Here is a 106,831-nt window from a genome sequence, read left to right as displayed (position 1 = left end):
ATGTAATGCAGCCTGGGGGAAGCTGAAACAGACCACACCACAAAATATGGATCTGAAGAAATGTTTTATGCAAACTTCCTGTCTTAAAAGAGAGTAAAAAAAAAATAGGCTACCTGAACACAAACATATTAAAGGAGCAATTATTAAATTGTGGCAAGAATTAACTAACATTATCAACAGAGTGTGAAGAAACAACAGCGTAGACGTTCGGTCTAAGACGTCTACTGTACGTACTGTGTTGCAGAGATGTCCGCTGATGCTACCAAACTGTGTGATTACATCGTCACACGATGCACTGCAGCCCATTAAGAGTCTTTCCCATAAGCTTACATTGTGAAAGAAGCGTCTGCAAAATGGTCGATGCATTTTTTTTTAGCATCACAACCCCTGCAAAATGACTCGTTTCACTGTCATAATTTGAGCCATTCGGTCCAATAACATTTTGAAAGTCTAGAAGAGCCGCATGATTTAATTATTTTATCCCCATTGAAGTTAGCCGGGCGCTAAACACGAAGTTAGCCTGCTCGGTTGGCGGAAGTCTAGTGCGAACTCACTATGGAGTCTAAGATCCTGGTATTTTCATAGCTGGGAAGTCGAGCTTTTTTGGCTTCAAAACGCCACTGAGAAGCTTTCATAGGAATGAACGGGGCTCCGCCTCCAAGGCTGTGTCCAGTAATAAAATGTCCTTGGCACAAAATGTCAAGAGATGAAATATCCTACTTCTGTTTTCCTTACTAAACAGAAAAGTACAACCGCACACTGTCTGAATTCATTCAAACTCACCATGAACTAAATATAACTCTCTCGGTTTGTCTTTCCACAATCATCTCTGATTTGGTCGAAATAAATCCTCAATTCACTGAGTAGGATGTCTCAATCCCCTCTGCATGTATCCCCTGTTGTCAAACTGACCTCTGTCGGTCTTGGAGGCTGTGTTCAGTCCTGGTCCTATGTCCAGCCGTGTTCACTCTCATGCTGCCAAATACAGTTGAGCTGAGCCACATCGCCCGTGGTGACTCCGCCTGTGATCCGAGGTCCTGATCCAGACAAACTATAGTGTCACTGGCTCCACAGCTAACTGAGCCTGGCCTTATTCTACTCGTAACCAATTCCCTCTTAGGTCTAACTTGCTAGCCTGTTCCTGATCATAACTGAGTCCCTAATACAATTCTGCTGCCTCAGTCAACTGTGCATTGAAGACTTTCTGACTGCTCTGATAGCCAACATGGCTAGCTGTCCTAATCCTTGTTCTCTGAGGTTTTGTGATTTGGTAGTGAAAGTTTATTTTGGTGGTAATTTGAATGCTTTTTAATGTGTTACAGCCATCCCCACCCCTGTCAGCCATTGTTAAAGTAGCTGTAGCAGCATGATGGTTTGAAATTGGCACAGATGAAATGCCTCACGTTACCAAAAAATTACTTCTGGATCCTTATTCACACTTTTATTACATTTCACAAGCAAGGGGAGGAAGTGGTCCCTTGAAATCACCCCTTCTTGTTGAAAGTGTTGCTATAACTACAACCATCCCATTGTTACAACCATCCCCAGTCTCCCCATACCGTAGACCTGCAATCCTCCCCATCATTTTGTCCATACATGTGTGGATAAATGATTCCCCTCCATCTAGGTAATAAATAAAGCTTTCAATGATGGCTCAAATAAGAATAAAATACTGCAAAGCAAAACCATATCAATTGCTCACACACACAATAAGGACACATGTAAACTGAAAAAGTATGATACCATCAGTTTGTCTTCACTGCCAGCTTTGTTACAGTTAAATGGACTGCATCTGGGCCTTTAAACTATTCACTCACTATGAAATTTAATTGATAAGTTTAATTAACTGTCTCGCATCATGAACCATGAGCAAATAAATTATTCCAAACACTGCAGATACTGTTTTGACTGAACCTATATAATAATATACTTGAGTCAGCTTCCTTAACATTAGTCATTAAGTCACCCAAAATAGTAGTCGTCAAAGTCGAAGATTGAATCATGATTCAAAAGTTTAGTTCACTATTCACTGAACTTGTCTTGACCCATGAAAGTAAAGAAGTCAGATAAATGAAATGATGCATTACAGATGGTGAATCTAACTTTAGATGGTTGCTGCTGTTAAAATTGATTTTTTTTATTTATTTAAATGTTCCTCTACTCAGCCTGAAGTGGCATTTTCACAAAAGAAAGACAGAAACACATTTAAAAAACAAGAGGGTATCAATGTGCCTTAAACGTGTCTCCCCCCCCTAATAAAAATGCATCATTAGATAAGGTCATACTTCCCCTGTGGAGCCTACTGACACACCAGGTGGTCAGACCTCATTTCTCAGGTTTCTGGTTGCTATGGGGATAACTGGTCCATACACAGCACACCCTCTTGTTATGAACATGTCCACACCTCTCTCAATGGCTACACGGGTCAGTTAACATAATCTATTCAGCACCTGAAGTGAGATGCAGGATTGGTGCTACAGTAAGGCGCTAAGATGGTCTATAGTGATTAATTGTATCGTGATTCAAATGCTTAGAGCTGCAGCCAGGTACAGACGGCACTTCTGTGCATTGTGCTTGATAATTAGTTAACAAAAAACATGATACAGGCATTTTTTAAACATATTTTTGAATATATTTCAATGAGAATCTACTGTAATAGCAGGTCAAATTTGAGCAAAGTCACAGAAGCAGGCCTACTGGATGTAATCTTCATAACAATTACACTTGGCAGATTTAAATTCTTATGTTGTGATTAGAAGTGGCTGTTTAAGTGCAAAAACTGTCTGGATGAAGCACAGCACCTCGAACTTTGAGGACAGCTTGTCACAATAAGAGATTTAAATATGAAGCAGATTCTAAATAAAAATCAAATGATGATAAATAAGCACAGGAGAGACACAGGGATACCACAGAAATTATATTCTTGTAATTCAATGTATTCACATTACAACATCCACATGGTTCAGTTTGTGACAACTTCTAATGATCTTCAAATATATTCACTGTATGATACATAATACCAATATAGGCACTTCCAGTAAGTCTGGCAATATTGAAGCTACAGTATAGTGTCTAAATTACAAAATGGTAAAAATAAATAATGTTTATCTAAAAGAGTTTTTGTAGTTTTAAAATTTCTTTACTGTACAGCATATATGTATATTGTACAAAATGGAGCATCAACCTGCAAGAAAATTAATTATTTTACGTTCACAAATACTGTGTATTTGGACATATTCTTCCTTGTGTAAGTAATAGTACATGTGGTAAGTGCAAGGTACTAGTGAGAAGAAAGCAATTATTAAATCATGTGTCAACTATATAAAAATACTCATCTCATTTTTTTCACCTTTACATAATTGTAAAGCTAAGTTTGGTTCGCATGATTACAATTATGTTACATGTGTGAATAAGTACGACAAATAAAACCAATTAAGATGTGAAAAATACACTTTCAAAATCAGCTCAAATGCAGGTGTTGAGTTAAGACTGATGTGACTGGGGGCAAAATGCATACGTAGTCCACTCTGACAGAAAATAAGATGACAGAGGAAAACTAACAGAGTGGACAGAAAAAAGCATATTCGCATGGCGGCCATTTTCTTCTAACATCACAGTCAGAGTGGGAAGCTCAAATCTGACCTTTTTTTATCATTTCACTGCTTTTTGATTCATCAGCAACTGAAAAGACAATGGATAGGGAAAATCTGGAGTGTCATCAGACCATATTTTCAAGGTAAAACAACTTATTTGATAACCCACTAGCTTCTGTCGGACGACAGCTAACGTTAGCATTCAACCACTTGCTAGCTAATGTTACTGTTTGATAGTGTTACAAAATATGATAGGAAAGATGTAAATTCATTATCAAATACCATCCCACATCTTGGACACATTTATTGAAGCCTAGAAGATAAACGCACTGGATGTAATCAAACGTGAATGTTAGCGGGGAAGTGGTTGAATGCTAAGGTTAGCTAATAGGCTATAAAATATATTGTTTTACTTTGAAACATGGCCCGACGTCCCTCCAGATTTTCGTTATCCATCATCTTTTTAGTTGCTAAACAATCGGGAAGTAGTGAAATAACAATTTGTACCTACAATTCGAGTCCCTACATTTACACACTGCTGAAACACAGCAGCATAACATTATCCCAGCATTCAAGCTTGACGTTAGAGGAAAATGGCCGCTGTGTGAATATGGTTTATTGGATCACCTTTAAAGATGAGAGCGGGTTGTGTGATGAATGCGTTACTACTGTTGCCGGTGAGGCTCTGCAGGCTAAGTTGATGGCAGATCAAAGAGGAAGCGCAAGGAGAAATATGCTATAGGAATAACAATTTCAGAGAAGAATTGAAGAACTACTTACTGCATCACTTTACCCTTTGCTATTTCACCGTCTCTACTTGTAAAGAAAAGCAGCATCTCTCTCTACTAGCTGTAAAAGCCAGCCAAATACAGGGCAGAGTCACATTAGAGAGGCCATTGGAAGAATTCAGAAAGACAAATAGACACAAACACACACTCTCTTGCTCTCTCTCTCACACTCTGTTTACTATTTATACATTCACAAAGCAGGAGCTTTGGAGAGTTTAAAGAGTAACTCGCATTGAAGTGTGCTTGCAGGTCTTGGGGTGTACTACAACATACAGTATGGGATAAAGTAGTATAAATCCTTTTGTGGCTGCATGTAATCTAATGAAAAGCCTTCAGGGATGTCAGTCAGTGGCTAAGTTGCATTGTGGGCAATGTAGGCACCTTTTTACACTCCCATAACACTGACACTTATTATGAATATTTTAAGAGGGAATGATCAAAATCAACAGCAGAACCAGAGATTTTGCCTTTTTTATTCGGTCAAACTTACTGATTACCCACAATGCAACTTAGCCACTAATTGACATTACTGGAGGCAATTCATCAGATTATAGGCAGCTTCGTTTGGACACACAAAAGAATTTTTTTTCAACTATGCAGTAGTACTCCCCAAGACCTGTGAAACACTTTAATGTGTAACATTGGTGGAGTTACCCTTTAAGTTGGAAGCTTGAAATAGAAACAAGACTACTAGAAAAAGTGTTTTTTTCCCCTAATTCTGCACCACTTTAGTTGCGATGTCTGTGTTGCAAATGTATCCATTGTGACTGTATAATGATGACTGCTCATTAGGGATGAATTGCAGGCGATGTACAGAAACACTGGGCATGTTGTAATCAACATACAATGAGTGAGGCAAATACGGTCATTAGTGGCCAAAAAAACAAAAGTTGTTCTGATTCAGCGGCTTCTAACAAGTTTCATCTGATATAAGGGTTCGGGGTAAACTATTCTTGGTCTAATGCCTTTCTGATCAGTCGGTCAACCAATTATCTTGAACTCTTGCGGCCTGAGCTGCGGTAGATCCAACTCCCCCCTCCACACGGGCAGCAGTAAACAGGCCATTATGGATGTAGTACGCAGTTCACCACAGCCAGGAACATTGTGTGTTAATGGAGTATGTTTCTGCTGTATCTGCAAGGATACAAGGACATGATGTTCTCTCTGCCGCTGTCTTATGATGCGGTTGCTTCATCATATCCTAACTACAGGGAGACGTGTGTGCTGTTCAGTTTAAAGAAATGGGATTATGGCAGAGAGAAGAAGTGGTAAATCATGAGATGAGATACCAGTGCAAAGGAGATTCAGATGTGCATGTAGGTCATGAGAACTGGGCAAGATTAGCAGTGGATAATTCATTACATATTGCCTCACTGCACTCGCTTGTGACCCGCCAACTCAGTGTAGAGCACTTAACTTATTCAAATCAAGATCTACTTATGGTCTCTCCAACACTTTTCTGTGTAAATGTTAATTATTCAAGCAAAGTGGGATATTCAGCAGGGACATTTTGCATCCTACTCAAACTACTGTGCATTTGGATATGTGTTTAATTTACCTCAAGGCTTTTTCTCAGTTGAAAGTTGGGCCTATCATGTGATGTCTTACGGTACACTGACCTTTACACTATTATCATGTTCTGTGCAGCAATGTTATTATGTTAAATTCCATTTACAAGTCACGCCATTAAAAAAAAAAAGCTACATTTTGGAAACAGTGCTTTTTATGTCCGTTGAAAACTCTTGGAAAGCAGTTTTTCTATGTTATGTGCGTCATTGATTCCAACAATTAGATGTCTGGGGCTCGAACTAGCATACTCAGGACCACTTTGTTCTATTTTATATGTTTCAAAGAGTAAGATTGATTTTGCTTGATGTGGATAGCCTGTGCTTTTTGCTTCAGAATAAATTTAATAAATTTTTTCTTCTTTAAGTACAGCTGCAGGATGCATGGCGATGAGTCAATGTATTTATTTGTGGCTATGTAAGATAAATAACAGAGATGGTGTTTACTGCCGTACCACCTGACTACAGAGCAGCTTCCTTCCTCAGGCCGTGAGGCCGCTCAGTTCATCCTGAGCCGTCAGCCATAAAAAAATCCTATTAATTTTATGACTTATACAACCTGAAACCTGAATCCGACCTAATGGCAGGTATTAAGTATAATAATAACAATAAAAACAGCCAATCTTTTCGCTGCTGGTGTTTGCATATGTAGGTCATATAGAGGCTCAGTATTAAACACAAACGTGTGTCTAAATAACACATAACTTCTGCCATCACTGTCATCATGGCCATTATTTATAAGGTAACTTCTACAAGAAAGAACGATATTTTCTACCGTCAACAAACAGCTACAGTAGTAAAGTAGTCTTGCACCTCGTTGTGAGAATATTTTTAGCAGAGGACAGGTGACCTGAAATACTGATGTTGAAAACTTGCCAGCACAGCTGTCACTTTAATCAACCTTAACTAGATTTCAATTTACATGTTTTTTTTTTATATAAAACAAAAAAGAAATTCCCAACTCACTTTGCCTGAATAATTTCTCTGTGTTATCACAGTAATTATTGGCTTCAACAGGTTGGAGTTGTAGACAAACTGATGCACTTTGAGTTCTGCTCTTAACTCTGAATCTCCCTGAGGTGCCAGGAGAAGAATTCAGACTGATTTATGTTATGATAGTCGATGCAGAGAAGTTGGATGTGTGTGATATAAACTTCAGTCTATTATGAACCTATTCTAAACTAGCTGGTTTTCCCTGTATATTTAAACGTACAGTCCTCACAGGTGATACAAGTGTTTACTTTGAACTTCAACAGTTAAAGTTTTCCTGAGGGTTTAAGGTCAGCATACAGTAATTGGCAGGATTTACACTATAAGGACCTGTTAGTATTGAGTGTAATACATCACACTGATTCCAAAAATGTCGTCAGATAGTCAAAAATTTAAAGAGAGGGCAAAAGAACAAAATGTAAGTCTACATTTTAAAAGAACTTTGAAGAATTATACATTTTATTTATCTGGCAGGGCTCCAGGGTGCAACTATTTTGGGTGCACATGCACATATTTACCTGTTACCTTGTCCCCCCCCTCATACCTCCCTGACACTTTGGTAGTGTTAGTGCATGTTCTCCTCCCTTTTTGGTCTTATATTCAGCACACAGGTATTTCCAACATCCCACTGTTGCATTGTAAGTGCAGGCCTCTGGACACTACAACATTTAGCACAGTGAACCCTTTACTGACCGCTATAATTATACTGGGACTGGAGACCAGAGATGGCACAAATATTCAGGTAATCTGCTGAATATATCTTTGTCCTCTGCAGAAGAATTTGTCTATTTAAGTGCACTAAATTAAAACACAGACACACACACTCACCCACACACATACAGAGAATGACAGGCCTCAAATCTCTTCCCTTAAACTAATATGGCTACACCTGATGGTATAAAGTACCGAATTTGGCAACAAATGTAAAACATAAAATTCATAGTGATTTGATTTTGTATGCTAAAGCCTATGGGTACTTTGGGCAGAAGTTGAAAGGAAGAAAGATACGCCAATGTTCCTCATTTGATTGACTCCCTTTATAATCCATATATTTATATATATAAAAAAACAATATTATGGCCCGTGTGAGACCTCAAAAACTCGTGCTAAAATTGAAACACAAGTACAAGTAACTGTGATGTCTATATATAATTGCATTCAGAAAATAATTATGTATAAATTGGCAGCAAATTTCTGCAGTCCCGTGTTACCACATTGGGTTGAGGTCTGTGCAACCAGTCTTCCTCTTCTCTTGACAGTAGCAAAAGAGTCTGTATCCCAAAGTACACAAATAATCCTGTATTGCAATATGGAAAGCTCCGTTAAATGTTTGGTGAAACCAGATATTCAAATAAAATGTGTAAAGCACAAATTTTCCCACCCTGTTTCTTTTTTTCTGTATAGGCACACATTTCCCAAACATCTACAGTGTTGTGTCTAAGTGATGTGCTGGCAAAAACAGGAGTCAGCTGATAGGAGAAAAAAAATCGTCTTCATGTCCTTGCCCTGACTGACTCCATATATCCCATGGGCTGTTTCACTGTGGGTCCCCCTCCGCTAGTTCCTCCGGAGGTTTAGAGTCTTCCTGCGGAGACACGGGCCACTCGGGTTCCTCCACTCCCTCCTCTGGATCCTCTCCTTCTACTAGCTCCTCTCTGCTGCCTGGTTCCTCTTCCTCCTCATGAGTAGCCAGGATTGGCTCAGCTACATTGTTTAAATGGACAGACTCTGCTCCTTGGCCCTGTTTCGGAGCCTCTTCTGTGATCACCTTCTTCCACATCTCGTGGTTCTCCATTAAGTGTTGGGTGATCTGGCAAAAGGCTTTCCTCCTCCTCTTGGGAGCTGCTTTCTCTGCGGGGGAAAGAGAAATAACTTAATTGAAAATAAAGGATGAAGAATGGGAGGAAAGTCACTTAAGTACACTGTGGACTAATAGTTTGAAGTTGTTAAAGCTTTTTTAGCTCATACAAGAGGTAATCGGTTGCCCAACATTTTTAAAGTAAAGTCAACTTTTAAACTGTACTGTGTAGGAATAAGATCAGAAACAGTCCAATGTGGAAGGATTCTGACAGGAAATTTAAGGTTAGGTATTTTAGGAGCCCTCAAGCGGTGTCCAGGTTTGTTGGAGGGTCTTCACTGTTAGGCTGGAGAGGCTGTGGAATGATTGGGGATCATACGCAGTGATTTTGGGATTGTCCAAAACTGCAGAAACATGGGGAGACTATTAAAGGCGAGATAACAGCAAATATAAATATATAATTTACCTTGGAATCCACATTATTGTTGACTGCAAAGAAAATGATAACTATTTCTTGTTTTGTTTTTTTGTGGAGATGGACACCTGCAATTCTGTATTGCGTGGAATAGAGGAATACTTTAGGAAAATTATCAATTATCTATTGCCCCTCCTTTTCTTGAAATCATTTTCTTTTGTTTTTGTTTACCTCTTAGGAACTTTGACCGGTAATTGAAAATGTTGGATGAGCTTTGTCGTTAAGGAACGGCCAAGACTGTGTGTGATTAATGTATTATCTTGATACTAAATACAATTAGTTCATAAAAAAAGTTGATTAAATTAATTTCATGCAATCCAAGCTTGAACTGGAAATTAATTTACGATTGCAGTCATTCATCATCAGCACTGCTTCTCGCCTCTGAATAGTAAATGATCTTTCTGTTAGAAAATGTAGTCAGACCTCGGTGCCACATTTTCACTGCTTATACAGCCTTTTAATAGATCTTTCTTTTAGTTACAATACTTAAATAATTGGATGCAAACTTTGCCTAATCACTAGTGTTGGTTACTAGTATTACTTGATTTTTATAGTACCAAATTTTGTCATGTATTATTGCCTAAACCTTTTTTTTGCATACAGATTACCATTACTTGTGCTAGATTAAGACATCTCAAGAGAACTGCTCATTTATTGAATTGTTATTGGAGATAAATATTCAACATACAGTATGTTTCTGCTGCTAGGGGTCTCTCAATCAAAACAAAAAACCCCCAAAAGAGATAGTTTAATGATGTTGGATAGTAGTGTGAGATCATGGGAGCAACCATCAAAGCAGATGGAAATCTATCTGACATGACTCAGACAGACATCAGTCATGTTTGCCTCACTCTCTGATTTATAGCTGCAGGCTACCAAATGAAACAATCTTTTGAATAAAATAACAGAAAATTTCTCTTGAACATTTTAGGATAATTGAAATACACAAATCAACAGAATATATAAAAAAAGATCTTCTTTTTTACATTTAATGTGGAAATGGTATACATTATATCTTCGGCAGGATGGATATGTTGTATAGATTATGTATGCACTCACAAAATGTACAAGCTGGTCAAGAGGCTTTTCAATGAATTGTCATTAGCATTTATAGTATGCTCTGATAAGCGGCTTTGAACTGCTTGATAATAAGCTACACAACTCCTGCAAAACTAAATTATTTGTCATCATTCTGAGGAGAAACTGAAGTTTAATGTTGTTATTTGAAAATTAGTTTGCAGTATATTCTATAATCATACCCATATAACGAGAATAAATGGCAATAACAATTTCATACTTTCTTGGCTACATGTTTCACTTCCAGACTTCAGGTTTACAGCATTGTTTTAGACCACAGTGCTTACGTGATGCTTCTGAGCTGGTGGACGTGTCTTCCTCTGCAGTATCCTCCTCATCCTCCTCTTCCTCATTCTCCGTGATCTCTGGCTCGTCTGCCTCCGGGTTGGGCTCCACCCATCGTCCAGGTATGAGACAGGCTGAGTCGTAGGAGTTGCACAGCGGTCCCACGATGTGTGTGATGAACGATTCCTGGAGTTTGGCCAACTGTGGTGCCGCTCGGTCCATGAAGGGGCTGATGGGAAGGCCCAGGCTGGACTCCTCGTCGCCCTGCATAAAGTATGAGCCACATTAGTGCAAAATCATCAATGGCTGTATGAATATCAAGACATGGCATGACTCACAGTCACAGTTAGCCACACACACTGTTGCAAAAGAACATTCAGGCCCGAGTGAATAAGAGGGATTGATGTTAAGCCTCTGTCAAGCCTTACATTGTTTGTTTCACAACAATGAATGGTTTTGAGTCATAATAGTTTAACAATGTGACGTTTGGTGCCTTCTGCATCAGAAAGGAGAAGCCGAAGAAAATTATTTGTGGCACCGTGAGCACTCAAAACATATAATGTGAAAGGTGGAACAAAAGAGGGAGGCTTAAACCTGGACACAGACCAGTAGTCCCAAAGTCATATCTATTTTGACTCCAGCCTGCTAATCAATGACTTCTTTACACCTGGGATGAGAAAACCACTAGGGTAAGCCCCCTTACTATAAATAAATGAAACTAAGAAGTACTGCCCACTGAAATTTAACAGCACCAACACAACATGGTAATATCTCGACTGGTGTAATATATATACACATAATCCTGCTCAGCAACATGTGAGTTTGCCACTCATGTATTTATTTATTATTGGAAACTTAATTCTCTATATACACCTATCAGCCACAACAAGAAAGGCCTAACAATATCCAGGGGATGTGCCGGAACAAGTCAGATCCATGGAAGTCCCACCTCGCAACCCACAGGACCCAAAGGATCAGCCATCAATGCCCTGGTGCCAGACAGCACCGGACACCTCCTGAAGTCCTGAATCAGGTCAGAGCCCCTGATCCACAATGGGGCCTCTATTGATGCTCCATGGGGGGTTTGGAATTGCCATCGGGGAGTGCAGTGCCCAAAGTTTGCCAGCAGAACATTGCAGTGTAATTAGTGGATCCTCGTTATTTATTTCCCCTGTTTGCCATTTTCATGTTGTGGCTGATCTGTGTATGTAAAATTGAATACTTGCCCGTCGACAAACATTGCTGCATGTTCAGCTGACCTACTGTGCACTGATTAAGATAGATAGGCTAGATATTAACTGGAATTAATTACATAATGAACATAATCTCTTTCCAGGAACCTTCCTAGAAGTGAAAATTACATTTCAGTTCTTTTCCAGGAAATTATGATAAAAAACACACAAAGGCCTAAAGAATATGAGGTGATAGTGGGAAGGCTGAGGGGCAGCAGCATGTCTATGACGTCCATATGGACGTGAATGAACAACAGCTAGAGTATAGCAAGGTTTCCTAGTTGCCTTGGTGACTGACCCTGAGTGACATCCCATACACTGTACAGCAGAATGCCTTTGTTCCTGCTCGCTGCTATCGTAAAGCACAGAGACTCATCATAAGATGGGATCTCAGAGGGATCTGCAACTTGATGGACTCTCTTGACAGGTGAGTTCAGAGGCATGAAAATGTTAGTATTCCCGTGAATGAATGCCGTTTGATGATATCGGTGACGATAAATGATAAATACAAGCTTATATTTGGGAGTAACACCTACAGTACTTTTTAAGTGTGAACACCTGTAAGCACAGAGATTAAACATGCTACAGATTCGAGTCACCCAGATCCTGGTTCACACATCATAATCAATTTGATAAAGCCTCTCGGCACGTTGAACAAATCTTATCCTCAAGGCTCTGTCAACATGATTTCTTGTGATCCATGACAACGTATGAACATGTTCTGTATAGAGGATGAGTTGTATTGTGTGTTGTGTTGCTTTTTACAAGGTCACTGGTCTCTCAAGGCTGCCTGTGTAATCAGAGGCTACTGCTCCACCTGAATGACAGTTGCCTGGGCACCCTGCTTGCGTCACCACATCTTGCAGCACTAAAACTATTGTCACTGAAGAGCATTTCTCCTTCCTCTGTACGTCCACTCGTAGACGTCAGAGTCGCTTGTAACAAGATGGTTGTGTCACCGAGCTGAAGCAGAAGGGTACATGAGGGTCTGAGCTCGTAACAGAGGCAATTAGCAGAGATTAGCAGCCATCCAGTGCCAAGGGGACATACTGTAACAAAGGTCACTGAGGGTGGCTTTAGGCTGAAGGCTTGACTACAGTATGTTTGTTACAGCAGCACTGTATACTCAGTGGTCCCTTTAACAGGCATACTTGTATCTGTTGCAATCCAGTACAAATTTTCTGCCATAAATTCTACTTTTATGATGCCTGTGATGTCTTTTTTTTAGGTCTAACTACAGCATCAAGGCCATATTTAATGATGATGGTGGTGTTGTACTGGACGGCACTATTTTCAGATTTTTCTAATATTTTGCCCCCCTTATGTATGTAAATACGTTGGACAAAAGACCAGAAACACCTCTCAACATAATGTAGTCGAGTACCACTTTTAACTATGACCGAAGCAATAAACACATAATCAAATTTATAAATACACCGACACTGTCGACATAAATTGGACAGTATAAAGCTCGTAAAGGTAGAATTTATGGAAGAGTTGCTGCAGCTGCTGTGTGGCAGGCATGTGAATCAAGAGCCCATTTTTGCAGCAAAACCTACACTGCATCTGCTGCTCGCTTGGCTTACATGTGAATACAATGTATGTTTAGAATTTAAAAGTAGAATGCATAATTGAACAGATAAATATGACAGCGCCTCACACAATAACAGCAAAGAGGAGCACTGCCATTACAATCTAAACGCATCAGAGAAGTTGAATGAAAAATGCATTAAAGGGACCAAAATCAGTCAAGCTAGAAGTCTGGAGCCTATGTGGAGGAAAAAAAATATAGAGGGGCAGACTGTATTTCAGTTTCTGTAGTGGTTTCTATGAGTTCTGAAACACACAGCATGCTACCAGGAGTCATTCAGTTCTGCTCCTCAATTTCATTTTTAGAGAAAACATTGTGCGAAATTCAAGCAGTTGAAATATGTTTTCGATGGGGGTTATGGTCAGAATAGGAATGTTAACTCCCAAATGTATGATTTAGTTTTGCAGAAATACTGTATTAGATTGTTGTGTGTAATACCGGGCAGGTGGTTGTGTTGTTGTGTCCCCCCCTGCGTGCAAACATGACACTACACTGACAATTAGTTTAGCAAAAACAAACGATGTCTAAGCTCCCATCAGCGGCGGTTCACACACCTGTTCATAGAACTCGTTGACGATGCCTTCTGTCCACTGCAGATGCAGGTCCTTGCACTTCAGAGGCCCGTTGATGTCGGCCAGTTTAATGCACATCTGGCACACCAGCAACCTGTCGTTCTCGTTAGACCAATCGATACCTGTAGACGGATCATCACCCACCTAAAGGAAAACAACAAAACAGGCATGTTGTCATTTAACATATTCAAACGTGTTGGCAGACACAGCTTGTAATATGGAGATGTTATGTAAATGTGGTGCCATTGTTCTGCTGTTCAAAGATTGTGTATTCATATCAATGTCAAGAGGGTTTATTAATCAGGGAGGAGACATACAGCAACCCTGGAATACACTGTGAATGACAAAATACCTTTTAAATGCAGCTTCAACCTGTATTATGAGGTACATAAGCCGACTTTTTCCTTTGATGATTTGCTTTAAAAATGTCGAGGTTACCTCTCAATCAAACCTTTTAGATTTTTGATTATCATCTTACGTCTACAGCAGCACTCATAAACACAAAGCCTGCGTCAATCTCAACACTGTTTGAATTTTGGATTCAGTATTTCTAGTTATGCTTAATGAGATTCAAATCTGAAGGAGGACCATGGACTTATCATTCTAACCTAATAACTCAGGAAGCGGAGGAGATCAAGTGCTGAACTTGATGGGTACTTCACAGAAAGCTAATTTGCTTCCAGGAAGAGCAGAGTCCAGGGTGCACGGCAGTGGAAGACACCGCCAACGAGCCCATTGCTAGCTGACAGGCTGTGGCCCTCGAGTACCACCACTGTACTAATACTCACAATGAAATCCTAAGCCAACATTCTGTCTGCGCTTAAATGAGTTCTTGAAAAGCTGCAGGGTGCTTTGTGTTACATACATACTGCAAGTGCTGCAGTGTTCTGCACAAACAGACCTGTTCCTCAAAAACCACTAGACATTTCCCTTTTTCAACATTATACAAGCTCAGGTGTGAACATAGGACTCATAAAACTGAATAATAATGCTACTATTTTAAGTTTACCAGATGATTCATTATTCAGCCTTCCAAAGATACCGAAGACAACTAAGTTAAAGAAGTATTCAAATATAAACTTTTCACTTTTTATCTGTGGATAGGTTTCACAATGCAGTGTTGGTACTGTCAAACTAACATTTTCAAGGGTTTAAAAAAACACCATATCTTAAGATCTAACAGTCATATCTTTTCAATACTTAAAGGTCCAGTGTGTAGGATTTGATATGGTTGCCAACTGAGAGTGTTTGGTTTGTCCTTTCTGGGCTACTGTAGAAACATGGCAGAGCAACACGGTGCTCCTTCTGTAGTTATAGGATTCTTGGTTTCAGGTGATCATACACTTATCTTCCATTTCTGCCCATATATCTCTCTAAATCCTACCCACTGTACCTGTGATGTCAAAAAGTTTTAGATATACCTTGGCATTGAACTCGGCCAGGAAGTCAAAGTGCTTCTTCAGATCAGTGGCCAGTATGGCCTCAATAACCAGGAAACGGAAGCGTTTGAACTCCACATGGTCCAGGTTGGCGAGGAAGTTGTAATCTGGATGCGACATGAAGAGGTTCCAGGCTGAGGCAGCGTGGTGGTTTTCCAGAACGGATCGATCGTTGTAGAGCACTGCCTGTAAACACACAGACACTTTACATTTACATAATCAGGTACAAAAATGCCCGTAGTATATGAATACAGCAATCTTGCGCATACAGTGCTAGATAGAGATTAAAAAAAAAAAGTGAGGCTGGATAATGTAGACCAATAGTAGCTGTTCAATTAGAAAATTCAACTGGGCCAGATTTTAAAATTAGACATTTTCAGCAGCCTATTTAAAACCTTTCTCTAGCTTTTGGTAAAGACAAACACAAATGAACTTAGTAAAAAATAGCAAGGTTTTTTATTCCATTTTTAAGAAAATGATGCTTTTATAAAGTGATGGGGACATGTTCCCAGTGTGTGAGACAAACCAGAAAATGTATTACTCAGCCAATGTAGTTTTTAAAAAGACAACAAAATAATGTAAGTCTTCAAATAGTAATTTTTCTCTTTAAGTCTGATGTATATGCCAATTAAGGTCGTTTCTGGGTTGGATGTGTGCCGCCAGCAGACAATTAAATAGGCCGGATGTCGAGGAGGACGTTACGACAAAACTAAAGAAATGGGAAAACCACTTCAAGCTTCCAAAGTATTGTCAAGGAATCTGAAGCCACTGTACTACATTGCTACTCTCTGATAGATAAGTGAGTTGTATCAGTATCATGAAAGCCTGTTTACCTAAATTTAGGAGATATATCTAGACAGGAAATACCGTATACATTGAGACAGATCTTTAATACTTTACACACAATGAGGTGTTATTGTAACTGGTGATCTAATTCCAATAAAATCTCCAATCAAAGGATCGTATGTTGACTACCAAGAAAAACAGGAACACTGATGTGTGACAGTAAATCAACCAAATGAACTCCTACTTACTTTGATCCTAATCAGATACTGTTCTCTACTTTAGGCTGAGTAGCACGAGTACCTGTGGGGCGCTGGTGGCCACGAGGAAAGCGTTGGTCCGCCCGGGATGGTCATAGTCGTGCATTGCGGCAGCCACATAAAGGGCCATGAGCTCCAGAGCAGGTATGAGGCCTGACAGGCAGCCGTAACCATCTTCTGACACAGTGTAGGTCTTTGAAACCAGGAAGCCCATGTGACTGTGTGTTATTCCACTGTCGGAGTCTAGCCGCAGGGGAACAGACAAAGTGAGGAGGGTGAAGAGCAGGGTGGCAGACTTTAGACAAACACATACTGTACTTTCATGTGCACACACGCAGAAATACACACTCAAATCCACTTATATGTGGATCAAAGGGATGGCCCTAGTAAGGCATACAAATGAGGTTATGGAAATGGGGTGAGAGGGAACTCTAATCTGCCTGCGATTTCATGCTGTTCCAGACTTCAAATAGTGTTTGGTACGTAAACGCAAGCGCCAAAAGCCTGAGAGAGATAAGACAAACTGTGAGTAGGATAAGAACACACACTCCTGCAGGTTTGATGCTCTGACATTAATGAGATGGCTCACAGTTACACTGGAGGCAGGTGGAAAAATCAAAATAAAAAAAGTGTGGATGTGCATATAGACAGTCTTTATGGTGGTAAACGGCTTAACACAAGTTGAAAAACTGAACAAAAAGCTATCGAAAGGTCATGTGTTCTTCTGTGGCAACTTCACAAACACACCAGCGACCCCCAACAGGTGGTGCAAATGTCTGCATGTAAGCACTAAAGGACACACCTGAGTCACTGGCAGAGCCGTGGTCAGTGATGAGGCTGGGCAGACCAGGCACAGCCTGCGTGGTGAGGTACCAGACAGCATGAAGCACATCTGTGGCGTGGACCCTGTTGTGATCTGGGTCAAGACAGAAAAGTGTGTGTAATCTTCTCCACCAGGGAGCGCTGTTGGGCTGCTTATGTTTCTCATAACAACATAAAGGCTGCATATAGTCATATATGAGGAACACTGGACAAACGGTATAACATTTCCCTCTAGTGGCTGGTTTAACTGTTACAGCTGCTAACACGGTTAAAAAGGCTAAATCAGAAACATGAGATGGAGAGAAATGCTCGAGCTTACATGGTATGTCTCTGTAACCATTCTCAAGGGCGTGGAAGTAGTTCATGAATTCTTTGACGGGGATCTTGAAGGTTGCGAACAGGCCGGTGTCTTCAAAGAGCCTGTAGGAGACCTGAAACACAAAAATCAAATTGTCAGTCTTATTTTGGTAGTGTTCAGTTTTTGGTATTGTAGATATTGCTTTTTTTTATAAAGTTTTTGTCACTTGTTTTGCCAATGTAAACAGCTGTTTCCCATGCCAATACACACTGACTGACCACTGATCTCCCTCAGATGTGCTCACCTGACTGAGGATCCGTCCGCATTTCCCATTGGTCTTCTCCATCATACGGAAGATGGGGAAGTTCCAATTGTTTAGCTGACTCATCAAAGGCTCTAAGTCCTCCATTAATAACGGCTCTGGAGCCAAAATTGGTTTGTCCTGTAACACATGATGAAAAGTGGTCAACAGATATGAAATATGTGTTGATGTTGTGTTCATTGATAGAGTCACACTGGAGTCATTCTGCCATGCCTTACCTCAGGAGGTATTAGTGGGTGGAGGATGACATTCTGGGCGGGGTTTTTTCCTTCCTCCGTGTCCTCCTCTGTATGTGCTACATCACTGCTGTCACTGTGGTTGGCTTCGTGGGTGCTGTCATAGTCTGATGACACAACCACTTGGTCCTCTGCTATTAAAAGAAAAAAAAACAAAGAGATGTCAAACTGTGGCCTAAAAATCCACCGTTAAATCTCCTTAAGCTGATGCAAATCATCAAGTTTATTTGAGGGGGAATTTACTTCTCTGGCACATCCGCTCCCCTTAATCCTGTTTCGTTATAGTCGGTTATTTTCTGCAATTCTCAGAATGAAAGTGCTCCAAGATGGTGAGTGCTCTCGCTCGTTAACACTGCTGCATCTTTGTGATTGCTGCCACGCCCCTCACTCAAAACATGTCTTAAAGTGTGTGTGGTGGCAACAGCAACGCTTTGTACAGTACTCTGAGTTTGTATCATCAGAAAAGCTGGTATCTCTGCATTTTAAATGCTGGATTTCTGACTTGTTGTTGTTGAATACAGGTCATACATACAAAATTAAAGATATTGTGTTAAAATATTTCTTTGGTAAAAGCGAGTGTGAGGATGGGTATAAGCTAGAGGTTTGTGTTTTCCTTGGATGAGTGTGTAATCTTTTTTGCAGGAGACGTCATACAGATAACATTATATTGTTATTGGTGGTTTCCCTGTTGATTATTCATTGTTTATTTTCCTTCCACTCCCTTTTACTATCTGCCTGTTGTTTGTCTGTGTTTTTCATGGCCTTTGATGATTTTTTTGTTTGTTTGAAAAGAAGCACAGCAATAACAGATTCTGTGATTTTGTTATGCTGGAAAAGATGCAAGTAAAAGTAAAATTATACATTTACATATATGTGTATATTGTATACTATGGGTCGACTGATTATTTACCCGGTCAATGATCGGATCTGACATTCAGCATTCTTCTGATTATCAGAATCAGTGTTTTTGCAACACCACTGTCCAAAATATAAATCCCAGATCTGTAACCATTAGTCAGACGTAATGTAGGTGCTAACTACAAACAAAACTCATTACGTCATAAAAATGTTCTGTGTTGAAAACTTGTATATTGAAGTAAACATGTATGTAACGCTGTGATCCTACCCTCTCACTGAAGTTACAAGTGATAGAGACACCATTCACCTTGTCACAAGACACTGTAGCATCAAAATGAGTTTGACGGTGATATTTTAAGGTAAAAACCATGGGCCATAAATGATTATTATCTTAAAACAATTTCAATTTCACATATAACAACGTCTAGGTTAATCCAAGACAGTGGTGGTAATGATGTAAGAAAGAAAGACTGAGGGCATACCTGACCGTGGTATCCTGTCTCCCTTGTCTATTGAGCCCTCCCCGTGGCTCAGTTTGATGTATGGCCTCCCACAGCTGTAGACAAGAGGGTTTTAACAGGTTAGAGATAAAGTGCATAAAAGGGATGTGTTTTATTTGACTCCACAGCGTACGACACTCCCTGTTGTAATGCTGTGATATTTGCAGCTTCGACTGCTGCATCTATATGTCGGAATCAATCGATTTCATTAATGTTAATGAATCAATTCTAGAGACTAGTGAAAATACAACAATGTCGATTTGATCCACAGCTCAGACATTTACATCCAAATGTGTACTGAAACATCTGCTAATCAACTGCAACAATCTGTTTTGTAGCTTTTGTAGGCTGAGATGAAATCTTAATTACTATTGTGAGAAAATTTGGTGTTAATCATTATGTTGAGGAATCTGTGTAATTGGTTTTGTTTGACAGAGCAGATTGTTAAACACTGGGAGTCAGAATGGTATACGTGTGTTTGTTTGAAGCTATGCCAAAGGATTGGGAGTAATGCCATTCACTACATCTGTCTTTGATGTCGAACCAGTCGGCAGAAGTTGTCAAGAAAAAAAAACGTAATGGGATTCCTACTGTGCTGTCCCCACATGAAACAGACGTTGTACAGACGCTTGAAGAAAAATACTCATTAATGAACTTAATGGATGCACACATTAACACAATGCAAAGAGAACAAACAATACAAATGCGAAACAGGCGCTGTTAGGGTATATAGACTCTTTAGAAACTGAGCCCACCCTCTCTGAGCTGTAGGACAAATTGGTGATGGGAGCAGCTTAATGCGCACCACAGTCTGAGTGACAGATTCAAATATTCACATTTATTGACTGGTTTATAAATCAAATAAATGTTATCTCATTCGTAAAGAGCCTTGAGCCGGCCTGCTGGTCGGTTAGCTGTGTGACACCACGGGGGAGCCTCCTGAGCTGCTCTCAACAGCTTTTCCATGTTTCTCCACTGAGGCCTCTGTCAGGCTGTAGGTGGTTCCAATTAAAATACCTCTCCCTAAATGTTGTAAAACCTGCCTTCTCAGGGCAGGAAATGCCTGCCGCTAGAGCATGGTGTCACAGGGAGCACAAAGGCTTGTAGTGTGTCTATCTCCTTCTGATAAATTGTTTCTTGAACACGTTCGAGCTGTACCCGCCCTGCCTAATGGTCCTGAGGCCCCAACAAAGGCAGTTCTGTTGTGTTTGCGTGGCCGGGTTGGACCACTGTGTGTAATGCCTAGCAGGTGTGGAATATAAAATAGTTTGATAGTTTGGCGGGCGAACAGTTAGTACATTATTGTCAGGGGGGTCTGGGCAGGCAGCAGCGCTTGGCTTAAAAGGTTTACTTTTAATGAAAGTTGAAGAACTGGCAGACACTCTTCCTATTCTGCTAATGCAGCAGAATAGCCTCGGCTACTGACATTGAGCCTTCAGCGCAGAATGTAAATAAGGAGGTCGTCCATTTTCACCCGAGGAATCTGTCAGTCACGGATCAAGTGACGCTGCTTTTATCACAAAAAACCTCTTAAGTGTACTTACAGCAGTTAGCACTGTAGTTACAGTAATTTAACTGTCCCAGTGAGATATATCTACTGTAAGAATACAAAGTACACATTCCAGCCTGTTTTTGTTTCAGCCCTGTCTCCTCAAAATAACATTTATACACTAATAATTTTTCTCTAATACCTTTGGGAAGAATGTAACTGCTGGCTGCAAACTATGTTAGTTCAGCCAAGAAAACATCCGGCATCTCGTGGTAAGGTTAGATTTAGGCAAACACTTCGGTTAAGGTCAGGAAGGGATCATGGTTTTGGTTAAATACTGAAAAAATAAACGTTCTGTCTCATGCTGCAAGTCAGTTTTTTATATTATTATTCAACCAAAACCAAAATTTGTGGTTCAACCAAAAATGAAAATTCAGTTAATACATACGCACCCCCAATGCCGACAGAAAGTCGGGTGAAGTTTTGTAGTCCACAAAACATTTCTGGAGCTTCTCTGAAACAACTAAAGTAGATGGGGACTTGTTTTGAAGGCAAAACCAAAATAAATAAATACAAAATGGCTCCACTCTGTATTCCAAGGCTCTGGAAGCTTCAAGGTCACAAATTGACATGAAAAGATATTATTCACAGCCTTTTTTAAGCCAGAATCTTCACTCTAGCTGCTAAGCTAAAAGTGTTACTTCAAAGGAGGGTGTAAATAATATTTTAAAATGCAAGTGCCCATCTACTTCAGTGGTGAAGCTCCAGAAATGTTTTTTGTACTACGAAACTTCACCCGACTTTCCATCAGCATGCGGTTGAGAAGAAAATGTTTTTGTGGTGAACTTATCCTTTAAACACAACCTTCAAAACAAGTGGCAAACACAACGTTCAAACAGCATTTTGCAGATACGTTTAGGGCTGCAACTAACGATTAATTCATTATCAATTCATCTACTAAATATTTTGTAGATTGTTTCAGAAATTGTTTGGTCTATAAAGTGTCAATAAATTCTGCTAAAATGCAATTTCACAGGTCTAAAATAACTTTGTAAAACTGTTTGTATTGTGCAACCAACAGAACCAAGAATCGATATTCACTTTCTGTCAAAAACAGAATTGTTAGTTGATTAATTGGTTATCAAAATATTTGTGTGACGAATTTTCTCTTGAACAACTAATTGATTCTGTATAATGGGTCTGACTTTGCAGATACTACAACAGACAAGTGGTCTGCTTCAGCGTATCATTATTATCGACTGCACAATGTAATGGATATAGAAAGAGAGCATCTTCATTTACATTGGTTTCCTATTAACCTCGCTACCATTACACAATTTTGTCTGCCACCAAAATGCACTGTTGTAAAATTAGTTGTAAGAACTTACTTTATCAATATAATTTGTTAGAAACTGTTTGTTTCCGTGTGCTTTCTTACAGGACAGGATCACACAAAGGTCAAAGGTCGAAATAGGTTTGTAAAAGGTCAACTGGGAGTTTTTCTCTGTAGTAGAAAATCACTTCTGTTCTCACACACTCACACAAACGCACCTTGGCATTCTCCAGACTAAACCTCAGTCCAGTTAATTATCCTGCAATAGGAAATACTGTATAAATTGCAACATTGTCTGCTTTCTCTGAGAACAGCCCCGCTGCCTCTCCCCCTCCCATGCTGCTTATCTAAATGTTTCGAGCCGTGCAATAAGCTCTGACTGGCCTCTGCCCGCTCCCCTCTCTGCTGCAGTTTACTCCCAGATTTTATACTCAACCACTTACAGCAGGTTGACAGATTACCTTTGGTTCAGAGCCCAAACGGACAGTGTCCAAGCCACGATAAACACTGCAGCCATTATTTCTGCTTCCAGTAATCTACCTACTCTGGAGCCAGATGACGTGAAGAAGATAACAGCACAGTGGCCGGGGCGAAGGGAAATGGAAGGTATTCAATTGGCCTCTTTTTATACCCGGCCTGTCCGATAAAAAGCGTTATTGTAGCTTTGAAGTTGGTGTTATTCCTTCTTAACGCTGTACGTCACTGAAAGCTGACATGATGGAAAAAGGCGGGAGGAAAAAAAGAAGCCTAATGTCCTAATTAAGATTGTACAGATTTGATGATGGAGCAGAGAGAAGGCAATTGAAGCCATGTGTTCATTTTCTCCCAGCTTCCCCTCCATGTGCTCTCTCTCTCTCTCCTTCCCCCTTCCCCAACTATTTCACTTCTCTGAGAGGACTCATTACCTATCAGGAGTGATTACTGATGTTTTATGTGATTCGTAAATTAATTAATATGTTACTGAAGTCTTGGCCAATTCTCAAAAGTGATAACACTGATAGATACAGGTTACGGAACATAAATTACAAAAACACTCTACTCCCCAAAAACTTGACAGATAATGTGTTGGCAAGTTGCCAATTGCTAAGAGACCATCACAGGTTCAATCCCAACAGCATTAACCCATTCAGATCCTTTGTCCATTTGAATAGACTATATTCACACGGCGGCCATTTTCATCACGTTGGGAAGCTCAAATGTCGTACTGCTTTGTTACAGGTTGCAAGTCAATTGAACGTAGGGAATCTGACAGATTGTTATCGTTTCACCACTTCCTGCTTAACAAGCAACTGAAAATGCAACATGCAAATGTACGTATTTAATTGGATGTCTAAAAGCCAATCGCAGTGTTCCACGTCATCTCAAGGGGACTGCAGTGGAGCCACACCCCGTGTTTAAGCAATCTTTGTCGACCATTAGGCATTGAGGAAGCCTAGGCCTAAGGCACATTTTAATCTATTTTTCGTATTGTTAAAGTACATCATTTGTGTTAAAACTGTGTTTAAAAGTGAAAAAATTCACAATATTTTATGTGTGTTTAGATCATAATTGGTTTCTGAACCGGTATCTGAAGTTGTTGTCAGTAGATTAGTAGCGTGACGCTGATGCCTTACCAGCTCTCTTTTTCATTTGAGGCATCTGGTTAAGAACCAGATGTCGAAAACCAAATTTAAATAAAGTGTTACTCAGAGGAGAGCCCTCTCAGCTGCAATAAACTAAACCCAGGGACTCTCTGTTCTCTCCAATTGTGTCTGTACAACCCCTGCCAGAAAAAACAGCTGTGACAGTGTGGCGAAGCATGTGTGTGTGTGTGTATGTGTGTTAATTGTGGGGCTCTGGTGACTGGGGAGAGGCCCAGGTGTTTGTTTATACTCACACCACCATAAGTGGCCGTAGCTGGGGCCTGCTGCTGGGCCGGGGCTGAGCTGTAAGACCAGGCGACAGGGCTTTGTGTACAGAAACTGCTCAGTGTGCTTACATTCACAGAACTCGTTCAAGTATCACACTGTCATCGTGCAAACAGACCCAAACAAGCCACTGACGGACGCGGCCCACACACTTCTTCAGAGGGCTCAAGACACAAAACAAAACAACAGACTTTTTTTTTTACACTGCTGCTAACTGTGCAGTAAACACTATCAATTAGAGCTCAAGGTTGGATATACAGGAGTCATGAGTTGCAGACTTTTGCATGCAGTTTTCTGGTATATTACGTTGATTTTACAACATGAATTAACTGTAATACAGACTCTATCATATTTTTAAAAAGGGGTGTAAAAACTATTTTTCGTTTAAGGCAATGGAAAGAAGGGAGATGGGTGAAAGTATGTAGTATCTGAGCACTATTTGTCTAACAGGTAATACCTACAGTTCCTTATTTAAATCTGCATGTCACAAGGTTTATTATCATGATTTGGGGAAGGCCAGGACACCTATGGAGATAACTGATTTATCCTGTCATGCTTCAGTCTTAACACCTTCTGTGTGTAATATGTTATTTACACTTTTGTTTTGTTTTTTTAAACATACAGTATGTAATTTCTGCCACTAGGGTTCTCTCAGTCAAAACAAAACAAAAGACATAAGGATCATGAAAGCTGTTATCTTTATTGTTAAGCAACTACTATTGCTGATGACGAAAATCTATCTATGTGATGTGGTAATGTTTTACATTTTTATTCATGTTAAGTTTAGTCAAAACACTGACTTCCTTCCTCACTCTCTTTTTCTCTTTCTTCTCAGATTTCTCTGGGTTTGAACATTGTTGGAAACATTTGGATGATAATGTAAGTACACAACTCAGCAAAATGTATAACAATATGCTCATCGTTTGTAGACATTTTAATGCAGAAATGTTCAATATTACATCTTTAATTCTGGATTTCATTTTTGTCTCGGCATGTTTAGGTCTCACATTAGATTGAATTTGTGCTATTTGTATTTGCTTGTGTAAATACATGGACAATGTTGTTATATATTGATTGTTTATGACTGAATAAAGACAAACCAAACCAAACCATTAACTTTTCATCAATTATCAGATACAAAATGTTAATGTTATCCACACATAACATGTACTCCTCCCTGACCATGGCTACAATAAAAGTTTACAAGCCTACTGTCTGATGAAATCTCATTTTCTTTTCATATTTTATCCTTATATTATTTTTTTTAAGTTGCAGATTTTAAACATCATTTAAAACAAAAGTTTATATATCAGACTAGTGAGTAGGTGGGTGAGTCTTTCTTCAAGTATGAACTCACCCTAAACAATATCATTTGTATGAGTTCATATTAGTGAGGAGGAGGATGTTACATGCCAAAAGGAGCTTTTTCAAAGAATACAGTCTGGGATCTTGGATACTATGAGATGAATCTTGAGTGAACTCACTTGAACTCTCAGAATCTGCAAGTCATGTTGCTTTCTTAATGGTTCCCAAATAAATGTACTCTGTCCACACACTGATATGAAACCTACGATATGACACATTGCAGGGAATATCATGCACACACATTTTCTTTGTTGCATTTGGTTATGGCTGTGAGGTTCACCCAATACAGCAGAATGAGAGAATAAGAGGACACAAACAGGCTCTTAGATGATATGCACACACAGACACACGGACACACACGCACGCACACAGAGGCCAAAAGGACATGGAAACTCGAACAAAGTAATTTATCAAACACAAGCATTAATCTGCTGCTATATCTGCTCCTGGGATTTTCTTCCATTCAGTCACAAGAGCATTGGTGAGGTCAGGTTCTGTGTTGGGAGATAAGTTGGCATTCAGATTTCTCAGAAAAGTGTTTGATGGGGTTAAAGCCTCTGTGCAAAGGAACTCCGAACTCCTCTATGAAAAACATTTTCTTTCCAGGTCTTTTTTGTGCATGGGGACACTATCATGCTGAAACAGGAAATGGCCTTCCTCGAATTGTTGCAACAAAGTTGAAGCAAACGGTTTTCTGAATTGTTACTGTATGTTGCAAGGGTAGGGGCAAAACCATTTCAACTGAAAAAAGTACAAAAAAGTGAGGGGACAGAGGTGTCCACATACTTTTGGTATAATAATGTATTTATGGTCGCAGTATTGGTCCGTCCCGTTGGAAGCAGCAGCACACTGACCTGTGAATAGTTAATATAAAACCACATTGATGTCAGATGATGTCCATAAACTGAGCAAATAGTGTACTGTGTCTTTTTACTATGTGCAGCAGGAATTGTCTGGCTGGCTAGTTAGCATGTTTCTCCAGGCAGCTTGGCTCAAACTTCGGAAGACAGGAGCCACATGTTTTTACGGGAACTGTTTTACAGTACATGCAGAATGAATTAATAGCATCATGAAACAATTCCCCTCACAACAGAAAACAATATAAAGCTAAATACTGGCTGGCTTTTTTTCTCTGGTAAAAACATGGATGACTGAACTTTAGACAGACATCAGGTCACGTTAACTGTACATGAGTAAACAGCATATACCAGCTAAACCAACTATATAGATGTGGATAAACATACCACTTTTTGCCTTGTGATTGGTCTTTGTATCTACTCTACTCTACAAAAAAATAACATGGCAATTCTTCTGGAAACATCAATCCTAATTTAATTCAAACTACCAAAATTAGTTTCTAAATTAATCAGAGGTAAGAAATAGGCCATGAAGTTGCAGAGTCACGCCTCATTTTACATTTAAAATACCAAGTTTTAACAATTGTTTAGTTTCAGGTGGCTTGCATAAGCAGTGAGTTTGTTTTTATCCGAAAGTTCACTGACAGGTCGAGCTGATTCACATCTCAAGTTGAAACATAAAGCTAGTGGTGAAAACTAAGCTCAAGGGATTTATCTGTCTTTAGGTTGTGGCCAAATCTTTAAGTATTAGAATGGAAGACTACTTAATACTAGCACTTAAAGAAGAGCCATATAATGCTCATTTTCTGGCTCATAATTTTATTTTGGGTTAGGTTTTCATGCTTTAATGCTCAAAAAACGCATCAGTTTTCTCATATCGCCCAGTGCAGCAGCACTGTGTTCCCCCTTTGTTTGAAATGCTCTGTTTTCGCTCCTGTCTCTTTAAACTCTAAACTCTAAGATTGGTCAGCTCAAACATGCCTGAGCCAGCACCACTAACAACAACATAGCAGCTATGCCAAATAAATTATTACGTGGCAAACTAGCAGCTAGGCATTAATATGTTGTCATACAGTATTAAAGGTGGGACAACTGAAGAGGCGTTCCTGGAGCAGTGTTTTCTGTGGGAGAGATGAGCTTCTGTTGATGTGGACTTTGCCCTTTTTAACTTTCAGGAACTTTAACATGCACAAAAACCTATACAACACACTGAAGAAAAGAAAAAAATTGAAAAAGCACAATATGTCTCGAAATGCAGAAATGCAGAAAAGACACGTCTGTTGTTGTTCTGTATGACAGCACAGCAACCGAACAACACAAAGGTTGTCATCAGCTGAAACTGTTTGAATCCATGCCGTCTGTTTTCAATGTGCCTTTGAGTCAGACATCAGACGTGTCTATCTGAAGTTCTACTACACATCAATAATTAAGCTCCAGCGTCAGTTTAGAGATGGGAAAATGCTCTTATGCAACACTTGACAATTAAACAAACTTTGAACAAGAACACACACCCGTATATGTAAACCTACACCGTGGTCTAACTGTCCCCCTAGTTTAGCACACCAAAAGCATCAGAGACACAACACACAAGTGTCTGAATCCGCAGACAAACGCTGCCTCATGTGCATGACACAAACTCGACGGGGGAAGAAACTGAATGAAGCAGATGAAAAACGAAGAGACTCTTTCTTGTCGAGGCATAGTTAATATTTTAGGGACAGGGCAGCATGTGCTGTCTAGTACTGCTTGCACACCCACATTGTAAGAACACTGTATGCACGAAAGCTCATGTTTCAAGCACACGCAAACAAGCACAGCTGAAAAATTGTGATCTGAATCTCCTTTTTCTACCCCTTTGAAATTCATAAAAAAAAACTTTATTTCCCCTGAGCTGCGCTAAAATAATCCAAACACAACGTCACAGTAATCACCAAGTAATTGTAAGGAATGCAATCTCCGCGCTGATCACAGTAAATTATGCAGAAATATTTCTCTTAGTAATCACGTCTACTCTAATAAATTAAGACCCTGTGTTTATTCAGGGTTAATGCATCAATGAGATTTACTAGCAAAACAAAACACAGGCGAAATGAACACAACTACATGGGACTGTGGTGTCTTGACATGTCCTATCTGAACACAGTAAGGCCTGACTTTCTCAACAGCTTTCCAAAATGAATGCGGCAGATAAATACATGCTTTCACACAAACCCATGAATGCAACGGCGCTCTAAAAGAACCTGCTTCCTTCTCTAACCCACTCTCACAAATCCCCACATACATGCAGATCTACTTCTGTGTAGCCTGAGTTTCATGCTATCTTCAGCTCTAATGCGCTGAGAGTCGATGTGTGTCTTAGTTATTCAGGTTAATGCGTTCGCCTGTGGGGCATATTTCCATTCTGGCTCCCATTGCACACACATCCTTTTCCGAACTGCTGTGCCATTACTGTTCACTCACGCTGATGTCTTTGGTATAACTACAGCCACACTGCTGAGAATAAACCTCTTCAGAGTGATGTGTCATACTGTGGTAGTCCTCATTAAAGCGTTTGAACCACAGTTGTGTATACCTTTAGTACAATGTCACACAGCAGGATCCAATTAGTATATTTAAACACAAAACTCCACGACTTTGCTTCGAACACAGCAAACCTTTTTTCCATATAACTCCTTGGGGAAGGGAAAAAATAATAGGGCAAGCAAAAGATAAAGGACAAGTGAAAGTATGAGTGAAAGAATGAGAAGTAAGAATGCTCAGTCATTCAGCTGTGGTACCTGCAAGTGAGTGTTTCATGGTAAGGTTTGATGCTGGCGCTGCGGTCCCGTCGGACGGGCCCGGGCTCGATGGTGGGCAGGCCTGTGGCGGAGGTGGTGGTGGTCCACGTGGAAGAGATCCTCCTTAGAAGACCAGGGTGGAGACTCCGCCTCAGACGCTGCATACAAAAAGGGAAAAAAATATATACCAACACTGTATCACAGCAGGTCGTGAAACTAACACTATAACTATAGCACGACTATATTTCATGCCTGCCCTGAATGAAACACTACATTTATGAACCACATTAGCATCACAGGGAGGAGGTCGGGGTGGATGGCGGACGTACAAAGGCCAAGATTGTGACACCTGCAAGGTTAGGAAAAGATATTTTCAGTCGTGAGTGAGTCATGAAAGATCGTGAGTTTTGGTTATACCTTAAAGGAGCAATATGTAAGAATTTCAATTGATAACATTAAAAAATGTTATATACTATCTACTGCCTATCTAACGAAGTTAGCAGGCTAACCAGCTAGCCCCAGCCAGTCCCGGTCCAAAGCTTCCTTGCTAAAGGTGTAAACACCAACACCCCCTCGGTGATCTGAGCTCACATTCTAGACCGCTAGCTGCACTGCTAACTGAGCTAAATAGCTAAGGACAGCTTTAATTAGCAGCAGTATGCGGTTACTCTGGTGATATGCTGCGCCCTATTTTTTCGAGAATGAATTTGACAGTTGGCCAGTTTTTACTTAGTGCACCTTTAAAACCAGTATGTTAAATACTGACAAAATTTAACCTTTAGGGTTCATGTACATAGACACAAATTTTCCATTTTTGCAGTCGGGCTTACTGTCACAACAAAAATTGCCACTTGTGCCAATGTATGCGAATGCCATTCATAACATTTGGTCACTATTTCACAAACTGCCTTGATAGTGGGGCTGCATATACAGTACATACACACAGGTAACACTCCTGGAAAACCCTTCTTTTCTTTTATATCAATCAATAAAATCATCATCCATAACTAACTGCAGATATTAAAAAACAAGGCTTTAGTTGTTTTTGCATTTAATCATCTTAAAGAACTCCACATGTAGTTCATGCGTATTTGCTTTGTCTGCAGTCAGATGGATCTTCTAGTCGAGACAGCTGTTTTTCCAGAAAATAACCTGGAACAATTTTCATGACTGGTTGCACTTTAATCTTTGTCTTCACTGAATCCAGAGAGAATCAACATTGCAGTCGTCACTGACTGGAGGATATTGGCAGGCAGCTGTGCCAGCGATGCCCCTCGTGGTTATTCTTAGACACAATGTCAGTATTGCATTGCACTGATACATTTCATCATCGAGATTCAGCCTCTCTGCTTCTAATTCTCTCCCTGAGTCTCTTTTGTCTCGGTCTCTCAGTCTCTTTCTTTATCTGCCTTTTCTTTGCTCTTTCTCTGGGATTCCCAGTGGTCTGTGCCCTTGTGATGCCTCCATCTGTTCAGTGCCATGCAGCAGCTTGGAACAGCAGCGTGAAAACATGGCAGCCTCTCTCGCTCTCTCTCAGTCTTCTGCAGGGTGACCTAGTAAAGATCGCCTCAGAATCCTGAATGAGTCCATTCACAGCAAGGCGTCATACACTGAGCGAGAGAGCACACACACACTCATACACGCTGCGGGTTTAGGTCACCTTAGTGAACATTTGACTGACTAATATTCGCTGTGGAGCTCTTCTGATTTAAGTATGTGCTGACTTTAGTTGCAGATTAACCAATTTTTGAATGCAAGTGTAAGAAAACACACATGCCTACAAATGAGCCATGCACAATCAACGCATACTTCAAGTGTTGACACATTCATGCACATAAAATTGCACGAGATCCAAAGATTACTAATGTGTTTTGTGCGGTGAATAATAAAACGGCATAAAAATACGTGTTCAACTCATGATTGTGAAATTGGAGCAGTGGTGTTATGCTATGATTTTCCAGCACCGTAGTTCCATTCCTTAATGAAAGCCCTGCAGACACACTAAAAGCAGAAACACACATGCCAGAAAAACACTCACATTACCAAAAACAGGCCATCCTCACACAAAGGAACAGAAAAAGCTGATCCCTGCTGCTGTCAGCGTCGATACAAATCTATAAATGGACTTATCTCTTTAGATAAGATTGTGTTTTGTGTTTGTACCATACGTGCTTCTAATGCAGTGGCTCTCTCGCAGTACAGAGAGCATGCCCTGTGTTGGACAGAAAATGAGTTTTTGGAAAAGTGCTTGAAAGGCATCAGCATGCACCGCGGCGGACATCAAACTCTTAGCCAGGAGGCAGAAAAGCAAGCGCAGGGCTTTCCACTCCTGCATTAACCACCTCCACTCTTCCCGCTATTCTCCTCCTGGGCAGTTAGAGGTGGGCACAGCGTCTCTGGGGAGCAGAGTCCTAATGAGTGCAGCCTCACTTGCCACTCAACAGGCGCAGTTTGTCTTAGCTACTTTTACAAAGTTCAGACGATGTGAAAATACACCTGTCAGCCAAGCGATGGCTCGATGGCATGGCAGCCATCCACCACACACTAGATAGATATCTTCCTCAGACGAATAACCGTAGTAATCGTGGTGGGGGTCCAGTTTTGTTGACACATACTCGTCCGTATTTGTTACTGTCTGAGCGGTGCTTTCACCTTCATGTTCCCTCTCCTCTTCTACTTGACTCACATGTGCGCATACACACTGTCTGGCTCTGCACATCTGTCATGTTGACACAGCTGTGGCTATGAAAGGGAGAACAGTGCTCCGAGCAGTAGACGCGCTCAATTTTTCTTCACTCAACTCTGTGAAAATACACTCCTTCATTTGATGCTAAAAGCTCTGAAAGCAGGAAGCACTCATTAGCTGAAACATGGGCTGAAAGATTAACATGTGTGTGGAGCGCAGTGTGGTGTGTAAATCATTTGGCTGTAATAAACTGGACTGCATTTCCATCTAAGGATTATTTTCAGCCATTTCCAAAACAAAATTTCGTCTGGCTCATGACTACTTCTGATTAACAATTCTGATTTCTGATACTTGGGTGAAATATCCTCACTTTCAAATGTAAATCATAACAATTGGTCTTCATTCATTTGCTAACCTTGTGGATGGACGTCTTCTCTCCTTTCTCGGGTCCCTCCTCTGAGTCGGAGAGGGTGTAGGCATCGCTGGGGTTAAGCAGGGGAGCAGGGCGTGGCCGGTGTAGCGGCTGGAAGGTGAGCTGGGTGGTAAGCAGGTTGCTGACAGCCCGCAGAGAGGTGCAGGTGTTGGGGGGCAGAGACGGGTCTGCCAGCAGGTCTGTGATCAGTCCGTGGGCTTCCCCCATCACTGCTATGTCCACCATGACGGTGGTGCCTGACGACTGTGGGGTGAGAGGGAGACAGAGAAACGAGAAATAAACATCATTGCTGCTGTGGCTAATGGGAGTTGATGCTCATTAATGGCTGGGTCTGACAGCGGCCGTGTGCTGCTTCCTGGTGGCAGGCGTGAAGAGCAGGTGTGTAAACTACGTCAGCAGCTCCGGTGTGAGGACATAATGAGCTGAACGGTGATATTGGAATCACTTCCAATCACTCCTGCAGAACTGCATGTTAAACCTTGTTTCTGTTATACACTAGTTTATCTTTATATTTTATTAATTAAGTCTCAACTTTCTCAGTGGTGGATATTGACAAATGGTGATAACTCAGCTCTGAGGAGGTATTTGCAGTGAACTTAAGGTTGCTCAATGATGGGTCATATTACTATGTGTGATGTGAAAGTTTTGCTCATCCACATTGTTGTATTATAAAACCTTTTGTGAGCGTAGCATTTAGAACTTGTTGTTTTGCGGAGGAGCCAAAAAGAGACCAATGCAGGTTTCAGTGTTTTAATTTAATGATACTTTCTAAATCTGATCTCTCTACTGGACAACAGCAGTGTATAAAAAAGGTTAACCGGCTAGCTTCAACATTAAAGAGCAACTCCAGAAACAACATTTCAACTTACGAAAACGTGACAAAGTCTGTGTTTAGAGGAAGTTGTTGTGGCTGAATGGGATAAGTATAGGACTCTATCTTTGTATCCCCCTTGGACCATATCATGATTCAGTTCACTTATTATTTTCTGTTTCTTTTCAGTTTTCTGTCACTGTTTGGTTAGTTTTAGGTAGCAAAAATACTTGGTTATGTTCAAGAAAACATGGTCTGGATGTTTGAAAAGATAACTCCTCTCACGTGCGTGTTTCTGTGTTGTCAATGACAAGCACATACAGCCATAACCAAATCATGTTTCAAAAGTGATTCTAGTTCGGGAAAACAACAACGTGGCACAAAATAAAACAAATGACAACCACAAAACAATGCAGAAACAAGAAAATAATAAAACAATCGAAAATTGATTTTGCACCTCTGTTATACGGTCAGACTGAGATTCTGAGGAGCTTTGTAAACTGCGTTATGTTTGTGGTATCACATCAAGCTGCATGCACACTTCCATCCACTCACTCATCAAAGGCTTTATTCTATACCTTATATGGCTCCTTTTAGCTCAGAGGAAGCAAAAACACGATGACGAGGAAGGAGCGGTGCGCCGCAGTAGTAGGAGTTGACATACTTGTAGCGTCTTAGACCTCTGAACAACTCTGTGCAGCTGTACTTGATGCTTAATGAATGGATTCATTAGCAACGTCTCAGCTGGACTCTGACCTTTGACCTCCTCACTCCTGACCCCTCAGACGGTCAACAGCCGCAGTCTGTTTCTGCCCGCCCCACAGCTTTGAAGGCACCAGCGTAGTGTGAGCCGGCCTTGTTTTTGCAGAGCTAAGTGAAAAGTTCACAGCCCACTCTTAATTGCTGTGCCTAGAGCAGTTGAACAACCACAACTAAACACAGGTCAGTCTTGGCTGCCAGCAAATTTATCTAATAAGCTCACCAGTTCCCTTTTTCCCCAAAGAATGTTATCAGATTTTTCTCCCCCAATGTCCCATTCACTTTGACACCAGCTGCCAGGCACCCAGAATTACTCTGTTTACACTGGCTAAGTGGCAAAAGGTTGAGCTGAACAACACATATGTGAGCGCCTTTCATGCATTTCCACTTGTGGGAACAGTGAAGGTTTCGTTTTTTATTTTCCTAGTCGTATCAGATAAGTCGCTGTATTTATACAATCTTCCTGTTGATCTGCAAAAATACAAAAGGCGTGTGTTCACCGGGTGTGAGGGCATTCCTTCATGGTGACACACATTTATTGATAAATCTGTCAAATGACCGGCACTGGGAGCAAGCTAATCTATTTTACAGAGAAGGAGACGTCCTGCGGGACGGCCGACGGAGCATGTCTGGACAGACGACTATTGTACTCCTCTCACCCCTCCTCTCCCTTAAATCTCTTCTTCTTCTCCTCCCTCCCTTCTTTCCTATACTCTACTCTAATGCATGCTGTGAGGATAAGATGTAAACACCTGTCTCTCAGCTCATTTACAGGCTGATTTAGGAGTTTTCTAAAGAGGGGGTCGAAGAAGAATGAAGCTGCCGGAGAACATCTGGCTCATCTCAGCATCAACAAACATGCATGCATACACACACAAACTGACTTTTACAAACTTTGCTCCTTGTTCGCAAACCACAGCCAACTCAAAACTGAAAACAGAAGTAGCATTTACAAAGACTTAAATATAAATATACCGTGGGACATAAACTAATAAAATTGGCATCATCCCGAGCTTGCAGCACAGACTCATGTGTGCACTAGTGGTGTCACAATTCTTCAAATCCACAATTCGCCACTGTCAAATGAACACATCTGGATTTGTAAATATGAACAGATCATTGGATTTATGCCCTGACAGTTGTCATTTACATTCACAAATTCTTCTCCAGAAAGATGGGGCTATTTTACAACAAACACCAGACTTTATGCTGGTGACTTACTGCAGGTTGAGTTAAGCAGGTTAAAAAAATATTCAACAAAAATTCCACACTTGGGGATTCAACAATAAACAACAAAAGATAGCAATTCAGTTTGTTTAAAAGTTCTGTTTCTCAAATCTGTCCGGAGTAAACCCTCTTCTCAAACAAAGCAATAAATTATCTCTGTTATCAATTCTTTTCAGCTCAGTTCTCCCCCTAAACGTAAACCCCCTTTCCAAACAAATTAATAAAGTATCTCTGAAAGAAAAATAAGTGCAGCTGCTGGCTACCGCTAAGTTAGCTGTATCGTCTTTGAAGTTGTGTTTTTTTTTCTTCAGATGCACGCACGTAGGCCGGGTCGGGGAGAATCACAACATACTGGGAGAATCGCTGATCCTGCTTTTGATTTCGATGATCAAAACTGAAAGCTCACTTCGATTGATTTTTAATTGTGACATCCCTTGTTTGCACCCAGATAAAGGACAGTGAGCACTGTATCACTCAGCTTGACCAACCCTGAGCCTGGACCTGAGTGGCCATAAAAGTAGAGGGAATGATGAATGTGTTAGACTTGATTTTGCACTGGGTGGAAGCCACTTAATGCCCAAAACTTGACATGAAAAATAAAGTCTGGTGAACGGCTCCAGGTGCACGGGTAGCATTTGAGACATGAGCTTCGGGACGCAGTGGGGATCTCGCTTCCACTAAATTTGGTTCTTATTGACCTGAAAAAATGACTACACCTGTCTGCTACCATATGTAAGGCATTATCCTTAGAAATATTGTGCTGTTAAAATATATCTACCTTTAAAAATCCTGTCTCTGAACCTCTCTACATGTTTGTGAACCGAGGAGAGTTTGAGCTATTAAACAAAGCTGACTGCAGGGAAGATAAAGAATGGTAAGTCCCGACCATCCCTGGCTCAAGCTTTTAACTTCCCATCAAAGCTGCATCTTGGCTTGAAGACAGTTTCTGATTTTTCTAATCTTCCAACAATCTGCAACCTAAAACTTAAGAATCATCAACAGACATCCTGTAACAGATCAAATTGCGAGTAAGTTACATAATATCACAAGGTTATATAAGCATTTCCTGTCAGGTTAGATGATCACTTTCATTCATCAGCCATGGCCACCTCTGTAGCAGCAGGCTTCACTTTCTAAGAGGATATATCTCAGACGAGCCCCACATTGTGACCTCTGCTTGGGAAAAAGCACCGAGTATTACAGAAAAAAGCTATTGGACAGATGTTATGATTGAGCGTTTCAAAATTCTTAATATTTTTGTGAAAGTACCGTAGCTGGCGTAGATGTTCTTACCTTGGACACATCTGCAGTGTTTGTAAATTCCATTAAAAGCAGTGATTAAAATCATATTTTAACCTTCCAGTCAGGCTGTATATGTCTTGTATGACTTATTTCCAAACGATTCCCTAAGCATACATGCTCTTTTTACTGCTGCCCGACATCACATTAATAGTCACACACATTCACATCTGGGAACTGTCAACAACCGTCTGTCACTAGCTCACACTTAGCTCTGTAGAGACTTTTCCGAGAAATACACCCTTCAGAATTAGTGAGGGATCCAGCACCTCAGAGAGTTGTGTGAATACAGGAGTTACTACTCTAAATTACAGAGCAACAAGAGAAATGTCACCTCTCTGATCACCCAAACAACAGCTTCCTTAGTTTGAAAATGACTCATCATTCCTGTGTTTCCAAGGGAGATGGATCAGTCTTTCTTTTTAAAGGCAACGTACACACACACACACACACGCACACACACGGTGGCCATGAAAACAGCAGCAGGCCTGCTTGTTGGAAAAGTGACAAACTGACAAACCCTCATCTGGTTAATTCATTGGCACACTGAATGAGATGACTGACAGATTTGAGAAAACAGAAAGAAAGCTACAGACAAACAAGAGTTAGATAAAAAGATTGATACTATTCTCATGTTTCTACACGTATGAAGCAATGACCAGCAGCTTGTTATTTTAGCGTGAAGTGTGGAGACAGTGGGAAGCAGCTAGCCTGGCTGTGGCAAGGTGCCATGCCATTATTCCGTAACCGTGATAGTCCGATAAATATCCTATCGGACCGAAAAGCCCCTTTGTCTGATAGCCTGTTACACTGAGAACAAACGGCCACTCTCTCCCTGCAGCTGTCAGTTCAGTTGCTGCCGGTTATGTCTATGGTGCTGAATCGTATGGGTTTTGCCCCTGATAGGGGCAAATCTTTCAGTACTTAAACCCAAGGACATACCCGTACCCTGACTCGACACTAATATATTACAGGCGAAGAACTCCAGAGGCAACAAAAACCACCCACAAGCACCTCTAAAGCTCACAGATTATATCTTGTTTCTTTTACATAGTGCTAGGTTAGGCTAAGATAGCTAGCCTACAGCTAGCTGTAGCATAACTCAAGGTTATTTTTTACTTTGCAGATCTAACAGTGGCTTTGAAAAAAGGAAACTGGGGTACTCTTTACAGCCCTGTGGTTGTGTGCCTTTGCACACCAGTCAGGTTACTATTCCTGAGCTGTGGTGTTGAATAAAGGCCAGAACATTTTTTGCAGAATAATATTGTCACAGTGAAGTTGACCTTTGACCTTTTGGATATAAAACGTCATAATTTCATCATTTTATCCCATTATCCATTTGTGTACATTTTTGAATATATATATGTGTTTTGTGAGGTCACAGTGACCTTAACCTTTGACCTTTTGCCACCAAAATCTAATCAGTTCACCCTTGAGTCCAAGTGGACATTTGTGCCAAATTTGAAGATATTCCCTCAAAGCGATACACTGCCATAAAACTATTGCTTTAAATAAATGAAGCAGTCATACAACATGTTGCTCGTCGGCCTGAGGACTGGTGCTCTCAGGGAACGAAGAGTAAAGATTGCAAATGCACAGCAGTAAGATACTCAAGGGCACCTTAACAGGCGGGTCATTTGGAGCGATGTTTATTCAATTCTTAATACTGACAGCCCTCTGTGCCATTGTGGATTAACTGTAGTGACCTTGTGCTATCCAAGAAGTCATTTTTTTGGAGCTTGTGGATTCCTTTACTGTTTTCAGCTTTTTGGTATTTTTGTGTCTGGCCAATCTTTCTGCATTTAACTGGCAAGAGACACGCTGCCTTTAAAGGGAGGAAATTTCGTGATTTGACTGATGCCAGCCCTTGACACACCCACTGATCCTTCTAATCCGGGCCCCTGTGCCAGCAGCCCAGTCACAAAATTACCACAAATCTGTGTGATATTTGGTCACAAGCCCCCAGCTTTTGTCAACATCCTACATTTGATAAAACTGACTACCAGCATCAATAAACAGTCTTTATGACTCCTCGCCGAGCCAAGCTGCATACTAAAGCCTGCATGGACGTTCTGTTATGACATTTTACAATGAGTAACAACGATGTACATGATCAATTGTCTTAATTGCCTGTTTGGATCAGTACATCAATAGACATGCCATAGATTAACACCCGCGCAGCAGTTCATGTAAACCAAATGAAGGGCCAGTCAAAACAAACCAGCAATCACTAGAGAAGAGCGAAGAGCTGTTTGTCCACACAGCGTCTCTGCACTCAAGACCATACTTAGCTGCGTGTAGCTTTAGTTTCAGAAATGTGCACCAAAATGTATTTGCAAAAATTAGTGCTGATTTAATCTTGATATTGTTCAAGATGATGAAGAAACATTTCATTAAAATGCCTCTCTTACTTTCTGTTTTTTGATGAATAACTATCTCAAACCAAACCGTCATGCATCCAAGATATTTTAACTTGTACCAACAAACTTCAGATCTGTGTTCGCACTAAACGTACATTTCTCATGTGAGACATTTCACAAACAACACCATCGACCGTTGCAACAACACTGAGCAGTGGAAACATGACTGTTGGTGTTCCTGCTGTGTCCACATGTTTTCTGCCAATAACTCTACAGAGGACAGATGGAGTGCATTTGATGCAACAAACAAAACGCTGATCCTTCTGTCTAATGATGATTATTAATGTGATACACAGACAGAGGTCACATTTTTGTAATTTCTGAGACGGTCCACTTCGTGCACTTTTAACCCCTCGGCTCCCTCGTCTAAACATACAGTCCTCCCAGCCTCCAGTAAAACGGCGGTGATATGTGGGCTTCTTAAATTGTGCAATGGTGAGAATATAATGTATCCCACAGGGGAGCTACAGACTGGACAAATGCCTCAAGGGCCAACGGAGGAAAGAACAGTATTTCATCCTCTTAGTAAACACACTTCTGGAGCTGAAACTAACCATTGCCTATCAACCGTTTAGTCTATAAAATTTTAAAACATTTGAGAAGTGTGAAAAATGCTCAACACAATTTCCCAGAGCCCACAGTGACGTCTTCAAACTGCTTCATTTGTCCAACCAACAGTCCAAAACTCTTCATTCGCTGTCGTAAATGACAAAGAAAAGCAGCAAATCCTCACATTTAAAGGGTAAGTTAAAAAATGACTGAAAAGATGAATGGATGTTCAAATTAGTTGGCAATTCATTTCCTTTTGATTGACTAACTGATTACTCAACTAATCATTGCAGGCTTACTATCAGAATAATCTAAGCAACTCTGGCTCTTCATAAGACACACAGATAAACACACTGTAGTGCTTATTTTGAAATTAACCCCTGGCCCTAATCCTCACACTCCTAGAAATGCAGGAATGTGCTGAGCAAGAAGTTGAGGGATATATTAAAAAAATGATACTTAAGAGCGGCCATTATTTTTTCTCACGTTGATTTAATTTACACAGAACTCTCGAAAAATCATTACCACGCAGCTTTATATTTCAGTGGCAGTGCAGTCAGTGTAATGGGCCTGATTACATCTGTCGAGATGGATTAGTCGAAGAGGAGCCTGGGAGATGCCGATGTTCTCTATTTAAAATAACAGAGCGGTGATACGGTGCGAATCACAGCAGAACAGTAACACAAAACTCCACAGAGACACTCCTCACTCCCTGCCTCAGCGCCGACAGCCAAAACTACACCCAGCAGCACTTCCCATTTCCCCACCGCGACCCAACTCCCCTCACAACCTCCGTCAGCTCAGACCAAAGCCGTGCTGAGCCAGGTCCTCGGCTGCAGCCAGGATACAATTACACACTATTACATATTTTATTAAAAGGGGGTGTGTTGGGGGGGATCAAAACAAAACAAAAAAGAATAACTGCCTCATTAAAGATTTACTGGGAAAGGTCAAGACAATTGACCCTGAACATGCAGCCATCTCATCTCCAAGGAGAGACTTGTTTTTCCTTCCACATATTTCAGGGTGTTTGATTCCAGTAAAGGAGCCAGCTAAGATAAAAAAAAAAAAAACAGAGATAGACACACAGACAGACTGGTAGAGAAGCAAGAAATGCTGGTGTAGAGGACAGAGCAAACAAAAGGGATGCATGAGGTAAAACAGATGGCTTATGCCGGGCGATGAGCGAGCGAGGATTTACCACATCAGCGCTGCAGCGGGCGCAGTCATGAGTCTTACTAACTGAATGGGCATACTATAAATAAAACCGAGTTAAAATGTCATTCTACTCCTCAGTTTCTCTCAGAGAAATGACACCAGCTCAGAGGTGTTTTACTGTTGCTTGCACATCATAAAAAGTAGGAGCTTGAAAATTGCTAATGCCTCCGTATCATTTGTGGCAGATCCAATTATTTCCCAGGCGGAGGACGGTCGAAAGAGTGTGTTTTCAGTCTCTGTCAGCCATAAATTTAGTCTTGCCACAGGACCCAATTTAATGAGAAAATACTCGACTAGCCTGCCATGATGGGACCAACCCGAGAAAGGCCAGCGACCTTTTTCGACTCTCAAACCCGCAGTTTAAGAAAGTCTGATCTCAAGTGTTTGAAGCGCTCACTGTGATTTTGAGAAATCTTCAAAATGACTGCAATGTCATGGCTTGTCTGCCTCACAGACCACTCTTCCAGCCTTTCTGTAATTTAGAATAACAGTCACAAGATCCGAGCCTACAAGCACCCTTTTCTCCGATAATCTCCGCGGGTAATGTTCCAAAACCAATGTGTTTTCAAGTCGAAAACAAATATTTAAATAGCTCTTTCCATACATAACTTCACTGTCAATTCCTAAGCTAAAACATCCACCGCAAGCGTTGGACAGGAAAAAAAAAAAAAGAAAAAAAAAAAAGACGTGGTTTGGAAAATGAGCCTGCTAATGTGTGCATGTTGGCGAATACGACACCGTGGAGATCAATCAAGCAGCGCTCTGGTCACTGGCTGAAGAGCAGGGTGTGTGATTTACACCCTCTACAAGGTGCCATGCACACCGTTGTGAAGCGCTACCAGCCTCTCTGAACCAACAAGAGAGCAGAGCCAAAGGAAAATAGCCACGAGATGGGAGAGGGATGCCAACATAAGCTTCAGCATCTTACACGTCTTGTCAGTCTCTGGACTATTACAGGATTCCACTGACGAACACGCAGCACCAATCCAAATAAAAAAAGACTGAACTGACCACTGAGTCTAAATGGCAGCTTAGGGAATGCATCAATCAAAAAATATGTGCTTGCCTACTAACCCCACATAACAAATTGATATGAGCCTTGGAGAAAATTTCAGAATGGTAACATGCCATTAGAAAATTTCTGAGGGCATAATTCTGTACGGCTGATTTCAGGAACTGATACACCACCATGAGTCTTCACATCTCTAGGAAATCATATAGTGTGTAATTTGATTTCAGGCCCACTCATGCGCTGCAAAGTTATGATCACTATTCGTGAAAAATCCCCTAATGTTCCCCCAACCACAACTTTGAGTTCTTTCTACCCAAGCATCCACTGTCAGCGCAAACACATTGTCTATTCATTTCTAAAGGATATCCTCCTGATAGCAGCACATGCAGTGCACACATACTGTATATGGCCATGCCAACGCCAAGGGCATTGTTTGTTCTTTATGTACTCAGGAGTCCTGCCCTGTGGCTCCACTGCAGCCCAATACATCAATTCGCAAACATGCACACACTCTTTCAAAGATGGGAAAGGTAATCTGAAGGATGTGGCTGTGTGTGTCTGCCCTCTGCAAGCTGTGCCCTCTGTGTCGTGTCCTTCTAGTTTCAATTCCCTGGCTTTTAATGGCTTGTGCAGAGCCTTACAGCCAAATCACAGACCTGCGTCCTTTAGACTAACAGAGTACAACAAGGACTCTGGTGGGAAGTGACACCTCTGGACATGCTGTTTAACCACGGCTAAAATGAGCAGCTGAACAGGCCTGTTAGTGGTAGGATTTCTGCTATTTGCGTCATTTATAAGGTGTTTGTGTGTAGGCGAGTGACAGAAATCAGGAAGCTAGCGTGTGTGTTTTCCTGTCAGCTGTTTATAAGTATTCAGTGTGCCTGATGTGCAAAGCACACAGCACACGGCAATCAATTCCATTTATTCGAAATATAAGAATTTTTTCACCATGCTTCTCCAAAAAATACATCAAAACGTGCAGAATGATCAGGAAGTTTGCTTTGACTTCTGGTAGGGATTCGCCAAATCATTTTCACGAAAATACAACAAAACTACAACTATTACTAAAAGTACAGGTACTACAACTACTACTACTACTGAAACTAAAGCTACTACTGCTACTACAACTATTATTACAAGTAAGTATTTAGTAGAAATGTGTTCGTTGTGATAAGTGGTGTGTCTGTGATTCTCCGTGCACAGTGCTAACCTGTGATCCTCGGGAGCCTCTCTTGTGGTCCCAGTCTGAGCGGGAGAGCATCTGTGGGAAACAGAGACAGAGACACGTTCAAACCACAGTCCTGCACATCCTGTTTCTGTTAGCATCCCACAACTTGCCTCCTCAGAAAGGCGACACCATAATGGAGATATACTGCGGGAAAAGAGGAGGAGCAGGAGTGGCGATGCAAAGAGTCGAGGACGTGTGGGGGGGAATGGAAATGCTCATAAATGCAAAAATGGGTTTTGTCTATTTTTTTCACTTTCCATTAAGCGCAGACGTCTAATGCAATTTCACAGTCAGGTTTGGTTTACTTTAGCTCCAATTCACCGCCTAAGGGGCTGGTGGAGGCTGAGGATTTTTATGCTGTCTAATTACCAGCCACTGTGTCCTCCCACAGGCCTCGTAAACCCATTTTCCACTTTCTCGGGGAGTCACCGAATGCATCACTGCAGCTCTGTCACTGATTTTTGGTGAACACGCGTTGCAGGAGAGCCAAGTCAACATTTAACACCCCATCCTCCCTCCCTGCCTCTGTTAGAGCTTTCTGGCCCAGAACTGAGAAGCCCTGAGAAACCCAGCATGTCGCTGTGACAAATTGCTGCTGCACACACTGAGGCAAGGGGCTCAGGGTAAGAGCCAAACTGATAATTCAGGTGTAATTTACTGTGTCAGTGGAGGTCATTGAGTTGTGTCATGCTGTGAGTGAAAACATTGGGGAAACAGTGGGTTTCTGGACAGCAGTGTTGTTGTGTGGAGTGTTTTCCCACAGAGCTGCTTCGTTCTAAACAAATACAACAGTAAAGTTCCTGTAAATATAAGGTTGTTCAGTGTGTACATTTATTACTTTAAAAAACACAGGCACATTGTACTGTATACTGAATTGAAGACTGAAGAATGTTAGTTATTTTTTTCATTTACAGTACCTCTGGTGGTGTCTAACCATGCAGAGAGTTTTATGAGCTGAGGTTTTACGATATCTGGCTCTGATATTTCTTCCCCCCTTCCAATTCAATGGAGGTGAATGGAAAATGTGTTGCTTAAAGCACCAAAAAGTACATATGCAGATGTGTCTCAGCAGAAACAATGTCCTGAGTAATGTATAATCCTTCATAGAGACTAGTTCTTCAGTTGTTCTGATAAGAAAACATTTAAAAATGAAAAAAATGGCATTTTCATACTCGAAAATACAGGTCTATTTTCCCTCTTTGTTTATAAAATCATTGATGTTAAACCTTTAAGTGTGTCAAACAGAGCTGTAATGAGTAGTTGATTAATTGATAGGTCAATCAACACAAAAGGATGACCGTGATATTAAAAAATCAAATATTGATATTGCGTTAACAGTACACATAAGATAATATCATCTGAATAATCTCGCGAAGATGTTCGGTCTTCTGCGTCTTTCATTTATGAGTTCATCTGGTTGCCTTTTCATTAGTAATTGATTGTAATTGTTATTTTTGTACACTTTTGACTCTCTTCACCTCGCTATGCTCATATTTTGAGGGTAATTCATTTGCCAAAAAAGAAACAAAGTACACAGTACACAAAGTTAAAGATACAATTGATTGCATTTATTTTTTCAAGTTTTTTTTTATAGATATCGGGATAATATCGTTATCATGAATTCGTAATTGAGCAGTGAAAATCTGATATCGTGACAGCCTTATTTGATAATCAGTTAATCGTTTAGTTAATTTTTTCAAGAAAAAAGCAAAATATATTCTAGTTAAAGCTTCTAAAATGTGATGATTTTATGCTTTTGCTTGTCTTAGATGATAGTAAACTGAAAATTTTGGGGTTTTGGACTCAATGAAACAATTTGAATACATCTCCTTGGAGATTATAAATGGAATTAAAACAACAACTTTTTATAGACAAAACAATGAAACAGTTAATCTAGAAAAGAATCAGCAGATTAACCGATAATGACAATAATAGTGAGTTGCAGCCCGAGTGTCAAATAGAGAGATGTTGATGTTGTCTGGTGATGCTCCTTATATTTGTGATCCCTAAAAGCTTTTTTAGTATAGTTTTCTTTTATTCGGTGATCAGTTCTATAGAAACATAAGAAATGAACAAACCAAAACAAATCTTGGGCACTTTTCAATATTAAATATTAACCAAAAAGCAACAAACTAAGCTAATATTTGAGGGAAAAAGTCCTTGGATATCTTCATTTTTGACTGGCAGTTGCTGACATAAACAAAGAATCCCTCAGCTGTCATCCCATTTTGATTCAAATATTGCTAAAGTTTGAAAAATCCCTTTCTCCTGGTGAAAAACCAGAGCAGACTGACAGAAATCTCTCATGTGAAATGACCAAACTGTTCCAACTTTTGCAGAAAAGAAAGCTCTTTCAAATACATTCTGATACATTTAAAGGCCTTAAGCTGTACTGCAGATTAAGTTGGGAATCAAAGCAGATTGAAATCCTGTGTTTTGAATTTAGGTGAAGACTGTGTTTTCGTTTTGCTCATTAAATGTGCCATTTTAGCTGCAGGAGACACGGTCTGGTTTGTCAGCAACTTTGTGGGAAGATTACTGTACAACTCATCCTTTGGTCAAGGTTCTGGCAACAATGGGTGACGCTCCACGGAACGTGGTGACCCTGACAATAAGCAAACAAGGTCGGCATCATAACAATCGCAAACAACACGATGCACGCCCATTCATTAAGTGCAACCGCTTTTCTACAGTTTGACATTTAGGAGTTTTTTTTTTTTTTAAAAGGAATACGAGGGGTTTGCCCTTTCTCAACGAGCATTTTCACTCTCTCATCCTCCATTTTCTTGGACTTGGACTGCAGCTACGAAGAGCCTAGATTCTCTGATCCTTCACACGATAATATCTGTGAGTCACTTTAAAGCTCCATCAAGCGTGCACGAAGCTTCTCATGCATTAAAATAGCCATACTAAATGGAGAAGGACGTCAACAAGCAATCAGCTGTGTAAAAGGCTTTAGATTGATTAGATGTATTAGATATAAACGATTGTAAATGATAGTATCAGCCGGGCAGAGAGCTGTTTGTCTTATTCTTCACTGCTCTGACGGCAGGGCTTTTGCTTTTACAGTATAGGAGCTGGCAGCAGCTCCTCCGTGGTCACAGTCCTGCTCCATTAGAAGGTCCTAGTATCAGTGAGGCTCTCCAGGCGCACACACATAAACAGCCTTTCGACTTACGGACTTATGTAACCCAACCTTTCATCTCCATGCTCTGACAGACAGACCCAGACTACACAGAAGTCTACATGCGCCCTTTGATGTGCCAAAACAAAAAAAAAGCCACACAAAATCAAAGCCGGGCTTGAAACATTTCAGCGCGGCAGATCGCCTCGCGCACAGACTGACTTTACAGGCCGCAGCACAGTTCATTTCCTCTGAGACTGGCTCAAACATTTTGATCAGCAAATACTAAACCACGCACTGGATGGAGTCTGGTGTTTGTTTTTGTTTTTTTTACCAGAGGTGGAAAATCGGAAAACAAAACGTTGGTGTTGGTGCTTTCAAACTTCAAACCACCGACACTAGAATAAACAAGAAATTGCTGAAGCACAAACATCATCAATGTTTCAAAGACAAACGAGAGTTAAAAAAAAACAAAAACAAAAAAAGGGACTAAAAGTATTTATGTTTTCTTCCAGGTGAGTTTCATTTCTCCATGCACTCCACCAAGGCCCAAAAGCCCCCTTTAATACAATCAATTCTAATCCAGTATCAAATCAAACACATTTAAATCCGCTAGATCTGGATTTTTATTAGGATCTGCATCAAATTGTTCTAACTCAAAGATATCAGCCACCATCTGTCCCTTTATCCGGATAGCCACCAAAAGTTAATGGGGTCTATTCTGGACCAACCGGCCAACCAAGCAACAAACCAACCAACCAGCCACCAATCAAAAAAGACAACAACCAACAAATGAAACATGAAAGATGCTCACTAGAATTATTTTTCTCAGTTGCCTCTCAGGGCTTCTGTACAAAACTACTCCAACTTTGGTAGAAAACAGAACTAGACAATAACCTCACACAGGCTAAATATGTATATATCACTGCAATCAAAATGCATATGACATAACAAAGTGGTTATATATCTATAACAAACAATAATAAAAAATAAAAAAAACAAGAAAAAAACAAAAAGTCTTGTTCAAGCTTTATTACCTTGTTTTGTTTCAGCAGGATGGAGCAGAACAGTGTAAGATTATACTCAAAACATGTGACAGTTCACTGCCAATATTATGTCTGAAGAGGTAAAACCACACATGAATGATTTCTTAGATATCTCCTGGTTTTTCATGGATGCCCTCCAGGCAGCACAACGCAGCCGAAGCAGTAAAATTTCCGAATGGATTTGTTTTTGTCCTGAAGCTCCAGTGCACCCACTGGGAAAAATAACAACTTTGCAGAAGTTATGCCCTTTGTTTCACCCTCTGCAAGATTCATTATGCCGCCCCGTAACTCACAATAAGCCAGGACTAGCAGTGGCTTTCCATCATTTACAGCAATACTTGTGATTTATAAGCGACTGAAAGCAGTCCTCAGAAGGAAAAAATGCTTTGTGTCTTTGAAAGTGGAAGTCTTTCAATCACAGTACTGCAGCTACCAGAGTAACATGACACACTCAATAAGGTCTGAGGCATTTTTATGGGACTCTGGCTCCATTGTGAACGCATTCTGGACATTTACTCTACTTTCATGATCCAGAGTGAGTCTCTCAAGAAACAAATAAGATGATTGAATCAATAAATTGACTTTACACTGATCTCAGCACATGGTGTTGAGGTGGTAATCTGCTTGTTGAGCTGGTAACTGGTTTCTATCCATGCAGATAGTTTTGGTTTGGTTTTAAGACATCTGTTTGATTTCTGCTTCCACCCCAATACCGTAGACACGAATGGAATTACATTTAAAAACTTGTCTTTCCAGGAACAATGTGGATAACCCACAAACCTCACTGTCAACAGTTTACTTTGGACCTATTTTCCACCTATGAAGCCTGAACACAGTGAGGTTGGTGGAACATTCAGAGTCACATTGTTCCTGGAAAGAGATGTTGCTGTTGAATTTAGAATGATTTGAACCAAAAACAAAATTCCATTCACTTTTGTTGTATCGGGATGGAGACATAAATTTCAACGTCAACAGATATCTTCCTGGCTGGATACGACTAGAAGTAAGTGAGGAAATACTTTTTTTGTGTGATTTGGATTAACTTGAAGGAGTCTAACTCTAAGTTAGCCAAACAGAGTGAGTGTTTTCCACATGTTACATGTTTTTACCTCTGTTGCTATGCTTGTTTATTACTGTGACGATATTCTGTGTTATGTTTCTTTGGTTTTTCATGTGATAGTATCATACATCATTGATTCAGTGCTTGGAAAGGTTAAAACCCAATCGCCAGAACAAATGTTGGCAATGTACGTTTCTGCAAAACCACTGGTATGTTGAAACTTAACTTTTCTTTATATTGCAACATTTCTTTACGTTCAGTTTGTAATTTTATCTCGTAACAGCGTTGTGTTTATGCTGTGGTTAGGTTTAGGCAAAAATAAAACTTCTTGTTTTGGTGTAAAACACCTGTCGCCACAAACACGGCTAGAATTTGTCCCAAGGTCTTGACAAAAACATCCTTCTTTGACTCTGCGAAACAGCTGTAGATGTCCCAAGGTCTGATTAAAAGCACCCGTTTTTATCACCCTAAACATGGCTGGAGATTGTCCTGAGGTCTCGTTGAAAACAGCCAGTCTTGTCACCAAAAACACGGCTGGAGATGTCACAATGTCCTGTCGAAAATATCCAGTTTTGGCGCCACAAACACAGCTGGAAATGGTCCTTGTTGTCTGTAACAATTCGTTCCACCTCCAGACACTGAAGTTCGGTCATAAACATGTAATGTGAACATGATATGAGACGTTTTATTGAAATGTCAAAATGGTATGTAGCCTTTGACACGTACAAATGTGAATGTATCACAGTTTTAGATTTTAACCTCTTGGCATAAGACATCCTGTCTTCTACTGTCCAGCTCGATGACAGTTTGTTTAGAAACATTTATATGCTTCAAGGTAAATAATGGGACGGATACTCATAAGTAGATGATATGAAAATGTCAGCAATACAAAGAAAGCAGCCAGCCATAACATATCCACTGCCCTCTGCAAATGAGCTGTGCTCTCATGACTCAAAACAGTGCCAGCCAAGTAAACTCCCACCCTTCCTCTCACCCAGAGTGTTAAGAGGGCAGCAGTGTGGATGCCAGTATGCAGCCATGCCCTGTCCACCACCATGGCTCCGAGCCACAGCCCACAGCAAGCTGCTGTGCCTCTGAGGTGCTGGGTAAACACCACGGTGTCAAAGCACAAACAAACTAACTGGAATATGCTTTGACCTGCTCCCACCAATAACCAGTTGAGAACCACTTCCCTGTGGGTGTGAAGTGGTGGGAGCAGCAGCAGCAGCGGCGGCAGCAGCAGCAGCAGCAGCAGCAGCAGCGGCGGCGGCAGCAGCAGCGGCGGCAGCAGCGGCGGCAGCGGCACCCATAGTGCAGCTCGACTTTCACACCGATCGACCTGAAGCCTCGTAATTAGCCCAACCCACTGTCATCCGCTCACTACAGAGTACTTTTCTAAATCTGTCTGGAGAGAGAAGCGGAAACTGCCTTGTCCTAATATAGCTCAGTGCGATTTAACCGCTAGCAGTGTTTCTTAATCATTCATTCATGATCAGGCCTTCATTCTTCTTTCTCTGCCTCTCGCGTCCTATTTTGTCCCTCATTACTAGCTTCATGTGAGTGGAGTTGATGTGTGTCGACTCAGATATTCAGTAGCTGTGTTATCTTGTTAGCGCCCTGGATTTACTCTGACTCAAACTCAGTGTCCATTGAGGACACAGCAACCAAGAAATGCAGACTAGAGATCTTCTGTTTGGGGAAAAACAGAGATTGCTGATTTTACAGTATGGTTGGGTTAATTAAGGCAGTGTTGAAGGGCCAGGAGATCAGGCTGCAGGATTTCCAATCAGCTTGACCCAAGGGTTTTACGCACCACCTCTCGGTCTAATTAAACCCACTATTCTCGCGCTGAGAGTCAGGCCTGCACAGTCATGAGTTCACACATATGCCTACTTGCTAAGCGCACGCACACACATGCACTCAGGCTCACACCGGCTGCCTCCAGGTCTCCGAATTTCTCTCACTTATTCCTCCTTTGTTCTTTTATCACAGCTCTCTGTCAGAGATATTCTGACGTCTGCTGCGCTTGACTCAGACATCCCTGCACTCAATTTCATTTCAGCCGACAAAAAAGAAGAAAGTAGGTCAGATTCTACTAAGTCTCTCTGTATGAAGGCTTCAGAAATGACAGCGGCTTATTCGTCAGGACACCATCAAGGCAACAATCAAAGATCCCTGTACTCACTTTCACGGGTGATACAGCCACAGTAAACTCTGTGTTACTCATCACGGCCTTGAGAATGAGGTGTAATCTTGTTTTGCACCCCCAGGTGGAGGTATTCTCATGATTAGTGTCATATTGCTGTTTTCTCTTGGGCCCCTCTTTTGGAAGCTGTGTTTTTTTGTTTTATGATATTTCTTCAGGAATAATGACAATTTACTGTATATTTACACGATTTTCTTCTTGGATAATGGAAGTATTATGCTGCACCAGAAGCAAATGGAGTTTTACTTGGTATAAATGTTAAAATCTGCTTTAATTTCTAAGCTTCGAACACAAAAAGCTTTGATAATTGAACCCTGTGACCTACCTGGTGCTCTTTATTTCTACTCTGATGTGTAGAAAGATACAGACTTTCTTTAGGACTGTCAGATTTAGCATTACCTTTTGTATCTAACAGCCAATGACAGATAAAATCGATGGAAATGAGAAGTGGATGCGTGCCATCTTAATCTTCTATCTAATCAATGTATTTACTTTCTCACTAGTATTTTTCTCTCACATTTTCATTAAATAAACTATCATCCTCCTCGGGAAATATCTTCACAAACTGTCCTTTGTTTTAATTGGACACGGGGCAAATAGAAGTGCTAAGAATTAATAGGGGTGTGTACTGTATACAGTAAAACTGCAGGAACAGAGTGTGGAAAGGCTCGGGTCCAGGCAGACACAAATTTCTGACCCAAACTGTCTGGCTCTTTGTCCCTGTGACTCCGAAAAACCTCGCCGCACCTTCTCCTCCGCCACATCCACCTTGAGCACGGCAGCCGTCCGCTGGGAGGACACTCATAAATCCTTCCCTGCCCGCCTGCTGAGGCGAGAGTATGGAGAGTCGTTCCTATTCACGCTGGCTAATGTTTTACAGGTTTTACCGTGGGGGTCAGTCATCGTGGGTCATTTGCGTCATCGCCGGAGGGAAGGGAACTATTGAGGTGGGCTGCCAAAGCGGTGGGGGCCGTGCACAGCGAATGAGGAACACACTTGTGTGTATGCGAAGATTAGCACACGCACACCTAAAAGCTGTTTGGCATCCACACCCTCTCACATACTTTGTCTGGAAAGCAAACACACACAAACACACATTTAATGAACAAATCACACTTGCATGTGCATAAAAAAAAGGCTCACGTGCACAAATATGATCATATGATATATTTCACACACCAGCACTGCATCTGCACTCTGTTTACCCCTCCCCAACTCTTCACACTTTCTTACTAAGACTCTTCTAATTTCTGAAGTGTGACTAATGGGATTTATCGTCTTTACGTTTCCTGGGAGAGACTTAGCCTGATCCTAGAAGAAACCCAGTGTATCTCTTTGCTAGAGATAGATCTGTCAGCCTCCCAGGGCGAAAGCACAGGCCACAAGGATAGCGTGGCCCAGAGAAAACCTCAATGGGAGTACCCCATATTCTGACCTCAAAAACTATCAAATGCGGCGGCATGAAAAGTGTCACAGACAAAGCGAAAATCTCTTCATAAAAGCCTATATGGATAGTATTAAAATATTCCTCAAGCCTCATCCATGTGGTTTCATGATTAAAAAGCATCACCTTTTATTTTTTTGTGATATTTTTTGCGTACACGCTTGTGAGCTCTGGCCGACTCCTTCACGAGCTGTCCGGTTCCCAGCTCCGCACATTCAGATGGGTGAAAAAGAGGGGATCTGGCCGAGTAGACCTGGCAGCCCGCCTCAAAACAGCATGCCAACGCCATTAGTGTATAATGGTCCAGTCAGGATTACAGCCGGGGCCTGGAGAGCTTAGAAGGGAACACAGTACTCACTTGTTTGTTTGTTTTACAAGCCTTTCGCTCTGTTCAGTCTGCAAGGTGCCAGTGGGCTTTGTGTGGTTTAATTCACAGTCGATTCGAACGATGCACAGTGTGTCAACAATAGCCGCTACTCTATGGCCACTTGGTTGGAAGAGTTATGTCAGAATAAATAGGCTCTGACACTGCAATTAATTTCATAAATCTGAGCTAACTTCCTCTGAAATACAGACATTAGGCTTGTGCTGTCACTCATTCTGTGGTCGATACATTTCCCCAAAGGTGACTAAACCTGCCTGTTAATTGGCTAATTAGACACACATCTAGTGTACAACTAATTCTCTACTTATGTGCTTTCTGTGTGTTACTGGCCTTGCTTCATGTTCATCAAATAAGATAGACAGCACTGAGATAAAGAGTGCATTTCCCCATCATCCATCAACGCGGTGATTCAGCCCTTCAGTCTGCTTCAGCCGCTTGGGTATTTTCCAGCTGAGCTTTCATCACAAAATGGAAATGGTAATATTGATTTATATGTCTTCTTAAAGACTTTCTGTAGCGTTTATGAATTAAATTATGAAAGGCGAGGCGATCAGGAGTGCAGGCTGATAAAAAGGGTTAAGCCACATTTTTCCCTATTTTGTTTCCCACAGGACTTATTTAAGCAATGAAAAATGGAGAGATTTGTGCTAGTTTGGTGCACAGTGCAGGTCTCAGACAACAGGGCTGGGTGTTACAGTTCCACTGTAAAATGTTTTTATGAAACCATAAGTCTGACTGGGACAGGAGGCAATATTTCTTTTGGAGGAGTCGATCTACGTCAAGAGGGGTTTTCAAAGTTAATGAACAGTTGAATAACAAAACCATTTGGACCTGACCGTGACATGTGAACTGAAGCAAACACACTTTCACTCCTGGGGCCTCATTAATAAAAAATGTTCTAGGATTTATGCTTGAACTTAGTCTTAAGATCATTTCCAACGGTGTGCTTAAGTTTGATTCATAAAAGATGCTGAGCATAAAAAAAGGTTCTGAGAATCCCATTTGTAACTTAAACTTAAAGGAGACCTAATATGCTTTCTCATCCACGCCAATGGTAGCTCCTCTCTCCCACAGAAAACACTGCTCCTGAAGCACCTCGTCAGTAATTCGCCTTCAATTCGATGACTTTGTGACATCACACTACATCACCATGTCACACATTTGCATAATATATGCCTATATTCACGGTAAAAATGAAGCTAACTGGTAGCTGAAAACAGGACAGAGCCGACCGTAGACACAGTAAGCCGTGCTGGCGCTGGCATATGTGAGCTGACCAATCAGAAGAAACTGGGTATTCAGGAGGGGGCCCTTAAAGAGACAGGAGCTAAAACATTAAGTATCAGACAGAGGGGGAAACTGAGGCATTTTTTTAACATTAGAGCATGTAAAACTATTCTAGTAGTTACACAAAATAAAATTATGAAGCTGAAAATGAGCAAAAAAATGTGTCTCCTTTAAATCAACTTAAAATGACCACACCTGCCTTGCTATTCCCCACATATAATGCAGCACAACTAAGGGTTTATCAGGAATAGAGATGAATCAAGAGAAAATGAAACTGAGGTGGTGGACAAGATTGAAGCCAGGGACACATATTATTCACTGGACTAAATAGTGGGTTGAGAAACAAAGGCAAACACACAGCGTCAGAGTGTGTCGCCGCTGCACATTGTTCATAAAGTTCATGCAAAGTTAACCACAGGGTTGAGTGCATACTGTATGTGTCCTAAACTGCAATATCCCTATATAAGGGGCAGGAAAATCACTTAAGCCAAGTCTAGACTTTGCTTAGAGATAAGATCATTTCCACGCCAAAGTTAGGTTTTAAAAATCACTACTTATACATGTTTTTCTGCTTAAGTCATACAAAATTAATTGTGAGTCCGTTTTTATAAATGAGGCCCCTAAATTATGTTAATTTTGGCTGAAAAGTGACACGTGGAAATCTGCTTTTTGATTACACCGGTCTAGCTTTAGCATCCAACCTGAGTTTGCGATAAGATAATTCATAGAATAGGAAATGAGAATCTAATAACACAGAGTTCAGTCAAAGGCCCTGTTATGAAAGTAGCATGGGAATTTGTGCATGCATGCTGCCTCCAGTGCATACATTATTTAATCGTTTATTCACAGGGCTGACTCAGCAACGTCTGTGTTCTGTGTTTTGTCTGTGCTCATCAGAGAGAGGACCACACACACACACGCGCACACACGCACACACATATCCCCCACTATTTCAGCTGCGCATAGAACATTTACAATCCCATCAAGATTCCCACAGGACTCCAGTCAACAAACAGACAGCGACTGCCCGCTCAAGCATATGCCTTTAAATCACATCCCTACATCCTTTATAAATCACTGAGGTAGAAGCATAAGTGTACAGTCAGGACAGCACCTATGTGCCGACTGATGTACTTAAAGCATGTGTGTGCATGCATGAAAGTGTGTGACTGCCAGCCTCTAATAAACAGCATGTGTACCTGCGTGGGGGCATAAATCTCTGCTTCCTCTTTTTTGCAGGTGGAAGGATTTGCATTACAGAATCTGTTCCCCCAGGGGAGGTTCAGGTCAGCCCCATGGGCAGGTTTTCCACCATTAACTTGTAAAGCGCTTGCTTTATCAGTGAAACTCACAGAGGGCTCTAGTTCCCCAAGTAGAAGGAATGCAGGGGTCTGCGGGGACCACAAAGGTACAGAGGGAACAAGAGATGGCCTTCCCTCACACACTCTGGTGGGCTTTGCTCCATGAGGCGAAGCACAAAGCCATTAAGAGTGGGCCATCATGCTGATAGCCATCCTGGAAACCTGGCTTAGAGCAAAGTAAACAGAGGGATAAGATAGAGATGCTGGTTGTCCTCTGGGGAAATAGCCTGCAGGCTCCATGAGTGACAGAAAACCATCTTATTCGATCACACCCTCGCTGGGGCTCACTGAGGCTTCAGCGAGCACTATACAGTATATACTATCTTAAAGCTCTCTGCCCGGCTCGCCTAAATGATATACGATGTGATAATAACCAAAGATGCTGTAGTAATAATATGTTGTCACTGTGTCGTGCAGCAGTTACGCCTTTGGCAAAGGAATATCATGAAGTATGGTTTCAGTTGAGCTCTATTGAAAAGTGACAACAGCTCTGTGACTGGACCACCCAGACTGATTGTTCACAGGCCCGCTGCGGAGGCACATTTATTCCAAACTGTGAATTTGCAAGTGGATGATGTTTTATATTTGTTTAAAAAACAGCTGCAGATTTAAACACCCAGCAGATACAGCAGGGAGCAACATTAGCAACAGGGAACCATGTTTTGATACATGTCAAGCGACATGGATACAATATTCACTCTTCTTTGAGCTCTGGTTTGGTCTTCATCAACTAAAAAAAAATATTGGTCTCTACACCTGTCAAGTGCTACACTATGTTCACCAGCTTGGTTCTAACTTCCTATGTGTGCCATCTGGTTTTAGGCGGGTAGCATACAGTGTTTTTATCAGAACTTGTTTGCGGATGAGGAAGTCATTCTCTGTGGGTTCTTCACTGCAAACAACACCTTCTGCATTACCTAAAACCATGTGATCTATCTTTACAGCCCTGTCACCAGAATGAAATGGGGCCGTTAACGTTTCTGCAAACCACTGATACAATCAAATCTGTCATATCATGTTTAAAATACAGGTTTTCGACCTGATTTTCATATCAGGAAGTAGAGAGGATGGCACTGAAGTTAGGAGACCATAAAACAATAGTGTCACAACATAAAATTGAAAATGGAGGCTAAAGAAATGTAAAATTACATAAAGAAATTCAAGGTTTCAGCATATCCATGGTTAGCAGAAACGTACACTGTCAACATTTATTCCTACAATTGCATTGATCATTTACATAAAAATATTAAGTCCCTCCGCTCCCCTATCAATTGTACTTGCAATATGTAACTTTAGTGAGAGGTTAGGATATACATAGGAGTATCCCTATGTATATTCCTGTGCATGGTTCTCTCTCTTTTCATGTCCATGTGTGTCTGTGTAATAGTGTCCATGTAACCATGTGTGCTCAGGATCTGAAACAGCATGAAGGCCAACCACAAGCTAAAAAAAACACTGTTAAAAAACCCTGTTAGTCTGCTGTTTAAACATGGAAGGAATCCTAGTTAAAATATTCAAAGCATTTGTTTCTTTTTTCACACTCAACAACACAGAACTCTCTTGAAACACACTTTGCTCCTGGATCCTCTTGATCAGAGCCACCGGTGCCACCCACCCACCCACACACACACACACACACACACACACACACACACACACACACCATGGCAAACGGCTACTTGTGTTTACCTAGCCATGTGACTGAAGCTACGGCACATCCAGTGACGTCAGACTACATTCCACACATTCATCAGTCTCAGTTCTCACTGATACTGTCTCAGATGCTGCGGAACAGAGGGAGCAGAGATCATACATTATAAAGGCAGCAATCATTCACCGGGCCTGTGTTTGCTATATTTATCTCTTCCTGATAAAAGAAATAAGCACTACTTTGTGTTTGCCATCCGTTTTCATAAGCAGTTGTGTGCTCGAACAGCTATTGCCTGAAATAGCCTTCCTGTTCCACTTAAAACGTGGAACCCATAAATAATTGCAAAACTGCCGTCAAGAGATGGATACAAACAACTCACTGCATAAATATGCATGAATACTTCAGCTTTAAACTACAGTATGTTTTCTTTGGTGCTTTCGCTTGTGGAGCTTGGAGCTTATTGTTAAATTAGTGTTTTCTGTTGTATTATAGAGGATACCAGTGGCAATGAAGCTCCTACAGTATACTATATGTTTGATGATGTACAGTATATGAATCTTTGAGGTATTAAACTGTCCAGATGTCCAAAGCAAGCAGGACGGTTAACATTTTTGTCCAACAGTTACAGCTACTCACCACCTACCAGACCAGAATGGAGCCATCTTTAACGTTATTGGCCAAATCTGTGCTTTTCATGCTTTGAAAAGTCCAAATGTCAGCTGTGAAAAGGGTATATTATGTCAGATTATCTGGAATTTTGAGGGGTTTACAGGTCCAGTCTCAAGCCTCCTGAACTGCACACAGATTCATCGTGGCCGCCACAATGATATCAGACACTTTTCATATTTAACAATTTAAAATCTAGATGATTAACACCAGTACTGGGCTACTAGCTGGACCACAAAAAAACAATGAGAGGCATCCCGTAGCAGCTGACAGAGCTGCCAAGCAACAACAAACATTATTGCTCTTGAGGCTAATGTTAGCGAGCATACTGTTGTTGACAGTAACTTAAAATCTCACATCCAGTTCTTGCTAAAGAATAGAAAACCTGTGTTGACCGTGTCTCCCATTTTATCCAAACTCAATTAACCTTCCGCTTTTTTTTATCCTCACTGCAACGTGTCTCTACAGCAAGTTGTTGCAGCACGCTAATCTCCATTTTGTTTATGTGTGCTTATGAGTGCTGGACGCCAGGCCCCCACTGCTGCACAAAGTGACAGATGCTGTTCATTGAAAATGTATTAATAATGTTTCCAAATTTCATCAAATTCAAGACTGCTCTTCTTTGGGTCCTCAGCAACAAACCTGCTGAGTGTAATCATGTGAATCACAGACAGACAGACAGACAGAGATGTCTTGCTTTATAGTTAGATGCATGTGAATGCTAAATTTGATCATGACCTTGACCACAGGAAACACCGGTGTCACTTTGTTGTTGTTAGGAAAAGAACTTTCTTTACAAAATGGTGGCTTCATACTTTGCATTCTGTTGCTGAAAGCCACAAAAACTCTCACAACAGAGAAAGTTTAAAACAACATAACTCTAAAAATGGGCTTCTGAATTCTTAGCCCACCCCAAACAGTGAACTCTGCAGCACAGCTGAGGAAACAATTAGCTGAAACCTTTGCCTCTCACATTCTGCTCCACACGACACGGTCCAAAGACACCACAGAACAGCAGGCTCATCTTGCTACCATCTGAAGAAGCCGAGAAAACATGACGGAGAGTGTGATGGAGGCTGTGTTTAACCTCACTCACTCATTACACTGTCCAAATCCTCATCTGTTATTCGCTTAATTGGCCAATCAGTAATGATGGCAGGATAATTAATCAAACAATGAAAAGAATGATTAATTCTGGTTTTAAGATCGTGTTCAGCATAGATTCACATCCCGTGTATGTCCGCCAAAATGGGTCTGTAGCCCGAAGCGAGTGTGACTTCTCATCTGTAATTGCTGTAATTGCACTTTCTGTAGACCATGGAAAAGCAGAAACAAATAACGTCTGCTGCAGCTCAGGATAAATGACGTCCATCAGCCAGGATTGTTTTCACAATGCTGGCGAAAAAATGCCCAATTGGAAAGGATAATCCTGTATAATGGGAAGTAGTTCAATTAATTAGGGAGGTAGACTAGAAGAGAGGTATCATAAAACTGAGCCATAAACAGCTTCAACTGCACGGTTGATAAGGCTTTACTGTGTGGGACTTGTAAATACAAAATGGCCACCCTCGAGTAAAAAAAACTGTGGAAACTTGGGCAAATGTTAATTTTTTTTTTTTGCCATCTGAAAAATCTGCATGTTTATTATCTGCATGTGCGCATTAATCTAATGGAAAACAGACCCCGAAACAAATTAGTTCTTCCCGTATAACCTGATTAATACAGCTGCACCGGCCTGAACCAAATGGATCTGGTGCTGACAACCAGCGGAGTTAAAAAGGAGGGGGCGGGTGTGAACGGAGAGCTCACAGATCTGGCCGCCGCTGCCACTGTCACACTGTAAAACCTTGAACATACAATGGAGGGAAGAAACTGCAGACGGACCTCAATCCAACCTGAATCTGCATCCAAAACATTCACTGTACGCGATCACAAGGTTAAGAACTAATCACAGCAACAATTATGAGCTGTCAGAAGCTGGAAACCATCGGCTAAATGACGCCTGTCAGGTATGAGGGAGATTGTTTTAGTAGAATGGTGCATTTTCCATGTGTCACATTTCATTCCAGTCTCTTATACACTGTGACATCTCCTGGTAGATTAACACTGATGGGCTGTAACAAGGCAGCATTGCTGATGAGGAGGGTTCACTTAAAGGAATAGTTCAGTATTCTGGGAGATAAACTTCTTTCTGCAAATAATGCAAAATCTGAAGGCAAGTGACAAGATGTTCGTGTTGGAACCATTCTGATTTCCATTCGTAGTTTGTTTCCATTCTTGCATCTTAACAAGGGAAGAGATGCTGGTAAACAAACAGAGCCAGGCTAGCTGTTTACCGTGTTTTCAGTCTTTATGCTAAGCTAAGCTAGCCATAGCCATAGCTTCATGTTCAACAGTCAAATATTTGATCTAACTCTTGACAACAAGGGCCAATAACGAATAGGGGAATGGGTTGGTGTTTTTTAATATACTGTATTTACACCTACTGTTTTTGCACATGCTACTGTACAGTTCTGCCCTGCACCATTCACCATTCTTTATTTTTATTTTTTACATTTAACTAATTTTTCCAGTTCTTAAGTAAGCCACAATTTCTTTGAAAATGTTTCCAAACATTTTTGCATCCACCCTGCCTGGCTCTGACTCTCACCTTGTCTTCGTCCTTGACTGAATTCGATCCCTCTGCTGAGCTGGCAATGCCATGTGAAACTGTGGGCAACAAGGGGACCTTTGCTGGCAAAATGGACCTTGCCTCAGGCGATTACGCCCTCAACTGAGGCTCATTGGGTTATGGTTCGATAGTGCTCCCAGGGGCTTCGGTCAAACCCCCAGTCACATGCAGCAACTGACTAATGGGTACGGCTCTGTCAGGGCCAAGTCAGCCAGAAACCCAGCCATGACTCGAGGCTGAGCTACAAGGCGGCACTTTTTTATGGCCGTCATCTGGTATGGCTGCCTTTCTGGCAAACCGCACAGAATCGCACACACTCATGAACTTGTGTGTCCTCTGACTGCCTCTTGTTCCTCTCTCACACACATCCACAAAGAAACCTTCACACACACATGCACCTGTGTCAGACGGGCCTGTTTTCCACTGGGGTCTAATTGATTGGAAAATGAAGATGGACGCCTGTACGAGCCGAGCCCTGTTGATTAGTGAGACACACAGAGTCTATTACAGCGGTCCTGCTCCAGTCCCAAACACATCACGCGGACGAGCAGTCAGTCTACGCTGTTGGCCACCAATCACAGTCTTGACTGGATGAGTGACGGCGCATCCACACGACATAGAGGCAGCGGTAGATCACTGCTGGTTTGGGAGACAGCGATACCCCTTTCGTCAGCAGCGATACACTACTCAGAATGAGGGAAGGAAATGGGTTGGAAATGGGCAGAGTAATGCTTTCAGCCCCGGCCTCTCTGAGCAATGACAACAGACATAACACAGAGCCATTAACGGATTCACTGTGAGAGTGTTTGGCCAGACAGACAGACCAGCCGCTGCTAGCGAGAGATGGAGGCTGGCCTGATTATTGACAGTTTGATGGTTTTTAGGCTTGGAACACAGACTCTGATAGTGCTCAAAAAGCTTTTGCAGTACTTTAAACTACACTAGTTATTGGGGAGGTACATCCAAATGTATCTGATTTAATGTGAGATTTATTACAAATTAATTAACATAGTGCTTGTAAACTCCTGCAACAATAATTTTTCATGATACTCCTGAGTAAAAAAAAAGCTAAACCTGAACTTGCTTCATTGTCCCGGCAGCATACGGATGGATGGAGCTTCATTAATCTTATAGAGGCACGGACACACAAACGAGTATGTTTCCTTTTCATCCGAGCCTGTCGTCTCACCAGAGCGAGGAGAGAGAAAGGAAAAGGCAAAACTGTGAAGAGGAAGAGCCTGTAGAAAAGAGAGGGGTCGGCCGTTCAGTGGAATTCAACAGTGCATGAAAGGCAGGGAGAAAAATGAATACATCTGGCGTGGAAATAGGAGAGGTGGTTCATCGGGCATTAGAGAGTTTGGAGAAGAGAAGAAAGGAGAGGGGAAGGGAGAGGACAGAGAGTGAAATGGGGGCTAATCATGAAAGAGACAGAGCTGGGAGGCAAGAGGAGACGAAGGATGAGTAAAATAGGGACGGTGAAGTACGAGGCTCAGAGTGAGATGCAGAGAGATGGGGATGAAATGAAAAAAAAGAAGAAGAAGAAGGTAAAATAGAGCAAAGTGAGGTTCTCTAATCATGTGAAACTATAGATTAGGGGGAGGTGATTTTAGCTCGAGGAGTAATGTCTCCATCCGGAGCCGGAGCTTTGAGCGCACATAGGACGAGATGTGGGGGAAAGAAGGGAAAAAAATGAACGCACCTCCCCAGAGTGGGGAGCACTGTGTTACCATGGCAACAGCTCTGACGTCAGAGCAGGCATTATGTGATTACTCATAGAGTCTGTTGAGGAGCGGGCCAATAAAACAGGGACCATTACTCACACAAAGGGAGATGGCCAGAGCTCATGTTACACACATGCTCACTCTCTCTCACACACACACACACACACATACACACATACACACACACACACACACACACACACACTCAACACACAAACAAAAACATATGTATACACACACAAACTCATTCTAGAAGCGCCACCTTAAATAAAAAGGAGACTGATTACACACTGCGTGAACATTTTTACAATCCAGACTCAGGAAATTCGTCACAAATTTACAAGTGCTCCTGAGTTGGAATGCAAAACGGGCAGTTTCAATGTTTGCTCGATAACCTCGGCGCTGAATGAGGCAATAACGTGAACACTCAGCGCTGAAACCTCAACACGAGTGTCCTCTCGGTGACTGCGGACCACAAGTGTGACTCTCCGTCCCGACAACGAGGAGCGCAAACACTACCTCATCAGCAACAACCACAGCCACGATATCACAGGCTGAATCTGCGTGTTCTGCATTCCACACACTCTGACCCATGTCTGACAAAGTACATCAAACATGCACGCTGACATGCACACTATTGTGCGTCACAACACACACACACAAACACACTTCCTCTCGCCATCTCCCACACATTCTCCACTGGGAGTTAAAACACTGTTAGGGCTGATAAGGATCCAGGCAAACACTGTGGATAAACAGTCACTCTGGTAATTAAGAACCACGGGCCTATCAGAGACGAGTATGTCGAGACAAACATGTGATCCAGACTCCATTACTGCGGCCGTACGCATTCCCAACACAAAGACCATTAGGTGAGTCCAGACAGAAGGCGAGTCACCAGAACTCAAAGAGTCAAGACTGGCTCCAGTAGTTTCAGCTGTGCTCATATTTGTTTTTCATCCAAAACGTCTACTGTGTATCTCTGGTGTCAAAGAAATGTAGGTTTTCTGATGCACAGAGCACAAAATAAAATAAATCAATCAATAAAACAGCGGCACATGACAAACATAAAGCTATGCAAAGATGCTTTCAGACATCAAATATGTAACTTTATCTCTCTGCTATTGTACTTTTTTGTAAAGTATCTGTAAATCTAAAGTATCAGATAGGACAGGAATGTTAAAGAAAGAGTCACAAATGCTTGTGTTTGCTCGTATTTGGTGCGTATAGAGTGATACCACTGCAGGAGAACATCAGTGAGCTGAAAAGTAACAGTAAGAAGGAGGAAGAGGATTTTATGGATGGTTTTTAAAACATATTTTGCTTTATAGGTTCAGACAAACATTCCCATTTTCAACTATAAGATAAAAATAACGAGCTATAAATATGAGAAAATGTGTCGCCAAGACATTAATGCTATTCCAGCTATGCGCTTTCTTTTTATAAACTCACACATCAGATCTTTAAACTGATTACTCTCTTTGTTGTGACAGTCCTCGTTGTTTGTTCTTGCTGTGAGTGAGACAGATTAGCACTGATCATGAGACACGCTGGAACTGCAGCTGAGTGACCTCAGCAGCTTCAGTCAGAAGTATCCGTCACTCTGGGTTCGTTAATAAAGTTGCATGTGTGAGCCACATCCAGCGTCAGTCTTCCACTTCAGTATCTTTATTTTCGCCTGTCCTTAATGTGCATGACGCAAGTCCAGTTATTGCATTTGGGACAAGTGCTCCATGTCACTTTTCTGCTACAAATGTGACTGAGCTCTGGCCAAAACATGATATACTATACTCTGTACCATCACTAATTTGGTTACAATGATACCATATCTGAGCTGATCTGATTAGAGGCCCAATAGCTCTCCCTCCCTCCTTCCGTCCGTCCCTGCAAAGTGTGTGAACGTGTCTCATTTGCGCCCCTATTAGCGAGCACACATGTGTATATTCATGCAAGCGTGTGTGGACCATGTGCGTGTGTATGTGCTGAAACAAGCTGCAGTCCACCTGGCAGCCCAGTGAACTTAATGAGTCTCGTATTCATGCAGCATGTGCAGCCACATCCGCTGCCTGAGGCTTTGACCAGGTGCTCCGACACAACACATATTCAAACAACGTGAGCAGGATCTTCCCGGAGGGCCGCAGCTCTCGTAATATCACCGTGACCGACAACATACCACCCAGAAGGAACATTTTTCCTTAAAAACTCAGTTCAAATAACATTACCTGACGAGAAGTCACTTTAAAAACGAGGGAGTCTCTCCGAACATAATCAGAAACAGGGTAATTGAGTTACTTTGCAAATGTAATTTATTACTGACTAACTTCTGAAAAGTATAATCACATTGCACATAATCAAATTGCTTTCAACTGCATTTCTAAATGTGGCATATTAAGTTAAATGGGCAATCGACTCCAATTTCATGGCAGTAAAATGATTCAAGGTACTCCAATGACTACTACTAACTCATGTGACTTCATTACATGTGAAGTTATGTCTACGACCTTTAGTCAGGGCCCTTTGTTTGGATATACAGTATCTCTTTTTCAGATGATTTAAAGCGAGAGTAATTTCATTTTCTCCTTGAATATGCATAAAAAATATAATATTATCGCACATGGCTTTTTATGGGTCAATTGTTCAAGAGAAATGTCTTTCTGAAGAATGTTACTATCATGATAAACCAGTGGATGAAAGAGCCAAACATCTGCTCAGCTAAACACTGTAACATCACCGTGACTAACCTCACAATTGACGGACATTTTCTTATCACAATAGCAACGTCACAACATCAGATAGCCAAAACAAAACCGAGCCATAGTTACAAAGTCCGTCCTCAAGTTCACCAGTTCCATGTACAGCATATAAAGCTAAATATATGATTAAATATACCTAAGAGCTTGGAGAGCTCCTTGGGGAAGGATGAATTTTAGGGCTCTGCATTTTAGGAGAGTAGAATACAGTTACATGTTTTTACAAAACCTTAATAATAATAACAACAATAATAATAATAATAATAACAGGGAGCAGCTTGGCCATTAAAGGTTCAGTGTGTAAGATTGAGGGGGATCTTTTGGTAGAAATGGAATATTTTAGTGTATAATCACCATGAACTAAAAACTGTGTTTTCATTACCTCAGAATGAGCCTTTTATATCTACAGAGGGAGCAGATCCTCTTCCACACCGCCATATTGCACCTTTATGTTTCTACAGCAGCCCAGAACCGACAAACCAAACACAGACTCTTTCGCGTTTTTCATATTTTCAGCAGCCACCATAGGGGAGGTTGAGGCAAGGGGTGTTAAAAAGTTGGCTGCAATCTGTAGCTCAAAACTAAATGCTTTAAATCCTACAGACTGGACCTTTAAGCGTCTTACTCAAGGACACCTTGGCATGCAGACAAGAGGACCCATGATCAAACCAAACATCCGGTCATTAATGGAAAACCTACTCTACCTCTTGAGCAACAAGCTGCCCTAAATTGTTTATAAGGAATTGTTTATATATTTTCTATTTGCACTTTTACTACTAGATTTGCTTTATTTTAATTATAACCTCTTGTGTGTCCTGCTGTTAGAGACTTTGTTCACATGATCGCACTGAAAATAAGTCAGAGCCCTTCAAAATATCATAAATAATTTATGAAAGCAAAAAGCAGCAAAACTAAAGAATCCCTCTGCTATGAATGCTAATAAATTGATTTCACCATGATTCTTTGCTTTCAAAAAGTTTTTTTTAAGGATGTGGGGAAAATGAAAAGTAAAATGTATGAGCCATAAATACAGTGCAATACAATCATGTTTTAGCCATTACACACTGAACAGGAATGCCTCTATGCACACTGATAAAAGTTCAAAGATATGGGAGCAGAACAGTCGGCCTGGTAGGAAGTATCCGGGCCTGGTCTGGACTGGGTCAACTCAGACCTAGCAATACAAATAAACTAATGAATCACAGCTGCCTCCTCCTTGCTTTACTTTCCTGAAAAAACCTTTGCAAAACACTCTCCTCTCCTTTGTTCCACACGTTCTCTTCTCTCACTAAAGTCAAGAACGCAGACCTCTAGAGAGACATTTCAGCAATCATTACAGTATGCTGGACTTTCCCTGCAATAATAACTGTTTTGCTACTGATGAGAGGTTTCTGTGAGTTCACCCCCTTGTTCTCATGATCCTCAGACTTCCTTAGAACAAATGTCAAACTTCTCATGGCTTATGACACAAGGAGATGAGTGTTAGGATTTGTCGAGGCTCCAAATGTGTGAGTGTGAGGGTTAATTTGCAGCCCGCAGGGTGGCTGTCTGCTGCGACCTGCAGCCAGGCCCCGCGGATATGAACGACTTGGCCAGAGTAATGCTACCGGGGCAGCGGTGAAGGGCACTACAGTGCTTTGAAGTGTGTGTGTGTGTGTGTGTGTGTGTGTGTGTGTGTGTGTGTGTGTGTGTGTGTGTGTGTGTGTCCAACATGCATCATCTCCCCTAATGTTTTCTCTCAAATGTGACCCTGGTTCCAGTTCCTTTCCAGCAGCTGACCACCATATGTAAAAGGCCCGCACAGGTCCACTGAATCTCTGTCTAATGGGCTGCACAGATGCCACTTTCCTGGAACAGTTCCTCCTGTGTGTGTGTGTGTGTGTGTGTGTGTGTGTGTGTGTGTGTGTGTGTGTGTGTCCCTGTCTTTCTCCGTGCAAACAGACTCTAACGTTCCACACATTTCCCTCAATATGTTTCACCACTGTCTGGAAACAATGAAAGGTGCTGGGTGAGAGAATTCAGGAGGGGAGACAAAGTGGATAAATTGTGGAAAATGGCATGGTGGGAGAAAGGGAAACGCATAAGGGGGAAAGTTATGCCGCTGTTTGGACAAGCGTTGTTGAGGGTAAGTAAAAAGGGAAGTACGTAAACTAACAGCAGGTCAGTCGCGAGGGAGGGGAGGAGGAGGAGGAGGAGGAGGAGAGAGTGAGGGCAGATTATTGACTTAATGGCAGAATCGAGGCTGTCAAGGGCTTCAGAGACACTGTTTGTGTAGTTTGGACTGGGCCTGGTAGAGCGTGCGGCGTGATGATGGAAATCTTACACTCACTCAAAACAAGCCCACTGACCTTTTCATCTACCGGCCCCTGAATCAATCTTAACATTCTGCCAACATGGAAATGAATGAGTGCTTATTACATCTGTGGCAACATCACATGCAGGCTCCAGGCAGGCCTTTTTATGCAGGTGTGTGTATGTGCATGTTGTCTGTTTGCACTTCCTTCAACATCCAAGTGCATTCCTGGCGTCAAGCGACAATATCGCTGCATGTGAAATGAAGCAGGAATAATCTTTATAAGCACGTAATCTTGTCGGGTCTGCTCTCAGCTCGCCGTCCCTCAGCACGAGAGTTTACAAGCGCGAGGAGCTGGGCGTGATGAGAAACGTAAAGACCTCCGTCACAGTAAATTGAGTTGCTTCTTGAAGGTGACCAATCTTCATTACCACTGACATTTCAGAAATAATGAGCTTGTCATAGACAGTGCGAGCAGCCTCTCACTGGAGGAGCCACCATTTTGTTTTATGGACTTTTTATGAATTCCGAACACAGAAAAAAAAAAAAAGGACCAAACATCTGCCTGAAATGATTTAGCCTCTAACTCGTCCCTGGGGGAAAAATAACAAATGAAGAGGAAACGACTGCCAAAATGGAGCAAGATTAAAAAGGAAACTATATCTACATATAAATAGCACAGAGCCAAGCTTATGATTTAGATCAATAGGTACTGATGTGTGCCTTTTCCAAAGATCTGGGAAATTTGGCAGATTTTTCTCAGAAATTGGGAAGTGACTGCCAGCTGTGGCTTGGCAGGTAGTGCAGCGATGTAATTTTTTGAAATGGAGAAATGTTAGCTCGCTTTTTCATTACACCCAAAATAAAAATCAGGCAACATGCTGCACAAACACACTGTCAGAGGCTGTGTGGAATGATAGAGGCTGACAACTCACATATTTTCATGATTTATAAAAACAAAAAAACATGGTCATATTGGGGGAATGTTAATGCAGTTGTTGCAGTTGTTTTGGGATATTAATTTCGCAAATACCTGCCCTGTAGGCTATTGGATCTTGGGAACATTAAAGGTAGTGTGATGAGGGAAGATCTGTACTTGAAGTTTTACTTGCAGCAAGTAAGAGAGCCATTGCCAGAAACTGGCTTGATGTCAAAACTCCAAAACAGGAACAGTGTCCAAGACATTTTGGCTTTGGAAAAGCTGACATACCTTTTAAGAGTCACATTTAAAAAGAAAAAAATTGAACATTTTCATGAGACATAACACAGATCAAATGAATACCTAACTAACATGTATTTGTATGAACAACATTTCCAGACAACTATTCATTGTTATTTTTTTTATCTACTTTATCGTATTATTTGTTGTGTTGATGCTGATGTGCTGTTTATATCTTTAAAAAACTCTGACCCTATTGAGACAGAAAAACTTAAATACCATATAGATGAAATCCAAAACTACCTACTCAAACCGTCCCAAATGATCGAAAGATTCAATGGAACGTGAACATGAATCGGAGAGCAAGTCATGTAGAAATCACATGAACTCTCAGATTGCAGGCTGGATTGTTTGTCCGCCACTTTCTCCGACAAAGGATTGCTGCAAGCATTGTGAATAAACTCCATGATTTGATTCCATCAACTGAAATTTTTGAAATGCCAGAGTTTTTTTTCCATCATTACCACAAATGATGTAGAGGATCAGTTACACCACAAACCGTGATTTATGAATCAGATTTAGAGAGTGAAATCAGATTAGATGAAACATTATCATCTCCCAAAGGAGACTGAGTTCAGTTTCACATGGTGGCACACGAAAAAAACAATACATTGACAAAAAGAAAAAATTACACAAGAATATGCAGAAAATCAACTTTTTAAAAATATGTAAACACAACACTGACCTGCTGTATTATCACCATTTAAATTGTGGAAAACATAGAAAACGCAACTCAGAAAGCTTCAGTTTGCATTGTGTGTTGCTCCAGTGGGGAATCAGCCTGGAGCTGTGCGATCAACCCAATCTCACCCAAGCACTACAACGGGCACCTTTACAGTTTCAGTGAAAAGTGCAGAGAGATAAAGAGCCTATTGCACTGTAACACATCTAACTAACTGACAGACCAGAAAGAAAGGCTTTATGTAACGTCTGAAAGCTGCAGAGTGATGGCAGAGAGGAGAGGGAGGAGACTGCCCCTGGCTGATGAGCCGAATGGAGCCAGCAGAGAAGCGAACTAGTGGTTCTCTTGGGCCCAACATCATTTTGTCTTCCCTACATCCACCTTACATAACGGGAGCGACGTAGCTGAAGGTATACTGTAGGAGCAGATATGACCCGAATGACCCGCTAACACCGCCCCTTTTGTCAGGCTGCACCTCTTTCTGACGACCACATCAATTCACGCCTGTGCACGCCCACAAACCCAAATGAGACCCGGCTAAAGTTCCTGCGCCATTGATTCTCTTTCTGTGGGTATTTTAATGGAAAATAAAGGCAGAGTAGAAAGTGTGCATTCGGGGTAGGTGCGTGTGTCTGTGTGTGTGTGGGTGAATGCAGGCTCATCTGTGCAACATCTGCTCAACCAGCCCAAGGCTCCTCGCCTCTTGAGAAGTGGGTCACGTTTCCCAATGACGTCAAAAGTCCTTCTGCCTCTCCAGTTTGTGGAGCTTTGCCAAAACCACCACATGCCATTCCTCGTCCTTATAATGGAAACGCTCTCTCCAAAAGCCTTGATGAATCACCTGCCAGACCTCTCACAATTCTTAAGTCTTAACACTGAAGTTGGTCTGACCATGATGGACCGACATAAGGTGAGAGGTTGATTGGTGATTACAATAAAAGGTCAACAAATATTCATAACATTTGTTCAAAATGGAGACCAATAAGAGAGAGGTCAAAGAAAGTTGCAGAATTATAGACAATGTCAGTTGCATTGCTCGGATTACCGCCGTCCTGAAAATGCTTGTCTGAAAGGACAAGGTAAACTTGAGTCCTGCGATGTGTGTGGCTAAGCAAGCTAACAGCTAATAGCTTACAGCTAACAGTTTTTCATTGCCTTCTCACAATTCTCCCAATTTATGACAAATTTTCACACCTATTCTTACCTCTAAGTCATCATAACCTGTTTCTGGCACTGAGAAAGAATATTTAAACAAATTTCAGACGCCTTGGAGAGAAGAATTCCCATTTCGTTAAGTTTTATAGGAAAAGGGCTATAAAATCTGCCACGTCGATTTTTGTGTTAATTACGGGAGTCGCACCACATCAATCCCCATCGAGAGACTGACAAACAGGGCAGTGGCAAAAAATGAATGAATGAAAAGTGATAAATAATACCTGATGCCACAGATTCATACCAGTTTGCGCAACAGTGCAAATTATTCTGCGTTGTTTTGTGAAAATTAAAATTGTTTGACATACCAATGCTGTTGCATTTTACTTTTTCTTTTGTTATTTTCATTCTTCAAATGTTACCAGAATGCAGGAAACACAATCCTTGAATCTCAAATATTTCAGGGCTATGACCCACAGGACCACAATTTGGTTTCCTCCCTATTTTTGAGGTCTCAAGATTGGCAAGTATGAGTTTTTCTCCAGACAATCATGAAGTCTTGAAAAGTGACCTGCACTTCATTACAACAACACCACAAGTTTACAGTCAATAAATGTACTTAAGTACTTCAGCTCAGCTCACTTGGATAGTGTACTTAGGCTTCTTTTAACCAGTAACTATAGATGATAATTACAAAGTACAGAAACAGCATTTTGATTTTGGGATAGTTTATGTTCACTTCAAGATGGTGAAAATTGTTTTTCAGGATGGTTCTGGTATGGTGAAAAAAGCCTGAATCTGAGGCTGCTAAACTGCCTTGAACCTGAGGACCTGACACTAAACGCTCTCCACTGTCAATGGAGAGAAAAACTGAGGGAAGTGAAGACACCAAAGCTGTCCAGTCCTGCCGGAGACAACACAGGGATCAGCGAGAGTATGAGTGGAACAGCAGCTAAAGGAAAACATTCTGGAGAGAGAAATCTGAGGCAGCCCGAGGCACATACACGTTAAAATAAAGGCTCAGTGCGCCTATTCTAACCTCAAACACATTGTTGTGAGTCCCATTTTCAATTTTCTCCCTCTGTTGACACAGAGCATATGGCTTTGTGTTATCCGGGCGGACGGGGGCTCATTTGAAGTTTTTCCGAAACAATGCCATGCGTCTTATCAACGAGGCTCACATGTCGTCGTGGCATGTCTTTTCTCACTTCTTGTTTTCCAAATGAAGACATGACCCAAACCAGGTTCAATGGATCAGGGTTGGCTTGTGCTACATAAAGCAATTAGCTGGTGAGCTTGGACAGGAAGGGGTGCTTGCTTGGTACCAACAGCCCCACTATCTGCACGACACAGGACGTGTCTTGACCACACACACACATACGCACAGAAGAGCTTGCTGTTCGTAGCCATCAATTGTGGCCGAGAATAAACGGATGTCACCTACACAAGAACACGTCAGCCCTGACATTGTTAGTGTCTCCGGGCAATGCAGAGCATAGCAGCAACAAATCAATGAGACCTTGCCTGGCCAGTCTGCTGGACCGTGTCTCTGGGCGTGTGTGTGTGTGTGTGTGTGTGTGTGTGTGTGTGTGTGTATCAGCAGTGTATAGAAAAGACGTACTAGAGGGGGTCACCACTTCATCAAAGTCCACGGACAAAAATCTGAGGTACTGAGCAGGGATTCTTTTGGAAAAAAAGACTGAGGACAAGCCACAGCTCCTGCCTTCGTCTCACCGATTCTCTAACAAATGAGCAGAGACTCACACTTTCAAACTGAATAATACAGCGTGGAGTTGAACTCTTGAAAGTGTGGGGAATATCTCAATGCCCTCTGGATGTCTTGTCCTCATCACGTACCTAACAACTGAACGTTAACTTGAAACGACCTCACGTAACTTTAAAGATAAGATTAAATATTGATTGCGCCTCGCACATTGAAGGGAAAAAAAGTTCCTTTTTCTGGTGTCCCACATTAATAAGTGATAAACTTCCGCACACTTTCCACACGCACGCACACACACACACACACACACGCGCGCGAACACGCCTCTTTCTACAAGGAATGTTGCAAAGAAACACAGATAATAGACAGGGTTCCTACACCTTCTACAAAGCCAAATTCAAGAAATTTTCAAGCACTTTCACTTAATTTTCAAGTTTTTCCAGCAACTTATGTATGTGATAAATTACATATATATTTACAGCTATATACTGAAAATTATTATTTTACTTCATCACTTTAAATCGGATGTCATTGTTCCTTAAACAACCAAAATTGTGTTTCATGGTATCATCCTACAGAGCGGTGAAAAATCAAAGAAAAACAAAAAAGTTTCATGTTTCAAAATGTGTCTTTAAGTAGACTTGCCATCCTGTTTAACAAATATTATGCAGTTTCAAGCGCTTTATCCAAAATCCAAGCATCTTTCAAATCTTGAAAAATACAACATTAAAATGCAAGCGTTTATAAAGACTTCCAGCACCCGTACGAACCCTGGTTAGGAAACACTCAAGCACCTTAAGAGGAAAGATGATTCCAACTTAAAAAGAAACAGCTGACTGCTTTTTAATTTCTCACTTCTTTCCCTATTTATTACTATTTTTAATTAACAAAAAATCACTCATTTCCTTGAGCTGACCATGAGCGGTTTCTGTTTGCAGAGTGGATTCAGAGATGTGACCAAAGTGGAATATAAATGGCTTCACGCTGCATCATAACCAGCATTCCCACATTCTTATTTGTTCATAAAAATCTTAATCATACACCATCATGCAACCTCAGAGCAGCACTACAGCTATACATTGCTCTTTTAATATCCGACTAATTGAAAGTGACTGTGCGAAAACAGCCCTTAACCCAAACCCTGAGACTCTCGCCCCTGCACGGGGTGAAATAACCTGACTGACAGACAGATGTACAGACAGATTTTTTTTCTCCCGAACATATTTAGAGAGTAAAACATAGCATTGAGCAGGGAACAGCAGAAGCCTTGTTGGCTGCGGGGACAGACAGGCTCATGGCGAGCCAGTGAGGCAGCGGGCTGGACGGACGGGGAGGGCTCACCAGGCAGAGGTTACAATAACACATTTCCTCGTACCACGCCGTCGAGCTAGACAGACATGCAGCCTGCTAACAGAGGGAAATATTGTACTTTTTTACTCCAGTACATTTAAGTGACAGCCAGTAGTTACTGAGCAGATCAAGATGTAATACAAAACATCAGTGTTGTTAAAAGTAAGTGATACTTGACTAAAAACAAAGATACTGTATTAAAATATTGCATTAGTAAAAGTGAAAGTTACTAATATGAATAGTACTTGAGTATAAGTCTGAAAGTATCTCATATGAAATGCACAGTAAAAGTAAATATATATTTCATATATGTATATACTGTATATGATGGTACTTGGTATTATCATATATATCATATAATTATATAACTGTATTGAATTTAATAACAGATAAAAATTAATTAATTAAAAAATGTGCTGCTTTGTATCTGATGCAGCATGTAATCTGCAAAGTTACTAGTAAGTAAAGCTATGAAAAAAATGTAGTGGAGTAAAAAGCACAATGTTTGCATCCAAAATGGAGGTAGAGGTATAACGTAGTAGAAAATTGAAATCCTCAAGTAAAGTACAGGTACCTCAAAATTGTACTTAAGTACAGTACTTGAGTAAATGTACTCAGTTACATTACAGTAACTAAAATTTATAAAATAAAATAAAATAAAATAGATAAATAATGCATTACTACAGATAAACTGCCTTAGGGTTAGTAATAAAGTTAAAAAGTTGCTCTAACTCATCAAAATAGGTACAAAATTCAAATAATGAATAACAAATATTGTTTGTTTTTGATACTGGACTATCAGCTGATAACATTTCTGTACTTTTACTTGTAATTGAGCATTTTTATATTGTTGTAATGCTACTTTAAGGGATCTGAACACTTCTTCTACCACTGGTATTTTTGGAAATAATGTGCAACAGCCCTGTGGTTGTAATGTTTAGGGGAAAATGTATGTGGCATGAATAATTTGAGTCAAATAAAACACATGCAGTCGCTTCGAAAATATGTAGCCAGGCAGTGGATTACTAAATACAAACCATCCATCAGTGAAAACAGCCTACCTTGTCATGTTCCCGAAATATATAATCAATTAATAGCTGACCATGTTTGGATTTATTGGACAGCACCAGTCAGAGGGGTTCAAAATGTTCCTGCTTGTTAAATGAATCATGGCTGAGGCAGCAGCAGCAGCAGCAGCAGCGACTGTGGCCCACTCTGTTTCTAGCAGAGACACAATAGCCAGACTGGACCTGAGGGATTAGCTGCACTTCCTTTCTGAACCCGCACACCGATCTAAGACCATGAGATCAACTTTTGGGACACCGCTGTGTCACACGTGCATGTGCGCACTCCGAGAGGGGAAATTAGCAGTTGTTTCTTCCATTTGTTTTTCACACATTCTACTGACTGCAGCTATTTACGTCTAGCGCTACTCTCCCCCTCTCCCTGCTTCTACCTCCCTCTCACAAACATGCACACACACACACACACACACACACACACACACTGGAGCACACACTTCCCGGGGCGATGTGAGAGTGTCTATTCATTCGGCAGAGGCCAGCTGCACACCTGGTGACAGCCCAGGATGGTGGTGTTGGCTCAGGTCAGGGTGTGCGGGGAGAGGAGGGTCCGGGAAGGGGAGGGTTGGGTGAATGGGCCCACAGGCCTGTCCTTCAGGGTCTGCTCAACCTGCACATTCCAGTTCATTTAGCGCTGGGGCAAGCACAGGAATGTCCCCTCATGTAAGGGATCACTGTCTTAAGGTGAGCTCCTCGTGTGATTGAAAAGGCCCTTCAGGAGGATAAATAGAGATGAAAGCCAAATGTGTTGCGTTCAGTTCCCCAAAGTGATGTCGTACCGGATACGTCCTGGCACCTATTAACCTGCCCATCCTTTAAAGAGCAAAAACATTGCTTTTTTCACACTCAAACTCCATTATTTTGGATGTATTTGGAGGTGATCTTAATCATTTTATTTTTTTTTACTAATTTTAGACAGTGTCATATTCGCGGATACCCTTTTGTATGATTTTCCTGATTCTCTTTATTTAGGGGCTGTTTCCGTGATTTAGTTTTTTTTGGTAGACTAGCAATGTGCCACTAATGAATTATACAGTACCTCCTCAGGTGCTGCTCAATTCAGTAATGTTATCGACGTTAGCCGGACATCACATGACATTAAATGTTTATTACCTGACTTAGACATCGGGAGGTGGAGCGGAGTTACAGGCTACAAGGTTTCCAAACCAGTGACCGCAGTTTCAGTCTGCAAGTGAAAAAACTGGATATTTGTGATGAGGGACCACGGTGTTTTAACATTTGCAAGCATGGCAGCACTTGATATTTTTCACCAGAAGTAGGGCCATTCCAGATGAATATGTGGCGACAAAAACGGGTGTTTTTAAGGAGACCTCGTTGTGGTTACCAAAGCATGGTTTTGTGCCTAAACCTAACCAGAGCATAAGCATAGCGTTGTGACAAGAGAGAAATAGAAAATTGAACCGAAAGATGTGAAGTTGCAGCTTGCAACATAAGGAAACACACAGTTTGAACTTATCTGTGGTTTTGCAGAAACATACTTGGAAAAAGTCCCCATCGAAATTCCTACACAACAAGCACTATTGTCATTTGAGGCTTGAATAAGCAGCACTTCTGCTGCGATACGTTGTTACTAAAGGTGCAAATATTTGCTAAAGCTGACCACATTTGCCTCCCTTCTGTCTGCACTTGAGTCCAATCAGCCACTCCTATTTAAACATCTTATTTGATAAACAAAATTGTCATTGTTACTAGAAATAATAGTTTTCAGAGGTAAGGACAATTTGAAGTGGGCATATTTAACCTGAAATAGACTTTAAATAAAGACTTAAATGAAGTAAATCATCCACAAAAGTATCAGTACGTTAACGGTACCAAAACTGGTGTATTACATTAGTTGACATATATAGTGTCAAAGAATTTCATACAATGCATGGCTCTATTCACACACACTCCTAACATATGCGCATATGTAAGTGCTTCACAAACACACACTCTCTCCTCTCTCTCTATCACACACACAAACACACTCATGCACAAGCACACACACCCACGTACTGTACGCTTACACACATTTCTGCCAGGAACATTCTGTTCACCTCCATCACTGAAATAGTCAGTCTCTTATGGTAACACAGAAAAACTTGAGTGACATAATTGCCTCAGTCTCGAACAGACAGCAGAAGAAAAGAAAGTACAGCGTGTAATTTACCTCTTCAACACACGCACACACACAAAAAGTCATAACTCGCTTCAGATTCTGCTATTCTATTCAAATGTGCAGCAGTTATGAGGATCCCGAGGTGTTAATATGTGTGCTGTGTGTCAGGACTGGAGGCCTGTGCCTGTCTAGCAGTTCCAGCTGCGTTGGGTTGTGTCTGTGGTTTGAGGCCCTCCGTGTTTCTCCGAGCGGATCCAACCTCTCAGCCTGCAGCAGCTGGCAGCCATCAAGCTGCTGGCAACACACACACACACGCACACGCACACACACACACACGCTTACATGCACACACATGCTCACACAGACGTCCTTCCATAATTTCCATGGTAATCAGTAGTCAGCCAGATCGTGGTCATGCCAGGGGTGGAGGGGAGAGGGGTGCTCAGCTTAGTCCTGGACCTCTGGTTTGGTTGGCTCAGGTGATCAGAGACGCAGGGCAAGAACCAGGATGTGAGCTACTCTCACTGTAAATGAAGGTAATGAAAGAATTGGACACAGATGGGTGAGCAATGTAATGCAGTTTAAAGGATAATTCTGCTTTCTTACAATTTTGGGTCATACTTCATGGAACACGGCAACATCACAAAATAGAGCCAATCACAATGTTTGTTTACCCCTGCATCACGCATTAGTTTACATACAATTTAATTGTCTTTTTTCATGAAGTGTATACATCGAATTCATGTAAAATGAATAATTGATGTTATCATATCTCATTAATAAACATGAACTAAGATTAGGTTGGAGACCTAATAACCTATTTATCCTAAACTAGCAGATAGTCGAAGATGTCGCCGGTGGGTAGATATCCAAGACGCTAGCAAAGCAACACAGTACATAAAATAAGTAAAGCAGAAACGTCAGATAGGTCAGAACACCATGTTTTACTTTATATTTTTAAATTTAACAGTTATGGCCGATTTCTCATATCTCCGCACTGCAAATCAACCGCCATTTTTCAACCAGGAAGTGACTGTTTTTGCAATACGGCCTGTAGAGTTCAGATGGCGCTACAAGGAGGTGGTTAGATGATTAGATGACTTTTTGGGAAATACTCTCATCCCTTTTTTGTTGAGATTTAAATGGCATACATGCTACAGCTACCAGCTAACTAGCTTGTGTTAGCATAAAGACTGTGAGCAGGGAACAACAGCTCGTTTGGCTGAGGTAAATCTCATCATTTAACATGTTGTTAAAATTAAGACAGAGCTAAATTGGGCTAGCTTTTATCCCCCATTTCAGTCTTTATCCTAAGCTCAGCTAACCAGCTGTAGCTGAACGTTTACCGCACAAACGTGAGAGGGGTATCGATTAAACTGCAGAACAGTTAATTAACCGTAAATACTGTCGTTCCTTTTCTTGTCAAGATTTAAATGACATAAATGCTACAACCAGCGGCTGATTAACTTGTGTTACTATAAAGACTGAATGCAGGAGAAAACAGGCTAGCCAACTAAGAACAAAACAAACAAACAAACAAACAAAACACTAACAGCCTAACAGCACTTAATCTCATTGTTTAACATGTCAAATTTAGAGCAGAGCCAGGCTAGCTATTCTCTCTTGTTTCAGTCTTTATCCGAAGCTAAGCTAACCAGCTGTAGCTTCATATTTACTGTACAAACGTGAGAGGGGTATTAAACTTCTCATCCATCTCTCTGCAGGACAGTCAATAAAGCGTATTTCCTAAAAATGTCAAACTTTTCCTTTAAACAAGAGAAGAGGACAAAGGCTAATGGTAAAATGATCACCTGAAATGTCCCTTGCAAACATTCATCACAGTTTACAAATGACTTCTTGGTTTTTTTGTGCAATGAGGGATTATTACCAGCATTTCAGGCGTGCTCATACAAATACAGAGGTTTAGATAATTGGACTAAACTGACGGTTTGTTTAAATCCTCATCATTTTTGACTACTCATTGCTGCCCTGTCACACTTTGTTGTAATGACGTAGCCATGCTACCAAATCTTATCATAACAGATTGAAACGATTGGCAAAACTATGAAAATAAGACCCAGGTTGTAATAAACCCAAATTATTCTTTAAACAGCTGGGAGCTGGCCATCGCAGCACTCTGTCCAGAACCTGTCTGTTTGGTGAAACAAAAAAAAAAAATGCGGCCAAGAAGCTCTTGTTTATGCCGCCACAGACCAAAACCTTGTGTAATGTGGCTTCACACTGCTCCGCCAACATGGCAGAGGTAACACAAACAAATCTGGAGCACAAGCACGCTTAGAGTTGCTATGCTGCATCAGTCAAACGCAGGACTCTTCCACCGTTCAGGGGGGTAAGAGTAAGCCTGCTGTTTTGCCTGGCTACTAAACAAAACCTCAAATGACCTACTTTCATTCCTACCCCAATTCCTCAACCCCTTGCCTCCTCACACATGCACGGCGCCGCTAATACACTGGGACTGAATGGGGATTGAAAGTGTGAAGCGGATCGGCCAATCACAAGACACACAGCCCCATGCTGATATGAGCTTCCTCTCCAAAAATGAAGGGGGAGGCTTTCAATGAGAGCGTCTCTAACCCAGAGGCCAGTCCAGTCACAGGAAAAAAAAAAAAGTAAAAAACATCATATCCCACGAGGCTATGTGTTTAGAATACAAACAAGCTGTTTGGGATGAGAGTGCACAGTGGCCGAGTGGTAAATCACTGCCCTACAGGCTATCAACAACCTCCTCCATCCAAAATACAATTCAATTATGGACGCTGCAGCGAAAATAGAGTAACAGGAAACATTTACAACTGCAACAGTAATTGTGTTTGGATCCCATTCCACGGGAAGTCATTACCATAGATTTAAAGAATATCTTTATCAGCCAAGTTAAGGAAGAATTTCCTCCTCTGGTTGGGATAATATTTGTGTTGGTGTCAGTGAGAGGACAGAGAGCAGAGCGCTGTGAGGAGGGGTGGAGTTACCGACAGAAAAGGGAGTGGCTTCTCACACCTCGTAGAGAGAATCTTTTAAAAAAGCAGAATCGTGCTAACGTCCGCTCTGCAGCTCAGGTAGGTTAAGGTTTAAAACATTCGATGTGCGCTGGCAACATGGCAGACTGCTTTCCTGTGCTGGAGAGGAGAGAAAGTTCCATGACAGCGCTGATGTCTGCAGCAGAGAGAGCCTTGGACTCAAATTTCCTTACACGCTGTGAAAAGCGATCCACACCACAACTCCACACCTCTTTCTCCAGTTCAATATCCCCAGCTGAAATACAGAAGACCGGCCTGTCATTTCGTATTAACCCGAGAAGAAGAACTATCCCGCAGAGGCCCCCGCTAACCGCTATCAGATCAGCTGATAATGACTTTCTTTTATTAAGCAGATGATGGGAAGGACGACCCCAGTGTTGCGAAATGCACCTACTTAGTGAGCTGATAGATGCTGGCAGCCAATTTGTGATCAAAAAGGAGGGAAAATGGCTGTTTATTAAATCTACAGTCGCGCAGATTGAAGCATTGCCTCGGAGCATGGCTTTGGCACAGTGGCGGAGGGCAACATGGCAGCTTTAAGGCTTGTTTGGAAGAAGAGAAAGAGGGATCCCTCTTTGCTCTATTTATTTTCTGGATAAACAGTTTTTACACACTGACTATCAGTCTGAAGGGCCTTTATATAAGAACTCCAAGGTCTGTGGGAGAAGCTTCCTGAGAAAAAAACAAAGTTAAGTATCAACTGTAATCCTTCATCCAACCTCGCGCTGTTCTTCAAACACTTCAGATGCACAGCACTGATGCAAACATCGTCGCTTCAACAAAGTGCAGATCTACTCCCTGTCATGGCGCTCTTACTGCTTCTTAAAAACATCATAACTCTATTGAACACAGCAAAAGGGCAGAGCTGCTGAGACATCATTCAACCTCTTAAGGTCATCCTGATAGGTACCAGCCGTATCTGGAAAATTATGGCTAAGTTGTTGTCGTTGTTAGCCTGTATTTTCTCCTCCAGGCAGAGTCAGTCAGACGCTTCATGGTGTCTGGCATCTCTGCTGTTCCCGTCACCATGTGGTGGTTGCATTGTGGCCCCAAAACGTGCGTCTGACCTCCCTTAGGGAGGCCAGAGCCCCATGTGAGGGAGGTGATGACTAGTGCGGGTCAGCATGGGCCTGTTTACACATTACAGACCACACAGACAAGACACGGTTAAGACAGCATGTGTACGCCATGTGTGTCTCAATTACAGGCAGGCCATGACTGGTCAACTGCTTAGCACTGCCGCCAGAGATGAGAGTGAAAACACACAAAATCTATTATATTCTGAACTTCCCCATCAAGACAGTCTGAGGACTGCTGTCTTTAAGGCCGACAACAAAAACATGTAATAGAGATCATCTCTCAGCAGAGGGCTCCAGCCGGGCTGAGCTGACAGAGCAGAGGAGAGTGAGAGATGTAGTAAAAGTTTGTATTTTTGCTTGTTATTGCCTGCTTTGTTTGCCTGGTAGTTCCATCCTGTTCAGATTTTATTGGGACATTGCAGACAAAAGCGTGTTTATTGCCGCAGTTGCATCAATGAGAGCTGTTTACGACTAATGTCTTGATTTTGGGGCTGTTTTTATTGTTCTCTAAGTAACTCCATCTTGATTGTCTTAAAGTAATGGAGTCTGAATCCAAGTGTAATGGCATCCATCCTCTTTTGCTTTTTGTGCTTCTGGTGTCTTTCGAAGCAATTTGACAGCTCGGCTCTCTGATATCTATGTTCACCCCTAATATAATGAAATAGCTTCTTTGTGATGTGGAAAAAATATTTAATTTCTTGTTTTGTTTTTTCAACTATACAGTTTCCTTCTTGTTTTTAATGTATGATAACTTCATTATTCAATGCAACAACACCAAAAAAGATAATAAGAACAATGTAAACAATATGTATACATATACATGTATTTAGGTTAATTAGGGCTGTCAGGATATCAGATTTTCACTACACGATTATCGTGGCCAAACGAATTCAAGATAACGATATAATCATTGATCAACTATCAATATCTATAGAAATTTGAATTTAAAAAATGCTAGCAATCAAATCTATCTTTAATTTTGTTCCTTTTTTTGGCAAATGAAAACACGAGTGTAGGGAGGTGGAGAGAGAGTCTGTGACCGTGACGATAAAAAAAGTTTCCAAAAAGAGCAATTACTAAAAAGGCAGCCAGATGAACTCATAAACAAAAGATGCACAAGACCGATCATCCTCTTTAGATTATTAAAACCATATTATCATATGTGTATTATAAACACAATATCAATATTTCCTCTTTTTTTCCCACGGTTATTGTGAATATCACAACGTTGTGACACCCTTAATGTAAATACATTTTTAGACTGAAAAAGTCGATTTTTCTTTCCATCATTTGTAGCGCTGCTCTTCAAAACAATAGTTTGCACGCATGCCTGTTTACAGCTATGCACTAACAGCTCAATGTAAACTATGAAGCCAGCCATTTTCCAGCTCATCACTCCATCAAAAACAAAGATCCAGCCTCGCTCCATCGCTGCAGCACACCAACTGCTGCACTTCAAATTAATAATGACTGACACATCAAACCTGAATCTGAATAAGGTGTAAACTGTAATATATCTGAGAGCCTTTTCATATCTGGTTTGTGTATGTGTGTGTGTGTGTGTGACCACAAAGAAAAACAAACAAGCACACAACGCTAACTAGCCCTAAGAGCTGAGGGCATCTTTCAAGTGGCCGGGCCGACAGTGCAGCCTCTCATCTCCCAACCTCACCGCACTCACAGGTCACAACGAGAGCTTTGATCACTCCAAAAGTCTGTTTCCCATTCACATGCTCAGCATGGTCATTGATTTTCCATAAGGAGGGCTGAAGGAGCTGATATGAGTCTGCTTGTATGACCGACCCACCCCCTCGTCCCCTTTTAACACAGGTACGCATGTGTATCGGTGCCAGAGATGCTACATTCTTAGGGTTTAGGGACAGCATGAGGAGCAAGTGGTATTAAAGTCCAGGGCAGAAAGACCAGAAACACTGAGTTTTGCAGCAGCGGCTCAGAGATCATCTGGGGAAAATGTTTGACATATATAATCTGGAATGAGATGAATCACTGACATCAAATCATCAGCCTCCCTTTCCCATCAGCACTTAAAAGCTGTCTCTAAAATAGCATCCCTTTACACTTGAAACTGAACTGTATACGCCTACATGAAATAATTCATCACCTTGGTCTGACAGGTGCAATGTTTTCAGAGGAAATTTGGGCTAAACTGATCATTTTAGTAGAAGATGAGTGTATTTTTTTCTTCAGAAAATTATTCTAATTTCTTAACCTTAACAACTGTGAAGGTTACGTAGAACAAAATATTGTTATTTGTTATATTTGCATGTTTTCCTGTCAGTGGCTCTAGAGAATGACAGTCTAACGATGATCAGAGCAACAAGAACAAAATACCCAAACAACAGGACCATAACATGTAAACTCATAATAATAATTATAATTACAATAATATGTATATATGTATGTATTAATATTGTTGTTGTGTATTACACTGCACACATATTTTTTTTTTTTTTAAAAACTCTGTGATCCTCATTGCTTCAGTAAGAGCAGAATAATCGTGAAAACTCTCATCAGAGTCCTGAAAGGCCAACATTCCTGATTTCAGTGCCATTTCACTGCTCCCTCCTTTCTCTTCGCCTCAAACACAAAACTCGGAAGAGAGAAAACATGCCAGAAATAAAAAAAAATGAGAAAAAAAAAAAAAAAAAAAAAAGTCGAATGGGACACAAACTTCTTACCTGGTCCCTCTGGATGCATGGCAGAGAGGTCCGGCGATGTGACTTACTGTTGGACTGACTGTGTGCCATGTCTGAGGCTATCACAGAACTGGACCTCCTGCGCCTTTTAAATACAGGGATCTCTTCCCTGGCTCCAGTCACGGGGGTGCAGCCCTCCTTGTGTCTCCCTTGGTTGGGAAGGAGCTTGTCAGCATACCTCGCCAGCAGGATGCCCAGCACTCCAACCAGGTACGCTACGTACGGTCTCCAAGTGGCCCGTACTTTGTGCAGCGAGAAAAGTGAGATAGTCCTGACTATGCTGATGAAAAGTACCACGGATATGCCCTGATTCAGCCGCGCTACCATGAGTGCGCCGGTGGCCACGCAGACGAGCACGACCACGGCTGCTGTCGTGAATGAGAACAGCTGCTCATCTGTCCCGTCCAGGAGAGACCACGCCGCTGCTTCGCCCAGGTGGCACAAGGTCAGGAGGGAGAGGGCGGTCTGGATGAGGACACCGCAGCGGATCAAGTAGACCCCGACCCAAAAGAAGGCACATACGAGGGTGAACAATGGCGAAAGCACACTCCAGCAAGTTTGCAACAGCTCCGCCGCGCAGCCTGAAACGAAGTGAAGTGGGGACGATGAATGCGAGAGTCTGTTGTCAGCGCTGCTGCTGCTGCTGCTGGCTCCAGCTTTCCAGTCTGCACATTTGACCAACAGAGCGAGAAAAACCGAAAGCGACCCCGCACACACCGCACTCACCGCACTCCGGAGTCTCTGGGAACTCCATATTTTTGTGAACATTAGCCTCACCCACGACTCGTAATCTCGGTCACGGCACAGTGGGATGACACATGTTTTCACATAACCATTGCGATCTGGTGCGCTGAAGCTTTTTTCACGAGTGCTGCTTTGCGCACCGGTACTGTCAGATTCTGCAGGCATCGCCATCACTCATGGCAGATATGAAGTATGAGGAAGTCTATAATGCATCTATAGCAGTGTGGTCATGGGACAGGGCATGAGTTCATGGCAACACAAACATCATTTATTGTACGCATAATGAAAAAGTACAGCGAATACGCACCGATGCGTCTCCATTTACGCATGGAGATGTGCTGCCACTGAACACATTCTCTTTGTTTTTCCAGGTGCTGGTTGAGAAAGTGCTGCCCGACACAGCATGAAAGGAGTCTGAATGACAGAGTTACTCAGATGTTACAGATCTAGGGCACTGCTTCTCTGCACACACGCGTCCCGCTCTGCCCTCCTTTGTTGAGCGCCGTCTCTCTGACTTCTGTTGTCCTTCTCTTCGCTTTGTGGCTCCTCGGCCCGGTCCGCGCAGCGAAACATCAGTCCCGTTTCGTGTACATTCAGCGACAAAACGCGCTCTCTGTGTCCATTGTCTGTGGCCACTTCCCGGTCTCTCCTGAAATGAGAGAGGCTCCTCTTTGATACTTTCGAGGATAAACACTGCTGAGGAATTTCCTCTTTTTTTTTTTTTCTTTTTTTTTTAGCTGTTTCAGTGAGTGTCCGTCAGGTTATTGCTCGGCGTTTTGAGGGGCAAATCCGGAGTGTTTGTCACCAGCTCTCCAACCAGCCGTGAGTCTCAGCTCATTCACACCCCCGAGTTCCGACTCCACACAGGGAGCAAGATATTGCAGCCGCAGTGAAACCCCCCAAATCTCTCCTCAGCCAGCCCATCAGGCGTTGTCCTCACCAGATCAGACTTTTGTTTTTGTTGTTTTTTTGTCTCTTGAAAATTTGTTAAATACCTTTTTTTTAAAAACTGAAGCAAACCCCCTTTTTCTATAAAATGTAGTTGACCTATATTTGCCTGGTGTGCTCCTCTCTGAATGAATAAACATGGTGTATTCGGGAGCAAACATTTCAGGCTATGTTTTATCTCAAGGGGTGCATTTTCATTTGCAGTTTTGGTCTAACGCAAGGCTACCATCCCAATATGAACACGAGGGCATCAAACTGCCTTGACATCAATTCATTTTTAACAGAGAAGAAGAGTCCAGAGATGCTGACGAATGGAAGAAACAAAAACAATGGCAGCTCTGCATTCAAACTCTTCTGCAGTGATACTAGGCCTGTGGTTGCCCTGTAGCTTGACTCCTACTGTCCCCTGCTCCACCGGGTCATTGAAATATTCATCACACTTTAAGTGTCACTGATGATGTGTTGCGTCACAGGCTTCCATCAATGTTTCAGCATGCAGATCTCCCCCTGTGCATAAGCACTTGTGTTCACAGTCCAGGAGGCACACATGTGTTCCCTCAGATGTCCATGTAATGCTCTCATGGGACTGCACATATAGACGTTTAGAGCCGAGCAAGCACATGTAAACTCACTCACGTTTGCTGATGCACACACAAAGAAGGTGACGTACAGACTGTGCATGTCGTCAGCCTCTGCAGCTCTCCTTTCTCTCTCTCTCTCTCTCTCTCTCACACACACACACACACACACACACACACACACACACACACTCTGTTTTATACTGTACATTTAACCCTGAGGCTTTTAAACATCTGGTCTTCTCAGAGCATCTAAATAAAGACAAAGCGTTCTGCTCTGTCATGCCATGCTCTTGTTTTTTTTGCAGCCGCACGTCCTTCATTAATTTATGGAAATCCTGCAGCCTTCAAAACAGAGAGGCAGCATATTTAGCAGGACTGTGGTGCTGATGTTCCTGAAATCTCGGGCTGTTTACCCCTCCCGTCACTCCTCTCTCTACCTGTGCTCATTCCCCCAGACAGGTCAGCACGACTCTTTCCATCCAGAGTCCTGCGTGTCCCTTGTCAGTTGTGATTAGCGGGAAGCACGGGAGGAGAAGAAGCGCTAACACAGAGCGATAGGAGCAGGAGGAGGCCAGGTCCTGTCCATCACCTCTCAGCACATGCTCACTGAGTGCCAGACATCCCTTTCAATGCGGCGTGTCAAACAGGACAGTGGCCGCCTCCGAGTGTGAGCAGGTTTTTGTGATAACATCTGTTTTTTTCACCTTATCGGAGCCCATGGGTAACTTTTCTGTGGAAGAGTGGATTGTTTAATCTGACTGGTTTATTCCATGGGAGAAAGGAACCGAAACATTCCCTCTTCAGAAACAGAAGATAAGAGCAAGACAAAGGAGAAAGGAGTTGAAGTCAGCCAGAAAACAGAGTTACAGACGCAGTCATTTTACTCGTAGGATACGGTGGCGCTCTCATGTTGTGACATCACTTGTCCTCTTTTACATTTCAGAGGCAAATCCATCATATGAAGGGCAAAAGATTATCCAAAATAACTAAATCTGTGTGTGGTAATGTAATGCAGATCATGCTATAGGCTGGAAAACAAGAGAAAAACTAGTTATGACAGATGTTGACTATCAAATGTAAAAACCAGCAGCTGTAAGTTGTCAATGGCCAGACAGAATGAAACTCGTCATATAATCTGTGTATTTCCCCAATGAAAAGCATCACTCTGTAGTTTAGATGTAGTTTGTGGCTGATGGACAAGGTCATTGTGAAATCTTCTCTCTAAAAACATGTCTAGAGGCCACTCTGAATTACCCGTAAGAATTTTAACAACTGGGGGGAATGCACACGTAACCATCTTACCCTATTAGGCAATGCCACGGCCCATTGTAAAAGAGGAATCCTTTTATGAGGAGCTATTCATCAGACATCTGGTTTGGATGATGCATGGGGGGGGCGGTCATCTGATGTGACCTCGCTCAGCCTCTGGTGCTGCGGCTGACAGATCTGATGTATAATCAGGAAGTGTGAATGTCAAAGGCTGGTTTCCTACAGAGTTGTTTACCGCCAAACCACTCCACCCTGCAGCCCCTATATGCCCTCCTCGTGTCCACCATGAAAATGAACCGATGACTTACCTCACACTTGATTTACACCTTCAGGCAAATGTGCTTGTAAATAGCTTTCAGTAATCTCAAATATACCAAGAGCAGCTGTCTTTCTTGTCATATTTGGCAGGCATTGTCTTGAGAAACAAAAGGCACATTATCAATACATTATACATAAAATACAGAGCGATTCAGAGTTAAAAGACACAGAAGGAACAGAAGGAAAAAGAGAAGAGCGTGAGGCTGAATGGAGTGATGGAAACAAGTTTACATTATGTTTGGCACTTGTGTGCAGAGTGAGATCCATCACGGAGTGTTTACCAGCCCTCATGGGCAACGGTCGGCTCGCCGCCAAGTTTCCACTGAGGTGCTGTGGACATCCATCTCCACACATACACACACACGCACACACACACAGTCAAATGCCAACACCATAATATACACAGACATGCACGTGCACACACTTCCTAACAGCCATTTATCTGCCCATGTGTGTGTGTACACACAGTTGCACGCAGTTGACCCTATGACACCTGAGGAATCAACAAGCCATGTATAATAATAGCCACAATAAGTCCATGCAATCTTGTATTATACAATCAGGGCAAAAATGGAGCAGGAACCTACAGCAGAGTGTCATTATGTATGAGTCTGGGTCAATGATTTCAACATCTGCCAAACTGTTCCCATCAATATTCCAATTTAAGTCCTGTACAATCTAGGGATTCATTGGTCACAGGATGTAGTTGTCTAGATATTACTTTATGAATCCTATATCTACTGACTTAAAATGCTCAAGCCAAAGGTGATGAGACAAAGCCAATACTATAAATGGAAACTGTAATTCTCTAATATACTAATACATATGATCTTGAGCAGCAGTTTTTAAGCACACTTGCCAAACATCTAATGGCCCCAGCTTTGTTTTTCCTTGTCTTACATTATAGTTAACTGAATTTGGGTTTTTGGCTGTTGATGGTACAGAACAAGATCAATGATGACAATACCTTAGACTTTAAGAAGTTGTAAAAAGCAATTTTCCAAAGTTTTATGTTTTAAAGACCCGAATGATGACTGAAATAATACAGAAAATGAATAAAATCGACTGCTTACAGTTCACTACAGTCTACTGCTGAAGAGGAAAACCTCTGTCTGACGCTCTCCTTCAGTGCTTGTTGGTAAATACCACTGCTGACTCTGACTGTAACATACTCTAGAAGAAGAGTTATAATGTCAAACCAAAACAAGTGTCCATATGCAGTACATGCACATGCAAACACACAGGGGTTTGGCAGATGGATTTTTGAGGGCTGATTCCGATAAAAACAAGCCTGCCTACAGCTGTCTTGGTTTTGATCTTTGGCTTCTTAATTGTTTCTCATTTCTGTGGTAGAAAAGGTTTTTTTTTAATTAAAAACGTACAGCAGCTGAAAGTCAAGCAAACTGTAAGAACTTTAACAGAATTGAAATTGAACACATCATTAAAGAACAAAAAAAGGGGAAAAAATGCACACAGAACTGCTTTGGGGCAAATCTTTATTAAAGTGATGGTTGTCAACTTAATGAAGGTCAAACTGGCTCCATGTCAGTCCAATCATACCACACGCATACAGTCAGTGGTGCAATGTAAGTACGTGCACTCACTCAGGGGGGTGCTGCACTTTACTTAAAGTTGCAATATGTAAGAATTTTACTTTAACACATTGAAAAGTAAACAAAGATTATCAACACAAGGTGAAGAAATATTAGTGTTGATGTGATGTCAAAGAGGTCTATGTTCTGTGTTGAAGAGACATCTACTGAAGTTAGCATGCTAACTAGCTAGCCTCGACCATCCTGTGCTAGCGGTGATAATACCACCACTCCCCCATTGCTCCAAGCTCACAGTCTGCACATACTTGTGTCAGATAAAAGGACCACTTGCTACACAGCTAACTTAGCTAACTAGTTAACAGCAGCTGCAGTTAGTGGTTCTTCTAGAGATTTGCTGCCCCCTTGCCTGTTTGTTTTGAGTATGACTTCAACAGGTGGCCAGTTCTTACATACTGCACCTTTAATTACATTACATTTATTTTATATGTAACAGCAGAACACTCACAAAGCTGCAGGACTTTACACTGTTACAGTAGTGTATTTGACAGTAATGGGACTTTCTGGACTGTTTAGGTAAAAATAGTGGTCTGTCTCCGCTCACACAAACAGAACATGTGCACACGAGTAGGGCTCAATTTTTGAGAGAATGACGGGGAAGAGTATTGGGATTGAATGAGAAGACGGGTAGTTAATTCAATGGTGTGGGTGGCAGCTCTGCGGGCAGAGAAAGAGAGGAAGTTGAAACACTGCCTCAGATGAATAATGCAATTCCAAGGTTTGAGTGGGAAAGGAGCCACACATTTTATTGCATATATATTCAGGGGAGTCAGAAAAGTTGCATGTATGAGTTCGGAATATTTCAGATAAAAGATTTCGAAGCTGCTCTGCCACCGCAGCTCGCTCAGTCCATGTGCCAGTTAGCTGGCGTGGGACGCGTTGCTTGTCTTAGACACTAGATATCTGCTTGAGCCCGGGATTTATGCTAACCCAGGGAAACTGCAGGAACTTCTGTTATAAATCTCTGTCTCTCTTGTTCTGCAGAGTACAGATTTACTTCCTAAGCCTTTTCAAATAATGCAAAATAAAACTGTAGATCATGACTTGACACACCAGGCAGTCCAGTGTAATTGGTCTGTGTTTGTTCAAGACATGCCAGGAAAAACACCGGTCGTCCACCTTGTATGAGAGTTGTCCAGCACACAAAAGTCAGCTTTCATATGGGCATCTGGGCCAGGCGAGAAAGGCCAAGGGAGCTGACTGCTCACTTTTATTTTTTCGACGTCAGTTTACATGTTTTCCTAAACATGAGGAATGCTGTTGGGAGCTCAGGCCCAGAAACAGATCCTTAAGCTCCATTCACTTGTCAGGGAAACAGGGGGTCATGGGTAGAGTGCTTCACGGCAACTTTCCAGTCGGGAAAAAGGATGAGGGTAATGGACAACCTTTTCCAAAAGCATAATCACAAACAACAATCAAACAGATTCTTATTGACTGCAACATACTTCAGCCCTGTTCTGTATGTTTAAATAACTAATAAGCAGGAACAACCCCAAAATGGAGTCATCAGTGTGGGGAGTTGTGTGACTCCAGCTTTAAAAGATCACAAGCAGCTTTATGGGATGACAAAATCCCATGACAAGCACACTGATGAAACTCTTTCCAAGCCAGCTGGATGAAGTCAAAAATGCACCACTGTCAGGTTAAAAACAAGGCTATTTGTCAGGCTACGAGCAGTTGACATTTTGGAGGCTAAAGTTTTCACTTTGTAGCAGCAAAATATGATTGATAAGATTATCTGAGACCCGTTCAACACACAAATGCCTCATTTATAGTTGACGTTAGCAAATATGACCTTCCTTATTGCTACACAACAGCATTTTTGTTCCTAGAAATATTCACAGTCCACTGGTTATAGACATATGGCAATAAAAGTGGGGATGTATCGATCCAATACTGGCCTTATTACATCAGATAGGCTACTGACTATATAGCCCCTTTAACACATGCAGTATACCTCTGGATTTATTGCCTGGAGGAGCTGTATATGTGAGCACAACTGTCTGCATTATTTGCTCTGGACTTTACCCTGCCAGCTCCCTCGTCCTGAGTGTGGGTGAGCCACATGTGTAAATTGAGCAGACGATTGTCCAGAGTGAATTCACGGCAAGTAATCTTCAGTGTTAGTGACATGCGGAAAAATGGCGTTTGAACAGCTCATCGTCAAAACACCTGTCAAGAAAGTTCACACTGCTGCTGGACACGGATCCAAAATGCTGCAGCTTTCTTTCTGCAGTGTGATCTTCGTCTGACACGGACATCTCCTGTTGTGTGCTGCATGTTTTCACAAGCAAATGTGGAGAATATCCTGATCATATTGTCCCGAGTTCATATGTGAAAGCGGCTTATGGCTCAGATCCACATTGTCTCCTAAGTATCAGTATAAAAACTAGTGTTTCTGCCATCACTTTCATTCATTTATTCAGTTATGGCTACACTCAAGAAATTGTTCTGAAGCTTTGCGTAAACAAGTTTAGGTGGATAAGAGGGGCACACAAGACAATGAGGACAGAAATTATGCAGTCTGGAATAAACATGCTGAAGAGAACCTCTATTGTCCCTAAGTTCAGGACGTGCGAAAAAACGACAGACACTGATGCATTATAGGAACACAAAGTCATGAACTATCTCAGGCAATGTTGTCAAAGCAGTCAGAATGACTATCTGCATGACAACTTTACTGCTTTGCTTCTCACTGCTCTCATCAGGGGGCTGTTTTGACTGACAGTGGAGCATTTAGCAGCTAAATAGCCAGATATTCCCTGAAGAGTTGGCTGAGATCAAAAACTGAGCTAAAAGAGAGCGACTATTAGACTCGCCAGGTAGACAAAAACTTGACTCCAAATGAATGATGTTGCTCCGAACCCTCGATCCTTGGAAACTGTTTGGTAACTGTTTGGAAAAAGGCAGGCACTTTCCAAAAATACTTGGCAGGTGATTGGATGAACCATATGTCTATCACCTACTATGGCTACCTTCATCAAATCTGTTAAACAGTTGCTGAGTGCTGCCACCAGCAGAGCCAGTTGGTAAATCAAACTCTTACCAAAGCCAGTCAAGAGAAGAGCAAAGGGCTCTTTTTCATTGAGAAAAGCCGTCAGTGCCGTTCGATTCTCTTGTGTTTTTGGCCACAAGCGAAGAGCTTGAAGCCTGGCAAGATGGATTTGATCAGCTGCCTTCGGAGGTCTGTTGGAGGTGTAAATAAGCAATGGTTCGCTACCTTGTTTATCCATGTCAACTTAAAAGGTTTACAGCCTGTTTCAGCTTTTTGCAAGTGGCCAAAACATCACGTTTATGCAGGTTAAACTCAGGCCAAGAGAACGGTGTACGGTGTATCAACATCCCCACTTCTAGACAAGGCATGCAGCGAAGTTTACAGATTTTAATTTGGGGAAAAAGTGAGCAGTGGTATCAGTTCTCTGTCTGGCCCTGAGATTAGCTATCAGAATCAGTATCAGGAGAGAGAAAGTCAGATTCCAAGCTGTATGTAATAATTTAGTGACATTGCAGGCTGGCAGACCACTTTATTCTCCTGGGGTGTAAATATGCTATTGGAGAATGTGTCTGGCTGCTTAGGGGAGTACTCCATACACAGAGGAATCTGAAGTACATGCTATTGGTCTTATAAATGCCAGACACAAACAATCATCAAGGATGAAAAGCTACGGAACAATTTAGGGTACCACTCAGAATCAGCCAACAGCTGCGGGCTTTCACTGAAGCATGCAAGTCAACTTTCCTCTCCTGAGGCCAAATCCTACAAACTTCAGCAGACTTTTGTAAAAGTCAGTTTTTCTGAATCACTTGTCAGGTAATTTACTGTAAAACACGATTTAGCTCCGTGATGAAAAGGAAAGACAGTTTGATGTTGGCTGACCTGTGGAGGGTTGGCGCTCAAAAAAAGCACACAGACAAAGGCGGCAGACAGGCAAACTGGCACCTAAACAGAGGGAGAGACAGAGAGAAGACAGGACACCACAGCAGACTTCCTGTCCCTAAGACGCAGCGGCAGCACACTTGGCTTCATTCCGGCTCCGTCCAATCAGCTCGCATCTCACATGGCTGGTCTTCATCTCTAGATTCTGACAGCCCCTTCTGCCTCTTTCTGTTTTTTCGTAAGTTTTATTTGGGACAGAGGCTTTTAAGCTGCCATGTATCCCCCGCTGTTTGTACCGTTTATCCTGGTTGCCATCACAGAGCATGGCGCCGACACACGTCAGGCCGTTCCTGGACCAAAGAAGAGGAGGAAGTGATCCATAAAGTGTGTGGTCCCTCAAGAGGAAGCAGGCAGATCGAGGCCTCCATTTACAAACCCTCAGTCTCTACACTTGATCCCTCTTCTATCAATAACATTTTATGGGATACACCTACACAGTTGATACCCTAAACAGAGACTTTTAAGGCAACGTTTTTGCCTCTTCAATTGAGAATATAAAGCTTCTTCGCCCCTTCACTTTTCTCCCTTCATCAACTGAGGAGGAGGGACTTAAAATCTCCCATTAAGAACAGTGTGAGGACAGTTGTGTAGACGGCAACAAACTTTAAAAAGCCCTATTTAGTCTTCCAGTGGCTGTTTGACGTCATTTAATGGAGGAAGGGCTGTCTTAAGTAAACTGACAAAAATGAGAAACCTCTCTAACAGCTTACACTTGTCATTCTGCTAAGCCTGAGCATTGTAAACATCAGGGGAAAATCGTACATGATCGTTGCTGCTCATGAGCCTCTGCAGACTACAATATGTGCTATATGTTAAGTTTTAATGCAGCAGAATTTTGGAGAGATATTAATGAATTACGTCTAATGAAACACATACTTGACATTTTTCTTTCTCCATAATACCCTAACACCCTGTTATAGTCTCCAAGCGGAGATAAGTGAAAGCCAGACCCCAGCAGTAAAATATGAATAACAAGCTTTGATAATCCAGATGTGCTGAAGAAAAAGGAGCAGAAAGAGAAAGGGCTTATACCTCATTTTAGTTCATATTTCCTCCATGAGGAAAAACAGCAAAGTTTGCTTCTCCTGAAAAATGTACTTTTCCCATATTCATATTTTCTGCAACCTAAGCATTACGGGTCCCAAAACCCACAAGGTGCTGCCCAGGAAAAGGGAGACATTTAAGACGTTTTGGCTACAATGCCAAACTGATGGCGGTGACAATGCAAACACTTCTCATGTATGCCGAAGCACTCTATCCTCCCCACGTTTTCCTACATTTGTTCTCTGCATGTTCGTGTCAAGTCGCTCTCAGTCAGTACTCAACCCCTAAATATGTTTACTAGATTGCCATGGAAATTGACATAAATGTAATACCATCAGTTAGCAGCAGCTCAGCTAAAGCATTTGCACTGGATTAATCTATAAATGCGGTGCTTTGTTGGTAATAGGGATCTCTCTGACTGACGTTGTTTAAACAGAGTTCCAGAGTTGGCACAGAGAGAGGACGTGTGTTTAATTTACCACGAAACCCTTGATTTGATTGCAATATTTAAAGGCATAAAATTACAAATATTAAATTCCTTCAATCAAAGCTGTAATATTTCTCTTTCCCTCTTACTGGACGATAAGCTTCGTCTGACTCATTTTTTGTTTAGAGCAAAAGAGATTTGATACAATTTACAGAAGGCTGTGTGCGCCCCAGGACACACTGAACATTACCCCGTGTCAGGAGTGTTTATAATAGCCGGGTGCATATACAGACTCTTTGTGCCAACAGATCCCTGTTACCCTTTAAAGGCAAAGCCAGCGGAGATACGTGCTATTGTTGAAATAACGATTGAGAAAGAAGGGGTGCACATGTTTTGAGTTGTGGTTTCAGTTTCCCCCAACCTAAAAAATAAAGTAATCAGCATATCTGAAGTAAAGGTTAAACATGAAGATTAATTTAGCAGCAAACAGCTATTTGCTATGTAAATATATACTGGAATAATGCCTCCCTGAACAGACAATGACGTCACACTCCCTGTGTGAGACCCTCCCTGCTCTTCCTCTGATTGGTTGCCATCATCCATTAGAGAGAGTCACGACAACGGATGTTCAAAATGCTGTTCGTCACGTGATTCACAGAGACTTCAGATAGCTCCAGGAAGTTCTAAGCGGGCAATTTAAATGCATGAATACAGAGAGACAGAAGGTATGATGTTTGGCAGTTCATAGTTAATACATGATTGATTGATTGATTGTTAACTTCCAGGAAGTATTGAGAGTCTTAAAAAAAAATGCTCCATTAGAGTAAATGCAGATGGCATGACTTTCTCTACTCAAGGGCTCTGGTATTAGCCAATAACAGCAAGAGAAGGCAGTTGTATCCATAATAACCTGTCCTCACCAGGTCCATTTTCATCTTCACATTTGTGTGCAGTGTGTGTTCAGCTGCCACTTTCTTTATATCCCCAACTTTATTGAGTGATGGACGCGCCCATTTGTTTTAGTCTGAGATGCATTTAAAACATTTCTAGTGCGGTATCTAGCGTCAGTGAACGTAAATTTAACCCTTAAAAATCACGTGCTTTTCCTCTCAACATACATGATATCACAGTCAGTAAAGGTTTTGTGTGAATGAGTGGGACAAAGGGCAGAGCTGCATCTGGATTCTGCTCTGTTTCTTCTGTAATCTGTGCCGACATGCTTTTCTATCAGCGCAATACATTTACAATGGTCTCCACTCAACTACAGGAGGCCTGATGAATAAATCAGGAAGTCTTAAGTCAAGGTCATCTTCAGCTCTGAATTTGTATTCATGTTGACCAAACATTAAGCTGACTTTCAAGTTCTGTGACGTAACAAACCCCTGACTGTTTCTTTTTTCTCTTACAGGGTAACTGTAATGCAGACTTGAGCCAAATATCTCAGAATATATGGTGCTGAAACGTCTCTCTGGGTCTGCATTATGCACAAGTTATTCACGCCTCACTGGGGGCGTTCAATAATTAAACTGCTAAAATGGCATATGTTTAAAAATTTAAACACTCCTCCTTTTGCCAGACTTGTGCACTGTAGTGTTCCTCTCACTGTCCTATTAGTTTGATGGTCATGGGGGATGTGCATATGGAAAACTAAAGAGATAACATAAAGAAATAACATTGCTGTCACACAAAGAAAAAACGAAGTGGGCTAAAAAAAAAAGGACACAAAATAAAAAAAACATTATAAAACAAGTATTATAATGATTTCTCTGTTGGACTTGACTTGTCCATGATACACTGTTTTTAAAATGATAAATTATAATTTATTTTTATATAATAAAATGGAACAAATACACTCTCCCATGCAGCAAAAACTAAATTACAAACTGAAAAATTCACTGGAAAGACTGAATAAAACATCCACAGGAGGCAGTGGGAGCTGCTGAAGTGTGTCCTATCCCTGTGGTATCAGATTAAGGGTTTAATGACTTCCAAAGACCCAGGTCATTTCCTGTCTGTACTTCCTGGTGCTCAGACCTCTGTGTGTTGGACTTGGACGGTCCCTGCAGCACTCTACTCTGCTTGGCCTCAACTGGACTGTTCCCTGGGGGACAGGGCCTCCACATAGTCCAAGTGGTAAAAGCCGAAGTCTTGGAGCACTCAGGAAGACCAAACCATCAGGCCCTGGCTCTGATCTAATCTGTGCTCAGCAAGAAAACCCTGCACAGCTTCTTATTATTCTGGTGCACGGGGAAAGTGCTCCTTCCTCCACACATGCACTCTGACGTTGGCCTCAGATAAGCCTATGACTAACTAACCACTCAGGAATCCAAAGATTAAGTTAAGGGAACATATGCCCGTGGAAGGATGTGTGGGCATGCACCCATGAATGTGCGTGACAAACCGGGGCTGCAGCTATATTTGCATGTGTGTGAGAGCATTTTATATTTGTTTGTATGTGCAGCTGAGAGCACGTGCACGTCATGTTTGGCAAACCATCTGGGAAGAACTTACTCTGGCGCTTTTATCCAGACAGACTTACAGTATAATACGTGCATTCAACCATGAGGATACAGTCCAACGATTTGCAAGAATCACGCAAGTACATCAAACTTAATCAGATATGCTGAATTGATTCACATGCGACAACATGGAATAAGAGATAAAGTATTGTTTTTCTTTTATAGGTAGGCAGAAGACCAGCCAGGCTGCTGCACTTTAGCACATGCAGGCATGCCAGCCAGGAGCAAATTGCAGTCGTCCAGGCCAAGCACAAGCTCTGACAACTTCGGTAAGCTGCGCACTTGAAAGCTTCGGGTGCTTTGTGCCTACATTCATGCTACATACTACAAACTACAAAGACACTTTGAAGATATCAGGTCAAAAGATGTGCCTGTAGGGGTGTAACAGCAACACTTGGTATCCTGATCATGTCGGCACCATTCTCAATCGAAGCCCACAAAAAATGTAGTTCACTGTCAAGAGTGCGAAAGATCTCACAGTCAGCTCAACATCAGCACTGTCAGAAAAGTTGAGACCCGTACACTCCTGCCATACACAAATGCAAGTATAAAGGACATTATACATAGTCCTAATTGTGATTTAGAAAAGTATAAAAGCTCTGCCTATTGTATTGTAGCCATCCAAGTTTAAACTTCCTGTTTTGAAGCTTTGAGTTTGGCATTATGGCTGTCGCCATCTTGGTTTTCTTGGTACTAAAATTGACCATATTTGGACGAGAGAGTGGAGCTGGGGAGAAAACGTGATTGAGAACCTGAGGGCACGCTGTGGTAGCGACTTGTCAATCACAAGGTAGCCACATTCTCAAGCAAACCCTGCTTTGTCGTCTATTTCACTCTAAACGGGAGCGTAATTTACAAAATTAACATCGTGCCGTATTGAAGTAGACTTTAAACTAGTGATTGAGAACATAAACTCATTAGGCAACTATTTACGGAGGTTATAAATCAAGTTAGAATTAGGGTCATTTTCTCATAAGCTTCTTCAATCTGACTTATTTTTGGACCAAGTGGAGTCGCCCCCTGCTGGCCATTAGGAAGAATTAAGATGTCAGATGTCTTTCTGCATTGGCTTCCTTTTTAAAAAAGTGAAGCTCTGTCCACTGTTTACACTGATTATGATACCATCACTAATTACACTTGCATCTGTTCACAGGTACCATTAAAGAATGCATCTTCTTCTTCCTACTTTAACATAATTCGGGTGAAAATCATAAATATTATGCAATTGATTCGTATCAATTAGGACATAAGTATTTCTGACTGACAACTTGCCTCTGTGAAAGTTTAACTTCCTTTATTGCATGCCAAGTTACTCGTATTAGTCTTAAACTGGTAATTAATGCAAATAACATTTTTTTTAAAAATCAAAGATTTTTTCTACATATCCTAAGATATATAATACAGTATTTTTTATATACCCATCTATGGATTATGATTATGACAGCATTTCTAATAGGCAGCAAAACCATGAAAGAGCTTCAAACTTTCACCCCTGCCCGCCCTTACTGCTTCAAAGACACTAAAGGATGGCTTTTACAATTCATACAGAAGAACTTGTTGGTAAACTCACTAAAAAAAAGCTTTATTTTAACAGGGCCAGCTTTCCTTTAAGTTGTAAAAAGAGGATTACTGAAAGCATCTTCCTCTCAATTCTGATTTATGGAGATGTAATTTTATAGACATGATGCTGTGTCCACATTTATGCCCTGAGGTCCAGTTTACCATCCGTTCTCAAGTTCATTACTGGAGATAATAACAACATTCACCACTGAATTTTATATGATAAGGCTGGTTGACTGAGAGACATAATAACCACTGGTATTTATTTATCTAAAAAGCTTCCATCAGAAAATTGCCATCTTATATCTCATTTTGGAACTCTGGTCCATACTTAACTCGGTCCAACAATTGGCTGATGCTTTAGAAGCCCATAGTAGAAGAAAGGAGAAAGACTGCTTTTACTGTAAGCACACTGGAATTAAAACACTCTTCTGTAACTAAACAACTGGACAATAATCACTCCATGCTTGTCTGTAACTACTAACTGAGCCTGCACTCTGGTTGTTTATTTTTATCTTCTGTTTGTGTCTGTTCTTTTCTCATTAATTTATCTATGCGTCAGTGTAACCAGGGCACTGCTGTAAGTTGTATTAACACAGGATAAACAGAGGAAAATACAGTTAACTTTTACTGGAAAAGGGAAAATACAAGACTTTTTCAGCATGCATCAGCTACTTTGTTGCACTCGCTGTGGTTCTCCAGCTCGCATAACAGCTGCTGGTTAATGCGAGTTGAGAGAGCCAGGTTCAGTCAACTGACTGGCAGAGTGTCTGCAGCATGAATGAACACTGCATGTGTGAACACCAGGAGCAGAGAGCTGAGAGTATACAGTATGTATCTTGAGGGGGACAGTCGCTGGCTCTCTTTAAAACAGTATCCGGGGTTCATTTTCACAGAAGCTGTGGAAGGACATGTGCTAAATATTATCAGAAACAGAAATACTTTATTGATCCCCGAGGGGAAATTGCTTAAACCTTATACCTTCACATTTGTACGCATCATAGGCTACATACCATATCGACATTTCTACAAAACATGTCACGTCACATTCACATTACATGTTAATGACCTGACTTTCACATTGGGAGGTGGAGGGGACGGTGGTGGAGTTACAGGGGACCACAGTTCAATACAACCTTTCAACATTTGTAAGTGTGACACCACTGGAGGCCTGGTTTCCAGCAATGTATGTGTGCAGCAAAAACCCTTCTTCTACCCTAACCAAGTGTTTTTTGTGCCTTAACCTAACCAGAGCATAAACACAGCGCTGTCACAACATAAAAAAAAAGATTGAAACTAAAGAAATGTAAAGTTACAACATGCAGAAATGTAACGTTTCAACATGTCAGCGGTTTGCAGAAAAGTAAGGGTGTGCTAATTGATTGGTATCCGATCGTTATCGGCCGATATGCATTGTAAAAAGTTTGATTGGTGGTCTCTATAACCCTGATCAGAGGAGCTGATCAGATAAAAACATACAACCGTTGTGCCAAGTTGCTCGTTCACCCCCAACATTAAGCCATGGTGAATCTGACTGGTCATATCCTGCTGGACAGTAACAGAACCAGGGCTACAACTCACAATTACATTGAGTATCAATTGATATGACAATTATTCTCTTGATTAACTGATAAATCAATTTATCTTTCAGTTTACATGCTCATCACAAATTCTCATTTGCTTGTGTTGTTCACCCAATCGTCTAAAACTCATTACTACGGAATAATATAATAAGTCGTAATTAACTTCTGACATTTTTGTTGAATAAAAGGCAATTGATTATCAATATAGTTGCCAAATATTTTTTCTGTCGAGTAGTCAATTGATTTTTTCAGGTCTGAAGATAACAACGCCTACAATTTCAAATCCCTTGCAGTGTTAATGACATTTTCACAGTTTATTTAGACTTCCACTCCACGCCCCATTAAATTCATATTTATAATTATCATAAAGTGATTTGAAGATGGATTTTTTCATTCTTTATGCAAGGGCATGTTTGTGTGTATGTGTGTGTTCATTTGCATAACACACGCTGGGATCTTTTTATGTTTATACACCCAGACATCACTGAATTACTCAACACTAATAACAAACAATTATCAAATAATTATAGAATATTTAATATACTGAAAAAATACTGCCTGATTGTTGCATCTCAAATCTACATTATGGCTGGCCTGTTACCATATTGACCAAGTCAACACAGAGGCATTTTCAATGTAGAGGTCACACAAGTCACAGCTAATAGAGCTCTGTCGGGATTACCAAGGCTTAATTAAGATTAATTGTAGCATTTATTCCTCCCCACTTAGTGTATAAATCAAGTGTGACAGCACAGTATTGAGTCTAGCTGCAGGGCTGGTGGGTATTACTATAGTGGGTTGACATCCACACACAGGACCTCTCAAGGCAGGTGGTTTTAGGCTACAGGGATTTTGACAGGCTCCATTAGCCAACACTTGACTCTGACACTGAGGAGTGAGTGCAGTCTGGAGCTCCCAGACCCCCCTGGGTCCTGTTTACCTTTCAGACCACACGAGACGATAGTCTATCTGACAAGGAAGAATGTGAGAGATACAGTCATACTAACACTGCAGGACACCCACACTGTGATACACATATAAACAATACAGCAGAAAAGGAAAATCAGGGTTGTGTTTTTTATTTTTTTCATTCTGTTTTTCCATCTGCTTTACAAACTGCTGCGGGTGATCCTGCATTTGTGGGAGTGCAAATCAAATCCTTGACCCTTCAGTTTGTGGAGGGTATCTCTGAACACTAGGCTACCCTGCCACCCTTTTACCCCACCAATGTTTTTTCTGTCTGCTCCTCTGTCTTCAGAGCCAAATCTAGAAGGGAAACTTTCCAGCTGGCGTGTGCGTCTGTGCAGTAATCAACAAAGGAATCTGTTTGGTTAGCAATGTAGAATTAGATGGTTTTTAGAGCATTTTGTAAGGGACTGGATTTATAGCACGGAAAAGGCTAGACACCGAAAGCAGGGAAGATAATGTCAAGAGATGAAAAGGACTCAGTTTCCAAAGAGCATCTTAGAACTGAGATCTTTGTTGTTAGCGGATAATGATTTCAAAGATAACATTTGCACAATATCTCAGCTAAACCCCGTCAGAGCTCTGTCATGCTAACTGCTGCTGACCCTAACACTACCTGACCCTGACCTTTGTCCACTCTGAAGCAATGCCGACATGTATGCATACATTATGTTCTACATGGGATGTACTCTATTCAAAATGAAAGGCTCTGCTTCTCATTTCTCACATTGTTAAGCTAGTGACTGTCCTTAGAAAAACTAATTGACACGTTGACATCAGCTGCCCTTTGCTGGACTCCATTCTCTGTATGTTGCTCGACAAACCAGACAAAAAAAAAACAAAAAAAACAATCCAGGATCATGTAGATTTACCAACAATCAAACCAAGCTAACTCGGTCATCCAAGTATGAAGAACATACCAACAACAGTGAGGGATTTGCTCTCATATAAAGGATTTTTTGCCCTTTCTTAAATGTGTTAATATCTTGGAATTAAACAATAATGACAGTGTTTACTGCTCAGTAAGGATCACCCTGGTCTACGTGTTAATTATTACACTTCTTTGGTTTATTTTCATGACAAGTGAGAAAGATGTGTTTTGCTCAAATCCCACTGTATTTCAAGGGTCTACTTCATAAATGTGTCAGTTCCTGGTCCCAATATACGAAACAAACAGGGAGTCCAAGTTTCATCCAAAGCAGCCAGAGCCTTGGCACACGGCGTCATCCTCATCGGCATCGGAGAGGATTTGACAAACCAATGCCCAAACAGCAAACAACGTCGCAGTGCATTTAAGGCTGCTGTGACATTGACACAAGTGTTGGAAACAACTGATCGAGGGAGATTCAACAAATCATAACTTGATTTTTCTTTGTGATCAACATGCAATGAGTTTTCTTCTCTATACTTCTAGTCAATGATGTCATGAAAATTTATTGTGGCTTTGTTTAAAAATCCATTAAATTCTCAAGTGCCATTAATATTTTATGGAGTGTCGCAGACATTAGAAACACACTTGACATAAGCTGGGCTTGACCTAAACAAGAGAGGACGTGCAGATAAAGCAAAATTCTGGCAGAAACTCATCAACTATTTTCATTATTTTTAATTCAACTTTTAACAGTGTAAAACTGTACACTGTAAATTCCCAGACACAAAGGTGTCTTTAAAATCTTGTTCGATCCAACCACCAGCCGAAAGCCCCAAAGAATTTATATAATAATACAATATATAACAATATATTCTCTTTACTATCATATATGACAAAGTAAGTAAATATTTTTAAAAATGATTCATCAATTAATCATTTCAACTCAAATTGTGCTAACGACTAATCTTACTTCTATTGTTATTCTATGAGGCACAGGTTTTTGCATTAACTCCTTTAGCACTTTTCATTTTGTATATTTCACAAATATTTAAAAAACTGGGCCCAGTGTGTGACCCTGACCCGGGGAACCTACTGGTCTTATCTTATCTTATACAAGAGGAAAAATATATCAGAGCTAAACAATTAGTCAATTAATGGATTCATTTGAAGTAATTAGCAAGAATTTTGATAATTGATTCATTTCTTGATCCAATTTTTAAGCAGAAATTGCACAGAAAAAACAACCTTCTTCTGGGTGAACATTTTGTGTTGCCCTCCGTATTCTATGATGGTCTGACAAAACAAAACATTCAAGGATGTTACCTTTGGGCTTTGGGAAAACTAACAGTAACTCTTTATTATTTTTGGACATTTTACAGAGAAAATGATGAATTGATTAATCGAGAAAATAATGTAGTGTGCTGTGAAACTGGTGACAAATAGCCTTTCAGGGAGGTGCTTCAGTGTAACAACGTTATTTTTCATGCATGTGTGAATTAATACGAGGGTAATAAGCAGTCTCTTGGTAATTATCATTCACAACATACCAATAGCAATACCACAGCAGACAACCACCGTCACTGCACTGCTCTCCAGTCATTACTGTCATCCTCATTTGAATGAGCCTCTGTTCATTTCAGTATTAGAGCGTTCACTGGAGCTGTAGTCTTATAGTTGCTGACTTGGCCTTACTTGACAAAGTTTCACTGAGCTGGCAAAGATGATAGATTCTGTTGGTCGCATTGTTTTTCCAACATCCCTATTTGGCTGTTCTGACCCTGTCATTTATAATGGCCCTATTCCATGTTTAATTCATACAAGCCCCGCAGAGCGAGGCTGCATACAGGAAGCTGACTTTACAGGCGACAGCCATTCAGCTTTCCTGCCTCAGATATTTTATCAGGACGGAACTGCAGAGCCAAGATTTATGTTCAGCAGGCTGTACATCAAACATGATGGATACGCCAAGCCCAGTTCCTGCTGACCTCAAATTTCAGATCAGTGTACTAACAACTTAACAACTTCTCCCGGCTGTCCTCCAATGAGCCCAGCAATCACACCCTGAAAGTGAATCCATTCTGGAGATGTAAGTGACACAGTGTGAACACTTATCATTTATTTTGCATGCTTTATCTTCACAGTGCTACTGTGTGGTGGCATTAGCTGAGTTCCTTCCAAAGTTGCATCAGAGAAGCCCTCACAGAGGTGCAGTCTCCGCAGCCTAATTAGCCGCTCCAGTAGCTGCTGTCAACACCACCATCGTGGGCTTCAAAGCACGGGCTCAAGCTTGTGATCTGTCTAAATATTTCTTTCATGAAACCCTCGTCATATCAGGGCTGCTATCACAAAAAAAGGTCAGCGAGAGAAGGAGAGGAGGAGGAGGAGGGACGGGAATCAGGTGGTGAGATCGAGCCAATAGGAGTGAGCTTGACCTCCCTCAAAGCATTTGAAGCTCTTGTGCATGTCATGAGCAGATCCAGGGGGATGTATGTGATGCATGAAAAATCTCTTTTCATCTGTCCTCACTTAGACTCCCTGATGCTGCACGGCATCGCTCGAACGGTCCAAACTGGATGATAATTTGCTGTTGCCACCACATCGCCCATGACTCAGTAGATGTTACACTCCAAATCAAAACTGATTGGTGACTGAAGGAATTCAATAAAAATTCTATCATTATGTGCTTCTATTTCTACTTTAAATGTTTATATTACTTATGCTATATATCATCCTATATGAAGAATCTGAAAAAAGAACAGAAAGGCTTACCTAAAGAGCGAGCGCTGCGGTTTCGCTAACATACTGTAGAAGCAATCCTTCATAACAATCCACATTCTGCAGGGGAGAATTAGCCTACACTGCTCGAGCTGAGGGTGGAAAGATGGTTGAGAGTGAGTGCTACAGACATTCTTGGAGTGTTAATGTCATCATGATGGCCTGACCATGGGTCCGCAAACTGACAGACCATCATCTGCATCTGGCCTCCAGGCACGCTTGTGGTCCCGCGTCTCTCGAGAACGAAGCAAGGGGAGAAATCTGCAGTTGTTTAAAGGTTACATAACACAGTATTTGGAGGTGATCTATTTCTTAGAAGGACTGTGGCAGCGGTGGTAACGGCAGCGGTGGTTGTGGTCAGGCTGGAAGATTCTAATCATATACCGGCTCGGTGTCTACTGAGGCTGAATGCATGTATGTTAAACGTCCTGAATGAGAAGGAAAAAAAATGAATCATATTCCACTGAATGTAAAAGGCCTGAACAACAGCTTACTATGTTTCCTTCATGATCTCATGTAAGAGATAAAATGCCAGTGGCTGTGGGGAGTCTCCTGAGACTGGGTCATATGCACACACATATTAATGTATGCAGTACATATGCATGCCCCAAATAAAGGCTTACTACTGTTTTTCCATCTTTTCTCCGTGAATGTTTGCTTGTATAACATGATGTGTGGCCATTTTGGCCACGATTTCAATATCAAGAGATAATTCTGGTTAAATCATAACAATGGTCAAATAAAAAAATAATAATAATAATTCCATTTTTACCAGAACATCCTCATCAGAAAAATTATCATATAGCTTGACGATGAAAGCAGCTTATTACAACCCATATTTGCATTTCTTGTTAGCAGGGGACCCTCAGTGGATGTAGTAATTATCAAGGCTGCAAAGGAGGATGTGAGGAGAGGTGGTATAAAGAGCAAAAAGTGCATATAGGGAGGAGGCCGGGGACGGACGGTTGCGTTAAAAAAGTACAAGACTCTCATTCAGTGTGAGCATTTTGTGTTTGTGTCCAGTGTGAATAGGGGAGTCACAATATTGACGATAACTGTGATATTAAAAAATAAAAAAAACAATAATGTGTTAATAATACATATGACAATATCATGTTAATAATCCACTGCAGAGTTAGGCCTTGTGGATCTGTGTTCATCAGTTCATCTGGTTGCCTTTTCACCATTCATGTCAAGTGTAATAGTTGTTTTTCTACACTTTCTTATATTTAAAGGTTACGGACTCTCTCCACCTCCTTTCACTCGTATTTTGAGTGTAATTTATTTCCCAAAAAGAGACAAAACACACAACAAACTAAGTTAAGAGTCATTTGACTGATGGCATTTATTTTTTAATTTTGGCATCGGTAAGAGATCAGTAGGCAACAATAGGTGGATGGTAGGAATTTGTCAAATCAGATAAGTGTAACATTTCAGTAAAAATGTGGTGACAGTGGGTCATCAGTTCACGATAGTGCCATAAAACTTTCAGCGAGGCCATCGAGCGCTTTTCCTCAGACTCACAATCAACAGCCTGGTAAAATTATCACCAGTCGGACGGCACACTTCCTCTCAGACTTCCATAAAGTTTTTGTTTGCCGAGAGATTAACAAAAAAATGAATATTCATTTCTCCTCAGAAGATGTTTGGAGAGCTGCTTCTACTCTCTCCAGCTGAATAATAAAAACTACTGCAAGTAATATTAATTACACAAAGATAGAGCAGAGCGGAGCAAAGGTATTATATACTCAGCACTCTAACTGTTAGATGCTTAATAATTCCAGTGCTCCCATCCATATTGATGTTGGGAGTTGTGTTGAAAAAATAATATAAATATCTGCAATTGACTGTTTCAAAAGCAGCTCTTTCTATCTGTTAAAAAATAAACTCTCTCTTCAATAGCCGGTCACAGTAAAGGCGCACAGAAATACACAGAGGCATTGCTCCAAAAGCAAACAACAAAGACTGTTTTTCCTTCCCGGTCTTCATCATAGGAATGTGATGCAGGGGCTGGACTGAGATGAGCAAAAGCTGCTGTCACCATAATCAACCCAGTCAGAGATGGGAGCATGTGTCATCAGAAGAGGACTTAAGGTTATCGCAGTTCAGGATGCTCTGCTCTCACATTTTCTCTCTATCTCTCTGTCTATCTTCTCCCCTCTCTTTCCCCCCGGCTCCCCTGCCTCCTCCTGCATCGCCGTGAGCAAACAGACCCTTTCCATCAGCCTCTGCTATCTCTAAATGTCAATCAAATAGAGAGAAGAACTGCAGGCAACACATTTTAAACAAGCATCGTGGTGTCGGCTTCAGATTAACCACGGGCAGCTCACAGGAGATGTGTTTCGTCAAGTCCTATTAAATCAAGAAACCCTTTGAATTTCAAAGAGTGAATAAAGAGCGGCACCGTCTCCATCCGTTGCGCAGCAAACTGTGAGGCGACACGTGTCACGGGCTGGCCTTTAGTGCGACATCAGCCAGCCACCTAAAGAACACTATGTTCCAGGTGGCTCCGCGTTTCAGCAACATGAGAAAATGCATCAAAGCTGAAAAACAGAGCCATTAAGCAGGTGACGATTATTGCCAGGAGGCACGGTGGATGGATCTGTCAGTGGACACAACACAACACTGGACACATGTTGCAGGGAAGTCATTGCACTGTGGCCCTGAGAAACACAGATCTTTGGTGGAGGACAACCTAATAAATCAGCTGAGTGGCTGTTTTTATGTGGCCCCTGCTTTTATCTTCAGTATTTAACTACTGTGAGCCTGATAGATGCAGGCAGTAAAAAGGAAGAGGTCTGATAAACAGTGCAGAGGGCACCACAGTAATCTGTCACAGCCACCTCTGGTTTGGGCCTTCTCCTTCTCCGTTTGCAGAAACGTTAACTGACAACATTTTACATTTTATTCTACTGTCCTGCTGACAACGCTGGGAGATTACCTACCTGATCACTGGCTGGCCTGAAGGGTGGCAGCCCACGAAAGGGTAGAATTTCAGGTAA

General features: G+C 41.4%; 1 protein-coding gene across 1 annotated transcript; it reads right to left on the bottom strand.

Moving 5' to 3' along the window:
- Positions 1-7,950: 7,950 nt before the first annotated feature.
- Positions 7,951-83,592, bottom strand: LOC141001278 (cGMP-inhibited 3',5'-cyclic phosphodiesterase 3A-like). The gene is made up of 14 exons (XM_073472299.1): positions 82,660-83,592; positions 42,837-42,887; positions 32,314-32,574; positions 29,213-29,370; positions 19,467-19,540; positions 18,109-18,260; positions 17,873-18,010; positions 17,590-17,701; positions 17,251-17,364; positions 16,492-16,691; positions 15,388-15,591; positions 13,949-14,110; positions 10,574-10,835; positions 7,951-8,787 (listed from the first exon to the last, which is right to left on the bottom strand). Exons 1-14 carry the CDS (start codon positions 83,590-83,592, stop codon positions 8,474-8,476), a joined length of 3,135 nt encoding a protein of 1,044 aa, XP_073328400.1. The 3' UTR covers positions 7,951-8,473.
- Positions 83,593-106,831: the final 23,239 nt, after the last annotated feature.

The sequence above is a fragment of the Pagrus major genome, chromosome 8, assembly GCF_040436345.1.
Source record: "Pagrus major chromosome 8, Pma_NU_1.0".
Classification (NCBI taxonomy): Eukaryota; Metazoa; Chordata; class Actinopteri; order Spariformes; family Sparidae; genus Pagrus; species Pagrus major.
Note: the sequence above shows the minus strand (reverse complement) of the source record. Positions and strands in the feature narration are given on the sequence as shown.

Coding starts and splice junctions, on each gene's coding strand:
- LOC141001278 (XM_073472299.1), bottom strand. CDS start 83,592: ATGGCGATGCCTGCAGAATCTGACAGTACCGGTGCGCAAAGCAGCACT. Junction 19,541..29,212: donor CATGAAACACTCACTTGCAG/GTACCACAGCTG, acceptor TCTTGTCTACAG/CTGTGGGAGGCCATACATCA. Junction 18,011..18,108: donor ACCCACTAATACCTCCTGAG/GTAAGGCATGGC, acceptor CATGTGTTACAG/GACAAACCAATTTTGGCTCC.